This window comes from Plectropomus leopardus, chromosome 2 (genome assembly GCF_008729295.1).
Source record: "Plectropomus leopardus isolate mb chromosome 2, YSFRI_Pleo_2.0, whole genome shotgun sequence".
NCBI lineage: Eukaryota > Metazoa > Chordata > Actinopteri > Perciformes > Serranidae > Plectropomus > Plectropomus leopardus.
Window position 1 is genome coordinate 187,501 of NC_056464.1, and position 111,002 is coordinate 298,502.

Below are 111,002 nucleotides of genomic sequence, written 5' to 3' on the forward strand. Positions count from 1 at the left end.
TTTTGCTGCGTCTCACCTGTCCCGTTTCCTCCGTTTAGAAGGTCCGTGGTGCTGCTGGACATGGCTCACACTAAGAAGGCTCTGGTGGTTCCAGCTTTCGAGACGCTTCGGTATCGTCTATCCTTCCCCAAATCCAAAGCTGAGCTGCTCTCCATGCTGGACATGGGGACTCTCTACACCTTCAGGTACCCAGACACGATCAAACACATCAGTGAATGAGGATGAGGGAAAAACAAGGTGCCAGCAAGTGATGTCATTATTTGATCCCTTTCACTGAGTCCCTCTCTTTCTGCCTCTCCAGGTATCATGTGTGGCCTAAAGGTCACGCTCCTACCAACTATGCCAAATGGCGAACTGCCACCACACCTTATAAGGTGGAATGGGAGCCAGACTTTGAGCCGTACGTTGTGGTGAGACGGGACTGTCCAGAGTACGACCAGCGCTTTGTAGGCTTTGGCTGGAACAAGGTGTCGCATATCCTGGAGTTAGATGCACAGGTATGTGTCATGGCTGCTTGGGGGGGCTGATTTTGACAGTCCAAATGTAAAAGATTGGTGTGAAATGTGTTACTGCTCAACAGTTAACATTAACCTCTCCTCTCCTGGTAACTTAAAGGCATTGTTCAGGTTTTTTTAAAGTGGAGTGTTATGGTGTACTTATCAGAAGTCAATGAATTATATACAGTAGATGTCAGTTGTAATGCCCCCAGCTTGGAGAAGCAGGCTGGAGCATCACCACTGTATCTGAGCAATGTACTGCTGTGAACATGGACAGCAGACCCCTAAAATCAGTTGAAGTGTACACTATATTTAGTATATTTTCACCACTTTACCTTCCAGTCAGCAAATTCCAATAGAGAACTGAAGCTTTATGCTCTTTTCAAAGCCACCAGACTCCTTTCAGAAAAACATTAATTTTACCTTGCTGAACACAAGAGTTGCTGGTCTATCGCTACCTTGATCAGTTTGTTCACATAATCATATGACGTTAGATTATTAAAGAGATAGTTCACCCAAAATTGAAAATTTAGTCATTATCTACTCACCCTCATGCCAATGGAAAGTCGAGTTCATGGGGTAAAGGCGTTGCATTCATCTCCCAAACAACTGAAGCAAAACCAGGATCCAAACATTAAAAAATACATAATAAAACCACAAAATGTCTCCATACTGCTTGTCCAAAGTTTTTTTATTATTATTTTTGTTATACAGTTACTGAAGACACCTGTCACAACAACACAACAAAAAGAAGCAACAGAGCAGAGTTGGTTGTATTACATGAGATGCTTGAAATGAGTCTTTGCTGTTTTGGGGTTGCATGCAGTCTGTGTCGGTCTACCTGAGGATGGCCCAACTCGTAGCTGTATGTGGTGTGTTGCTACATATTTTGGTCTTTCTTTCAGTCTCTCCTGAAGAGCAGCAAATAGGTCAGAGAGCTCCTGGGTTCCAAAGGATGGTGGCCTCAAAATCCGCAGCTTCTGCGTCAGCTGTGCTGTTGCCCTCATCTGATATCATGTCTATTGTGATTCCTCTCCAAACATCCATTTCTTCTTAGGCCCAGACAGCTGTCCTGTCCAGCTGTATAATTAGAACTGCTCTGTGGTGTTAACACACAGATATTATGGCCGATAGACATTTTTGGTCCCATTTAGCACAGTGCATTCAGCTTTTTTCTTTAAATCTTACCCTTACAATGGGTCATATCGCCTGTTATTTCCCTCAGTTTTGGAGACGTTGCACAGTTTCCTTTAAAATACAAAATCAAAGTCACTTTGGTGAATAAATATATCCCGGCTTAAGCAGCAGGCATAGTTACAGAAGCGGATTAGGTCCATTTATGATGGAGAAAAAATTTTGGGCAAATCGAGATTAAAGTTGAAATGATGAGAATGAAGTTGAAATTTCGAGAATAAAGTCGAAATGTTGAGAATAAAGTCCTAATATAATTTTGAGATTAAAGTCGAAATTTTGAGAATAAAGTTGAAAGGAGAGCGGAGAGCCGCGCCGACCCCTGTGTACTTGCCCGGGGAGGGCTGCTTGTGGCCGGTGTACTACTACAGAGGCTCCCCGGGATGAATTTCCAACGTTTTCCCCTCCTTCTCATAACCACCTCTGTGGTGGCTGGGGACCCCCGCTTCGATCCCGGCCCACCCTGGGGGTCTCATCTCACCCCTAGAGCCAGCTGTGGCTACCTTAAGAGAGTCAAAGTTACTCCTTCACTTTACCCGCAACTGCACTGAGGGACCCATGTGTACCCCCCAAGCCGGGCCAGGTCACCCCAGGCCAGCTTGGGGGGTACACAGGGCAGGCCCCCCGCCTCGATCCCACCACGCTTTTGGGGTCTCACCTCCCACAACTCTGTGGTGGCTGGTGGTGGTGAGGAGGATGGGAAAACATTGGAAATTCATCCCGGGAGTAGCACCCCAGCCACGAGCAGCCCTCCCCGGGCAAGTACATAGAGGTCAGCACAGTTGTCTGCTCTCCTTTTGACTTTATTCTCGAAAATTCGACTTTAATCTCAAAATTATATTACGACTTTATTCTCAGCATTTCGACTTTTTTTCTTGAAATTTCGAATTTAATCTCGTCATTTTTGACTTTAATCTCGAAATTGGATTTCGACTTTATTCTCAAAATTTTGACTTTTTTTCTCGAAATTCCAACTTTATTCTCGAAATTTCAACTTTATTGTCGTCATTTCAACTTTAATCTCGATTTGCCCCCAAATTTTTTCTCCATCATAAAAATGGCCCTAATCCGCTTCTGTAACTATGCCTGCTGCTCAAGCCGGGATATATTTGCTCACCAAAGTGACTTTGATGTTGTATTTTAAAGGAAACTGTGCAACATCTCCAAAACTGAGGGAAGGGACAGGCGATATGACCCAATGAAGGGTAAGATTTAAAGAAAAAAGCTGAATGCACTGTGCTGAATGGGATCAAAAATGTCTATCGGCCATAATATCTGTGTGTTAAAACCATAGAGCAGTTCGAATTATACTTCTTGTGTTTTCAGCTGCTGGAAGCGAGGACAGCTGATGATGACCAGCTTATGTTCGAGTCTCGCAGAATGCCAACAGTTGTCATAACTGTGATAATATAAATATTACTTCATCCATTGAGTTTTGACTGAAGTCTCTTTGTGCTGCGCCTCTCCATCACAGCTGAGAGGAACACGAAACCTGTTTGAATAAATACAAAGAACAAAAGTTATCCTGAGAGAGAACATGAAGTTCTGATCTGAACAGCCTCTTCAGGTCTGTGTAAAAAAATGAACCTGAAAAAGTTGATAAGAAGTGCAACAGTGAATTAAATGTTTCTTTAACCTTTCAGTTGTGTGGGAGTGATTGAATTATTTATGATTGCGTGTGAAGGCTTTAGTATTTGTGACTGAGACAAGAAAAGATTACTTGTGTTTCATTTTTAGATGTTTAAGCAATGTCACACTCAAGGTCGATAATCACAGCAATGATGATATACAGTACAACAGCATGACCTTGAGTGTGATTTTGCTTTTATACAACAGTTTTAAAAGTGCCATTTATTAGTTGACAGTAATAAGCAACAACAGATAATGATTGTTTATTATTATTATTATTTTATTTTATTTTTTTATTATTTTTGGCTCCCCCAATACAGTTGTTTCTTAAGTAGCAATGATGTGTAGACGATGAAGAACCGCCGCTGACACCGACTTGGTTGCATAAGAATTAATTTATTACAACAAAGTTCAGCATCCACCAGGCACCATGGTCTGCCTGGGAGAAGATTCAGGACCAATGTGAATCTCTCTCTTACAACTCATGCATGTCTCTTAATATAGGTACAAGCATCTACACATTCATCAGTAAACATTCCTCACCTATTGTGATCAATCACAAAAAAAACCCCCAAGGGGCCACAGTCCATGTCATTTAAGCCTAGTATCAATATTCTACTCATCTGACTCCGAGACGTAATCATCCCTAACCTCTGACCTCAAGATAAGACCCATCATCCCTAGACCTCTGACCTCAAAATTGATAAGAAGTACCCATATCTGAACCACTTTGTTTTCCGTTCCTCATGGATTGATTAGGCTGAGATGGGCTATGGCTGGGCGTGAATATTAATGGGACTAGCTTTAAGGCCAGGAAATAACAACCATATTCTAACAACTTGTTATGACAATCAGGGCTTTTTCCAGAAGACACACATCAAACAGTCCATCTACATGGATATCTGGACATGACAGGACTTGTGTCGTTTTGGCGGAAGATTTTAAAGAAACATTTAAATCATTTCTGCGAGGCCAGTCGAACTGGAGAAAGATTAAAGCCTTATTACTTTCCATGATTTTCTTTTTTTTTTCTTTTTTCAAAGAAAATCCAAACCAACGAATAACAAGTATTTACAATGTTTTGATTATACATAAGAATCAGTTTATTTTTTTCTTTCTAAATTTTCTGACCTCTGTCCTGGGCGAATAATTTGGAATTTACGTGAGCTTCAGGGATGTGCTTTGTGTGTGTGTGTGTGTATGATCCAGCTGCATCATATGGCTCGTTTTCAACACGCTTACTGATTGTAATCAATGTCATTCTTGCTTTTGTCTTGATCATATATTTGCTTGCATGTAGCGAGTTGCACTACACATTTTCACATTTTACTTTTATCATTCATCCCCCTGAGAGAAGCAAAACTCCACTAATGATAACAGATATCATTACTCACTGGGACCAACTCACGCGACGAACACTGACACCTTATAGTGAGTCATTATTAAGGAAGCCGCTGGCCCTGAAATTAAACTGCTACACAGACAGAGAGCAGGGAACCTTTTTTTAGTTTTAATGCCATTACATCTCTTATGTGTCTGATACACTGGATATATGTGCCATCTATTTTAGCACCTGACCTGCAACCCTGTTTTTAGATTGTAAAGTCCAATTGAAATGACAAATTTAAACCTTACTGCAGTCAGGTCACATTTATTATTTAAATATTTGATTTATTTTGTTATTTTTTTTACATTTATAGAAATGCTTCTTAAAAGTAAACTTCACCCCCAAATGATCATTTGTACTTCAGTTATTTACCCCTGTGTTACATTGATTTGTAAAAAGAAAAAAAAAAAATTGGTTTTCCTTGCATGCCTCAGAGGTGCATGAAGAATCCCAAGAAGGTTAACATTCATCATGAATTGATGTCATAGGGGTCCCAGGGTTTCCCACATATTAATTAATTTCAATTTTCTATTTTTGGATCTGGGCTGTTAATTAGGAGCAGTATTGGAACATGCTGGTATATACCATTCAGTTCATTAGTACCATTCAGTGCATCATATCTTTGGAGCACACAGCATATTCTGGGCACAGACGGAGCAGCAGAACGCCAGGCGCAGTGCAAGTGAAACTTCACTGTTTACTGAGCAAAGTCTAAAAGTTTGCTTTCACTTGCCTGTGAAGCAGCTGTCCCTCTCAGCAATCAATCTTATCTGATCAACTCTGAGTGGACTGACTAATCAGTTATCCATCCTGCGACTCACACTCCATAAAAAAAGACTCAAAATTTAGGATTTAGGATTTAGAAAAAATGGGAAGTTGGTTTAGTTTTTTTTCTTAGTTTTTGGATTGTTTGTTCACTGTGGAGGCATGTGAAAAAACAAATTTCAGTGTAATAAGCGGGGTAAGTAATTGATACACAAATGATCATCTGGGGTGTGAAGTATTCTTTTAAACTTCACTCGAGTATCGGTCATATTGTAATATGAGAAAATGTGTATTTTCAGGGTCCATTTGTATTGGTTGTGACTATCCCTTGGCGTATATTTTATCTAATCCATGCCAAATTTGGGTCCAAAGCTGTGCACCTGTGAAGACTGTAGTTTACAAGCCAAGGGTAAACAGCATTGTGGTATTGAAGGAAAATTAACAATTTTATGTCTGAACTGACATATCTTTGAATTTCCAGCAAGTTTTTAAAATGCTTATACTGCAGTGAAGTTGCTAATTAACTCAACAAAATAATCTGACATCTCACAACAATAGATGTGTGTCACACAAGATTTAAAAACAGAGACATTAGTTAAGAAGCTAATGTGAGCTGTAGGTCACAGCCTGTCACACTTAATGTCTTATCTAAATAGAGGTTTGGCTCTCAGATGACCACACTCACTAGTATTTACACAGACAATGAGGCTCCATCATTGAACCACACATGTAAAAATACACATTTCGATACTGATTTGTCATAAATAATAATTTCTGTTGCAGCAAAAGTTTAACATATAACAGTTTCAGTTGGACTTTAATCTTCCTAATTATATATATATATATATATATATATATATATATATATGTGTGTGTGTGTGTGTGTGTGTGTGTGTGTGTATCTACACACACACTTTGTGTGTATATATATATATATATATATATATATATATACATATATTGTGGAGGATAGCAGTTTCCAGCCAACACATTATCTTAACTGACTATGATTTTGGTTACTTTCAATTTATATCACAAGTTGCTGTCAGATCAAAAAAGATTTTGGCCAGATTTAAACATTATTCTGGTCAATTCAATGTCCCCATAGGATAATCATGATAATTTTCATGTCCTTTCCTCCTGCAGTGAACGCAGTGAACTTCCATCCATACATCTCCTCTGTACTCTTCTCACTTCCATTTGTGTTAAATAATGATTTTGTCCTCACCTTTATTTGGCCAAAAGGCAAGTGGAAAGTAATTGATTCAGATCTAGTATAATTTTCACAGAGAATAAGGCAGATCTGGGCAGTGGTGTACATGAGTGATGGTGTATGTGACAGGGGCACAGACTGTTTGTTAGGTGGTTAGAGTGAGAACTGAAGAGCCCTGCCTCCCCACACACATGCTGCCATCCTCGCTGCCTTCATTGACTTGTTGTTGATTGTGGTAAAAGCCAGTGCCTTTTCTGTATTGTGAAACTGGATATTGATTGTACTGTTGTACTGACAGGGCCTGGGGATAGTCAGGCACTCTATTTATTATTGTTGACTCAACTCAAATCAATCATATTTTTCTATGTAAGTGCTTTAAATAAATTTGCCCTTTTTTAACACTTTGGAGTGTTTTGCGTTTCTACACTGGCACAGCGTACTTGGTAAGCACTGTCAAACTCATATTGCTGTTAGTCACATTAACCCTTTGAAACATGAGTAAATTGGCTTGATTTCTTCAAAAAAACATCTTCACAGAGACATAGTTAACCCCTAACATCCTGGATCACACTATTGCACCGGATAGGCAGACCTTGATCAGGGCCAACAGGACACAAGACTCTGATGCAAATTCAAAAAATGCACTGCAAGAATTGAATGATGCCATCAGCAGCAACCGGATGGATTTTTCATAGCCGCTGCTGATTTTAAATCAACTCATCGTTCAAACCTAAAGATGTAGCAGGATCAAGGACAAATGTAAATTCGTTTTTTAAACTTTGTTTAAAAATAAAAAAATTTAAAAAATCTACCTTCTACTGTCTATCTTCTAAAGGGAGATGCCCAGGAGGCATTCTGATCAGACACCCAAACCATCTCAGCCGGCCCCTTTCAATGTGAAGGAGGAGCAGCTTTGTTCCAAGCTCCCCCGCAGAAGTCTGAGCTCCTCACCCTATCTCTAAGGCTGAGCCCAGACATCCTCTAGAGGAAACTAATTCTGGCCACTTGTATTCACAACCTCATTCTTTCAACCACTATCCAAAGCTCATGACCATACATCTATGGGTCGGAACATAGATGGACTGATTAATCGAGAACATTGCCTTCCAACTCAACTCCTTGTTCACCACAACAGTCCGGCACTACTCCTGCATCACTGGGGATGCCACACCTAACCGCCTGTCCAGCTGAAGCTCCATTTCACCCTCACTTGTAAACAAGATCCCGAGATACTTGCACTCCTTCACTTAGGACAACAACTTTCTCCCCAAATGTTTCCAGCAGAGAACCATGGCCTCAGATTTGGAGGTGCTGACTTTTATCCTGATCACCTCACACTGGGCTGCAAACTGCTCCAGTGCATGCTGGACGTCACAGTGTGATGAAGCCAACAGAACCACATTATCTGCAAAAAGCAGGGTTGCAATTCTGACGCCCTTAAACTTAACCCATGCCTCCCTCCAGCTGCACCTTGAGATCCTGTTCATTAATGTCAGGAACAGAAGAGGATTGATGGTAAAGGGCTCCTCTGGGCTTCTTTTTTGGGAGTATTTCCTTCGGTGATGTGAAGGTCTGAGGGCAGAGGGATGTTGTATGTGGTAAAGCTTTCTGAGGCAAACCGTGTTTTGTGAAAATAGGCTTTGTGAATGAAATTGACTTGACTTTACTTGACTTGTCTGGCAGAGGCCCACACCAACTGGGAAAGTGTTTGACTTTATGCCAAGTATACAGACACAGCTCTCACTCTGGTCATACAGGGACCAGATGGCTTGTAGCAACAACTCTGGTACCTTGTATCCCCTCAGTACCCCCCATAGGACTCCCCCGGGGTACATCGTCCTAAACTTTCTCCAAGTCCACAAAGCAGATGTAAACTGCATTTGCAAACTTCCATGACCCCTCCAGCAGCCTCGCGAGGGTAACGAGCTAGTCTACCATTCCACAGCCAGGATGGAATCAGCATTATTCCTCCCGAATCTGTGGTTGAACAACTGGTCAGAGCCCCCTTTTTCAGCACCCTGGATTAAACTTTTCAAGGGAGATTGAGCAGTGTGATAATTGGAGTACACTCTCCAGTCACCTTTTTTAAAACTAGGAACCACCATCCTGGTCTGCCAATCCACAGACACACTGAAAGGCATGCCAGCCAAAACAGTCCAACAATGTCTTCAGCATCTCAGGGCGAATCTCATTCACAGCTCATCCAGTGCTTTTTGACCGTCTCAGTGACCTCTGCCAGAGATATGGATGAAAGTTCCCCTGAGTCTTCAGACTCCACCTACTCCATGGAAGATGTGATGGCCGGGTTTAGGAGTTCCTCAAAGTGCCTCTTCCACAGCTCAACAATATGCCCGGTCTGGGTCAGCAGTTCTCCTCCCTTGCTCAGCACAGCCTGAGACAAGCCTCGCTTTCCCTTCTGGAGCCGTCACACAGTTTGCCCAAACTTCCCTGAGGCTGACTGAAAGTCCTTCTCCATAGCTTCCCCAAACTCCTCTCACACCCGAGTTTTAGCTTTCCTAAATACCTTAGCTGCAGGACTTCTTGCCACCAGCTGGCCACTCATCTCGCAGGTGTCTGCTGCTTCGGGAGACCCCCGGGGCAACAAAGCCCAAAAGGCCTCCTTCTTCAGCTGGTGTCCACCAGCGGGTTCTTCAATTGCCACCACAACAGGCACCAACCTTCTGACCACAACTTCTAGCAGCCACTTCCACAAAGAAGGTTTTGAACATGGACCCATTGGATTTCTGTGTCCCCAACCTCCCCTGGGATGAATAAAAAGTTCTTCCAGTTCTTCTTCTTGGGTGGCTGTGGCTCAGAGGCTCAGAGTGGGTCCTCCTTTAACTGGAAGGTTGATGCCCAGTTCCTCCAGGCAACATGTCGAAGTATCCTTGGGCACTCGAGTGTCCAAGACATATGGCTGCAGATCTGATGACACAACCTCAAATTATTTGGCCGAGGGTGTTCTGGTAGCAACAACACTTATGAACATCCCTATGCTGGAAGATGGTGTTCGTCATGAATTATCCATGACTAGCACAGAAGTCCAATGACAAAACACTCAGTTTCAAATCAGGCATACCATTCTTCCAAATCACGCCCTTCAAGGTTTCTCTGTCATTGCCCAGGTGGGCGTTGAAATCTCCCAGAAGAACTATGGAGTTCCCAGTTAGCAACACACAGTCGCATTGAGGCAACTGTCGTAATACCTGGGGAAAACTCAGCCAGGGGCTCATGAGTATTCCCACACCTGCCCGGCATCTCTCACCCTGGGCAACTCCTGAAATTTCCAGTCCAGCCCCTCTCCAGGAGTTTGGTTCAAGAACTCCACTGTGTGTAGTAGTGAGCTCAACTATATCTAGCTGGTACCGCTCCATCTCCTGCACCAGCTCTGGTTCCTTCCCTGCCAGAAAGGTGACGTTCCACGTCTTGGAGGTAGTTTATGATGCAAGGGGTCAGCACACCCAGGTCCCTGCCCTTGCCTGCCACCCAGCACACAACAAAAGCTTGATTCCTTTTCTCTGTGGGTGGTGGGCCCACAAGGTGGCGGCTCCTTGTAATTATTTTGGCCCAATGCCTGGTCACCTGACGCTCGCCATTACATGTGAGAGGTATCTGAAAGAAGCACTGGAAAATTAATTTTGCTCCAGCTACAGAGGGTTAAAGTCACGTGAGGACGGGTGAAACCTTGAAGTTTTTTTTTTTAATTCCTCCCACTATAGGCTCCCCTGTCCTACACGTGACATTGCTGCTGCGACTTCTGTTGCCACTCCTGATGTGCTGACGTGCTGCAGGCAGAGGCGGAGCTAGAGGGGAGGCCGGGGTAGCACTGGACCCCCCTGAAATCTGATTGGACCCCCCAGGTGCCACCCCAGATGATTGACATATCGCAGCACCGCACGTCTTGTCGGAAGGACCCAGTTGCATTTTTAAATCAGTGAAGCCTATTGACTGCTAAGTCCCTCCTGTACAGTAGTTGGCGCTATGTACCACAAAGCGTTGCAATCCACGTTCATTAGGAGAAGAAGAAGAATCGCCACTGAAGCAGAGGAAGATTTGAATCTGATTTGAACTGGAGTCGGTTATCGTTGCTGGAGACAGGAGATCAACAAAGTGACGAAAAAGAAGGAGACGAAGGATACCCTTCATGGACAGTGAAATCCTTGTCATAAAGTAAGTTTTACGCTGGTGTCCTAATGAGTCACTGTTTAAAATAACTTTTGTAGATAGGAGATTTTTTTTTGTTGTTGCTACAAGCAGAGAGCCACGGCATCAAGCAAACGTTAACGTTACATCTCATGGCGTCTAGCTTCCAACAGCCGCTCAATATTAATGTCTACATTTAATTCATTTGGGTCGCTATTTATATACGTGTTTCTCCAATGATTCTAGAGGTATGAAACTGGAGAATTAGCCAGCTACCTGTTTCATGCTCTGTTGCCTTAAATGAAACGTAATGTGAACACGGTAGTTAGCCTGCTGTCAACTAGCTGAAAAGTCTGGATATTAAACTTTCGTCTATGGTGGTTTATTTGCCCTGACATTTTTTAGGCTTGAAGTAGGGATTTAATAACATTGTGTGATTATAAGTGATGCTAGGAGTAACGTTAACAAGACTGGCTTATTTTTTCATAGGGTCAGTTGAGAATGAAAAGGCAGGGGGAGAAGATTTATGACCTCTTTTTAAAGAGAACCAAGTCAGGAAAAGATGAGGCAGGCAGACAGCCAGAATTCAGGTCTGCTAGCAGCTCCCATCCTGGGACGAGTCAGGAGGAGAGAGAATCTGATGCACACAGCCCATCATCACCAGGTCAGAGCATAGAAGCAGTCACATGCTCACTTCAGTAGTAATTTTAAGTTTCCTACGCTAGTATGGAAAGTATGGAATTTGATTTTCTACATTTCCAGGTCTGTAGTAGTATGGAAAATGGAAACAATTGTATGGAAATATATTTATCTTAATACTTATCTGGGTTATCTTAAGATGTATGGGTTAATTATTTTGCATACACTACCTATCTACAATCTCCTGGAAATAATTTAGTGGCATAATGGCATACAAATTCAGAATAATGATAACAAATAATTTGCATGATGAATTGCATAATCTATTCACATGATACACATCTTATTACTCAAATGTCACAAAAAGATTTCTGTCTTTGTTACTGAGAAGTCTGGGAATTAGGGTCTGGAAATTTTAAATGTGTAGGAACCCTTAAGTTTTTTTTTTGGATATTTTGAAGTGTTGGTTACTGATGTGTGTTGTTTTTTTAATGGTGGTTGTATGTTTATTTTGCTTACACTAATATTTTTATTTTTATACAATGTAGTTCCCTTGAGGGAGGACACAGAAGACAAAGGTGGCAGCTCCCTTCCTGGGACTAGTCCGGAGAGAGAATGCACAACACAGCACAGCCCATCATCACCAGGTCAGAGCATAGACAGAAACAGTCACATGCTCAGTTCAGTAATAAAGTTTAGTTTTAGATATTTTGAAATGTTGGTTACTGATGAGTGTTGTTTTTTAATGGTGGTTGCATTTTTATTTTGATTACACTATACAATGTAGTTCCATCGAAGGAGGACACGGAGGCCTCTGAGGATGAGGATGTCAATGAGCAACAAGAGCCAGACCCAGAGACCCAGAGGACCCGGTGGTAGGTCTACTTACCTGAAACTTGCTAGTTAGCTGCAGTTATTGTCTAATAATCTTCTGGATCCCTTAACTGTGTTTTCATGACTATTTTATTTGTATTCCAGATATTTCAAGATGCAAAGAGGAGGGACCAGTTCAGCCTTGTCTGACACAATTCCCCAGAACCCAGCACGGATCAAGGAAGAGAGCATTCTGCAGTGCCTGGTACAGAGCCAATTCTTGGCTTGAATACTCAATCCTTAAAGACTCTTCCTACTGCTTTGCCTGTAGACATTTCTCCTTGCCTAATGCACCAGACTCTGCCTTTGCCCGAGTCAGGCTTCTCCAATTGGAAAAAAGCGTTGTCAAAGGAGGCTGGGTTTAAACTCCACTCAAAATCAGAAATGCATGTCAATGCAATGTACGCATGGAATCAGTGTAAAAAGGCTACTGAGATGAACACAACCATGTTAAACTCTTTGAACATGAACCGACAAAAAAAAGTGTAAGAAAATCAACAGTATGTGAAAACAATAGCAAATGTTCTTCTGTTAACGGCAACTCAAACATTGCACAGAGAGGCCATCGGGAGTCTGAGGACTCTCACAATAAGGGGAACTTTTTGGCCATACTGGATGAAATAGCAAAACACGATAAATTCATTGAAAAGAGGCTCGATGCATGTGGCAATGCAAAATACACAAGCCACCAAATTCAAAACGAAATCCAACAGGGTTTAACTGAGATGGTCTAGACCGAAATTATCAAAGAAGTAAAAGAAAATGAAGTTTTCAGTGTGATTGCAGACGAGACAAAAGACCTCCAAAAAAAAAACCAAATGTCTATAGTTATAAGGTATTATTACAAAGGTGCCATTCATGAAAGTTTTCTGTGCTTCCAGGCAGCTAAAAGCCTTGATGCAGCAGGTCTCAGTAAATTGATTGTCAGTTGTCTAGAGAGGCATGGTCTGGACTACAGAAATAACCTTGTAGGACAAGGGTACGACGGTGCATCTGTCATGAACGGTAAACATTCTGGAGTATCTGCAAGAATTCAAAACAATGTCAGATTTGCATTTTACGTTCACTGTAATGCGCATTGTTTGAATTTAGTTCTTGTTGATGCTACAAAAGCAGTGCCTGAGGTTGTTGACTTTTTTGCACTTCTGCAGCAGCTGTATAACTTTGTGTCTGGCTCGTAGCAGCCCAGGGAGCTACATGCACTTACAGACACACAAGGTGGGCCTGCAGATACACAGCGTGCCGTAATCTGAGAGACAGGCTTCCAGCAGTTCTGAGACTGTTGCAGGATCTTGCACTTGAAAGACGCTGAGAAAGGTCAGTAGAGGCGAGGGGTCTTTTTCTCAGATAGATCTACAGTTCATAGGGCTTTTGGTTACCTTTTGTAAAGTGCTTGGTGATGCCAAATGTCTTTCTGACATGCTCCAGTCCAGCACTCTTGATCTAGCAAGGGCTGTGGATCTAGTAGGTGCCCTTACAGACACTTTCCAGGACTACAGAACTGAGAATTACTTTGATGAACTATGGAAAGAGGTTGAGGAGCTTGCTGAGCAGTGCAAAATCGGTATACAAACACACTATAAAAGACATTCTAGAATAAGCTCAAGATTTCTTGACTCACTGGTGATGAGCACTGTAGGACAGAGAAACTGTGATGATGAAGGCTTCCCCAGATCACTCTTTTATCAAGTGATTGACTGTCTCATAACTGAGCTGAAGAGGCGCTTTTCAAAGAAAAGTTGTGAGACCATGCAAGGTGTGCAGTCCCTGAACCCAAAGAGTGCAACTTTCTTAAGTGAGGAGCCTCTATTTGCCTTTGCACAGACCTTTGAGTCAGACCTCAGTGACCTCAACATGAAGTTCACCAAACCAAGCGACTTCTAGACAGGAGAGTGAAAAGTGGATTAGACAGACCATCTACTTTGCTTGATTTCATTATGTTTCTCGAGCCTTACAAAGAGGTTTTCCATGAGATATTCAGACTTTGCAAGATTGCTGTTGTTACTCCAGTCAGCACTGCTTCCTGTGAGAGAAGCTTCTCTGCTTTAAAAACTGATTAAAACTCACCTCAGAACCACCATGGCTGATGGCAGGTTAAGTCACCTTGGAACTCTCAGTATCGAGTCAAGAAGGGCATGTGCCCTCAACATGGATGACTTTGTGAAACAATTTGCGACTTCTCACCATAACCGAAGGATTATGCTTTTCTGAACCTGAAAGATAGTGTCTCTGGTCATGACTAAGCTCTTCACTATGTTCTACTTAGACCAAGGATAGTTTGGGAGTCAGACAGAACCCCTTGTCATAGTTAAAACCTGCACACTGTGTGTGTGTGTGTGTGTGTGTGTGTGTGTGAGAGAGAGAGATTGATTGATGAGAGAGAGAGAGGAGAGGGAGGGAGTGGGGAGGGAGGGAGGGAGAGAGAGATATTGTGTGAGTAACTATGAATGTGTTGGTGCATTTTCACCATTTTTGTAAAAATGAGTTATTATTAATGCATTATTGAAAAATTGCCAAGTTATGTTTTACATTTTCTGCATTGTTAATAAACTGCAAATTATATATACATAAATCTCATCTCCTGTGTGCTTAGTATGTGCATTTCAACATTTGACACTCCGATTGCAATTGATAAGTCGAGAAATAAATTCATTGTTTATAGTCTGTGGACCCCCTGAAATAGCCTTGGCCACCCCCTGGCCACCCCAAGGATAAAAGTCTAGCGATCGAGTCTAGTGATCGACACTGATGACAAATGCCGCATCATGGCAACTGCCAAAAAAAAAAAATAAAGGAAAGTGGATGCAGAATGCAGCACATTTCAGGAAAAATGGACAAATGATTTTTTCTTTGTTGAAGTGAAAGGTTTGTTCCGAGGCACTGACGTAATGAAAAAGGCCAATCTGGAACGCCATTACACGTCAAAACATGCCCATCTCCAAGAGTTGAGAGGACAAGTGCGGTTGGATAAAATAAACACACTTCGTCGGAGTTTGGAAGCTCAACAAGCAGCTTTTGCACGACCACAGACTGACAGGGACAATATTGTGCGTGCAAGTTTTGTGGTGAGTGAATTAATAGCCACAAAGCTGAAACTTTATGCCGAGGGAGAGTTTGTGAAGGAGTGCCTCGTAGCCACCGCCGAGCTGCTGGCGCCCGACAAAGTGAGAATGTTTCAAAACATCAGTTTGTCCCGACGCACCGTTGCAGACAGGATAACAGATATGGCACAAGATATTGAAAAAAAACACTTAAAGTCACTGCAAAAGACTTTGTGTATTTTTCTCTGGCCTGTGATGAGACAACAGACATCACCAACACAGCACAGTTTGCCATTTTTGTGCGTGGGGTTACCGCCGAGTTTGATACGAAGGAGGAGTTGCTGTCTTTGCAAGCCATGCATGGCACTACCAAAGGCGAGGATTTGTTTAAAGAAGTCATTGTGGCCATGAAGAAGTTTGAACTGCCATTTGAAAAGTTGAGTGGGCATCACCACTGATGGTGCCCTCGCGATGGTTGGCGCACAGAAAGGATTGACTGCATTAGTCAAGAAAGAAATGAGCCGTCTGAGTCTGAATCCAAGTGACTTAGTTGCATGCCACTGTATCATACATCAGGAGAGTCTGTGTGCCCAATCCCTGAAGCTAAATGATGTGATGAAAACTGTTGTGTCCACCATAAACTTCATCCAGCCTTGGTGTACTTGAAATTAAAAAAAAAACTGTCACTGTCACTGTCATGGCAGCAAAGCATCACGTTGACGCATCTAAAGTGATGCTAACACTGTTGGGATCTAAACTTGGGCAGTGGCATTCTGGTTGCTGCTGAACACCACTCTTTGAGTGGTCTGCGCTGAGGCACTGATTATATTCTTGAATGCATCCATGGAGCACACTGTTTAAGTTGGCAAATCATCGTAGATTAAAAGAAAAGGGATGGCAGACAGCTTATTGTACTGCCTCATATACTGTGTAGTCCAAATGCATTTGGATAGGCACATCCTAATTGGCCAGCTACATTTATGCAAATGTCGTTGGGCAAATGTGTGCTCATGGATGGTGGAGAGTATTATCCATAGAGTCCAGTAGAGGTACCTTTTCTACTACGGCTCAATTAACTACATTACCACAGTCCATTACTACTTTTTTTCTTTTTCTCATCTGACCTTATGGCAGACACATTGCCAGTTCTTGTAAATCTCATTTAACACTCACAGTTCCTGATATAGCATGAATAGTGTTTATGTTAAAATACAGACCTCACAAATAGCACTGTGCTGGAGTGAGTAAAAATGATCAGACCAACCCATTCTCTGTATGTCAACAGAGGAGCTACATGGTGAGTGAAAAGTTTCTGCATCTCCTCTTCGAACCATGTAACTTGTGTGTTTTTTTTAACTTATGGATTTTTCTCAAACTCTAGTTGCATTGTCAAATATTACATAATTTTAGATTAAGAAAGATTACCGCTGTGTCAATAATCTGTTGAGTTGCAAAGTAAATAAACTGTTATTGACAGCAAAGACACCACACTATAGAAAGACAAAGACTATTTCTTGCCAGTAACTGATAAATTAGGTCATTACTGGCAAAATCCACAAATCATACTGGTGCATCTCTAGTAGTACTGCCATATGTAACTCTGTTGTGCTGAAAACAGTACCTGTGCCAATGTAGTAGCAGGTTTTGTGCATTTTGCATTTTGAAAAGCTCCAATCCCATGATTGAGTAGATGGTGACCATAAAAAGGACCAGTAGGGTGATGTGAAAAAGAGGAAGCATCGATTTTAGAATGGAGTTCATCACCACTTGCAGGCCTACGGGGGAAAACAGGAATAATTCAAACCAATATTCCTAAGAAATGATCTGACAACACAGTGTGTATGTGTATGTGTATGTGTGTAATTGTTTACTGAATAAATTAAATGCCCCTAATGTTGGTACATGACTGTAAACACCGGTATAAACCTGCATTACTACTAATAAAATATTCATACAAAGAATACCAACAATACAAATTTTAGCATTAGTGTTACTTATTACACTAATAATAAAATAACAATGATAGCAAGATCAAATTCAGTTACAGCGTGAGCAAGTTCTATAATTCAGTTTTACAAAGTATCTGATTCAAAGGCAGACCATTTACTCACTGGGTACTCCAGAGACCAGTCTAAGTGGTCGGAGAACTCTGAATGCCCGCAGAGCTTTCATGTCAAAGCCACCACCTTTTTCTCCTACTGGAGCCTCCACCCCACTGATGTGATTAATGGCATCCACAACCACAGTGAAAAGCCTGGAGAGATAAAAAAAAAAAAGAGAAGATTATGTTTTTCTAAAACTGAAATAACAAATGGTTGTTTAGCACATTTAAAGTTTTAGGAATACACACAGTTGAAAGCAGTGAGAGTCTTTCTGACTATGCTTAATGACTGCTGCTTCTCCCTTGGTCAAGCTCAGTCACTTTAACTGCATCCACATTTCCATCATTGTGCATATTATCCTCAGATCTATGTTCTACCTCCTGAGATGTGTGTGAGAAAGAAATGCAGAAAAACTACCTGCTTCATTTCATGATTTCCATCCAGAAATGAAGGTTGTTAAAGACAAATCTGGGGCAAATCTGGATTGGATTGTTCCAACCTCAACAGGTCTTACACTGCTCTTCCCCTGCTTGGCTCCAGTAACCACAAATAAAGAAAATATAGCTGAAGCATTTGGGGCTGTTTGGCTGTATCATGTTGTGGTGTTGTATATGCTGTGTTTTAATGGCTGTTTTATATGTATGCATAGTTGTATGTCAGTACATGATGCATTTTAAATAGATGCATGGTTTTATGAAGTGTACGTGACGTCACATCCTTATAGGAACATGAGGGCAATGCCTTCTGCCACTGCCTGCCTGTATGTTTTTGGCAGGTTTGTGGTTAGCTTTGCTAGTATGCCAGACAGTTGCTGTTAAATCAGGTGCACAAACCGATGAAGAGAAAAGCCGCTAATAGAATTCCATCTGAGAAAGAAAACCCAAAGAGGAAGAGATTGTGGATTTGTGCTATGACATGCCCACGTCCCCCTCTCTTTGTTTTTCTATTTTGGAGGTGCAATCTAAACATTTATTGCATGACATGAAAATTTGGTGGGTTTGTGCTGCAGCTCAAAGAAGTTTCCACTGTTGGCCACCGCACCATGCCAGTCATGTGACTGAAAACTATGAATAGGTGCATATGTGTTTGCAGACATGCACAGTTTTGATATATGGTTTATATATTCATTTTGGTCACACTTTGTATGAAACCCATGTCTATAATGCATTATAACGCAATATAAAAACGTACTTATAATGCATCACAATGCCTCTTTAGTGCTTTATAACACAGTTATAAGCACTCATGGTCATTTAAAATGCTTTGTAAAACTAATCATAACTCATTATGATGCCAGTGTATTTAATTAATAATGAACATTTTTATTTATTTTTTACTTAGCCTTTATTTAATCCCATTGAGATCAAAGATCTCTTTTTCACAAGAGACCTGGCCAAAAGTGGCAGCAACACATAGTTACAACAACAAAAACAATCTCATACAGTACGCATTAAAAATACGACACAGTCTTGTGTCGTGCAGGCATAGGTGCACAGCAGTCATCAGCATAAAAATGAAAAGAAGAATTTGGGATATTTTGTCCGAGACAATTAATATACAAAGTAAATAGTAGTGGTCCTAAAACTGAACCTTGAGGTACTTTAGTGATAAAAATCAGAGAATTGGGTAAAAAGTTCAGTAGCCTGGGAGAAAGACAAAAGGAGCAGCTGCAAGATAAGAAAGGTGGGAAAAACGAATGAAGAGTGCAAAACCAAGGTATAATGATTAGGTATAATGATGTCGTCCAAGGTCATAGTAACTTTTTGGCATGAGGCCTTGACCAGCTGCATCTCCGCTGTGTGAGAAAAAACAGGAGGAGAAAAGTTTAACAGCACACACAGCAGAGGTTAAACATTCAACGACACACACACACACACACACACACACACACACACACACACACACACACTCTTTTAAAGTAACTGAATATGATTTCCACAACAGTAAATTGAATCTTGATTTTGTGTTTCTACTGAGTGGTCTATTATGCTGTAGTTTGAAACAGGGTGAACATTTATTCTGTATGAATAACCAGTCTGTAACCTGGGTGTGATATTATAAGTAAACTAAGTTGCATTATTTTTAAAAATAAAGTATTAAAGGTCTTGGAAATAATGGTGTCACGAGAGAGATAGGTCTGGGGTGTGGCAAAGTACCTAGAACCCCAGTGAATGCTGACACTATTAAAATCAGAGCCAAAAGATGAAAGCAGGAAGGAGGATTTTCCTGGGTCCTCAGAAGAGGGGGGAGAGACCCCAGAATCTCCATATGAGTATAAAAATGAGTGTTTCAAAAGTCATGTTTAGTCTAATCCCGGGATTGGCTCGGGTTTGTTGTTGTGTTGTCATAGACCACAATAAAACTCTACTCTACTTTGCAACTGACTTTGCTCATCTCAAGTGATCCTTCGCTGGAGCTACAACATCCATCATCACTTTTGATGAAAGCCTGCAAGAATAGTTACATTAGATATGCGTTTGAGTTAATTTTAGAGAGAAGTCTTCAGAGGTGTTTTTGCCACAACAGTAACCCCTTCTGAATTTGTAGTACCTCAGAGATTACACACTCTGAGTGAACAGCCTGGGTTCTACCAGAAAGATAGTTGGCAAACCATCCAACAGCATGGTCTGAAAACCCAGCAACTTTAAGGCAATCCAGTAAAATGGCCGATTTCCAGTCCTCAGGGATTTTATTTGAAGTCAAAGCAAGGTTAAAAATGTGGCACAGTGGCTTAGCTATAAAAATTCGCATCAAGCTTTGAAAAGAAGGGCTCTTAATTGTCTGGGCCTGCCGGTTATCTCAGATTGAGATTTTTCAGAGCCATAGAAACATCTGGTGTAGTAAAAGGACAGAAGGTAAAAGTCTGGACTTGTCAAGAACTGGAGACACCAGAGGGAGCTTCTTCGACTTGAATCAAAAACCTGAGGATATGAAGTGATTATTAAAAGAGTTGAATTTATCTGTTATTTGTTACACTGTGACCATTAATGACAATGTTAGGTGGAAGAGATTTACAGTGGTTAGATAGTGACTTGATTGTTTGCCAAAATTTCTTCAGGTCTTTTAAATTTTCAGTTGTTGACTACAGATAAAATTCAGCTTTTGTTTTTAAATTCATCTTTTTGAGAGGTTCATTTATTTCTCAGCTGTCTAAAATAAAGCCATTCAGACTCTAATCTGGTTTTGCATGCTCTGGCCCAAGCTGAGTTTCGCTCATGGAGCAAGTCGGAGAGTTCACTTGAGAACCAGGGGTTATCACACCCTTTAACTCTAAATTTACACATGGGAGCGTGTTTGTTTACAGTGTCAATAAAGGATTTGTGGAAAAATTTCCAAGCAAGTTCAACATTGTCAAATAAGGAGATTATATATTCCAATCAAGATGGTTTAGATCATGTGAGAAAGCCTGCTCTACAAAATATTTAATATTGCTTTTTTCAACAAAGCTCATTAATGGTCACAGTGTAACAAATAACAGATAAATTCAACTCTTTTAATAATCACTTCATATCCTCAGGTTTTTGATTCAAGTCGAAGAAGCTCCCTCTGGTGTCTCCAGTTCTTGACAAGTCCAGACTTTTACCTTCTGTCCTTTTACTACACCAGATGTTTCTATGGCTCTGAAAAATCTCAATCTGAGATAACCGGCAGGCCCAGACAATTAAGAGCCCTTCTTTTCAAAGCTTGATGCGAATTTTATAGCTAAGCCACTGTGCCACATTTTTAACCTTGCTTTGACTTCAAATAAAATCCCTGAGGACTGGAAATCGGCCATTTTACTGGATTGCCTTAAAGTTGCTGGGTTTTCAGACCATGCTGTTGGATGGTTTGCCAACTATCTTTCTGGTAGAACCCAGGCTGTTCACTCAGAGTGTGTAATCTCTGAGGTACTACAAATTCAGAAGGGGTTACTGTTGTGGCAAAAACACCTCTGAAGACTTCTCTAAAATTAACTCAAACGCATATCTAATGTAACTATTCTTGCAGGCTTTCATCAAAAGTGATGATGGATGTTGTAGCTCCAGCGAAGGATCACTTGAGATGAGCAAAGTCAGTTGCAAAGTAGAGTTTTATTGTGGTCTATGACAACACAACAACAAACCCGAGCCAATCCCGGGATTAGACTAAACATGACTTTTGAAACACTCATTTTATACTCATATGGAGATTCTGGGGTCTCTCCCCCCTCTTCTGAGGACCCAGGAAAATCCTCCTTCCTGCTTTCATCTTTTGGCTCTGATTTTAATAGTGTCAGCATTCACTGGGGTTCTAGGTACTTTGCCACACCCCAGACCTATCTCTCTCGTGACACCATTATTTCCAAGACCTTTAATACTTTATTTTTAAAAATAATGCAACTTAGTTTACTTATAATATCACACCCAGGTTACAGACTGGTTATTCATACAGAATAAATGTTCACCCTGTTTCAAACTACAGCATAATAGACCACTCAGTAGAAACACAAAATCAAGATTCAATTTACTGTTGTGGAAATCATATTCAGTTACTTTAAAAGAGTGTGTGTGTGTGTGTGTGTGTGTGTGTGTGTGTGTGTGTGTGTGTGTTTGAATGTTTAACCTCTGCTGTGTGTGCTGTTAAACTTTTCTCCTCCTGTTTTTTCTCACACAGCGGAGATGCAGCTGGTCAAGGCCTCATGCCAAAAAGTTACTATGACCTTGGACGACATCATTATACCTAATCATTATACCTTGGTTTTGCACTCTTCATTCGTTTTTCCCACCTTTCTTATCTTGCAGCTGCTCCTTTTGTCTTTCTCCCAGGCTACTGAACTTTTTTACCCAATTCTCTGATTTTTATCACTAAAGTACCTCAAGGTTCAGTTTTAGGACCACTACTATTTACTTTGTATATTAATTGTCTCGGACAAAATATCCCAAATTCTTCTTTTCATTTTTATGCTGATGACTGCTGTGCACCTATGCCTGCACGACACAAGACTGTGTCGTATTTTTAATGCGTACTGTATGAGATTGTTTTTGTTGTTGTAACTATGTGTTGCTGCCACTTTTGGCCAGGTCTCTTGTGAAAAAGAGATCTTTGATCTCAATGGGATTAAATAAAGGCTAAGTAAAAAATAAATAAAAATGTTCATTATTAATTAAATACACTGGCATCATAATGAGTTATGATTAGTTTTACAAAGCATTTTAAATGACCATGAGTGCTTATAACTGTGTTATAAAGCACTAAAGAGGCATTGTGATGCATTATAAGTACGTTTTTATATTGCGTTATAATGCATTATAGACATGGGTTTCATACAAAGTGTGACCAAAATGAATATATAAACCATATATCAAAACTGTGCATGTCTGCAAACACATATGCACCTATTCATAGTTTTCAGTCACATGACTGGCATGGTGCCGGTGGCCAACAGTGGAAACTTCTTTGAGCTGCAGCACAAACCCACCAAATTTTCATGTCATGCAATAAATGTTTAGATTGCACCTCCAAAATAGAAAAACAAAGAGAGGGGGACGTGGGCATGTCATAGCACAAATCCACAATCTCTTCCTCTTTGGGTTTTCTTTCTCAGATGGAATTCTATTAGCGGCTTTTCTCTCATCGGTTTGTGCACCTGATTTAACAGCAACTGTCTGGCATACTAGCAAAGCTAACCACAAACTGCCAAAAACATACAGGCAGGCAGTGGCAGAAGGCATTGCCCTCATGTTCCTATAAGGATGTGACGTCACGTACACTTGCATAAAACATGCATCTATTTAAAATGCATCATGTACTGACATACAACTATGCATACATATAAAACAGCCATTAAAACAGCAATATACAACACCACAACATGATACAGCCAAACAGCCCCAAATGCTTCAGCTATATTTTCTTTATTTGTGGTTACTGGAGCCAAGCAGGGGAAGAGCAGTGTAAGACCTGTTGAGGTTGGAACAATCCAATCCAGATTTGCCCCAGATTTGTCTTTAACAACCTTCATTTCTGGATGGAAATCATGAAATGAAGCAGGTAGTTTTTCTGCATTTCTTTCTCACACACATCCTCAGGAGGTAGAACATAGATCTGAGGATAATATGCACAATGATGGAAATGTGGATGCAGTTAAAGTGACTGAGCTTGACCAAGGGAGAAGCAGCAGTCATTAAGCATAGTCAGAAAGACTCTCACTGCTTTCAACTGTGTATTCCTAAAACTTTAAATGTGCTAAACAACCATTTGTTATTTCAGTTTTAGAAAAACATAATCTTCTCTTTTTTTTTTTTTATCTCTCCAGGCTTTTCACTGTGGTTGTGGATGCCATTAATCACATCAGTGGGGTGGAGGCTCCAGTAGGAGAAAAAGGTGGTGGCTTTGACATGAAAGCTCTGCGGGCATTCAGAGTTCTCCGACCACTTAGACTGGTCTCTGGAGTACCCAGTGAGTAAATGGTCTGCCTTTGAATCAGATACTTTGTAAAACTGAATTATAGAACTTGCTCACGCTGTAACTGAATTTGATCTTGCTATCATTGTTATTTTATTATTAGTGTAATAAGTAACACTAATGCTAAAATTTGTATTGTTGGTATTCTTTGTATGAATATTTTATTAGTAGTAATGCAGGTTTATACCGGTGTTTACAGTCATGTACCAACATTAGGGGCATTTAATTTATTCAGTAACAATTACACACATACACATACACACATACACACTGTGTTGTCAGATCATTTCTTAGGATATTGGTTTGAATTATTCCTGTTTTCCCCCCGTAGGCCTGCAAGTGGTGATGAACTCCATTCTAAAATCGATGCTTCCTCTTTTTCACATCACCCTACTGGTCCTTTTTATGGTCACCATCTACTCAATCATGGGATTGGAGCTTTTCAAATGCAAAATGCACAAAACCTGCTACTACATTGGCACAGGTACTGTTTTCAGCACAACAGAGTTACATATGGCAGTACTACTACTAGAGATGCACCAGTATGATTTGTGGATTTTGCCAGTAATGACCTAATTTATCAGTTACTGGCAAGAAATAGTCTTTGTCTTTCTATAGTGTGGTGTCTTTGCTGTCAATAACAGTTTATTTACTTTGCAACTCAACAGATTATTGACACAGCGGTAATCTTTCTTAATCTAAAATTATGTAATATTTGACAATGCAACTAGAGTTTGAGAAAAAATCCATAAGTTAAAAAAAAACACACAAGTTACATGGTTCGAAGAGGAGATGCAAAACTTTTCACTCACCATGTAGCTCCTCTGTTGACATACAGAGAATGGGTTGGTCTGATCATTTTTACTCACTCCAGCACAGTGCTATTTGTGAGGTCTGTATTTTAACATAAACACTATTCATGCTATATCAGGAACTGTGAGTGTTAAATGAGATTTACAAGAACTGGCAATGTGTCTGCCATAAGGTCAGATGAGAAAAAGAAAAAAAGTAGTAATGGACTGTGGTAATGTAGTTAATTGAGCCGTAGTAGAAAAGGTACCTCTACTGGACTCTATGGATAATACTCTCCACCATCCATGAGCACACATTTGCCCAACGACATTTGCATAAATGTAGCTGGCCAATTAGGATGTGCCTATCCAAATGCATTTGGACTACACAGTATATGAGGCAGTACAATAAGCTGTCTGCCATCCCTTTTCTTTTAATCTACGATGATTTGCCAACTTAACAGTGTGCTCCATGGATGCATTCAAGAATATAATCAGTGCCTCAGCGCAGACCACTCAAAGAGTGGTGTTCAGCAGCAACCAGAATGCCACTGCCCAAGTTTAGATCCCAACAGTGTTAGCATCACTTTAGATGCGTCAACGTGATGCTTTGCTGCCATGACAGTGACAGTGACAGTTTTTTTTTTAATTTCAAGTACACCAAGGCTGGATGAAGTTTATGGTGGACACAACAGTTTTCATCACATCATTTAGCTTCAGGGATTGGGCACACAGACTCTCCTGATGTATGATACAGTGGCATGCAACTAAGTCACTTGGATTCAGACTCAGACGGCTCATTTCTTTCTTGACTAATGCAGTCAATCCTTTCTGTGCGCCAACCATCGCGAGGGCACCATCAGTGGTGATGCCACTCAACTTTTCAAATGGCAGTTCAAACTTCTTCATGGCCACAATGACTTCTTTAAACAAATCCTCGCCTTTGGTAGTGCCATGCATGGCTTGCAAAGACAGCAACTCCTCCTTCGTATCAAACTCGGCGGTAACCCCACGCACAAAAATGGCAAACTGTGCTGTGTTGGTGATGTCTGTTGTCTCATCACAGGCCAGAGAAAAATACACAAAGTCTTTTGCAGTGACTTTAAGTGTTTTTTTCAATATCTTGTGCCATATCTGTTATCCTGTCTGCAACGGTGCGTCGGGACAAACTGATGTTTTGAAACATTCTCACTTTGTCGGGCGCCAGCAGCTCGGCGGTGGCTACGAGGCACTCCTTCACAAACTCTCCCTCGGCATAAAGTTTCAGCTTTGTGGCTATTAATTCACTCACCACAAAACTTGCACGCACAATATTGTCCCTGTCAGTCTGTGGTCGTGCAAAAGCTGCTTGTTGAGCTTCCAAACTCCGACGAAGTGTGTTTATTTTATCCAACCGCACTTGTCCTCTCAACTCTTGGAGATGGGCATGTTTTGACGTGTAATGGCGTTCCAGATTGGCCTTTTTCATTACTGTCAGTGCCTCGGAACAAACCTTTCACTTCAACAAAGAAAAAATCATTTGTCCATTTTTCCTGAAATGTGCTGCATTCTGCATCCACTTTCCTTTTTTTGGCAGTTGCCATGATGCGGCATTTGTCATCAGTGTCGATCACTAGACTCGATCGCTAGACTTTTATCCTTGGGGTGGCCAGGGGGTGGCCAAGGCTATTTCAGGGGGTCCACAGACTATAAACAATGAATTTATTTCTCGACTTATCAATTGCAATCGGTGTCAAATGTTGAAATGCACATACTACTAAGCACACAGGAGATGAGATTTATGTATATATAATTTGCAGTTTATTAACAATGCAGAAAATGTAAAACATAACTTGGCAATTTTTCAATAATGCATTAATAATAACTCATTTTTACAAAAATGGTGAAAATGCACCAACACATTCATAGTTACTCACACAATATCTCTCTCTCCCTCCCTCCCTCCCACTCCCTCCCTCTCCCTCTCTCTCTCTCTCATCAATCTCTCTCTCTCTCTCACACACACACACACACACACACACACAGTGTGCAGGTTTTAACTATGACAAGGGGTTCTGTCTGACTCCCAAACTATCCTTGGTCTAAGTAGAACATAGTGAAGAGCTTAGTCATGACCAGAGACACTATCTTTCAGGTTCAGAAAAGCATAATCCTTCGGTTATGGTGAGAAGTCGCAAATTGTTTCACAAAGTCATCCATGTTGAGGGCACATGCCCTTCTTGACTCGATACTGAGAGTTCCAAGGTGACTTAACCTGCCATCAGCCATGGTGGTTCTGAGGTGAGTTTTAATCAGTTTTAAAGCAGAGAAGCTTCTCTCACAGGAAGCAGTGCTGACTGGAGTAACAACAGCAATCTTGCAAAGTCTGAATATCTCATGGAAAACCTCTTTTGTAAGGCTCGAGAAACATAATGAAATCAAGCAAAGTAGATGGTCTGTCTAATCCACTTTTCACTCTCCTGTCTAGAAGTCGCTTGGTTTGGTGAACTTCATGTTTGAGGTCACTGAGGTCTGACTCAAAGGTCTGTCAAAGTCTGTGCAAAGGCAAATAGAGGCTCCTCACTTAAGAAAGTTGCACTCTTTGGGTTCAGGGGGACTGCACACCTTGCATGGTCTCACAACTTTTCTTTGAAAAGCGCCTCTTCAGCTCAGTTATGAGACAGTCAATCACTTGATAAAAGAGTGATCTGGGGAAGCCTTCATCATCACAGTTTCTCTGTCCTACAGTGCTCATCACCAGTGAGTCAAGAAATCTTGAGCTTATTCTAGAATGTCTTTTATAGTGTGTTTGTATACCGATTTTGCACTGCTCAGCAAGCTCCTCAACCTCTTTCCATAGTTCATCAAAGTAATTCTCAGTTCTGTAGTCCTGGAAAGTGTCTGTAAGGGCACCTACTAGATCCACAGCCCTTGCTAGATCAAGAGTGCTGGACTGGAGCATGTCAGAAAGACATTTGGCATCACCAAGCACTTTACAAAAGGTAACCAAAAGCCCTATGAACTGTAGATCTATCTGAGAAAGAAGACCCTCGCCTCTACTGACCTTTCTCAGCGTCTTTCAAGTGCAAGATCCTGCAACAGTCTCAGAACTGCTGGAAGCCTGTCTCTCAGATTACGGCACGCTGTGTATCTGCAGGCCCACCTTGTGTCTGTAAGTGCATGTAGCTCCCTGGGCTGCTACGAGCCAGACACAAAGTTATACAGCTGCTGCAGAAGTGCAAAAAAGTCAACAACCTCAGGCACTGCTTTTGTAGCATCAACAAGAACTAAATTCAAACAATGCGCATTACAGTGAACGTAAAATGCAAATCTGACATTGTTTTGAATTCTTGCAGATACTCCAGAATGTTTACCGTTCATGACAGATGCACCGTCGTACCCTTGTCCTACAAGGTTATTTCTGTAGTCCAGACCATGCCTCTCTAGACAACTGACAATCAATTTACTGAGACCTGCTGCATCAAGGCTTTTAGCTGCCTGGAAGCACAGAAAACTTTCATGAATGGCACCTTTGTAATAATACCTTATAACTATAGACATTTGGTTTTTTTTTTGGAGGTCTTTTGTCTCGTCTGCAATCACACTGAAAACTTCATTTTCTTTTACTTCTTTGATAATTTCGGTCTAGACCATCTCAGTTAAACCCTGTTGGATTTCGTTTTGAATTTGGTGGCTTGTGTATTTTGCATTGCCACATGCATCGAGCCTCTTTTCAATGAATTTATCGTGTTTTGCTATTTCATCCAGTATGGCCAAAAAGTTCCCCTTATTGTGAGAGTCCTCAGACTCCCGATGGCCTCTCTGTGCAATGTTTTGAGTTGCCATTAACAGAAGAACATTTGCTATTGTTTTCACATACTGTTGATTTTCTTCCACTTTTTTTTGTCGGTTCATGTTCAAAGAGTTTAACATGGTTGTGTTCATCTCAGTAGCCTTTTTACACACTGATTCCATGCGTACATTGCATTGACATGCATTTCTGATTTTGAGTGGAGTTTAAACCCAGCCTCCTTTGACAACGCTTTTTTCCAATTGGAGAAGCCTGACTCGGGCAAAGGCAGAGTCTGGTGCATTAGGCAAGGAGAAATGTCTACAGGCAAAGCAGTAGGAAGAGTCTTTAAGGATTGAGTATTCAAGCCAAGAATTGGCTCTGTACCAGGCACTGCAGAATGCTCTCTTCCTTGATCCGTGCTGGGTTCTGGGGAATTGTGTCAGACAAGGCTGAACTGGTCCCTCCTCTTTGCATCTTGAAATATCTGGAATACAAATAAAATAGTCATGAAAACACAGTTAAGGGATCCAGAAGATTATTAGACAATAACTGCAGCTAACTAGCAAGTTTCAGGTAAGTAGACCTACCACCGGGTCCTCTGGGTCTCTGGGTCTGGCTCTTGTTGCTCATTGACATCCTCATCCTCAGAGGCCTCCGTGTCCTCTTCGATGGAACTACATTGTATAGTGTAATCAAAATAAAAATGCAACCACCATTAAAAAACAACACTCATCAGTAACCAACATTTCAAAATATCTAAAACTAAACTTTATTACTGAACTGAGCATGTGACTGTTTCTGTCTATGCTCTGACCTGGTGATGATGGGCTGTGCTGTGTTGTGCATTCTCTCTCCGGACTAGTCCCAGGAAGGGAGCTGCCACCTTTGTCTTCTGTGTCCTCCCTCAAGGGAACTACATTGTATAAAAATAAAAATATTAGTGTGTAAGCAAAATAAACATACAACCACCATTAAAAAAACAACACACATCAGTCAGTAACCAACACTTCAAAATATCCAAAAAAAAAACTTAAGGGTTCCTACACATTTAAAATTTCCAGACCCTAATTCCCAGACTTCTCAGTAACAAAGACAGAAATCTCTTTTTGTGACATTTGAGTAATAAGATGTGTATCATGTGAATAGATTATGCAATTCATCATGCAAATTATTTGTTATCATTATTCTGAATTTGTATGCCATTATGCCACTAAATTATTTCCAGGAGATTGTAGATAGGTAGTGTATGCAAAATAATTAACCCATACATCTTAAGATAACCCAGATAAGTATTAAGATAAATATATTTCCATACAATTGTTTCCATTTTCCATACTACTACAGACCTGGAAATGTGTAGAAAATCAAATTCCATACTTTCCATACTAGCGTAGGAAACTTAAAATTACTACTGAAGTGAGCATGTGACTGCTTCTATGCTCTGACCTGGTGATGATGGGCTGTGTGCATCAGATTCTCTCTCCTCCTGACTCGTCCCAGGATGGGAGCTGCTAGCAGACCTGAATTCTGGCTGTCTGCCTGCCTCATCTTTTCCTGACTTGGTTCTCTTTAAAAAGAGAGGTCATAAATCTTCTCCCCCTGCCTTTTCATTCTCAACTGACCCTATGAAAAAAATAAGCCAGTCTTGTTAACGTTACTCCTAGCATCACTTATAATCACACAATGTTATTAAATCCCTACTTCAAGCCTAAAAAATGTCAGGGCAAATAAACCACCACCATAGACGAAAGTTTAATATCCAGACTTTTCAGCTAGTTGACAGCAGGCTAACTACCGTGTTCACATTACGTTTCATTTAAGGCAACAGAGCATGAAACAGGTAGCTGGCTAATTCTCCAGTTTCATACCTCTAGAATCATTGGAGAAACACGTATATAAATAGCGACCCAAATGAATTAAATGTAGACATTAATATTGAGCGGCTGTTGGAAGCTAGCGCATGAGAGATGTAACGTTAACGTTTGCTTGATGCCGTGGCTCTCTGCTTGTAGCAACAACAAAAAAAAATCTCCTATCTACAAAAGTTATTTTAAACAGTGACTCATTAGGACACCAGCGTAAAACTTACTTTACGACGAGGAGTTCACTGTCCATGAAGGGTATCCTTCGTCTCCTTCTTTTTCGTCACTTTGTTGATTGATCTCCTGTCTCCAGCAATGATAACCGACTCCAGTTCAAATCAGATTCAAATCTTCCTCTGCTTCAGTGGCGATTCTTCTTCTTCTCCTAATGAACGTGGATTGCAACGCTTTGTGGTACATAGCGCCAACTACTGTACAGGAGGGACTTAGCAGTCAATAGGCTTCACTGATTTAAAAATGCAACTGGCTCCTTCCGACAAGACGTGCGGTGCCGCGATATGTCAATCATCTGGGGTGGCACCTGGGGGGTCCAATCAGATTTCAGGGGGGTCCAGTGCTACCCTGGCCTCCCCTCTAGCTCCGCCTCTGACTCCAGCCAACTGACTGCAGCACGTGCTGCTCACTGACCTGACGGAAAACTACTGTAATTTCTGGGCAATTATTGCACACTGCATCCGTGTTTTTTTTTTTTTTTTTTTTTATTGAACTCATACTGTGACAATTGCACACTGTCTCTGAAACTTTTGTACAAAAAAAAATTTTTTTTTTGCTTTTTTCACATCTGAGCATTTCTGACCAATCAATGGAGGAGAGGCGGTGACAGACACAGCGCTGCAGCGCAGCACCAGCAGTGGAAGGGAGCGGAGGTGGAGATAATGGATAAATTATACAATATCCTCGAGGTCTGTGTGTGTGTCTTAATACATTCTTCCATGGTTAGACAACAGAGCAGCATCCGGGGACAGCAACTTCACAGAGAGGCTCTGAGCCACGGAGCGGGGAAGCAGCCCGGAGCCGAGCCTCGGGGAATCGGATCTCTCTGTGATGTCTCTCTGTGATGTCGCTGTCCCCGGCTGCTGCTCCGCACCAGGGCAAACCCTCGTCCGCTCCTGGCCCCCTCCGACCGGGCGCAAAGACATCGCTGAGACAAGGGCCGCAAGCGGCTCCCCGTCTCCGCGCTGCGCTGGAGCAGGACACAGTTTCACTTTGACGTTGCGTTGCGTGGTGCGCGCCCCGAGACTGCACGGCCACTCTGGCATCTGCCCAAATTCTGCCCAGTCCGTGTCCACGGGCCAGTCAAAACGGCTCCGCGGGCCGTATCCGGCCCGGAGGCCGGAGGTTCCCCATCCCTGCACTAGAGCATGGAAAGGATGGTTAGACTGGTCTATAGGCCGAATAACCGTGATGTCATGCTAACAACAAAAGCTACTTCCGGGTAGATAACTGGTTTCTGTTTTAAATTTTGGAGATATGTTAATTTGGCAAACTTGTTTGTGTCTTTTGTCATTTTTCAGTCAGATCTGTGTTATACATAGATATAGGGTTTAACACAATGGTGCGAACTAATTAATGTTTCTGTTGTGCATATTTTATGAACAGCGTTGCTTTTCTAAGGTTTTTGATAAACTTAATCCACAGGTGTTGTGTCAACATGTTTTCCCCTATGGAACAGTGTTTTCCACCTTTTAATGCAAGTGCCACCCTCAGTGGTTAGGGACTGTTCATTACTTATGAGGAGAGAAATAACTGAACACAGTTGTTATTTATAGGTATAGTCCTGTATAGGATTTGGGCTATGTTTAGGAAAGAATACATGTTCATTGGGAAACAGTCTTTAACCAGCAAGCTGAGCAATGTACTGCTATGGACAGGGTTGCAGCAAAACATATTTTAGCCACCTAAAAAAAACCAAAAATCTAGATCAGTTTAAGTGTACACTATATGAATATTTGCTCCACTGACTTCACTGTTCGGTGGAGTATAATGACAAATTTTCACGATGGAGTCTGGTGTTTTTGACATAATGACTTAAAGTCCTCAATGGTAAGGGATATGTTACAGCAAGGTAAGGCTGTGATAATATTCTAACTATATCATATACTCAACTGCACATTTATTTTTCAATGTGGGACTTTTCTCAGGTGACCTAAAACTAATTAGTTAAGTTTGCTCAGCACCATATGATTGTATTTAGGTGATGCAGTGGTTTTCTACCAGGAGGTTATTGTAAATAAACATTGTGATTGAGACAGAAATAAGGGATTTTACTTCACATACTTTCTAGTTCCAAAGGCGACCGGAGGGTTCAGATCCTTTTCGGGTCTCTGCAACCCAAACCAATACGTTGCCCACAAGATGTTACAGATGTTCCAGTAAATGCTAACCTTCTAGCATTTACTGGAACTGGTCCAGCGAGGAGACTGGTTCACCACCTTCGATTTAAAGGGTGCATTCTCTAACAATGCATTCTTCACCAACAGGTGAAATATCTGAGGGATGTGCTCAATGCAAGCAGGCACACAGAATAAAGACAGACATCAGTTTGCAAACTGTGGCTTCTTGCAATGGTGACAACATTGACCAGCAGGTGCTTGGGTTAATGGCAACTGGTGCTACGGTTGGGGCTGCTGCATATGCATCACCTACGGAATTGGTTTACTATCCTTCACTTTGATGCTAAGAAGCACGAGCAAAACTTGTCACCATTGGTTACCATTCCCCATTCAGCTTAGGACAACCTAAGACAATGGGGGTTCCCACAAAATCTGCTGTAGGAGTATCTCTCGGATGAGTGACCTCTTACATCACAGTGTTTATGGATGGATGCATCCCCAGTGGTGTGTGGTGAGGGACCTGTCGGGGTAGAAGGTAGATTTATTAGGCATTTTTTATACAAAGTTTATAAAACAAAGTTACATTTGTCCTTGATCCTGCCACATCCTTGGAGCTGAAGGTTGAGTTGATTAAAATCAGCAGCTACTATGCAGATTCCATCCGATTGCTCGGGTATGTTGTTGCTAATAGCATTATTTAATTCCTGCAGTGCAATTTTTGAATTTGCATTGGAGTCTTGTGTCCTTGTGGCTCCCAACAAGGTCCGCCCATCCAGTGCAATAGCTTAATCCGGGATGTTAGGGGTATTCATGTCCTGACTGGTTGGCTACATCTATGGAAATCTCAGTGGGCTAATACTTGCTGATTACTGGAGGAGAGTATTACCCATAGAGTCAAGTAGAGGACTCCACCTGAGCTAACAGAATAGGGTTACAATAACCTTCGTTATCCTTCTCTGACCCTCAGACATTTTGCGACAGTGGAGAATGAGAAGCCGGCTCCATGTGCTCAAGCGGGGAATGGTCGGCGTTGTACCATCAATGGCACAGAGTGTCGAGCTGGCTGGCCAGGCCCTAACCATGGAATCACCCATTTTGACAACCTGGGCTTTTCAATGTTGACCGTCTACCAGTGTATCACCACACAGGGGTGGACAGATGTCCTTTACTGGGTAAGCTATTAGTCTAATCTAAAAGCAAACCAGTTTGTGCTTATAGCATGTTTTTGAAGTTGTCTTCCTTAATTCTTATTTACTTAGTCAAGTTAGGATTAAATTAAACTGAATTAAATGTAATACACACAGACACACACATGCATATTTCTACATCACTATGTAGCAATATGCTTTCACTGCACCTCTAGTCTCAGATTTGAAGTCAATGCAAGGTAGAAATATGAAACTTTTACTTTGATATATCTCTAAATTGGTTGAGTAAAGTATGATCAGATTTTGGTTTTGTGCCTGTATGTAGTCAGAGATGCTCAGTCACTCATTGTCTGTAACCACTTGTCACTTCGGTCGTGGGGGGCTGGAGTCTATCTCAGCTGTCATTGGGCGAGAGGCAGGATACACCCTGGACAGGTTGCCAGACTATTGCAGGGCTGACACATAGTCAGGGTTGCTATAGTGTGCATATAATTATAAGCATTTATAAATTGTCAGAGTACTTACAACAGTCATCATACACTATAATTCATTTTATAATGACTTAACAGGTCAGGTGTCCATACTACATATTTGCTCTCCACTCACTATATTTGCTCAAAGTGTATTAAAGTTCTCATAGCTGTGATACATAATGATATTTTATAATACATTATAATCCCTATTATATTGTATTATAATGTGAGTATAACTCACTGTAAGTGGTCATCAGGTGATTTAAGTAACGTAATGAAATCCCTGTGATTATAAGTCAGTCTTTGTTCGCCCTAAGTAAAGTGACAAAGAACAGGATTGAGTCATTGCAAGAACGGTAACACTTTGTCATGTCAAGGAAGTTGTGTTAAGTTGTTTTTTTGTCTTGTGTCCATGTTGTCTTGTGATTTCCTGTTTTATTTTGAAATCCTAACTCTCCTCTTGTTTCAGGTCACCTTACTTCCTCCCTTTGTGTGTTTTCCCGCTGTTGTGATTGTCGGCCCCCCCCTGATTGTCTCCACCTGTTTCCCCTTACCTTGTGTATATATAGTCTGCGTCTCCTTTTGTCCTGTGCCAGTTCGTCTTGTCTCGTTAGCCAGTGAACCAGCGCCGTATTCATGCCAAGTCTTGTTGTTGCTCAAGCTTTTGTATTGTTCAGGTTTGAAACCTATTTTTATTTTGATACTTTGTTGGACTCAAGTTTTCCATTACCTTGTAAAAGTGAATTTTTGTTGATACTTTGTTGATCTCTAGTTTTCCTGCAACCTCATTTGAGTGAATTTTGTTTTGAAACTATCATAAATAAAATTTAATTCTCTCCTAAATGGAGAGTGTTGCACCTTTTACTTTAACGAGTGCAAAATCCAAATTCTAACGTAGTTATTGATAACCGCTACCTTTTGGTCTTGTAATGATAGGACAGCACTCATTTTTTCATGCCTGTCTTTTACTGGACTAATAGGCCTTGACATAGGCCTGCTCTCCATTCCCCACACCAAGACTCCGTACTCTTGGACACAGAGTTTTAGTGTCACAGCCCCCACCCTCTGGAACACACTCCCAATAAATATCAAAAACCCCTGATCTCTGGACATGTTCAAAAAACTCCTCAAACACCATCTGTTCACCACAGCCTACAACCTTATTTGCTTGTTTGTGTTACATTTTTATTTAATTGTGCAGTGTCCTTAGGTTATCTGAAAGGTAACCTAAGCAGTGTCCTTAGGTTATCTGTGAAAGGTGCTATATAAATCTAAGTTATTATTATCATTATTATTATTATTATTATTTTATTATTATTATTATTGCTGTAATGTGTTTATGTAATTTCTGTTCACTTTATTGTTCAGACCACTCCATGTTGTCTGATGATTTTATTTTGCTGTTGGTTCTATAAGAAGTGTCAGGTTGTTTGATATGTGCATCTCAATATTGCTTTTTGCACCTGTTGCCAGTGTTCACTGAGGTTTTATTAATTGTCAGTCATTTTCATCTGAGTTTTGCTTCTTTTCTAGTTAACTCTAGTAAGGCTGAACTGATTAATAATCAGTAGTATAAACAGGCTGCAAAGGGCTGTCTATAGAAATTTAATTTACTGTTGATTTTGACATTGAGGCTCATGTTGCTTTTTTTAAACTGTTACTTAAATAAATCTTATTTAAAGTTATTTAAAGTACTTTCACTTATACTCTAGTCACATTTCTAGTAAGTAATAATAAGTAAGTAATATTACTTGTACTTGACTACAATATTCTAGTACTCTTTTCAAAGTACAAGGCATATTTATTAGTCATTTTTTTAAACTTAGTTTTAATAGAAATGATATTGAAATTAGTCACAAAATCCTGCTACATCTTTTGGCATTGAGGGAGGGGTTTATGATTCTCACAGTCTGGGGAAAGAAGCTGTTCTGTAGTCTGGTGGTACAGCAGCAGATACTGCTGTATCTTTTCTCAGATGATAGCGGGGTGAACAGACTGTGGCTGGGGTGGGTGCTATCTTTCAGTATCCTTTGGGCTCTGTGCAGACACCTCACTTCACCAAGGTCACTAATGCTCTGGAGATGGGTACTAGCAATGCTCTGGGCAGTTCATGATGTTTCTAGTCAGTATGCTTTCTATTGCTCCTCTGTTGAAGTTAACCAGGATCTTGCTCTAGAATTTAGCCTTCCTGAGTTTCCGTAGGAGGTAGAGTATTTTCTGTGCATTTTTAACCTGGGTGGTGATGTGTGATGACCAAGATAGGCTGTCAGTGATGGCAATTCAAAGTAACCTATAGCTGTTCACCTGCTCTACCTCGGCTCCATTGATGTAGACAGGGGTGTGTGTCTTTGCCTCCTTCTTTCTAAAATCAACAATCAGCTCCTTTGTTTTACTGACGTTGAGCAGTAGGTTGCTCTCTGTGCACCACTCTGCAAGACTGTTGATTTTCTCCCAGTATGAACTTTGATCGTTGTTTATAATATGGCCTATGATGGTGGTGTCATCTGGGAGTGCAGTCATGGGTGTACAGTGTGAACAGGATGGCGCTGAGTACCCAGCCCTGGGGGGCCACAGTGGCCGGTCCTCTGGAGGGGTCCAGAGGACCGCCCACTGTGAAAAAACTCAAAGTAAAATAAAGTAAATATAAACAAAGCGCCACCATCATATGTGAGGCAACACTGCCGGACGAGCTGAACACATTTTATGCTGGCTTTGACCTCCTCAAAAAAGACTCAGCTGTGAAGTTGACTCCCCAGTCGGACGCCATGATGAGTACAATCTATGCATGGCTGGACAACCCAGTGAAGTTTGAGAAGTCTCACAGCGTCAACAACACCCTGGACACCGAGATCGTCCCAAAGTCTGACCATGAGGAAGAGGAAACTCACATCCTTATTGTGGAGGGCTTTCTGCTTTACACCTATGGACCTTTGATCGACGTGCTGAACCAACGTTACTTTATTTCCATCCCATATGAAGAATGCAAAAAGAGGAGGTGCTCTAGGAACTACGCGATGCCAGACCCCCCCGGTCTGTTCGATGGCCATGTCTGGCCCATGTATTTGAAACACAAGAACATCAGTCGCCAGTCAGTCCCCAGTCGACTTCACAGCTGAGTCTTTTTTGAGGAGGTCAAAGCCAGCATAAAATGTGTTCAGCTCGTCCGGCAGTGTTGCCTCACATATGATGGTGGCGCTTTTGTAGCCTGTGACATTTTGAATTGCCTGCCACCTATCTTTAGTGCTGTTGCTGTTGAGGTCTCTCTCCAGTTTCTGATGGTGTCTCCTCTTAGCTTCCTTGATGCTAGCTCTCAGTCATGATCTGGCAGTGATGTATGCCTCCATTTCACCTGACGGAAAGGCAGCTTTTTTTGCTTTGAAAAGAACCTTCACCTTCCCATTCATCCAGGCTTTCTGGTTGGGGAATAATTTCACTGTCTTTGTGATCACGACATCACCAACACATTTGCTGATGTATGATGTCACAGAAGATGTATATTCTTCAAGACTGATCTTGTTATCTTGAGTGACAGCATCTTTAAACATTTGCCAATCTGAGCACTCAAAACAGTCCTGTAGAGCTGCTGTGGCTTCATTTGTCCACACTTTAACAGTTTTATCTGTTGGATTGACCCTTTTTATCAGCAAGCAATATGATGGCAGAAGAAACAGAGAGATATGATCTGAAAGGCCAAAGTGAGGTCATGGGAGGGCTTTGTCCAGGGTATTTCTTCCTCAGGTGGGGATCTGGACATGCTGGTAGAATTTCGGTAAGACAGATGTGAGGTCTGTTTGTCAAAAATCACCAGCTACTATGAAAATTCCATCAAGGTGCTTGGTGATGTTGCTGTTGATAAAATTATACAATTTCTGCAGTGCATTGTTTTGTATTTGGATCTGGGGGGATGTACACAACAACAATAAAAATGCTGGTGCATTCTCTGAGCAGATAAGATGGACGACATCTTAGCACTATGACCCGATATCTTAAACAAGTGCCATTAACTTAAAACTAGCAAACAGTATATTAAACACATTCAATAGTTGCCATCTTGAATTTCTTTCTCTCTTCTCAGCAGTGTTGCCAGATTGGAAATTTTAAATTATTTTACCGGTGGATCAAAATCATCGCATTTCGAGAAAAATTATCATACAGTCACAATCACAAGAACAAATACGTTAAATTTATAACATCAGTAAACGTGTATTTAAACGACTTTTTGATACATCTACAAATCTACCCATGCATATGAGGGGCCGTGTGGAACATTATTCATAATTACCTCTCACATTCACATATGAACCAGTCTCATTCAAATTCAATTCAATTTCAATTTCAATTTTATTTATAAAGCCCATTATCACAAAACACAGTTTGCCTCAGATGGCTTTACAGCATATGACATCCCTCTGCTCTTACACCCTCACATCGTCTAAGGAAAAACTCCCCACAAAAAAACCTGTAATGGGGAAAAAAATGATAGAAACCTCAGGAGGAGTGACTGAGGAAGGATAGTTGTTCCAGGATGGACAGATGTGCAAAAGATGTTGTAAATATTAATTAAATTACAGTAATGACAAAATGGATCGAGAAAGAGAGGGGGAGAGAGGGGGAGAGAAGCACAGCAATAATGGTAACAATAGCATTGTATAACAATAGTGATAGACGTAAAATGACTAAATGCACTCTATGATAGCATGTAATATTACGTGCAAAAATCATAGGTGTTAACAAGAGCCCCATGCATACATTAATACTAGAGGCATGATGCATAATAATGGCAGTAGATGGTCGGGTCCAGCAGGATCACGGCATCTGTACAACCAAAGCCCACAACAAAGGCACAGCCTCAGACAGGACCACAGCAACAGTACAACCAAGACCACGATCAAGGCAAGCTGGAGGTACAGCATCAGTGCAGCCACAGCACGAGCATGGCCAAAGGCATGGTCACAGCATCAGCACAGCCATCACCACAATCCAGGCGCAGCCAAGATTGCAGCCAAGTTTCAGGAAAACTACAAAAAAAGGGAGCACGTATGCTCCGGAGAGGTAACCAAGTTAGTGTAATACAGTACAAAGACAACAGTGTTTGCAGATGGAAGGAACAAGAGAAGGAAAAAGGAGCTCAGTGTATCCTAGAAAGTACAAGCAGACTAAACCTATGTCAGCCTAACTAGGGGCTGGTCAAGGCAACCTGAGCCAGCCCTAATTATAAGCTGTATCAAAGAGGAAGGCCTTAAGTCTACCCTTAAAAGTGTAGGCGGTGTCTGCCTCCCTGACTGAAACTGAAAGATGGTTCCATAAAAGGGGAGCGTGAAACTGAAGGCTCTGGCTCCCATTCTACATTTGGAGACTTTGGGAACTACTTTAAATACAATTCTGGATTTTACAAGGAGTCAGTGCAAAGAAGCTAAAACAGGAAGAATATGATCCCTTTTTTTGGTACCCGATAGGACACGTGCAGCAGTGCTCTGCACCAGTTGGAGAGACTTCAGAGACTTGTTGGGGCAACTGGATAATAAGGAGTTACTGTAATCTGCGCACACACAGTACTGAAATGCCCTCGCAAGACATACTGAAATCCACACACACACACACACACACACACACACACACACACACACTATTTGTATAAAATAATGAAATGTGTTCACAAACACTGGTGAAATGCTAAACACAACTGAAAATTTCAGTAGAAACAGAAATAATTTCAGTTGAAACAATTGTTCATGGAGGAAAGCCAGAACGGCTCTTATTTCTTCATTTGCCTCACGGGTTGTCCACTCAACAGCCTATAAGTAATCTAGCCAAAGCTGCAATGTTGCTTAATGGCATTTTGGTGGAGATTATTAGAACACTGTCAAATGCCACAGCAGCCATGCAACAATCCATGGAGCTGGACGCGCTGGATAGCCACTTAACATCGCTTGTCCCTTCACGCCAGCAAAACAACATGCTGCTGCCAGCTGCAGCTCCAGACACACCACAATGTCCTGTTTGGACATGAGCGTCAGACATTATGCTGCATCGTGTTACATCAAACACTCTCTGTTGACACTGCATCCATAAAAATGGACCTCTGTCATGTCACGTAGCCTAAACATTCCTTTATAGATCAGTGTTTTTTCCATCAAATTTCCATATTAATTTCACAATAAAAATAAAAAATAAACCATGTAAAGGCTGGCCCCCATAACCTTTTAATTGTGGCTGTTTAAGCTGGGATTGAAGCAATGTGTTTTGAGGAATAGTGGGACACACAAACACAAGCATACACTGTCCAGTTATAGTAGTAGGATATTTATATTCTGATCTATCTCTGTGTATACAGGCAATACAAGTGTGTTTCACTTGTTGGTAAACATTTTGTAGGCCTTAGCACAAGGCAGATGTTGCTGTTTCAAAATATAAGTTACATGTTCTTATTTCTTTAATAAAGACAAAAATGTGTGCTTTGTTTGACAGGTAAACGATGCTATAGGAATGGAATGGCCATGGATCTATTTTACCACACTCATCCTGGTTGGCTCCTTCTTCGTACTGAACCTTGTTTTGGGTGTGCTCAGTGGGTAGGAATATCCTAAATATAAATATTACTCCTCCATACATTTTTTGAGATGTTTTTTTTGGCATAATCATGATTTACTCTTTGCTCTGTCCGCTTACCCTACAATCTTTTGTGTCTGCAGTTCACATTATCTCTAAGAGTGCTTCAGATTTGTTGTCTTGCTTCATTTCAAGCGAGTTCACAAAAGAGCGGGAGAAGGCCAAGTCTCGTGGAGAGTTTCAGAAGCTGAGGGAAACCCAGCAGCTGGATGAAGACCTCAAGGGCTATATGGAGTGGATTACTCAGGCTGAGGTCATGGACAATGACCAGGAGGGACAGAGTAAGACACAAGACACAGAATACTTGTTCAATGGAACACTACAGTGGTCTCATTTATAAAAAGATTAATACTACTAGTAACAGAAATTGGTGTGCTTCCATAATTCAGATTTTCAAAACTGAATATTCAGATTTATAAAACTGTGCGTACGTCTTTAAGTCCGTGATTTCCTTTATTAAACCTAAAATCAACTTGGAATTGTCCAAGGTGGATCTGCCTCATATCTGCGAAAGCGGATCTATAAGTAACGTGTAATTTGTGGCGAAATTAACCTTTATTTCACCACTGCAACATCGTTTTACGACAGGTGTGCACATTCTCCCATCAAGTTTGTTTTTATTAATCACAAACTTTGCATGGAAAGTGGTGAACACCTCTCTCAGACTTGTTGATGTGCATATGCAGTGTTTAGAAATGAGATGCCACCTGCAGCAATATTATACAGTGCAGTTCTGATCTCCTAATATAGGTTAGTGCTAAAACTGAAAGTAAAAACAATTAATCTATGCTGATGTCACTCTAACGCACCAAAAGAAGGCAATGGAGGAGGCTAACATAGTGAAACACACGAGAAACAGTCACGAAAAACATCAAAATTTCACTTTTTTACTTTTCTTCCCACTTTCCTTAAAATGTCGTAAGACCAGACTGGATCCTGAAGATTTGCTGGGAGAGCAAACATCGTTGGACTTAGACTAGTCATGTTTTGACTCTGGAAGCATTTTTCAAGCAGCCATGAGTGACTTTCCATCAAACTCAGATCCCATCATACCCCATTTCAGCACTCTAAAACAAACAAAACAGATTCTTTCCCATTCTCAGTTGGACGACCACTGACCACTGATTACTATAACAGTCCATCCTGTATCATGTATCAACACATACATTACCATTGTATGTGTTAAGTAAAGTCAGATACATACTTATGATGAATCAATGATGAATTCACACCCAATGACATGAAAGATGTATAATGTGTATTTTCAGGAGTCCAATAGAGATTAAATATTAGATTATTTTAGGCAGGGTATATGTGGGTAGTGTGTGCATGTGTGTGCATGTTTTGATGTTTGTATGTTTCAGATTTTTCAAATTTTGTTCCTTTTTGTGGGGGGCTGCTTCCTAGGCACTAGGACTCTCTTATTATTCCAGCATCAAGGAGCTCTCTAAGGTAGTGTTTTACAGTCCCCCTGTCACTGGGGTGTTCACCTTGATAGCTCTTTAAAAGGCATCTCACAGCAGTTGTTTGTGTCAGTGGGCACAGACTGTGAGGAGTTAAGGGACATTACACTCTTAGCAGCAGATACTTCACCAATGACGTGTTGGAGGAGCAATTCAACGACGTCTGACCTTCTCAGGAAGGTCGGCCTGTCACAATCTATCCCACGTTGGTAGAGCTGCAGCAAAACATTTGTGCCAACCGACAGTAGAATTCTGCTATTAAACTGGCATCTCGGAACAACAAGGGCTAGAGCAGTCAACTTCTCCTCTGCCCCAGTAACACTCTCAGGGAAAGTTAGAACAACAAAGCCCAGATAGTGCACAGGCTGACCCCCAGCCCCTTCAACCTCGAGCAGATGATGGAAATGCTGAATGGGGAGGGATGGCAGATATCTGCAATAGTAAATCTCTGAGATGGTCATGACCTGAGATCCGGTATCGAGAATCACACCTTGTTTCTCCTGTAAAGAGACTGTAGAAATGTAGCGGGGGCCCACAACTCCAGGAGGTAGGGTGTGGCTGAGTCCATCAGTGTCTTCAGGGGCTCTGTCTCCTCTTCCACATTGTGGGTCATTGTTATGGGAATTATCCGATCGACGTCCTCAGCTCCTGGTCGTACCACAGCAGGAGCCTCTCCAAGTTTAAAGATGCTTTGCGGGCTCCGTGCTCCCAGAATCTGTCACTTTTGTCTCAGAGGGTCAGGGTTAGGTCCATTTGTGTAGTTTGCTGCAATGTGGCCGTGGTCTCCACACTTAAAGCAAAACCATGGTCTTGGTGGAATGGGAGTCCGGGATGTCTAAGGATTTGTGACACGGGCTGCTATATTTTCACTTTGCAAGGGTGTTTCCTTCCTTGTAGAGTTGCTTGGATCCTCTTGATGTTTAGACTCCTTTCCTTCTTTGTGTATTAATTGTGCCACTTGTTTCCAAAGTTAGGCAACTTCAACAGGTTCCTGGCAACAGGTTCCTCTTCAAACACTGACATGTGCAAGACTCAGTGAACATTCGTTGCATGCCGGCCGGTCCTCTTCTGTTCTGAAAAGGAAAAATAATTCTGGGAAAGATGGGGGATCAGCTTTCTGGTGCTCAAGTTGAAGACCAATGATCAAGCTCTGTTCCCAGCACCCCCAGCAGAATTGCCGGAGTAAGTACATGTCGGACTCTTCAGGTGAAACTGCCCCTATGGAGATGGCTTTAATAAGGAGAGCTTGAAGGTGCTTCTCCCAGGACATCTGGTTTGAACCCAAGAAAGTTGCAAATAGCTCCTCACCATCCTCTCCAAATGCTGATTCAAGCTGAGTGAGGTAAGCCTCAAGGGGTGCATTTGTTCCAAGCAGCTTGACAATGTCAGCAAATGGGCTGAGCAGGCTCTCTATGATTATTTCCACTTTTTTAGAGTCAGACAGGGTAGCATCGTTGAGAAGTAGGTCCACCTGGGTGTGCCAGGTGTCATCATTGACCTTGCCATTAAGCTTTTGCAGTTGTCCTCAGAAGGTTCTTACTCTGCTCTGGCTGTGACTGGATGGTGTTGCATCATTACAAATGAAATGTCCAATGATGACTTTCTGGACTTGAGGTGGCTTTATTGTGATCTCATTAAGGAAAGGGGGACTTACAGGAGCATTGGGAGGAAGAATGCTAGCAGCTGAATAAGATGATGAAAATGGATGAAGGATGGATGGATGGATTTTTTTCCCTAACACCTACCCATGTGCCTCCTTTCCCTAAACATAACCATCTGTGACTGTCACCTAAACCTGACCATCCCGTGTTAGCATGTGTATGTCAACGTCCTTCTGTTGTTTGCCATGTAGTGTTGCTGCCTAAACATAACCATGTACAGCATCATCACTTCATGTGCATTTGTTGACATCATGGTAGCAGAATATTGGAACGTAAAGAGCAGAGGCAGAAGGATAACAATAAGTTTCAAATTAAAGTATCCCAAGATGGTGCAACGGATGGCCGCCTTGGTTCTTCGTTCTCTTGTATTTTTGTTTGTTTTTTTCTGTCTTTGGCTCCCCCTCTCTGGTCACATGCACCAGAGAGGAACTCCTAAATATTGGAAGGCTCTCTGCTGGAACGTTTTCACCAGTTTTTACTGAAATGGAAAGTTTCTCAGAGATTTCGGAGGAGCATCAGCGGCTCTCTTTGGGATTTGCCAGAGACGCAGATGGAGGATGTGACCAGGAGTGCTCATCAAGCTGAGGCAGCGGAGATTTCGTACTCCTCTCCCATCCATTCACCTGGTGAATGTCCACTCCCTGGTAAATAAGATGGATAAATTGCTGCTTCTCGATTCAAAAAACTTTTTTTTTTTTTTTAAATTTTTGCAGTTCTAACACCCTGTGCTTCACTGAAACCTGGCTCGGTGAACACGTCCTGAACAGTGCACTACAGCTGCCAGGATTCCAGCTCTTCTGAGTGGACCACGTCACGGAGCTCTCGGGGAAGATGAGGAGAGGCGGAACATACATAAACACATGTTGGTGTACAGATGTCACAGTGCTGAAGAAATCATGCAGCCCTCACTTTGAGACGTTTTTCATAAACGTCAAATGTTTTCCTTCACCCCAGCTCAGATCTCAACTCTACTGACACTGTGACGTCTTACATCACTTTTTGTGAGGGCATGTGCATGTATACCAAGACCTTCACATTCAACAACAACAAATCCTGTTCACACCAAAGCTAAGGAAGCTGCGTCAGGCCAAGGAAGAGGCCTACAGAAGTGGGGAACGGGCCAGAAATCTGACAAAGGCGATGAGAGTGGCTAAGAGGAGCTACACTGAAAAGCTACAAAACAGCTTCTTAGCCAACAGCCCTGTATCAGTTTACCTGCAGGACATCACCAACGACAGGAGACCATCCCCCCTTCCCATGGGAAACCGCCAACTGGCAGATGACCTGAACAGCTTCTACACCAGGTTTAAAAAAAGGACTCTTTCACACCAGCCTCCCAATTAATAGAACAATCTGCCCCCCCTGCCACCCCCTCCCCTCGGATTCCCCTCCTGCACTACTGATCTGCAAAGAGTACGTGCGACAGCCCTTTCAGAGACAGAAGACCAGGAAGGCTCCAGGACCTGATGGTGTCCCCCCCTCCTGCCTGAGAGCCTGTGCTGACCAGCTGACCTCCATCTCCATCCAGATCTTCAACCAATTCCTGGAATTGTGTGAAGTACCTCTCTGCTTCAAACGCTCCACCATCTTCCCAGTCCCCAAGAAGCCCTCCATGGATCACCAGCTTCCTGACTGACAGGAGGCAGCAGGTTAGGCTGGGGAGCATCAAAAAACTCCTGAAGTTTGCAGATGACACCACAGTCACTGGTGTCATCCGTGACAATGATGAGTCTGCATACAGGCAGGAGGTAGAACAGCTAGTCCTCTGGTGGAGCTGAACCTGCTCAAGACTGTGGAGATAAGAGTGGATTTCAGTAGTAGATTTCACCCCCTCACAATTCTGAACAGCACAGTGTCTACTTTGGATACCTTCAAGTTTCTGGGATCTACAATCTCTCACACACATAGACTCTGTCTGGAAAAAGGCCCAGCAGAGGCTATAATTCCTACAACAGCTCAGGAAGTTCAACCTGCTTGAGGAGCTGCTGATCATGTTCTACACCGCCATCATTCAGTCTGTTCTCTGCACTTGCATCTCTGTCTGGTTTGGATCTGCCACTAAACAGGACCGGAACAGACTACAAAGGACATTCAGGTCTGCAGAGCAGATTATCGGGACCGAGCTCCCCACCATCCAGGACTTATTCTGGTCCAGGGTCAGGAAACGGGTAGCTAACATCGCTGCAGACCCCAAACACCCTGGACACAAACTTTTCAAACTCCACCCGTCTGGTAGAACATACAGATCACTGCACACCAAAATAACCAAACACAGAAACAGTTTCTTCCCCCAGACTGTCACTTTGATGAACTCTTACCGGTCACAGTGTTGGAATAATCACTAATGCACAATTTACATTCTTTTTATCTTGCTTTTAACCATATGACCTTTTGCATTTTTTTTTATATACATCACACATTTGTTATCTTGTTTAAGCTTATGTCAGATTCTTTACACTCCTTGAAACTGCACTACGATGCACACAGACTTGTATATATTAGCTAAAATTGTTTAATTAGGGCTTGTACATACATAAATTTAAAACTATAAATTTTTGTTTCTATCTGTTTTAATTTTTTTATATTTAATGTTTAATTCCTGTACATTGAGAGCAAAGCTAACCGGAGTCAAATTCCTCGTCTGTGTAAGCATATGTGGCCAATAAGGCTGATTCTGATTCTGACAACTAAAATTTAATATTTGGAAGCAAAAGTCCACTGCAAAGCTGCAATATGTGACAATTTGGGATGGGAACATGTTAGTGTGTGGGGTAGGAAGTGCTTAAATATCACCAGAAGAAAATTAAGTAGTGATCATGATAATAAAGAGCTGCCACTTCATCCAAAGCCACTTACAATAAATGCATTTAACCATGTGGATACAACCACCCTTATGTATTACTAACTAAACAATGACTGAATCAAACTATTGGTGATTTTATTTATTGGCCACTAACTAAGCATCTCAGCATTTAAGGAGTGAAGGTCAGTTTGCAGGCCTAACGAATCTGCACACTGCAGATGTAAATAAAAATTAATTTAGCCGATCCAAATCTTATTCAGATCTGATTGGTTTATCTTTTGTAACATCATGTGACAAAAATAACACAAAATATGAACGCTGATTCCTAACAATGATAAAACTGTGATATCTCTGTGTGTGTGTGTGTGTGTGTGTGTGTGTGTGTGTGCGTGGGTGTGTTCTTTTCCATCAGGTCTGCTCAACACTGAAAATGGAGGATCAGAGACTGGAACTGTCAGCAAAATGGACACAACTCAGTTGATCATCTTTTACTAGTCAGTAGTGTGCTTATCATCTTTGCATAATACCTTTTTTGGACGATTTAAGTTTATCAGATATTTATGTATTCACCTAGTTAAAAGAGCATGCAGACTAAATACATACCCCAATTCCAATTAAGTTGGGACATAGTGTAAAACATAAATAAAAACAGCATACAATGATTTGCAAATCCTTTTCAACCGACATTCAATTGAATACACTACATAGACAAGTTATGTAATGTTCAAACTGATAAACTTTTTTTTTTTTTTTTTTTGCAAATATTCACTCATTTTGAATTTGATGCCTGCAACACATTCCAAAAAAGCTGGGACACGGGAATGTTTACCACTGTGTTACATCACCTTTTTCTTTTAACAACACTCAATAAGCATTTGGGAACTGAGGACACTAATTGTTGAAGCTTTGAAGGTGGAATTCTCTCCCATTCTTGCTTGAGGTACGACTTCAGTTGCTCAGGAGTCCGGGGTCTCCCTTGTCGTCTTTTGCGCTTCATAATGCACCACTCAGGCAGGCCAGTCTAGTACCCGCACTCTTTTACTACAAAGCCAAGCTGTTGTAACGACCTTAAAAAAGACGTTGCTTGGATGGTAGCATATGTTGCTCAAAAACCTGTATGTACCTTTCAGCATTAATGATGCCTTCACAGATGTGCAAGTTACTCATGCCATGGGCTCTAACACACCACCATACCATCACAGATGCTGGCTTTTGAACTTCTGCGCTGATAACAGTCTGGATGGTCTTTTTCCTCTTTGGCCTGGAGGACACATGGTCCATGATTTCCAAAGACAATGTGAAATGTGGACTCGTCAGACCACAGCACACTTTTCCACTTTGTGTCAGCATTTCTGGGTGTTGTTGATATGTGGCTTTCACTTTGCATGGTAGAGTTTTAACTTCCACTTGTAGATGTTGCGACGAACTGTGTTAACTGACAATGGTTTTCTGAACTTTTCCGTGTTCCTGAGCCCACATGGTAATATCCCTTATAAGATAATCAGTTTATAGCTGTTTGTCAACAGCAGAGGAAACATTTTATCAGCCACTTGTGTATCTACAATAGAGTGTATTAGAAACTAAGTAAAAGTGGAGCGCGGGTAAAAAATAAAATCCACCATATGGTTCAACAGTTACTCGGATAACTGTTTACTCACCACAATATCCGGATTCAGAATCTAACATGTAAGCCTGTGTCTTGAAGGTCATAATGCCCAAGTAACAACAACAAACTACATTAGTTTCTCCGTTTACTGTTTGCAAACAGAATTTCTGAATCGACATATGCCTCAGGTAGTTTTGGAAAGCCGACCAATCAGCAGAGTGGGCAGAGCGGGAGGCGGGCACAGAGCAGCACGGAGGAGGAGGAAGCTGAAACCCACCATCTCAGAGCCATGGATCTATTATAAATCTGGATACAGCTGTGGGGGCGGGGCCTCATTCATTCGTATGAGAGCTGCTCAGTGGTGCATGAAGCAGAGAAAACTCTTTTTATGGGTTTAGAAAAAGAATTACCCAGATCTACTGGCCCACAGAGCATGCGTAGAAGTTATAAACGGCAACCGAACACGGCAGAGTGTGGCCGAGTTTACCGGAGCATTGACTCTGACTCACTGGCTTGCTCACGCAAGTTACCCTAGTTGAGTGCTCAAAGCGAACAGTGCTCATTCACAAGCATTCCTCTCATAGTAGCTTTGCTTATTAGCAACAGCAGCTAATCGGCAGTATAACGAAAGCTGTGCTGTCAGTTTTTTATATTTACGTGATAATCAGATAATGATATATTAATCTCTCTCTACACACACACAAACTCACGCACACACACACACAGAAATATATATACACTTATCAGGGAATCATATCGTAATCACGACCGGAGAAATGAAATTAACAGAAGCAAAATGTATTTTGCCCACAGAAATATAATAAAAGGACGTGCCTTGTAATATTGCCTTGTGCATTATTACACAGCTCAACTTTAAGTAACTACTACTTTCAGTACCGTTTAGTAATTGTCACTAGTAGTAAAAGAAAATGCTGATGTGAAAAAAATGTCCCCTTGCCAAATTTGTAGAAATCGACCTATACATTAGTACTAGTACTAGTAGCTGCTCACTGATAACCGGTAGTTTGAATACTGACCGTAGACTGTACATATGGTCTCTGATACAGCCACGGTAAGACGTCCATATTACAGGCTTTACAGCCAACAGCGGATGGATGTGTTGTAAAATGGTAAAAATTATGAATTATCATTCAAAAATATCCATCACTATGGCTGGCACGAAGCCTGTGCTGTATCAGGGACTCCAAGAGTTACATGTGCGTTCAATTCCAAATCTTCATTCGGAAAATGGCGCATTTTACATCTTTAGGACTCAATGCTTTTGGCTATTAAAAAATACGTTCTAAAAGTCAACTTGTCTCAAAAAAATTATCCAGTGGTTTAAGGGGGTCTCTTTCCCAATGTTAAGCACATGGGGAAAAGTCTTTCTGGGCCAGTGTGCATCACGTGACGCTGTAGTGCCACTATGTAAATTTTGCTTCAGAGGGTGGTGCACTTCCTGGGGCCTGCTCAGAGCTCTGCTGAAAACAGGGCTATGATAGACGATTTCAGATACAGTTTTCTGAAGATCTGGAGAGTTTTTGGATAGTGAATGATACAAAGCTGCTCCACTGGAGTTCGAGATCTGAAAATGTGCACAATATGTCCTGTTTAAGAATTAGTATGGATAAATGATGAAACAGTGAATACGGCAAAGACACAAAGTCAATTCAATGACTAATTGAACAACAAACTAATAAATGAAGCAACAATAAAAATCATGGGATGAAAACCAGTGAGGAACTGAAAAAGATGTGACATCTGGACTTGATCAGGTGCACGGAAATAGTGCAAGATGATCAAGCAGATGAAGAACCATCTATGTTAAGCATTAGTCAACAGCAGAGATGCAACCTATCCCATAAAACATTGAAGGAAAAGATAAAGAAGAGGCCTGATTACTTAGGTCTATCACTTGCTATGTCTCCCCATCATTTAAGAGCATCAACCCCATAAAAGCACAGGAAAGATCGTTTCACCTTCATCAGCAGTTTCGATGCCAGGGAAAATGTTCACTCTGGAAAGTTGCAGTGTTGCCTTTGTGAGGACACTTTACGGGTAGCTCAGTTACACTCGGCTTGCTGTTCCCAATGAACAGCTGGATCATCTTCTGACATCTCATGGCTGAGATGAGATCATCATGACAGCTTATCAGGCTTTGTTGCATTCAAATTGTCTCACTGTCTCATGCAAAGTCCTTTGGTTCTAAGTCATCATTTAGAACACATGGAGCATGGGCTGTTTTAAAAATTTCTCTCTTTCAAGTTAGATTAACAGCTGCTTGCTGCAGCACAAGCAAACCAAGCAAAGTCCTGGGTTTATAACTCCTGTGACAAAGGGGTGTGACATCAACAAACCTTTTCAAGGTTTCTTGCATCTGGTTAGAGTCCACGGTTGAAAGCTACATGTTCAAGGACAGACACTTGTGTTTGTACAAGCTGGCACTTTCTGGTTTTAAACTTGAAACTAGCAGTGCAAAAACCTCTTGAACACTTCTTCCAGGCTCTGTAAAAAAGCAACTGAACATAAGGACATCATCCAGGTAAATCAAGCGTTCCTTTTGGTGCAGGCCATAGAGCACAAGCTCCATAAACCTTTGAAAAGTTGGTGGGGCATTTGTCAAGCCCATGGGCATCTATTTGAAGTGGTACAGAGCACCACCAGTGCTGAAGCTGTTTTTCCCCTGTCATTTGGTTCAACCTCAACCTACCAATGTCCACTGGGTAAGTCCATTGTGCTCAACCAGCATGCACCTGAAAGTCTGTCAAGGGCTTCTGTAGGGTATGAGTCTTTAATTGTGGGTGCATTCACCTTCCTGTAGTCATATCTGTAGCCACCATCTTTTTGTCTTACCAGAACAACAAGGTAACACCAGGGGCAAAAGCTTTCCTCTATGATTTCTTATGCAAGGAGCAGCTGAACCTGCCTGTTTATCTCTGCTCTGGTGTTGGGTGCAGCTCTGTATTCTCTCTGTTTGATAGGTGAAGCATCTGCTGTCATCAAGCTTGATGCTGTGTCTGACTGCGTCAGTGTGTTCCTGCAGTGACGATCTGCTGTGGTGGTTACTGCGGCTACACTACCTATCATTACAGAGTAGTCATTGTCAATATTTTTACCTTAGCATTTGTCGAGTTCATTACTCTGACATAAGTCAGCCCTGCCTGTCCAGGAGCAAGTGTGCATATTGCTGTCAGACCTTGAGAACTAGGTGGACCCAGCTCAAGGACACCTCTTTAGTCAGTTTTGAGTTCAGTCACACCACTAGTAGGCTAAACTGTAGTCAAAACATTCATTTGTCACATGTCAGGTACAGCAACAGGACATAAGGTGACAGCAATACAGCTTAGGGGAGCAGTTTCACTTGCACCTAGGACAGAGAGTCTAGTGTGGTTCCCTACTTAAAAATCGCCTTCCTTCAAGTCCAACACTACATCATTTGCAATTAAAAAGTCCCAACCGACAATTACTGGCTGTGTGATGTTTCTGATAACCGAAATAGTGTTTGCGAAAACCTAATTACAGAACCTGATGGTAACAGGCTGCCTAGACTGCCTAGACAGTCATCAATCACTGCTCTAGCATAGAGTTCAGAGAGAACATTGCATAGCTTTTGTTCTTAGAATCAGAATCAGAATCAGATAAAACCAGATAAAATAGAAGATACACATATAAGATATAAAAATTACGAGTCTAGCAGTGCAAAACAAAACAAGCAACACAAGTAAAACAAGTAACACAAGTAACAAGTAACTTAGAAATGGAATAGTCATTCTAAAGACCTATATCCCTGAATGTGTGTCTAGGAAGACTTTGGAATGTTCTCAATGACATCAATCACATAGAGTGTGGCTTTTTTGTGTGGGGGTGGAAGAACCAGTTGTGGGGCCTCATCATTAGTAGCAGTTGGCCCTCGACAGCTGCTACAACTCTCTCGTTGTCCTTGACATCATCCAATGAAAGCTGTGACATGCTGGAAAGTACTGTCCAACCCTGGCCGAAAAAGTTTTCAGTCTACTTTGCCCTTTAAAAACTGTCCGGAGAACAGTTTAACAGTCTAACATGCTAAAACAAACTTACAGTGCACTTGAAGACTGCAGCCAATTTGTTGGCATGTATGAGCTTAATGTCTTAGCTAATTAATTCAAAGGTGAAGAAAAAAACACTGTTGTAACCCTTATGTCTTGTTTGGTAGCATTCTTCTGTCCTCCTGGAGTGTGGGTAATAGTGGGGGACAAATTATCCCAATTTAGTTTTGTTTAACTGACATCAATACAGCAAGAAAGCGAACATCCAGCCTCTCTGTTCACAGCACATGCCATCTCAGTCTAAAACACTCATACCTGTCTCTGCAAACAATAGCAGGTATGAACTTATGGCAACTAAAAGATACTCATGAAAATTTATAAATAAAACAATAATTCAAGTGTGATTAATGATAACGTAATAATTGCTGCATGTAATAATAGAAATTAACTCTATAAGTCAAAAATAACGATTTAAAATTAAAGCTGCAAGCAGCGATGAAAGGGCCCTCGCACCACCACATATGTTCGGGGTACTGGTGGGACTCCAGCTAAAGCGGTCATTCATTTCTGTGAAAGTCGGATAATGTACACAAAGAATTCCAGAAGTGAGCTATTTTACATGGTTCAGTAATTCTAGTGGCCATTAGGTGGCAGCAGGGGGGACACAAATTACATGTCATTTTTGTGTACATCATTTGTAGACCAAACCATGTACATATCATGTAAATCCAATGATAATTGTCCCTCAAGGCTTACTTTCTGTTGCCAGTAGGTGGCACTATTACAACTTGTGAATATTGTCATATAGATGTGTTCAGGGCAGGACCCTTATCGAACCTATGACATTTAACCTTGACTTTAACTGGATCCAATAAATTGTGAAGGCCAAGTTGATAAAAGTATAAAAAAAAAGTTTTTACTTTTGGCCACTAAGTGGCGCTATCGCGACTAGAGAATATTGTTATACAGATGTGTTCAGGATGGGACCCCTTATCAAACCTAAGACGTTTCAGGCAGATCAGACAATATACACCAAAGTTACACCAATTTCCTGTTGTATGCCGAGACATCAAAAATGTACGCCACATAACACGAAAACCGTAAAAGTTATGCGCGGACCTTTGATAACTTTTCATCTCCAAGGAGTTGAGAATGCACACATTGATTCTGAAGTCAATCGAATGAATCCTATAGGACAAGATAGCAAAAGTATGCTATCTTGAAATCGCCAAAAACCAGCACATAATTCAGAATGGCCGACTTTCTGCTGGGTTTGGGGGGTGGGTCTTAGAGGGTTTGTTGTACGTCTGGGCATGATACATATGTGTGCCGAATTTTGTATTTGTAGTTTAAACCAGCCATTGGGGCTACATAGGGGGGAACTGTGGAATCATTTTGCCATGCCCGTTTGTGAAACCATAAAAATATGAATTTCTCGCCAGGCTGGATGAGCGTACCAACTTTCATGAGTTTTCATGCAGAAAGTTTGGACCATTGACACCCTTCACATGATGTAGTACTTCCTAAAACCACTAGGTGGCGCTGGAGATAACACAAAGTCATCCTGGTCTACATCATGTGTAGACCAAACCATGTAAATTGCATGTAAATCAAATGATGATATTGTTACACGACATACTTCCTGTTGCCAGTAAGTAGTGCATTGAGTATCACATGTTGACGTGTTCAGGGCCACAACCTGATCACACCTGTAAAATTTGGGCCCAATCAGTTATTACAAACTGAAGTTACAGAAACTTCCTGTTTGGTGGCGAATACTGCATTGCCACGGCAACGGCATTCATTGAAAACATATGATCTTCACAGGGAGGCATCATGAAGGTCTTACAACAGCTTTTGTTACCAAGTTTGTGTTGAATGTGGTCAATCTATAAGGAGATGCAACTAAAAATATAAATCATGTAAATTCCTGTTTCCAGTAGGTGGCAGTATGCCAATAAGTCAAGTGAGCCATGCTGATGAGTTCAACTCTGTACTCTTATCAAGTATGAGACATTTGGGGCAGGTTGGACTATGTCTGGCTGAGTTACGACAACTTCCTGTTTCATGGCGAAACATTGAAGTTGAAAACCTAGCGACGCCCACATGGTGTGACGAAAACTCAGAAATTGAATAAGTTTTGATGTCCCATGATTTTTCATTTCAGTGAAAGTCTGAACAAGCAGGCAGAGAGTTTCTATCCTTCAGTTAAATATTACATGTGGGGTAATACTTCCTGTGGCCACTAGGTGGCACTGGGGACCACACAATGCATGTCATCTTGATCTACATCATTTGTAGACCAAATCATGTAATTTCATTTAAATCACAGTATAGATTGGTGGTGCTGTGATTATCATGCTTAATTGACATGCTGATGTGTTCAGGGCTGCACCTTGCGGCAAAGACCATGTTGCCATGGCAACGATATTCATGAAAAACCTCTGAAATCACAAGCAGGCATTGTCAAGATCTCAACACTTTTATTACCAAGTGTAGTGGTTATTAATAACTACATTAGAATTTGGATTTTGCACTCGTTAAAGTAAAAGGGGCACCATTCTCCATTCAGGAGAAAATTAAATCTTAAATTGTGACAGTGTTAAGACATGTCATTACTTTAATCAATCTCACAGTCTGTACCGTTTATCCTGTATACATTGATCTTGTTTCTCTCATGAAATAATATCCACAGACAACGACTTGGCGATAAATGAGAATATTTTATTTAGGCTAATAAAATGATGAGTAAATAGAGGAAATAGTATGACATATAAGGGACAGTGAACAAATGAAAGGGAACCTAAGTGATGTATGTTCAGATGATGCAAATGATTAATTATGGATGATAGTGGGTGGAAATATGTGACCGTCTAAAGCGTGGATGCACGGTGAATTAGAATTTAGAAATTTGGCATTAAAGCTTCGCTATACGACATCAACTCTGATCACTAGAAAATGTTATTCTGCCCACTTTTGCCGACTTGATTAGACTTCTCCGGGGAGGTCCAGGTGTTCGCGTCACTCCAGGGGAGAGCTGCGGCACTTCTTTCAGACGAGGTGACCCGCTGAAAGGCGGCGGCGGCCGGGCAGGTGGAGTCGGTGTGCGGCGGTCTTTAACTGGCCTCGGTGTTCGCCTCAGCAAACCGGTAAAAGACTTTAAACAAAGTCCTTAAGGGCAGGCAACGGATGCTGATAGTTTGTGCAGCAGGTGTTGCTTCTAGATCCGTGGCAGAGTTGATGACGAATCGCGGAGTGTCCTTCTCAATTATAACTCGCAGAAATAATCAAAAGTAGTCCCATTGGTCTGAGGGAGTCACTTTAAATTATTAATTTGAGTTTACTTAAAACGAATTACCAAAAGTGTCTTTACTGACCAAAAACTGGTATAAAGAAAAGTGTCAGAGATTTAAAAAGAAAATGGCTTCAAAAGTAAAGTTCAGCAAAGCTATGGTGAGCTGTTGCGGCTCCGTTTATCAAATTGAAGAAAAGAAAAAGTTGCGAGCGCGGATGCATGAGACGCACCGCGGTAAAAAGGAGCGAAAAGAAGCCTGAAGAGGCTTGAAGAAAAACTTGAGAAGAGAGAAGGAGAAAAGCCTTGAAAATAGCGAAAACTTGAGAGCAAGAGCTTGAGAAGCTCACTCAGTTTTTATCTTTCGATTTGGGGATGCGGATGGAAGGCGGAGTTAGCGAACTTTTGCACCGAGCGATCTCACATCTGGAATTAGTTTCTAAAAGACCTAATGTAATTTAGGAGACATTTATGTCTCTGAACTTTATGATGAATTACGTGATCTAACCCGTGGTGTATACATTCACGAATCTCATTACCACTATAGTCTCATCACAGTAACTTCAAATACATGTTAGGAGACCTAAAGGCAATTTATAACGTAACACATGATTCTGAGGATCCTTTGCTCAATTCTGTTAAATGACCACACATAACATAACATTGTACCATGGATCCTAACAAACTTGGTGATTACTTAGATACAGGATTACATTTTAACATTATACAATGAATGCAAAATAAGATGTAACTATAAAGTTGGTTACGAGATTAATGATAATTAAGGTCACTTAGATGGCAATAGAGCTCCATCACAAAAAGGGAATAAAACATGCTTTCACCTAAATCATTCAAATTAAATGATTAAAGAATGGGAGTTGGTCCTACTTCTTCATCAAAGTACATAGACAAACTCTTACCTACAAAGAGAAGGATTAGAGAATTAAGTTAAACTTTAACTCACAACCTAGGTCCAAGCGATTCTATCAGATGTTATTCTCAACACAAGGATTTATAATGACTTTACAACATGTTCTGCCTTTTGTCATCTCAGCAGAGGGGGCAATGAATGATTGTTGCTTCATGTGCCTGAGTGACCCCAGGAGGTCATTCAGATGTCTTACATCCTGTGGTAAGCTGGATGTGGCCTCAAGAATGCCTATCTCCCACGCATCTTGTGATGGAAAGGGCCAAGTACTTGTACAAGTACTGACACTTTCTGTGGCTTAAACGTAGAATGTGTTTGCAGATGCCTACATGGAGTATCAATTAAGTTAATTAACAACCCTCTGTTGGATGTTTTGGGTTGTAAAACAGTGTCTCTTGACTTGTCCCCCACTTGCCCAGGGGACGTTGAGCTCTGGAGTTCCTTAGAGGAAAAATGTAATGACCACGCCAAGGCAGTCCACTACATTCCCCCACTCGATTCCATGCGAGATTTCCAGGAGCTTTGGATCGCTAAGGTGCAGGCAGTCCTTGGCTAGGAAGAACAGGTGGCATAACAACAATCCCCATGATCAGAGTTGATGTCTTTGTGATATAGTGTTTCCTATACCATTGATCAGTGTTTATTCTGGTGGATAATGGAATCTACTTGGTGAATAAAAAAAAAAACATGATGAATAGTAACAGGAAAAATATAAAAGGTCAATGAGCCTCATTTGTCCTCATTTGAACAATTGTTGTTTACACTAATTGATTACCAAAGGTTTTTGGCATAACACCTTGCATGGACAGAGACACGTCAGAGCTTTTAAGGTTATGAAAAGGATAGTTCGTTGTGGAACAGTGAAATTTGCATGTCGTACAGTTATGTGTTTCAAATAATTTAAATAAAAGCACACCAATCTAAGATAAAGCAAATTTACTAATCTGCTTAAAAAAAACAACAACAAAAAAAAAAACAAACAGCTAAACCGTTATAGGTTAGACCACATGAACTTGTCACCAGTGGGTGCTGAACCACCCCCACTTGTAAACAAATCAACCCAAGAAACTTTAGATCAATTTCAGACAACAGACGATGGAAAAAGTATCAAAGAAATACCAGACTCTCACAATATCTGCCACAACTGACCTTACAGAACAAGAACAAAACTTCCTCTGTTTTGCTAACAAACAACTATAGAAGTCTGCTTTTCTTAGGACTGTATTTGGATGCTGCTATGTCCTTCAAGTCCCATGGGACATTTGTGTGGTTTGATCTGATTGGGATTAACCCATTTAAGACTTGATTTTCCCTGTCCTTTGGTAACCTTGATTTGGTATACCACAGGTGAGAGTTCGCCTGTGATCAAATAAGGATCAGCCCAATGAGGAAGGAACTTGCGTGTAACTCTTCCAGGGCCTTGGTGGACCTTTCCAATAGGGTGGACGAGAGTGTAGTACCACACCTTGTCCCCTACTTGGAGTACACCATGGGATGCTTTTTGGTCTTTGGAATTTTTGTGAGCTTTAGTCACATACTTTTTCAATGTGTTGACAACTGTTTGCTTTGTCCATTCCACCCAGCCAGAAGCCTGGGGGTGGTAGCAAATGTGTACGTCGGCTTTCACACCCAGTAAGTGCCATAGATGTTGCATAACATCAGCTGTGAAATGTGTTCCTCCATCTGAATTGACCCGACTTGGCAGACCACCCCAGTCAATTTGAAGGTCTGACATGGGAGAGGAGGTGCCTCTTTGTTGCAAGAGGGCTCTGTGGAGCAGGTTTGACAGTTGGAACTGGCAGCAGACTGAGCAGCCTTTGATGTTGTCGGCTACGTCTTTTTGCATGTGTGGCAAACAGGTCAGCTGGACAAGTACTCTGAGTGTGGCTTTGGTTTGTTTTTGGCCTGTGCACGGAGAGTCATGGGCATGCATCAACATCACCCCCCTGTGGTTCTGAGGACCCACGAGCACAAGTGAAGTGAGGTCGTCAGAGACATACACAGAAGGCCCGTCACGAGGTGCAGAGGAGAATGGACACAGAATAAACATGCCAAGCTAGCAATGGGATCAAGATCTGCGGCAGAGACATCATCGTCCAAGGCACTGGAGAGCCAGGGGACGAGCACGTGAATAGCTGGATCAAGACATTGGAGGGAGATAAGGTCAGAACTTAAGATAGCAGGGGTGACCGAGGGAGGACCAGGGCCGAAAAAAGAAGCCATAAGTTGGGCGGCAGCTGGAGCTGGAGTGACGACACAGACAGTCGGGGAGGGTGGGTGGATGAGAAAGTCCGAGTCGAAGTGCCAAAGCGTTCCATTGAGGGCGGCCTGTTTGGCCAAAGTGCCAGTTTGGTGATTGAACCCTTTGTCCTGACCAGGAGCGCTAGAGTGACCTATGACCTTATTCCAGTCCGGTTTTCTACCTGAGCTGATGAAACCGCTGCGTGTCCACATAGGCAGGTGGTCTGTTTCAACGCTCATCTTTTGACCTGAAATTTTTGTCGCCTTGGTCTCAAGGAACAGCACTGAGCAACAGTATTTTTGGGATGAAGAATTGGCAGAGGTTGATGAACCTGTGCCCAGAGTTCCAAGCGTTGGAAGTCAATCAGTGGTTCAAAACAGTTAAGGAGATCCTTGCCGATGAGAAGGGGAACTGCATTAAGCGAAGACACGTACACGGAATGGATGAAACTCATTGAGCCAATGGTCAGTTTTACCATGGTCATGGATGTCAGTGTAGTACCCGTGGGAGCATACGGCTGGATATTCAGAGAGCAGGACTGGAGTCTTAAGTCCCTGCTGGACTGAAATACTGTCATTAACAGTGTATCAAACAGTGCTGATGACATCAAGGTTATGTCTGCAGCTGTATCAAGGAGAGCTTCATACACGAAAGTGTCTTCAAGTATCATGGGCAAGTAAAGTTTTCGTGCAGCGCCTTGCTCAGTGAGACAGCACAAGAACTGTTGATAAGGAGGTTCAACCTGTATAGCTGATGCATCTTCATCAAGGGACTCATCTTTCGAGTCAAGCTGAACTGTCAAGACTGCGCCAGGAGGGATTGATTTCTCACCTCCCTTTTCATTCCTTTCCATTAGCTGGAGCTACTGGTGTTTGGCCCTGTGAGGAGGTGGGCTCAGGTTCACCAGGGTCCAAATAAAGCTCTTCGACCACCATGTCAGGCTGGTCTGCAAGGCGATCTGACTGAAGAGGCGTAGGGGCTACTGCCGTTATGGGGAGAAGATTAGCTTTCCTGCTTTTCTCCCTTTTCCTCTCGTCGATAAGATGCAGGATGGCTTTAAGATCTTCTGGACTACATTGAGATGTTTTAAACTTACCTCCGGTGTTGTTACTCTTCCACTGGGAGGTTTCTTTGTTGTCACCATTTGTGGATTTCTGACGTTTCGACCTCTGATTAGTTTGGAGAGGGCGTGCAGCTGCGTTATGCTCTCCACCACTGGGGGCATCTTCCAGCTCCAAAGAGTCCCTGTCTATACTCGAGTAGTGACTCTGCCTGTTTAGCATGGAATTGCTTTTGTCTTGCAAATCCCAGCGCAGCAAGGCTGCGTAGTTGCTGGATGGTTGCAGTGCGCGGGTTCGCCAAGACACCTAGTTGATTACGAGTATTTGGATGGAGATTCTGGACAAAGAGGGTTTTGAAGTTCATGTCCTCCTCCATCCCAGGTTCGTTTCGAGAACCAAAGTATGCCTGTAAGAGGCGATAATAGTATTGTTGGGGAGATTCTTGCCTCCCCTGCTTAACTGCAATGGCAGCGGCCAAGCCGGTCTGCGCTATTGGATCCGAAAATTCTTTTTCTAAGGCGTTACAGAACAACCTATAGTTAGCTCAAACCTGGAAGGGTTGCCGCTCAATGAACTTGCTGACGTTGCGACTGGAAGTCACCTTGATCAGGTACAGCATGTCTTCTATCGTAGCGTTGGGGAATTTTCGCAAGTAGAAGTCGATGTCATTCAAGTAAGTTGTGGTATCATGAGAGCCACCAGGCAGAGGTGGGACCAAGTCATTGCTTTGCAAGTCCCAAGTAAGTCTCAAGTCTTTGCCCTCAAGTCCCGAGTCAAGTCCCAAGTCGAGACAGGCAAGTCCCAAGTAAGTCTCAAGTCTTTGCCCTCAAGTCCCGAGTCAAGTCCCAAGTCGAGACAGGCAAGTCCCAAGTCAAGTCCCAAGTCGAGACAGGCAAGTCCCGAGTCAAGTCGCAAGTCCTACACTTTGAGTTTCGAGTCCTTTCGAGTCATTTTAACAACAAAGTAATAATATATTAAATGTAAACAGATCATGTATGCTTTTAAAATCTATATTTATTTATCAAAACAAATTTGATAAACAAGTGCATTGAACATTTACAAGAAAACTAGTGCTGACATTGCACTTTTATATTGTACTATTAACCAGTACCATTTAACATTTGACTCATATTCTGCAAGAATATTTTTCCTTTTAAACAATTTCTGCACAGAATAAACATTTGATAGTGCAACTGAAATTATTTGTAAAAACAAAAGTACAAAAATGTGCTGATATTATATTTCCATAACATATTGCACTAGAACTAGCACCACAGCAGTTGACCACTGAATGCACTTTTTTTAAAAAAAAAAAAAAAAAGACTCTAAACGATTACTCGATTATCAAAACAATTGGTAATTAATCCAAAAATCGATTAATCATCGATTATTCATTACGGGTCTAGAGGTAATATTGTATATTGAGGAACATTTAGGTTATCCTTAAAGGACAAACACAAATAGGGTTTTGTGTTTGAGAGAGGGGGAAAACATAACAAATACATGAACATAACACTTAACAGGGTTGTGAGTTTTCTGTTATTTCAGGGCTCTATGCTGCATTGCATTTGCAAAAGACCAAATTGGCCAAAAAGTCTGTCAGTCATTTGTGCACGATGGGGCCGTAGAAAGATGCCACCATAGCTGAAAACTCGCTCCACTGGAGCACTGGATGCAGGCACTGCCAACACTCTGATGGCCACTCGGAAGAGTGAAGGAAGAGTCTTCATGTTCATTGCCCAGAACAGAGGAGCATTCTGTCCTTCGGCTATGTCAAGGTAGTGACTTAGCTGTAGTGCTGGAGTGGTCCCCACATCCTTCTTCTGCCTTTTATGATATGCAGCAAACAGCCCTTCTCCTTGTCCAAGCTCCTCTCGCTCTTCTTCATCAACAAGAGGCACAGGTTGATCTGCCTGTGCTGCATCTTGCAGGATCAGTTCTGGCAATTATCAGAAACAAAAGAGCCCTTATTACAATTAGAATGGGAAATCAAGTGTGTTAGACTTAACACATTATTGTTGTAGTCAAATAGATCAGATTATGAGAAAAAAAGTTAAATTAAACTCAATGATATTAAACTTTAACTCGTTGTGCCACCTCTGCCTTGACGTCACGATTGACCAGCACATGGGCTCCACCCAAAACAGAGAAAAGGCTGGATCCAAGGCAGCTGCTTTGAGGTAGACTGGATCTGCAAAGGGAGCAGTGACCCCATCTTGTGTCCTGGCCATTTTCACATTGATGAAGATTCCAAGAAATCTTTTGTTGAGGGATACCTGGACACTTCTGACCATGCTGCTCAGGAAACGGACTTGAGGCTTCAGCTTCTCAAGTGGTGATTGAGGGCCAAGACATGGAACAACAGCACTGATTGTGACTACCTTCTCCCCCTGTGTCAAGTCAGTTGCTTCACCAAACGGCTTCAAGATGTCCACCAACTCCTTCAACAGACTCCACTCCCGTGCTGTGAATGACAACTCCTGTGGCCAGACTTTTCCAGAACAGCACAGAGCTTTAGATGATCATACTGGAGAACTGCCTTCACTTGCCTCAGTGTTGAGTTCCATCTTGTGTTGACAGCAGCAGGAATGCTTTTCTGTTCCCCAAATTCAGCTTCGAACACATCTTTGAACGTCGTGCTTGTGTGCAGCAGTGAGCTGAGTTTTGATAACTTTGAAAAAGAAGGAGATGCCACTTTTGTTTCTTTCAAGCCGTCTCCCACCACCAACTGAAGAGTATGCGCAAAACACTGCAAGCGCTGTTTCTTTGCCATAGCAGCATCTACTGTTTGCTGGTCTTCCAGGGTTAAGTCATGCCAGAGCTCTGGGTCATCAAGATGATCCCCGTCATCATCATCTTCTTGTTCAGTGGGGAAAGCACACAGTGAATGCTTTGCGCATGTTAGCAGCATTGTCACTAATAATGTAGTCCAGTTTATCTGTTGTATTCATCACATATTACCTCAAACTGGTCACATATTCTTTCAGCTGTGTGTGAGCCTTGGAAGCGGTTGCAGGCCAAGAGATTGGACTTCAGCTGTATCCTCTCTGCCTCTTTCTCTATCCAATGCACACAGTGACTCCAAGGAACCCCCTCATCTTTCGGTCAGACCAAATGTCCACAGTGATTGAAACATGGTCAGTGCTGCTCAGTTGAGTTTTTAATTTCGAACGTCTCTCTGCAGCAAGGTTCTCAGTTTTTGATGTCAACGTTCTGCGACACACTGGGCTGTACTTACTGTCAACTACTGTCAGAAAATGCCGAAAGCTCTTGTTTTCCACAATAGACAGGGGCAAGTTGCAATCAATAATCAAGTCGGACAGTATTGCATTGGTGATGGCCTTTTGTTGTGGATGGCTCATACTGTAATGCCCTACACGAATGTCCAGGAATTGGGCGATTGTAGGCTGTTGTGGTTCCCTGGTAATGCTTTTGGTCGTCTGGTATTCTTCATATCTGTAAGATGCAAGCATATTAAACAGATGTCAAAAAAATCCATTATAGCCACACATAAGATAAGATAAGAAGGAGAAAGTGACAGTAGGATACTTATAAAATTAAGTTAAAAAAACAGAAAATGTGTATATACCTATCAGAATTTAAAAATATACAAATATAACAAAATATAAAATGTTAAGTACTAAATAGGCAGGGCTATACACACAAGACTATGTACAGTATATACACCTTTAACTTGTACAGATATGGATTTATGGGCATATACATATACTGGTGGCTGTGCAGGATAATTGTGCACAGAGTTGTAAAATACACACATGGTGTGTAGCATTAAAAATACTAAGCAATGTAAACTATGTTGCCTTGCAAAGGCAAATTGTGCACAGAGTTGTTAAATACACACATGGTGTGTAGTATAAAAAAAAAACTAAGCAATATAAGCATGTGAATTATGTTTACATTTACAGATTGCACAGAGTAGTAGCAGCAGAGATTTTTACAATGCGATACACAGTGTGGAATAAATATTGCACAGAGATAAAAAAAAAAAAAAAAAAAAAAAAAAAGACAATGCAACCATACAGTAATGCATAAGGTAGGGAAGTGAATGAGTTATATAGCAGACAAAGCAGTGCTACATTAAGTAGTGCTGTTAAAGAGTCTGACAGCTGATGCGATGAAGGACCTGCAGTAGTATTCACATGAATTACATTTTAAACTATGAGTCAGGGAATGAACCCACAGTGGACGCAACAGATCATCATCGTGTTTGCAGTGTAACGTTAAGTTTACAGCCTCATTAACTACACAGCTAGCACAGTTACTTAGCCGATAAGCTAACGTTATCTGAGCATTAGCTCACCAGCTCTACTTACCGCTCTTTGTGCAGTTTTAGATGTCGAACGAAGTTCGAAGTTGTTGCCTCTCCATCTGTAATCTTCGACCCGCATGTTTTGCACACTGCAATCCGTTTTTTGTTGACCACTTCGTAACTTTTGTACCCAAACGACACTATCCTTGGTATCATTTTCAACTGGCCCATTGAATGAGTACTATTTCTTCTTCGTTGTTTGTTGTTCTACAATTTGATTGGATGCTGTCGGATCAAAACAACGTGGATCTAATTTGATTGGATGCTGTGCCTGCAGCTCACGCACACACACAAATGCGCACAGAGGGAGAGAGAGAGAGAGATGCAGAGCGTTCGTTTCTAACATATATTTTAATCTTTGTGTTCTGGTGAAAGTAGCAAGTCTTTTCAAGTCAAAAGGCTCAAGTCCAAGTGAAGTCACGAGTCATTGCTCTTCAAGTCCAAGTCGAGTTGCAAGTCTGGTAACATTTTGTCAAGTCGAGTCTAAAGTCATCAAATTCATGACTCTAGTCTGACTCGAGTCCAAGTCATGTGACTCGAGTCCACACCTCTGCCACCAGGACAAGGTTCAAAGCGTGGTATGTTTCGAGCAATCTTATGTAGGTCTTGATCTGAAAGACTCAAAGAGGTTTGCCTGTTTGGAGGCAGGTAAGATTGTGGAGGCGGAGTTACTCCTGACATGGGAGGAGCCACTCTAGGCTCTAGCCTTCTTGAGCTCCCTTGGTGAGTAGCTTGTCTTTCTTCTTTCTTCCTGCAAAGCTTCATCAAGATTTGTCCGTCGGTTCCGACATATAGCAAGAGAATATCCCAGTTCTCTTTTAAGGGTTTCTAGCTCTCCTTCTGTACTTGCTTGTTGTTGGCGGGCCTGCTTAACCACATCCTCGGCTTTGGTCAGTTGCTGCTGCATGAGCTGCATCTCCCTTTTGTCAGCTTCAGAGTGCAAGCAGTAGGCCCTTTTTTGAGCTTTGAGGTCTTCCATGTGCTCTATTGCACGCTGGAGCTGATGGTTTGACTCATCACAGGCTTGATTTACCTTTTCGAGCTGATGTTGTGTCTTAGCTAGCTCCCATTCCTTTTTGTGGAGTGACAGTTCCAGCTCGTGAATCTCATCTTTCAATTTGATCTTCTTTTCCTCTGGTGTGTCACGCTGAGCCTTCAAGTCATCTACATGTGCCTCTGCTTCTGCTGAAGCTCGTTGGGGTGCTCCAAGTTGCCATTGGAAGAGCCTTGATCCCCTCTGCAGTTGTGCAGTTTGTTGTACACATGATTTCAGCTTACCTGCTGATTGCTCGAGCAGTTGTTGTGTATGTTTGAGCCGTGCAGTCAACACTGAGGCCAAGCTACCCAACACTTTGGTCAGTGTTTTTCCCTTTAATGGGTGAGTCAGGGCCTCCGTCGTTAATTCAAGAAACATTGTTTCGAGTTTTGCAGGCAATCAGGTTATATTTTGTGTTATTTTATTTTATTATAGGTGTTTGATTAGTAGTGATTAAAAATACAAACAGAATTCAATGTATTCTTTGTTCAATGAGGTACCAGGTTGCTGTAATATTAACCAAAAGAGGTTAGTTGTTTATAGTGTAAGTGCTAGAGGCAATGCAGACTTAAGAGAAGATACACATCTGGGGGCAGCCACCTTGAGGACAAAGTTAAACCAAATTATAAAGGGGAGATTTAACTTTAACTCAGTCAGTTAAATTAGTCATTTGTTAAATTTTTGATCAATTACATTAAATTGATCATAAATCAAACACGAAATTTAAGAAAAGTGAATGAGGTGTATACACTTGACTTAATTTGTAACTGTGTTTTAAGAATATAATACAAAGTCAAAAGTGTTATAACTTTAAGACTCAGATTAAGAAAGAGGAAAGTGAATTAGCATAGGATTAGCACACTAATATAAGTGAGTGAATGGCAAGGGTAAATTCTGCAATTTACTTTGCAAAGTTTGCAGTGTTGAACTTCAGTTAAGTGAAAATTCATCACCAGTCGGTTATATGCATGCACAGTTTGAATAATCACTCTCAAGTTTCAGTTAACCAAAACGATGTCGCGATTGCGGTCCTATTCACTCTTTCCAGAAGGAGCTGTGGCGTCCAGGGGAGGATTACGTCAGCCGTGATGACTCCCGGCACCGCCCACATGAACGCCCTCACCTGCTCAGGCGAGAAGCACACAGTTTCGCTCAGGACACTGAGCAGACAACTTGTCAACACAGCCAGCTATGAGATAAACAGCCAGTTCAACTACTGGGCTACTGAACCACATGGGTTTCAACAAAGTTTGAGCCGCTTCAAACCACACAGAGGTCCGCTCTGGGACATTCAGAACAAGCAGACTAAGCTTACTCGTTTGAACAGTGAGGGTATTTATACCCCGACGCGGTCTCAAGCACCGCTGAAAACACTCTACTACAAGCGATTTGGCAGTTGCTAACGGTTAGGTAGCTAAGCTAACAAGCTAGCGCCGAGGGGCTGAGGCAGGGAAAATTAGCCAGAACGCGCGGCGTAATATCCCCGAGCTCAGAGCAGGATGTTCGGCTTCTGGAACACGCAGTCACCGTCACCTACCAAAAGGCCTTAAATCTGAGCGCACAAATGCGCCGTTGCATGCAAATTACAAATAGCACAAAGCTATACAGAAGCTTCAACACAGCGTTTTTCCACTGTTTGAGATTCGGCATACCCGGTTATTGTACATGGGTGTGGAGGTATAAGTTAAATAATAAATATGAGTAGAGCGACTCGGTGTATTGCATAACATATTGCACAGTATGTGAAGTATATTGCACAGATAGAAATATATTGCACAGGAAATATATTGCACATGGGTAGATAATTAGGGTGTGCACCGGGTGGATTGAGGTAGGGATGTGATGTATAATGTCTATTGTCTGTTGTGATGTCCGGGGTGGTTATTTGTGAGAGTTCACGGTGGTGATGGCTCTCGGAAAGAAACTGTTTCTCAGTCCGTTTGTCCTTGCCTTGATGCACCTGTAGCGCCTGCCTGAGGGCAACAGGTCAAACAGCTGAGCGCCAGGGTGTGAGCTGTCCTTGATCATGTTATGTGCTCTGCTGAGGCACCGGGTGGTGTATATGTCCTCCAGGGAGGGGAGAGGGCAGCCAATGATCTTCTGGGCTGTTCTGACTGTCCTCCGTAGCCTCTCCCTGTCTGCCTCGGTGCAGCTCCCGTGCCAGGTGGTGATGCAGTAAGTCAGCAGGCTCTCGATGGACGAGCGGTAGAACGCCAGCAGCAGCTTCCTGTCCAGGTTGTTCTTCCTGAGGATTCTCAGGAAGTGTAGTCGCTGCTGAGCCTTCTTGATGACCGCTGTGGTGTTGTCGGTCCAGGAGAGGTCGTCGTCGAGATCTGGACTCCCAGGAACCTGAATGTGTGGACCCTCTCCACGCATTCACCGTTGATGTAGAGGGGGGGGGGCGGGTCGGTTCTGTTCCTCCTGAAGTCCATAATGATCTCCTTTGTTTTTGTGGTATTTAGTGCCAGGTTGTTGTCTGAGCACCAGGTCGTCAGCTTCTGGACCTCCTCTCTGTAGGCTGTCTCATCTTCCCGTAAAATTAGTCCGACCACAGTGGTATCATCGACAAATTTTACGATGATGTTGGTACTACTGTTGGTCGGACTGCAGTCTGAAAGCAGAATGTGTTTGCAGATGCCTACATGGAGTATCAGTTAAGTTAATTAACAACCCTCTGTTGGATGTTTTGGGTTGTAAAACAGTGTCTCTTGACGTGTCCCCCACTTGCCCAGGGGACGTTGAGCTCTGGAGTTCCTCAGAGGAAAAATGTAATGACCACACCAAGGCAGTCCACTACACAAGTTTGAGCTGTAAAACGTAAAACATATAACTCCCTGTCTCCAGTAGGTGGCGCTATGATGATAACTCATTTGAGCCATGCAGATGTGTTCAGGCCGGCACTCTTATCAAGCATGACAAGTTTTGGGCAAATCAGTTGATGTGTTGCTTATGTTGCTGTGTTACAACAACTTCCTGTGTCATGGCAAAACATCAAAGTTGGAAACCAAGCCACACCCACATGGTGTGATGAAAACTCAGTTTTTTAAATTAGTAGTTATGTCACAGGTCTTAAGGTGCATATTAAAGCCCTCTAAAAGCAAATTCATTTTAAGGAATAACAATAATTAAAGCTGCAAGCAGCGATGAACAGGCCTTGCACCCCAGCACAAGTCAAGGCTACTGGCAGGACTCTGAGTGATGCAATCATTCATTTCAGTAAAAGTCTGAAAAGTATACAGAGAGTTTGGACCCTTAAGTGAGATATTTCACAAAGTGAATTACTTCCTTTGGACACACAAAATCTACGCCATCTTGGTCTACATCATTTGTGCACCAAAACAAGTAGATTTCATGAAAAAGATAGTTGTGTGGTACGAGGCTTACTTCCTGGCGCCAATAGGTGGCTCGGTGAGTATCATATTAAAGGACATGTTGATTTGTTAAGGGCTGCAGCCTGACCACAACTGTGAAATCTGGAGCCAATTGGTCAATGTAAAGTGAAGTTACAACAACTTCCTTTTTGGCGGCCACCACTGGGTCTCCATGGCAACAGTGTTCATGGAAAACCTATACTTCAGAGGGAGGCATCATTAAGGTCTTAAAGGTTTTGTCACCAGAATTAAAGTCAATGGTATACAACCTGTAGGAGCATTCCATCAAAGAAGAAAGCATGTCATTTCCATGAAATTTCATGTTGCCAGTAGGGGGCGCTAAAAGTAATGGTAATGGTTGTCATGTAGATGTGTTCAGGGCAAGACATCATCATCAAACGTGTGAAGTTTGGTGAAGATTGGACCATGTCCTTCAGAGTTATAAAAATACTTCCTGGTTAATAGTGAGACATAGAAATAATTGGCCCAGTAACAACCACACGATGTGAAGAAAACTCACAAATGTAATAACTTTTGATGTCCCAGGCTGTCTGAGAGGATTTTTAAATTTTGAAGTCAATCGGATGAAATCTGTAGGAGAAGATCGAAAAATTGCAAGCCCTGAAAATGTCCAAAAATACGCCAAAATTGCGCATTCAATTCAAAATGGCCGACTTCCTGTTGGGTTAAAGGTCTATGATAGATCTAAGAGACTTTTTTGTAGGTCTTGGGCTGTTACACATGCCTCCCAAGTTTTGTAGCTCTAGCTCTGGTGAAATGTACTGCAGGGGCTGCTTTGTTGAAATCTGTCGGGAGTGCTACAGAGCCATTTTGCCACATCAGTGGAAAAGAAAACATATCAAATATCACATTTTAGGTCTTCTGATGTGTGTGCTAAGTTTGGCGAGTTTTGGTGCACTCCTTGCCTCTCAAAAAGTGCTTCCAGTTTTATGGCGATTAATGCGTAATTTTGGCAATATGGTTTGATGAAAACTCAAAAGTTTAATTTCTGTGCATCATGAAGGTCTTTATAGGATTAGTTAACTTGTTACAGGGGAAAAATCACAGAGTAAAAAAAGTAACTTCCTGCTACCAATAGGTGGCGCGCTATGACTAGATTTAAAATTGCACTGCAGATGTCTTCAGGTGTGGATTCTTATCAAATCTGTGAAATTTTAAAAAGATTTGACCATCTGAGGCGATGTTACGACAGTTTTTTATGTCATGTTGAAACATAGAAAATGTCCACCCCACAGTGGGAATGCCTTTCAATGAAAACTCTTAATATTCATTTTCAAGCACCTTTAACATCTTAAGGATTTTTTGAAAACATTTTGAAATTAATCAAGTCAACCTGCTAGGAGCTGGACATCTTACTGTAAAACTTTGCCTTTCTTGTGCCAATAGGTGGCGCTCTCATTATCACTTAAAACTCCTATCAATTGTGAAGTTTGGGTCATATTGGACCATTCACAGCAGAGTTACATACCATTTCCTGTTTACTTCCTGGTTCATGGCAGAACATGCAAATTAGATGCCTTATACAGATCACACGGTGTGATGAAAAAACTCATGATTTGAATAACTTTTGCTGTCAAAGGTCTTATGAAGGTAGCCATAACATATGAAGTCAATCTGATGAAAGCTCTAGGATAAGGACGAAACCCTGAAAATGGCCAAAAATACACCAAAATTCCAACTTCAAATCAAAATGGCTGACTTCCTGTTGGTTTTACAGTATGGCCCCATGAGACTTTTTGGTAGGTAATGGCGTGTTGCACAGGCCTCCAAAGTTTCACAGCTCTAGGTAAAACGTGCTGCGGGGGCTGCTTCATTGAAAATCAGTAGGGGGCGCAACTAGTACATTTCCTACCACCCACGCACAAGACCATTAAAATATCAAATTTTCCACCAGACCTGATAAATCTGGAAAGTTTCATGACTTTTTGAATATGTGAAAGCCCTCAAAAAAAGGCAATTCATTTGAGAGGAAAAAAAAATTACAATAATAATAATAATAATAATAATAATAATAATAATAATTCCTTCAGTTTCAAGAGGGTCCTTGCACCATTCGGTGCTTGGGCCCTAATAATAATCGTAAGGGTGCTTGTGCCCTAATAATTCCTTGCATTCCAAAAAACAGTTTTGACCCTGGAGTAAGCTATTTCGCATGGTGTAGTACTTCCAGCAGCCAATAGGGGCAGCTGGGGAGGGACCAATTCCATGTCACCTTTGTGTACATAATTTGTTATACAAACCATGTAAATATCATGTATATCCAATGATAATCCATCAAGGCCTTCCTCCTGTTACCAGTAGGTGGCACTATTATTACATACAGGGTGATGGTATATCCGCTTGGCCTTAAGCCTGGCGCACCTCCAACGGTGCCAAAGGAGGACTTGTGCATGGCAGGGGCGTCCGCTTCCCTGAGCCAGGCCTAAACCTGACCGCATACCAAGGAACAGGTTGAGCTGCAGGGTCTTCAGCTGGGGACCACTGCTCACTGACGTTTCGCCCCTTAACCCAGAACATCTCCCAGTGGCGGGGGCAGTGTACAGGGACGTCTCCCTAACACCCCCTGCAGCTCAACCTATGTTGATGTTCCCCCCCCAAGACTTGTCTCGTCGTCTCAGCCAGAGCCAGTGGCTTGCTTTCTCTCCTCCCTTTCAACAGTTCTTTGGTGGCTTTGCTCAGCCTTGCTCCCCGTGTCCCACGTCTCTAAGCAGCGTGGCGTGGAGCTGCCAACAAAGCCCCTGACTCCCACCTCCACCAGGTACGTCCTTGCTTGCCATCCACTTTCTCTGCACTCTGCGACCAGGTCTGCGTATTTCGCCATCTTCCTCTCATAGGCAGCTTCCAGTCCCTCCTCCCATGGCACTGTCAACTCTGTCAGCAGTACTGACTTCACAGCTGCGGACCACAGTACCACGTCGGGGCTTAGGGTGGTGGAACAGATTTCCTGTGGGAACTGGAGCTGTGGACCAAGGTCCACTTTCATCTTCCACTCCGCCCCTGGTGTTAACAGCTTGGAGGATGGTGCACTCTTGCTGGGGTTATCTGCGGGTTCCGCCTGCCTGTGGAAGTGGATCCTCTGTTGGCTCCTTGATGGAATCTGGATATTCGCCTCCTGCCGACTTTTCTCCAGCACCTCTGCCAGCTTCCTGAGCACCTGGTCATGCCGCCATGTGAATCGACCTTGAGTCAGTGCTGTTTTACATCCTGACAGGACATGCTGGAGTGATGCATTGATGGTCCCGCAGAGGTCACAGGATTGCTCTGTTCCAAACCACTGCTGGAGATTTAGAGGGCTCGGGAGCGTGTCGTAGGTCGCTCTAATGAGGAAACTGAGTTGAGCTTGTGGCAGTTTCCAAAAGTCTGCCCAGTTGATTGCTCGGCTTACGACACCCTCCCAGGTAGTCCACCGCCCCTGCTGCCCCTGTGCCACAGACTTCACTCTGAGTTCTTCCTGTGCCACTCTCGTGACCTCTGCAACAACAAGGTCTTTCCTCTCCTTCTTGTTTGCCTTGGACCATAACCTGGTGGATCACTCCATCCAAGGCCTGCCCGCCCTGTTTGGACCCTGCCCACAACCTCCTGGTGGTGCAGCCTACCAATCAGCTTCTGCACCTCCTCCTCAGCCCTCCATTTCCTTCCAGTTGCAACTCTGACATCTGCTCCTGCTACAGTCTTGTCGGCAGAGTCCCTTAGTTCCATCACCAGTCGCAGTCGGGCCTTCTCCTGCCTATAGCCCAGGGTGATGGATTTCAGGGGTAACTGTAGTGAGTTTCAACTGTAGAGGCCAGCTGCTGAGAAACACCTTGGTAGCCCGAGCCATTTGTGGATGAAGGCGTTGGCTTTTGCCTCCATCTTGTTTACGGCTGATGAGGTGACTTCACACAGTTTTAGAGGCCACATCACCCTTGGGTACAGGGTGAAGTGATAGCACCACACCTTGTGCTTTCCGGGTAACTGGCTTGCGTCGATCTTTGCCAGGCCTTCTGACAACTGCTGAAGGATGGTTTTTTTTCCCATATCCTTGTCTGAGAGACCAGATGTATATAGCCTTCCCAGGCTTCGGATGGGCTGGTCCACGATGAGGGGGATGTCTTCGCCGCCGATGGTAAAGGTGACTCTGTCATTCCTCTCCCCTTTCCGCAGCGACAGGCTCCTGGACTTCTGAGGCTTGAACCTCATCCTTGCCCAGCCAATTAGCTCGTCCAGCCTCTTCAGAAGTCTGGATGTGCATGGGGCAGTTCGTAGCAGGCAGGTGATGTCATCCATATAGCTCCTTAGGGGGGGAAGCCTCTGACCTGCAGGCAACCGGACACCTCCCACCACCTGCCTGGCCCCGATCAGGATAACCTCAAAGGCTGCTATAAAGAGGATGGGAGAGATGGAGCATCCCATTGCAATCTCGACTTCTAGTTGTTGCCAACCAGTGATGAACTTCTTCAGTGCAAAGCACATGTGCATGTCCTGGAAGTAATTCATGATCATGGTCTTGATGTTATCCGGGATGTAGAAGAAGTCTAGGGCGTATGTTATGAGCTGGTGTGGCACTGACCCGTATGCATTGGCTAAGTCCAGCCATACAACATGCAGGTCTTTCTTCTTCTCCCTCTTGGTGGTCTGAATCTGGTCCCAAATCAACGAAGCATGTTCCACGCACCCAGGGAAACCCGGAACTTCGGCTTTCTGGCAGCTGGTGTCTACGTAGTTGTTGTCCATCAGATAGGTGGTCATCCTTCTTGCCATGACGGAGAAAAATATTTTCCCCCTCCACATTTAGTAGGGCTATGCTCCTGAACTGCCCGATGGTCTTGGCATTTTTTTGCTTGGGAATATACACAGCCACTGCCCTTTTCCACTCAGATGGTATGCTCTGCTTGGTCCAGATGACTCTTAACAGGGTCCATAAGAGCCTCAGCACTCCCGGGCAGTTCCTATAGAACTTGTACGGTATCCCATTTGGGCCTGGTGCTGATGCAGATCTTGCCCTCTGGACCACCTGCGTGACCTCACAGAGTTTGGGTGGTGATGTATCGAAAAGGGCTGATGGTTCTGGAGGCCTGGGCACATACCCTGGTGAGCCTAGGGGCTTGTTCCTTGCCGGGTCACTGTATTGAGCACGGATGTATTCCTCCAGTTCTTCTTTGGAGACATCCAGGGTTCCACTCGTCTTCTCCTCAAGGAGTCCTCGCGCATGCTGGAATGGATTCCTGAAGAAACTTGATCTTTCCTTTTCTTTCCTTTTCCTCCGTCTTCAGATGCGCTCTGCCCTCCGTAGGTGGGCAAGAAGTGTTCTGATCTCATCCCAGAGAACTTTCAAGCCCTCCCTCTCAAACTCCTCTGCTTTCCTCCAACGCTTGCGGAGCTGCCTTCTATTTGCCACCAGGTCATCGATCTCTGTCTCTCTCCTCCCCTTTGTCCTTGGGGCTGCTTCTCTGATGGTCACCTCGCCATACCTGTTGCTGCATTCTTCATACACGATCTCCCCAAACAGGTTTAACTTGGCTTCCACTGACCCACGTAGCGCTCTTTGCAGCAGCCTGCTCAGGTGTTCATCCAGCTTTCTCCACTCCTCAGTTTCGTTGGCCTTTGGCCACTTGATCTTGTTCCTTCGGAGTGGGCTTTTGAGGCTCCTGGTTGTTTGACGTGACTCAGTTCTTGGGGGTCAATCGTGGGTGCGATAGAGATCACTTCATGGGGTCCATCATCATCCCTTTCTTCCTCTGCTCTCCTTTCCTCCTGCCCTGCCTCTGCAACGTTGGGCCCAATGGCACTGTGGTTTTCTACCTGGCCTTGGATCCCATTTGTCTGATCTGCCCTTTCCAGGGCAGTGCAAGGTTGCTTCTGGCTCCCACTTCCGCACTTCTTCTTTCCCATGTGGATGTGAAGTCCCCTCAGAGTTGTTGTTTTTTCCCAACCGCACGCACACCTCCTGGGAATCTTCTCTTTTGCCGTTGTCCTCGCGTTCGTTACCGTTTGGTCCGTCCTTGTAGGCCCTTCTTCCATCCCGCCTCTCGGAGGGCCTTCGGGCTGTTTCCTCTGTTTCGTTTTCGTAGTAAGGTTAGGGTGTCTCCTTTAGGAAACTAGAGGGTAGGGTTACTAGCTCGCCTCTCCCGGTGCAGTCTATCCTGCCGCCACCAGTCTCTCCTGGTTGTCCTCCAGTCTTCCCTGGACTCCACCTGCTCTATTCACAGGAGTCACTGTCTCCAGAGGTGCATTATTACATACAGGGTGATGGTATATCCGCTTGGCGGTGCCAAAGGAGGACTTGTGCATGGCAGGGGCGTCCGCTTCCCTGAGCCAGGCCTAAACCTGACCGCATACCAAGGAACAGGTTGAGCTGCAGGGTCTTCAGCTGGGGACCACTGCTCACTGACGTTTCGCCCCTTAACCCAGAACATCTCCCAATGGTGGGGCAGTGTACAGGGACGTCTCCCTAACACCCCCTGCAGCTCAACCTATGTTGATGTTCCCCCCCCAAGACTTGTCTCGTCGTCTCAGCCAGAGCCAGTGGCTTGCTTTCTCTGCTCCCTCCGACAGTTCTTTGGTGGCTTTGCTCAGCGTTGCTCCCCGTAGTCCCACGTCTCTAAGCAAGCGTGGCGTGGAGCTGCCAATAAAGCCCCTGACTCCCACCTCCACCAGGTACGTCCTTGCTTGCCATCCACTTTCTCTGCACTCTGCGACCAGGTCTGCGTATTTCGCCATCTTCCTCTCATAGGCAGCTTCCAGTCCCTCCTCCCATGGCACTGTCAACTCTATCAGCAATACAGACTTCACAGCTGCGGACCACAGTACCACGTCGGGTCTTAGGGTGGTGGAACAGATTTCCTGTGGGAACTGGAGCTGTGGGCTAAGGTCCACTTTCATCTTCCACTCCGCCCCTGGTGTTAACAGCTTGGAGGATGGTGCACTCTTGCTGGGGTTATCTGCGGGTCCCCCCTGCCTGTGGAAGTGGATCCTCTGTTGGCTCCTTGATGGAATCTGGATATTTGCCTCCTGCCGACTTTTCTCCAGCACCTCTGCCAGCTTCCTGAGCACTTGGTCATGCCGCCATGTGAATCGACCTTGAGTCAGTGCTGTTTTACATCCTGACAGGACATGCTGGAGTGATGCATTGATGGTCCCGCAGAGGTCACAGGATTGGCTTATGACTAGTGAATATTGTCATATAGATGTGTTCAGGGTGGGACCTTAGTGAAACCTATGAGGTTTCCGGCAGATCGGACAAAGTACCCCGAGTTACAACAATTTCCTGTTGTATGACGAGACATCAAAATTGTACACCACATAACAGGAAAACCGTAAAAGTTTTGTGCGGACCATTGATAACTTTCAATCGGGAAGGTCTTACATACAGACAGGATTTAAAATGGATCCAATTAATTCTGTAGGCCAAGTTGATAAAAGTATATTAAAAAAAATATTTCCTGTGGCCACTAGGTTGGGTTGTCATGACTAGTGAATATTGTTATACAGATGTGTCAAGGTGAGACCATTATCAAACCTTTAAAGTTTTAGGCAGATCTGACAATGTACAAAGTTACTACAACAATTTCTCTTGTATGGCGAGACATCAAAATTGTACGCCACATAACTGGAAAACCCTAAAAGTTTTGTGCAGTCCTGTGATACCTTTTCAAAAAGTACAAGGCCCAAAATGGCCAAAAATCAGCTCACAATTCCAAATGGCCGACTTCCTGTTGTTTTTGGGGGGGTGGGTCCAAGATTCTTTTTTGTGCGTCTGGGCATGATACATACATGTGCCGAATTTCATAATTTTAGGTGAAACTTCATGTGAACTAGGGGGCGCTGTGGAGCCATTTTGCCATGTGTGTTTTTATGAAAACACCAAAATACAATTTTTTTTGCCATGCCAGACAAGTGTACCAACTTTCATGAGTTGACCTCCAAAAATTTAATTTATTAAAAAAAAAATATATATATTCCTTGCATTCCAAGAGGGTTCTCACACTGCCAGGTGCTTGGGCCCTAATAATGCCCTGCATTCCAAGAGGGTCCTCAACGACCTGTGGTCGCTGCTTGGGCCCTAATTATTCCTGCTAAAATATTCATCCTTTCACATTGACCTGTTACATCTAAATTAATATGGTGACTTAAGTGACTAAAATAACCCATAAACATAATTTATCCAGTGACTAGTGACATGGATATAGTGGGATTTGTACTTCAGTGCTTCTGGAAAACACTAGAAGCTTGGATTTAATGGATCAGAAAAAAAGGTGGAATAATAACATAGGTCATCAGCATCATTGAAAAGTTATGATATCTTATGTGAGGACCACTGTGATTCATTTTTTAAGTAAACTTCTCTTTCTTTCTTTTTTTTTGCAGTAAACTGGCTCGCAAGTGGAATCGTTGGTTACGGCGTAAATGTAGAGTGTATGTGAAGTCCAGACTGTTCTACTGGTGGGTGATAATGCTTGTCTTCCTAAATACACTGGCCATCGCAACAGAACACCACAAACAATCTCAGAGACTCACAAACTGGCAAGGTCAGAGCATTATACACATTACACTCATTTCAACCTGTGTTTATTGCATGGCAGCTGTTATTTATCAGCTTCCTTTTGGTGGGAGCAAAAGAAACACAAAATACTGAAGTTGTCTGTTTTTGATGGAAGAATCATAACTCTTTTATAATCTGGACTACACATGTAATCAAATACAGAGATTTCTAAAAGCAATACATTAATAATTGTCATTTATATATTTTGATATGGGAAAAAATGAACCATCCAGTGTATAGTTGAACACTTTTTTCAGTGCTTAATAAAGAACTAAACTAATTAGTCAGTGATTGGAAAAGAAGTTTTAAAAATGATGCAATGAAACAGTTGCAAAGCACAGGTAACACTTTCTATGAATTTCCATGTCTATATGCATTATAACGCATTATGAACATACTTAAATGCATTAAAATGCCTTATTATAATGTTCTATAAAAATAGTCATAACTCATTATGATGCCAATGTCTATAATGAATTGAGATAACACTTATAATGTGTTTAAGTGTGCATATAGTTGTAGGCATATATAAATATTTAGAATACTTTCTGACAACAGTCATCATTCTGTTGCTTAAAAGTAGTGCAAAAAAATCAAGGTGTTATTCTGAAAACTCTTTCCAAGGTGAAATGACGCAGGGTTTCTGGATGATGACTTTGACCCCAGCTCGTAGCTCTGAATCCAGCAGTATGGCAGCTTAATATAGACTGTTTTTGTACTGTTTGACTGTTGTTTAAGCAGTTTAGCTTAATTAACATTATCGCCATTCACTTTATAGGGACGTGGGAATTCCACATATGATTTGTTCATTTGGACACTTGTCACATGTCCTGTGACAAGTGTCCAAATAAACAAATCATATGTGATCTGTTGTCTTCTTTGTTCCTTAAACAATCGTCCTTAATCATCCCAGATTGCCTCATGGCTTTCCCTCCCAAACCTCATCCGAGGAAGGCTGCAGGTCTGGAAGACCTGCGCTACCCTTCCCCCTTCCACACCTAAGCCCTCAGCAGTAGATGCAGCCTTGTCTCAGCTCTACTTTCCAAGTTTCAAGAGACTTTGCAGAAGTTAGAAAGCCAACGCTAACTTCTCAAGCGAAAAGGAGAACAGAACCAAGATAGCACTTAACTGCTATATTTGTAAGGACACCAAGACCAGCCAGCCTCCTCCTGGATCCTTGGAACTGCACAGAAGTGACTGAACCAGAACTTCCTTTCTTCAGCCAACAACCCACAGAACTCATGTACCACTCCTGGATTGGCAAGTAACATCTGGTTATAGCATTATCAGATATGTACAGGCTGGGCAAGACTGTAACATATAATGATGTTAATGCTTTCAAATGAGTCGTTGTTCTGATCTCTTTGTTATAATGTTATTGGTTAGTCTGCAATTTAGTTTGTTAATGCCTCACAGACAGGGTCTTGCATGCAACTAAACACCCTTTTTACTAACCAACACACCTTATATACATATTAGACCACATATATCATGCCCACACCAACACACACCTTCTCTTTGTCTTTCTCTCTCTCTCACACACACACATTTGCACATCCACAGCTGTCTATATACTTATATATATATATATATATATATATATATATATATATATATATATATATACATTTTTACCTTTCCGGGAAAGGTGCATATATATATATGTATGTATATATGTGTATGTACATGTATATGTATATATTAGCAGTTAGGATATATTGTCTGTTTTGTTTAGCATTGCTAAATAAAGAGTTAAGCTGAGTAAATCACCAACTACTGTGATAAGAGCACCAAAATCATTCACTCTTTACTATCAGTATGGTAATTTTGCTTATAATTATTAATTTAGTTATTGATCAGAGTTCCAAATTGATAATTTAGTGTATTTTATAAGACTGTTTATATTGATCAGCTATCATTTTTACCTTTCCGGGAATGGTGCCCCACAAGGTGATTTAATGTAAATTAAGTCACATTATTTGATATTATTAATAATTATTTTTAATAATCATTAATTATTTCTGATAACCATACTTTAACAATTGGTGACCTTTGCGTGAGGCGTAATCACAGAAAGGGTTGCGCTGTGTTAAAGCCAAATCCCTACATATTTTAGGGCCCTGCCGCAAGGCGCAGTACTTTTGACATTCATTCATATGTGTGCAATATTAATATCAGCAGTATTTTTGGTTGACACCAAAAAATGATTGATTCCATTTAACACTAGCAAAAGCCTTCACATTTACACCATCAGTCTGCCACAGCAGTAGACATCCAGCTATACTTACAAGCAAGTATATGTGGTGCCCCCTGCAGTGAAGGTCACCACATTGTTTTGTTAGAAGAGTGTACTGACCAAGTCAGCCTTCAACATAATGTTCTCGCCTTGAAGAGCTTGAGTTTTTAGTGAAGTACAGTCCCAGCCTCCCAGGGTCAGAAATGATTACACAGAGCTTTGTCGAGCACTGGTAAAGAATTTTCTTCTTCTGCTGCAGTGTCACACAGGCCTTCTGCCCCAAAACACCACCCTCACAACAGCTCGAAGGGGGGTGTGAAAAGACAGCAGGGAGACAAAAGGCGTAGCCGCCATGTCCTCCAACTGCCATGAGATAGGCATTCACAGAACAGAAGCTGTAGAAGGCCTTACTCAGAGATTCTGGCCCAGGAGTGTGACCTGCCGACTAATCTGTCAGATTATGACCGCAGCATCTCTGACATCTCTGAGCACAGTTTTGAGCATAATCAAAATTTCTCAGACAGTGACAGTCCTCTGAATTCTACTCTATCTCTGACTACATGAAGCATTACAGCCCTGAGCCCAGAGTGAAGCACAGAAGGTCCAGAGCTCACTTCTCACCCTGCCCAAATTAGTACTGACAGTTAGACAGATGTTAATGTAGAGTGCCTTGCTCTTCCTGCAGAGTTTCCAGCAACAGCAGCAAACTCAGTAATTCTGAACGTATATAGCCAGACACTCTGCTGTTTGTTTAGAAAACCTAAATTCTGATTGGACTCAGACACCACTGTCCAACTTTCCAAGTACACCTGGATTGATTTTTGTTAGCATTTTGTTAGTAAGACCACTAGTTGCAACACTAGTCAGGATACACCACATTATGACTTTGCCAACCTAGTCATACACGTCCTTGTCATTGTGTGCCATTCCTTGTGGATCTCACCAAACACATTTACATAACTAACATTCCTGTTCTCACTAACACCTACTGAGAAACACAGGTTAGTTATTTCACACCATGTCAGTGTTGTTGTTCATCTGGAATAATTTTGTAACCTTAAGGTTTTGTTTGTTAACTTGTTTACCAGTTTTGCTTAGCCAGATAGATAGTGCCAACAAATGCCCAGTTGACTGACAAACTGCTCAGATGTTACAGCTTCAAATGGACTGACAAATTAACTTTTTCAAATGTGGACCAAACATGGTTATGCCTTCACACACCGGGTGCTATCCTGATGCCACAGGGGTGATGTAGGGACCTGGGAATTCTAAATATGGTTTGATAATTTGGACACTTGACACTGGACATGTGTCACATATCCTGTGAGTTTCTTCTTCAAAATGGCTACTTTTGTCTTCTTTGTTCCTCAAACAAAGAACAGCCATTTGAAATCAACGTCTCAGAGTGCCTTGTGGTCTGACACGTAAGTGTTAGATTCTCCCACAGATCCATCTTCAGACATGATTGGTCTACCACTGCTACCCCCGAGGATGTCACACAGCCAAGAAGAGATGCATCTGCTGATCTTCTGGCTCTCCCTCCCAAACCTCCTGTGAGGAAGGCTGCAGGTCTGGAGGACCTGCGCTACCCTTCCCCCTTCCACATCTAACCTCTCAGCAGGAGCTGCAGCCTTGTCTCAGCTCTACTTTCCAAGTTTCAAGAGACTTTGCAGAAATTAGAAAGCCACAGCTAACTTCTCAAGCCAAAAGGAGAACAGAACCGAGACTGCACTTAAGTGCTATCTCTGTAAGGACACCAGGGCCGGCCAGCCTCCTCGTGGATCCTTGGAACTGCACAGAAGTGACTAAACCGAAACCTCTTTTCTTCAGCCAACAACCCAAAGAACTCTTCTACCACTCTTGGATTGGCAAGTAACATCTGGGCATGGCCTTAGAACATACGTACAGGCTGGGTACGAGTGTTGACTTTGTCCTTTGTCATATTATGTGTAACATGTAAAAGTGGTAATGCTATCAAATGAGTTGTTGTTCTGATCTCTTCGTAATTGGATTATTGGTTAGTCTGGAATTTAGTTCATTAATGCCTCACATAGACAGGGTCTTGCATGCAACTAAACACCCTTTTTACTAACCAAGGCACATCATGTACATATTAGATCACATACATGCACTCAGAAATTGCCACTCAACAGAAGCATGCAGAGAAGGAACTTAAAGTTCCTGCCTTTTCTTTGTACCTGACCACCCACATTGTCAGCTAAGGCCTTCTCCACTCTGCGGCCATCTTTGATCCAGCATCTTTGAATCTGGCATCTCATTGTAGCTTCTGTTGTTAGTCAATACACCTCTGCCTCTTGGTGTGTTCATACTCACACCAAGACACACCTTCTCTTTGTCTCTCTCCCTCTCTCTCTCTCTCTCTCTCTCACACACACACACACTTTCACATCCACACTTGTATATATACTTGTATATATTAGCAGTTAAGATATATCGTTTGTTTTGTTTAGCAATGCTTTTCTTTTTGAATAAATCATACTTGCTGTGTGCTTAATGTTGTACAAGAATGTGTAAATGGTCAACTACTGTGTCAAGAGCTCAGAAATCCTTCCCTCTTTACTATGAGTATGGTAAATTCAGTTATAATTATTAATTTAATTATTGATCAGAGTTCCAAATTGATAATTTAGTGTATTTTATGAGACTATCATTTTCCTTTTCCGGGAATGGTGCTTCACGACGAGGTGATTTAATACAAATTAAGTCACATTATTTAACATAATTAATAATTATTTTTAATAATAATTAATTATTTCTGATAATTATACTTGGTGGCACTCACGTGAGGCTGATCACAGAAAGGGTTGCCCCATGTTAAAGCCAAATCCCTACACACAATCTTCATTCATTCTGCTTCTCGCTCACCCCGTCTCTCCATATTCCTTGCTGAGCTGAGAACTTATGCCTCTGAATCATAACTGAATAATACAGAAAACAATCTTCCATCTTCATGCTCATATCTGTATTATTATCTCCAAATTGAGCCAGTAAGTGCCACGAATGTTCATCATCACAAAGTTTGTACTGTATGTTAGTTCCTGTTCAAAGCTATACATTTCACAGCATATTATGTGCTGTTCTTGCATTAACTTAATCTTATTTTTTTTATCACTTTACTTAAGGCAAACAAAGACTACTTATAGTTACCTTTAACTATATGCATTCATTTTAGACATTGGCATCATAATGAGTTATGATTATTTTTATGAAGCATTATAAATAATTATGGGTGTTTATAACTATGATTATACAGCACTATAGAGGCATTATAATGCATTATAAGTATGTTCATAATGCGTTATAATGAATTATAGACATGGACTTCATAGAAAGTGTTACTGAAAGGTTTTATGCAAATGAAAGTTGATTGACAGATAAATTCCTTCCATTGATGGTGTTGTTTGATTAGAAGAGAGACAGAGCCAGTAAGCTACCAGCCAGTAAGTAAACTGCATCAGGTATGCCTATGGTATAATTAATCATGTCACAGTTTAAGATATTGTTGTTTAAGTACCAAGCTATCATATACAAATATGACTTTATAACTTGAAACATCTATCTTTCCCTCTGTCTCTTGCCCTCTTCTTTGTACTTTTGGCCCCAACCATCAACAGACAGTGCCAATAAGCTACTGCTGTCTATGTTTGCCCTTGAGATGTTCATGAAGATGTATGCTCTGGGCTTGCCCTCTTACTTCATGTCTCTCTTCAATCGCTTTGACTGCTTTGTGGTGTCAACTGGCATTATGGAGCTCATCCTTGTCCACATGGGTGTTATGTCAGTAATGGGTATTTCTGTGCTGCGCTGCATACGCCTGCTCCGCTTGCTCAAAGTCACCAGGTGAGATAGTTTTGATCAAGCAGAGCTATTATGTGCAAATTTGCATGTGTATATGTGAGTTGCTCACTATATGCATTTGGCTTATGTAAAACCTAACAAAGCTCTAACTTTTAAACTGCTTTTACTGACTGTTGACCGTAAATTAAAACTGATGTGAAAAACAAGAGAGGGCATGCTGTGTTAAATATTACCATGGGGGTAGCAACAAAAATGTAATACAAGAAAACCAATACATTATAAACTAAATTCAGGGTTGCACTAAATAATAAAGGGTAAACGAATAGCTACAAATGCAAAAGAAGACTTAAATTTCCAGAATAGTTCTTTCTCCCATATGTTTTTTTATTTCACATTCAAAAAACTAGCTGTTGTCCATCAAAGGAGAACAGTTTAGTCTGACTGAATTTTGACATTAAATAGTACAGAGTTGTTTCTTTTTACTTTTATACACTATTTAAAACAAGGTTTAAAACTATCTTCTGTCTTAAAAGTTTGTTTCAGTTGATTAAAAGGTTAAGAGTACTATATTTATGATTATATATTTTTTAAATGGTGTTGACTGCTTTTAGGCTCTCCCTTGTGTTTTAGGTGTTTTAAAGTCTTCTTTACAAAGAGCTATATGTATGAGGACTTTGCAAAAAATAGGTGCAAATAGTTTAATATTTTGCAGCTGCAGAACAAATTAGGTTCAGCCAGACTGACAACTGAAATGGCAAAAAGACAAAGACAAAGAACAATAGGAATATAAGAACTTGGTAAAAGAAACTGGACGGATCAAACTGTGTGTTGATTTAACAAGGGACAGGAATTATCTAACATTTAATGGAAAATGTCTCCGTCCTGTTCTCCTTATTTAGGGCCTCATTTATAACCATTGCACACACAAAAAAATGGGCTTGAAATGTGCAGACACCACTTTCTAAGCATAAATTGGGAAGTATTTAAAAAAAAAATCTTGATGGGAAATAGTGTATACATTTGGGGTAACTCTGACTCATGCATACCCGCATTTAGAAACAGGGAAAATGGCTCCCCGATGATGAGGTGGTAAATTGAAGCCTGATTGTAGAAATTAAATGTGAATTAATCATTTTAGGTGTAATGATGTCTCTTACACATTTAATTTCACCTCATATCATACCTTGCTTAGATCCACTTTATCATTAACATTCAAACCAGCAGTGTTATTTGTGTTAGTGAGCCATACATTTACCATTTTGATTGCAAAAGATATAAATGAACCCAAATCTAAAATCACCCCACTCACCATAACCCCACTCAACACTATAACAGCTCCCTCTTACCTTCACATTCCCCCACCGCTGGAACCATAGACTGTATATAAAGATCCCCCAAAGTGAGGTTATTCAATCTGGATTGCCCCATCATGTCTGTCTGCAGTACAGGTCCTGTTTGAGTGGTCATAGGCCAAACTAAAAACTCAAAGTACATGCCAAATAATTTTTAGTTTAGTTCTCATCAGCCTGATGTTTGTTCAAGTGTTTGTTTTCATGATAAATCCGGTTTTAATGAGTTATTAAATTATACAAAGGGGGCTTTTCCGCCATGATTTACAGCCATGACAGCCAATCCGTGTGCTCGTATTCAATGGAGCTGCTCATGATTGGTCGGACTGGTGTTTCGGTAGGAACCCCCCCCACCACCACACGGACATCGCTACTGTGCACATGCAGGGCTTCCAATGACATCACCCTCACAAGATGGCAGCGCTCATATCTGGGATAGGTGGGGGTGCATCGTCCATCTTTATTTACAGTCTATGGCCTGAACGTGAAAGAGGATCAAGGCTGGACTGCATGCTGCTGACACTTGTGGTCAGCTGTGGGTACGCAGCATGTGCAACTGGATGAAGGCAGGCTGTGACAGGTTTAGCTTGTTTTTCAACTTTAGTTTAATAAGAACATATAAATTGGAAGTATATTAGATTACACTTATTTTGGCTACATAGATTTGAAGCTTCTACAGTAAGTGTAGGCCTGTGTGAAGATAACAAAGAGTGTCAAGTGTCAGAGTGGTAGTGAAGTAATGCCTGTGGTTGGGTGATGTAATCTTTTAGTTAAGTCTCTCTCATCTCTTGGATATCCTGAAGGCCATGGTGGGGATGGGGAGGAGGTGAATTGCACAATACTAAGTGTAAAATACGCAATGACAAAATTGGTTGTAGGGTTTTAAAAATGTGGGCAGAGAGGTGATAAGACTAAAATAGTGAATTGTAAATGCAGTGTGTTGAAGCAAAGGTGAAAAAAAATAGCCTAGGAAAATATATAAGACTAAGGAATGAATCTGTGAAAAATGGCATTATATTAAGGAAATATATTCCTTAATAATCATTTCCCACAATTGTATGTAGTTTATGTGATAGACAGGCACTGAATCAAAAACCAGATGTAGCAGGAAAATAATGGCCCTATGCTTTAAAGAGCAGGGTCACCATGACAGTCCCAGATAACTGTTACATACTGTACCTGTAGTTAAGTGTAGGATGCAGGCTTTGCACTTATGCACTGCAGGAATTGTATGAGGCCACCAGTACCAACATGCCCAAGGAAGTGGATGGAATCTTCATTGTAGCTGCTGATTTTAATCAACTCGTCCTTCAACTCAAAAGATGTAGGCTAGTAGGATCAAGGACAAAAGTAATTGCATTTTTTAAACTTGGTTGAAAAAAGTGACCAATAAATCTACCTTCTGCCTTCTACCTTCTTTGTATCATCTCTTCTTGCATGTGAAATTTGTGTGGCTGTGATCACTGGTTTCCTTGCTGCTCCAATTTCTATGTAAAGCTTCTAAACTATATATCCAAACACAGCTTTCTATATGATTTCTTTCAAATGTTGTGTTAGTGAGCCATACATTTACCATTTTGATTGCAAAATTTCAATTTCTCCAATTCTCTCCAATTTCACGTTCTCCAATTGAAGGTAAGAGGGAGCTGTTAGAGTGTTGAGTGGGGTTATGGTGAGTGGGGTTTTGATTTTAGATTTGGGTTCATTTATATCTTTTGCAATCAAAATGGTAAATGTATGGCTCACTAACACAACATTTGAAAGAAATCATATAGAAAGCTGTGTTTGGATATATAGTTTAGAAGCTTTACATAGAAATTGCTCCAATTTCTATGTAAAGCTTCTAAACTATATATCCAAACACAGCTTTCTATATGATTTCTTTCAAATTTAATTCTTCTGTTTCCTTGTTTTCTCTTCTGGAGCTCTGGGTTTAGTCAATAAAAGTGGTTGTAAGCATAGCCTGACCAATATTTATTTTTTATTGGAGCACAAAGAAATTCTAAATTTTGTAATATTAAATAGTTGTGACAAGACATAATGTGTCACATTTTACAGCTGGAAAATGTTCCATTGAAATATAATCTCAAATATAACATACAAATTCTGTGTTGAAACACAACTGTATGACTGAATACTGGGGAATAACTAATGACTTGTTTAAATAATGTTTTGCAGATACTGGACATCTCTTAGTAATCTGGTGGCCTCTCTCTTGAACTCAGTCCGTTCCATTGCCTGCTTGCTGCTGCTCCTCTTCCTTTTCATCGTTATCTTCTCCCTGCTGGGTATGCAGGTGTTTGGGGGGAAGTTTAACTTTCCCAATCAACTCAAACCCCGCAGCACCTTTGACAGTTTTCCTCAGGCCCTCATCACTGTGTTCCAGGTACAATCAAAACCACTATCCATAAATTCATGAAACAATGTGATCTCCTAATAAAGTTGAAATATATTTGAAACATTTCCCAGTTATTTTCATTAACATAAATCTTTAGTAATGTTAAATTATAAGTGTTTCAGATCCTGACAGGTGAGGACTGGAATGCTGTCATGTACGATGGCATCATGGCTCATGGAGGACCCAGCATGCCTGGAATCCTAGTTAGCATCTACTTCATCATCCTATTTGTCTGTGGAAATTGTATCCTTACAGAGAGTATGTGTGGATTTTGTTTATATGTATGTCTCTGTTCCACAGTTCAGTGCAAATCATTGTCATAATCTTTGACCCCCCTGTCATTAAGTCATCCTCCTAAATGTCTTCCTGGCCATTGCTGTTGATAATTTGGCAGAGGCTGAGTCTCTGACTTTGGCACAGAAAGAGAAAGCAGAGGAGAAAAAACGCAAGAAAGCTCTCAGGTAAGTTTTCGTAAGTGTTAAAAATTAAACATATTTATTTCATCAAAACCCATCTTTTCATATTTTATACTGACTTCTAATCTCATGTACAACTATGAATCAAACACCCATGATTTCATGTTATGTACAAAGTGACATATTGTGGTGGGCAATTATTTTTTTTTAACACTTCCTAGCAAAAAGTATGTGGAAAAAACTGAAAACTGAAATTACAGCAATATGTAGTGATTCAACATGTCATTCCAACACCAGGTTAATATAAGACCTCTTATATATAAAACCTAGGAGAAACAGATCAGAATTTAGTAATCTGCAAGTAGGAAGCTGATATAAATCTGAGAGACAAAGAAAAGACAATTGTGAGCAGCAACATTTTCTTTTGCAATAACAGCCTCAACTCTTTGAAGGCGCCTTCCAGCAGATCTTGGAACATGGCTACAGGGATTTGAAACACCAAAAGTATTAGTGAGATTGGCTACTAATGTTGAGTAGCAAGGCCTGGTTAATGCTTTGTGTTCAAATTTATCCCAAATGTTTGGATGGGGTTGACGTCAGGGTTTTCTGCTGGTCAGTCAAGTTCTTCAAACTGCTGATGCTTTGTCCATCCATCCATCCATTTTCTTCTGCTTATCCGGGGTAGGGTCGTTGGGGCAGCAGCTGAAGCAGGGAAGCCCAGACTTCCTCTCTCTGGCCACTTTTTCCAGCTCTTCCTGAGTGATCCGGAGGCACTCCCAGGCTAGCTGAGAGACATCTCTCGTCTCTCCAGCGTGTCCTGGGTCTTCCTCGGGGCCTCCTACCGTGTGGGACGTGCCCTGAACACCTCACCAGGGAGGCGTCCTGGAGGCATCCTAATTAGATGCCCGAGCCACCTCATCTGGCTCTTCTGAACGCGGAGGAGCAGCGGCTCTACTCCGAGCTCCTCCCAGATGACCGAGCTTCTCACCCTATCTCTAAGGGAGATCCCAGCCACCCTACAGAGGAAACTCATTTCGGCTGCTTGTACCCGCAATCTTGTTTCTCTCAGTCACTACCCAAAGCTTGTGACCATAGGTGAGGGTAGGAACAAAGATCGACCGGTGAATTGAGAGCTTTGCCTTTTGGCTCAGCTCCCTCTTCACCACGACAGATTGGTGCAGAGTCCGCATTACTGCAGATGCTGCACCGATCCGCCTGTCGATCTCCCGCTCCATCCTTCTCTCACTTGTGAACAAGACCCCGAGGTACTTAAACTCTTCCACTTGAGGCAGGACTTCGTCCCCGATCCGGAGGGGGCACTCCACCCTTTTCCGGCTGAGAACCATGGCCTCGGATTTGGAGGTGCTGATTCTCATCCTGGCTGCTTCACACTGCGAACCAATCCAGTGAGAGCTGAAGGTCATGGCCTGATGAAGCCAACAGGACCATATCATCTGCAAAGAGCAAAGACCCAATCCTGAGGTCACCAAACTGGACCCCCTCAACACCCTGGCTGCGCCTAGAAATTCTGTCCATAAAAGTTATGAACTGAATCGGTGACAAAGGGCAGCCTTGGTGAAGTCCAACCCTCACTGAAAACGAGTTCAACTTACTGCCGGCGATGCGGACCAAGCTCTGGCATCGGTCATACAGGGAACAGATAGTCTGTATTAGGGGGTCCGAAACCCCATATTCTCGGAGAACCCCCCACAGGACTCCCCGAGGGACACGGTCGATTGCCTTCTCCAAGTCCACAAAGCACATATGGACTGGTTGGGCAAACTCCCATGCACCCTTAAGGACCCTGCCAAGGGTCCAGAGCTGGTCCACAGTTCCACGACCAGGGTGAAAACCGCATTGCTCCTCCTGAATTCGGGGTTCGACTATCCGGCGGGCCCTCCTCTCCAGTACCCCTGAATAGACCTTACCAGGGAGGCTGAGGAGTGTGATCCCCCTGTAGTTGGAACACACAACCTCCGGTCCCCCTTCTTAAAAAGAGGGACCGCCACCCCAGTCTGCCAGTCCAAGGGCATTGCCCCCGATGTCCACGCAATGTTGCAGAGTTGTGTCAGCCATGACAGCCCCACAACATCCAGGGCCTTGAGGACTCCAGGCGGACCTCATCCACCCCCGGGGCCCTGCCACCGAGGAGCTTTTTGACCACTTCGGCAACCTCAGCACCAAACATAGAGGAGCCCGAGTCCCCAGCCCTGCTTCCTCACCGGAAGGTGTGTCGGTGGGATTGAGGAGGTCTTCGAAGTATTCCTTCCACCGATCCACAACATCCTGAGTCGAGGTCAGCAGCGCCCCGTTCCCACCATACACAGTGTTGACAAAGCACTGCTTCCCCTTCCTGAGGCGCCGGATGATGGTCCAGAACCTCTTCGAAGCCGTCCAGAAGTTGTTTTCCATGGCCTCACCGAACTCCTCCCATGCCCAGGTTTTCGCCTCAGCGACCGCCGCCGCTGCATTCCGCTTGGCCTGTCAGTACCTGTCTGCTGCCTCCGGAGTCCCACAGGCCAAGAAGGCCCAATAGGACTCCTTCTTCAGCTTGACGGCACCCCTTACCGCCGGTGTCCACCAGCGGGTTTGGGTGTTGCCGCCCCGACAGGCACCGACCACCTTACAGCCACAGCACAGGTCGGCCACCTCAGCAATGGAGGCATGGAACATGGCCCACTTGGACTCAATGTCCCCCGCCTCCCCCGGGGACATGGTCGAAGCTCTCCCGGAGGTGGGAGTTGAAGCTCTTTCTGACGGAAGACTCTGCCAGACGTTCCCAGCAGACCCTCACAATGTGTTTGGATCTGCCAGGTCTGGCCACCTCAGCAATGGAGGCATGGAACATGGCCCACTTGGACTCAATGTCCCCCGCCTCCCCCGGGACATGGTCGAAGCTCTCCCGGAGGTGGGAGTTGAAGCTCTTTCTGACGGGAGACTCTGCCAGACGTTCCCAGCAGACCCTCACGATGCGTTTGGACTGCCAGGTCTGGCCACCTCAGCAATGGAGGCATGGAACATGGCCCACTTGGACTCAATGTCACCTGCCTCCCCCGGGACATGGTCGAAGCTCTCCCGGAGGTGGGAGTTGAAGCTCTTTCTGACGGGAGACTCTGCCAGACGTTCCCAGCAGACCCTCACAATGCGTTTGGATCTGCCAGGTCTGACCGGCGTCCTCCCCCGCCATCAGAGCCAACTCACCACGGCTTTGCCCCTCTCTCTTCACCCGAGTGTCCAAGACATACGGCTGCAATTCCAATGATATGACATCGATCATTGAACTGCAGCCTAGGGTGTCCTGATGCCAAGTGCACATATGGGCACCCTTATGCTTGAACATGGTGTTCGTTATGGACAATCTGGGTTCAATTGGGTTCAGATCGGGGGGGGCCATTCCTCCCTATCACACCCTTCCAGGTCTCACTGTCATTGCCAATGTGAGCGTTGAAGTCCCCCAGCAGAACGAGGGAGTCCCCAGAGGGAGCACTTTCCAGCACCCCCTCTAAGGACTCCAAAAAGGGTGGATACTCTGAACTGCCGTTTGGACCATAGGCACAAACAACAGTCAGGATCCGTCCCCCAACCCGAAGGCGGAGGGAGGCCACCCTCTCATTCACTGGGGTAAACTCCAACATACAGGCACCGAGCCGGGGGGTAATAAGTATTGCCACCTCTGCCCGGCGCCTCTCACCAGTGGCAACTCCAGAGTGGAAGAGAGTCCATCCCCTCTCAAGAAGACTGGTTCCGGAGCCCATGCTGTGCATCGAGGTGAGGCCGACTATATCTAGTCGGAACTTCTCAACCTCGCGCACCAGCTCAGGCTCCTTCCCCACCAGAGAGGTGACATTCCACGTCCCCCAGAGCTAGCTTCTGCAGCCGAGAATCGGACCGCCAAGGTCCCCGCCTTCGGCTGCCGCCCAACTCACATGGCACCCGGCCCCTATGGCCCCTCCTACGGGTGGTGAGCCCATGGGCAGGAGGTCCCATGTCACCTCTTTGGGCTGTGACCAGCCGGGCCCCATGGGTAAAGGCCTGGCTACCAGGCGCTCACCATCGAGCCCCACCCCCAGGCCTGGCTCCGGGGGGGGGGGGGGGGGGGGGGGGGGGGGGGGGGGGGGGGGGGGGGGGGGGGGGGGGGGGCAGTGACCCGCATCTGGGCGAGGGAAACTCTGGACTATTTGTTGTCTTCATCATAAGGGTCTTGTGAGCTACACTTTGTCTGGTCCCTCCCCTAGGACCTGTTTGCCGTGGGTGACCCTACCAGTGACATAAAGCCCCCGACAACTGAGCTCCTAGGATCACTGGGACACGCAAACCCCTCCACCACGATAAGGTGGTACCTCAGGGAGGGGCTGATGCTTTGTGCAAAATAAAAAACATCTCAGATCATCATTTATAGATAAGGGCACGTGTAGCTCAGGCATGTGGCATACTCCTGGCCTCTGCCATATAGGAAAATTAACCAACAAATCTCCAGACCACAATTTTGTATTGCTCCATAATCCATTGGTTGTTTGTTTTTTGTTTTACACCCACCCCAGCTTCTCTTTTGAGAACAAATGATTTTTTGTTTATTGGATAGTGACAGTAAAGGTAAAAACAGAAAACATTTACTGGGAAAGAGGGCTGACATGCAACAGAGGTCACTAGCTGGGATCAAACAATGCAAGTTGCGGTAACATTGTATGTACCTTACCCACAAGCTCTCAAAGTTTCCTCAGAAGAAATGATATTGTTGCAGGGCACAGTAGTGTACTGGTGGGGCAGTTATGTACAAGGTAGAGTCTTGTGTCCTTATGGCTCCCAACAAGGCCAGGACTAGGACCAGTGCAACAGCTTGATCCAGGATGATGGGGGTTAACCATGTCTCTGTAAAGATGTGCGCAGAGTAATCTCTGATTTCCCGTTGCTTAGTGAGCCTCAATCACATCTCATCCACTTTATTCTCTTGCAACCTGACATTAGCCAAAAGAAGGCTTGGTAGAGGAACAGCTCCCGGTCCAAGTCGGGTCAGCCTCGCTTCCCGTCATGTATTTAGAGAATCTGGCTGCACTTCTCTGCGGCTCTGTGATGATGCGACGGGATGTTATTAATGGGGTCTGCTGTGATCAAACTACAATGTTCACATCATAGATATAATGGCTATGGTTCAGATGATGGACTACAAGAAGCACATCCTCACTGTTTGGCTTTTATGCAGAAAAATGTTTTTTGTAATTGTTTTGTTTATTAATTATTTAAAAAACATTATTTGCCGCCTTCTTAAAGCCCTTTGTAATGTGGATCTTAAAAAGTGCGCCATAAATTCTGAGTATTAAAATTCTGATCATTTATAATAATTATTATTATTAATGTTATTATTGTTATCGTTATTATCTTAATCATGCCTATCTTGCCCCGTGCCTACTCATCACATTGTTTCATGCATGTTATAAAGGAGGACAACGTGGTAAAAAATAGCCTATTACATCATTACCAAGGTGAGAATTAAAATACAGAGTAATATAGGCTCCCGGTCACAAAAGTGACCGGGAGCACACTTGCATTAGAGCAGGGGATGAGGCATTTCATCCTGCAACATGTATAAAATCTCATTTGAAGATTCTTAAAATATGTTGCTTGAGGACTGTCATGATCCTAAGCCTCTGGGATCATTATGGACATTTTTGTCCAAATAGATCATTTTTCATTTGTTTTTTGCAATCTTTTTGGCTGTGCTGGTGCATATGACATTTTTTTTGTAAGAAGGTTTCTTTCTTGATAAATTTTGAAATTCCAATTTCAATTTTTGAACTGGGTCTATAATACACTGTGAATAAATGTACTACCCTTCAAGGACATTAAGAACAAAACACTGTATAAGATTAAAGCTGCAAGCGGGGCTATTGCTGGACTCCGAATGATGTGGCCGTGTCTCTCTTAGAAAGGGCAACACTGCTTAGGCTGGTGATGAGCTAAGTCACTTTAGAAGGTGCGTGTATGTGTGTGTGTGTGTGTGTGTGTGTGTGTGTGTGTGTGTGTGTGTGTTGTGTTGTGTGTGTGCTTTGTGATCTACCACTTAGAGCGCTTTTGTGGACTTACTCACAGCAACAAACATGGGAAAAAAATGACAGTATATTTCTCCTTTTTCCTGATGATCTAAATAAGTCTAAATTTGTCTCTCGTTGCTGCTTTAAAATAACACTGCTAAGAGGGTCTGAAAAATTGCTAAATACAATAAAGTCAGCTGTTTGGTAGTTCTCTCCTCCTGTACCCTGGTACCCTGGTTTCCAAAAAAAAAAGGGGGGTGTGCGGCACTTCTTCTGCCACTAGACGGCAATACCTGTGACCAATCACACCTGAAGCACTTTTTGCACTTACTAAGGGTTTTTTCCTTAAGTCTAAATTCTTGCTTGTGTTGTACGTCGCTTTGGATAAAGCGTCTGCTAAATGAAATTGTAAAATTGTAGAATTGTAGAATCTTGTTTGTTTGCAGAAAGATGAGGCCATTGTTTTTTAACATAACAATATGTATTTCAATGTTGCTTACCCTAAAAACACTCTGACTGACTGCACCACCGTCCACTATTCTGCAACGCTCTCTGTCACAATGTCCTTGAGTGCTGAAAGTAGTTGAACAATGGAGTAAGAGTGCACTCTGACTCCGTCTCTCTCTGACTCTCTCTCTCTGTGTGTGTGTGTGTGTGTGTGTGTGTGTGTGTGTGTGTGTGTGAGGTAGAGTCAAAGCTGCAGCTGCTAGAGGTGTGAAACAGGGAAGCAGGCAGCTTGTGTGATTGGCTGTATTTGCGCTAATCTGCTGCTTTTAAAGTGCTGAGATGATGGTAAACAATGGAGTAAGAGCTCTATCTCCTGGACAAACCATAAAATGCAACTATTTCTGAAACACCTGAGCATCATTTCCTGAATTATATGGTCTGTGAACAGAGTTTTTGTATCAGCACATATGGGACAAAATATGAGCCAAGGCTGATTTGCTCCATTTTGTCTGTATAAGGCTTATATCAAGTGATAATAAATGTATATTGAACAATCAGTCGGGCTGTAGCAGAAATTGAAAAAAAAATAATTTAAATAAAATTAAAATTGGCAGACTTTCTGTTGTGTTAAGGGCATGGGTCAAAGAGGCCTTTTTGTAAGTCTTGGGCTTTTGCATAAGTTTTCGTAGCTTTAGGTTAAACGGTTTGCGGGGCACTCAAGAACCATTTTTTCACATTAATGCAAAAAAAACCCTCATCAGATATCACAATTTAGGACTTTTGATGTCTGTGTCACTTTTGGTGAGTATTGGTGCATGCCTTGGCCCTCAAAAAGTGCTTCCTGTTTTTGTGGCGAATAGTGCGTAATTATGGCAACAGTGTTTGATGAAAACTCAAAAGTTTTTTTTCTGTGCATCATGAAAGTCTGCAGTATTATGAAAGCATTTGAGGTTGCTCGGGTGAACCTGCCACAGGACACACATTAAAGTGTAAAAAAAGTAACATTATTTTACCACTAGGTGGCACTATGACTGTGAAAATAAAATCAAATTTGTGCTACAGATGTGTTCAGGCCAAGACTCTTATCAAATGTGTGAAATTGTGTTAAGATCTGACCAGCTTGGGTCAAGTTATGACAGTTTTTGATGTCATGTTGCAACATCAAAATTCGCTGTGGCGTCACGAGAACGCCATTCAACAGAATATTCATTTTCAAGCATCACCAACATCTTAATGATTTTTGTGACAATTTTGATATCAATCGTGTAAACCTGCTAGGAGCTGGACCTCTTTGTGTAAAACTTTGTCTTTCCTGTGTCAATAGGTGGTGCTCTCACTATCATGTGAAACTGTCATATGTGTTCAGGGCAGAACTTTCATCAAACGTGAAGTTTGGGGCAGATTGGATCATGTACAACTCAGTTAAAAACAACTTCCTGTTTGGTGGCGAAACATGTAAATTCTTGGCCCCATAACTTCCACACTGTTGATCAAAAACCAAAACTGGTTGCAATCTAGGGTTGTCCACATCTGAAGGTGCGATTTCCAAATTTTGAAGACAATCCGTTGAAATCTGTAGGACTATTGTTTCAAATTCCAACACCATGAAATCGCAAAGAATTGAAAATGCCAGACTTCCTCTGGGTTTAGAGTATGGCTCCAAGAGGCTTTTTTGTTCATCTTGGGATGATCTTTGACATTTCTCAATTTTCATCCCTTTACATGAAATGGTTTGCTGGGGCTGGCATTTTGGTGGGTGCTACTGAGCTCATTTTTTGACACCTATACATGACACCTATAAAAAAAACAAAAATTTTCACCAGTCCCCATAAGCATGCCAAGTTTCATGAGTTATCGAGTATGATAAAGCCCTCAAAAAAGCAATTCATTTGATGAAATAATGAATGTGCCCTCTCACCCCCACACAAGTCAAGGCTACTGTAGGGACTCAGAGTGATGCAATCATCCATTTCAGTGAAACTTGGAAAAAGTATGTAGAGACTTTGGACCCTTGAAGGAGATATTTCACATGGTGAATTACTTCCTTTGGACACACAAAATCTGTTGCATCTTGGTCTACATCATTTGTCAAACAAAACATGTAAACTTCATGAAAATCAAAGGATAGTTGTGGTACGAGGTGAGTGAGTATCATATTAAAGGACATGTTGAGGTGTTAAGGGCTGCAGCCTTACCACAACTGTGAAATCTAGGGCCAATTGGTTGATGTAAAGTGAAGTTACAGTAACTTCCTTTTTGGTGGCCACCACTGGGTCTCCATGGCAACAGTGTTCATGGAAAATCGATACTTCAGAAGGAGGCATCATTGAGGTCTTAAAGGTTTTGTCACCAGATTTGAAGTCAATCCTATGCAATCTGTAGGAGCATTCCATCAAAGAAGAAAGCATGTAATTTCCATGAAATTTCATGTTGCCAGTAGGGAGCACTAAAAGTAATGATAATGGTTGTCATGTAGATGTGTTCAGGACAAGACAGTCATCAAACGTGAAGTTTGGTGAAGATTGGTGCATGCCTTGCCTCTCAAAAAGTGCTCCTATTTTATGGCGAATAATGTGTTACTTTGGCAACAGCGTTTGATGATGACGCAAAAGTGTAATTTCTGTGCATCATGAAGGTCTTTACAGTATTCTAATTGAAAATTAGGTCAATTAAGTTAACCTGCTACAGGGGAAAAATCAAAGAGTAAAAAAAGTAACTTCCTGCTACAAATTGGTGGCACTATGAGTAAGATTCAAAATTGCACTGCAGATGTCTTCAGGCCTGGACTCTTTTCAGATAAAATTTTGTAAAGATCTGACCATCTGGGGTGAAGTTGCAACAGTTTTTGATGTCATGTCGAAACATTGAAAAATCGTCCACCCGACTTCGGTAACGCCTTTCGCAAAGATGCAAAGACTTTTCTGTAGGTACTGGGGTGTTGCACAGGCCTCCAAAGTTTCATAATTCTAGGTAAAACGTGCTGCTGGGGGGGCTGCTTTATTGAAAATCAGTTGGTAGCGCAACTGATTTCCTACCACCCACACACGAGACCAAAGTTTCATGACTTTTTGAATATGTTAAAGCCCTCAAAAAGGCAATTCATTTGAGAGAAAAAAAATAGGGAAGCAATAATAATAATAATAATAATAATAATTCCTTCAGTTTTAAGAGGGTCCTCGCACCGTTTGGTGCTCAGGTCCTAATAAGAATTCCTTCAGTTTCAAGAGGGTCCTCGCACCGTTCGGTGCTTGGGCCCTAATTAAAGCTGCAAGCAGCGATGAACGGGCTCTTGCACCCCAATGCAAGTCGAGGCTACTGACAGGTCTCTGAGTGATGCAATCATCCATTTAATTAAAAGTCTGAAAAAGTATTCAGAGACTTTGGACCCTTGAGTGAGATATTTCACATGGCGAATGACTTCCTCTGGACACACAAAATCTATGTCATAGTGGTCTACATCATTTGTAGACCAAAACATGTACATTTCATGAAAATCAAAGGATAGTTGTGGTACGAGGGGTACTTCCTGTTGGAAGAAGGTGGCGCAGTGAGTATCATAGTTCAGTGACATGTTGATGTGTTCAGGGCTGCAGCCTGATCACAACTGTGGAATTTGTGGCCAAACAGTTGATGCAAAGTGAAGTCACAACAGCTTCCTCTTTGGCTGTAACCACTAGGTCTTCATGGCAACAGCGTTCATGGTAAACTTATACCTCAGAGGGAGGCATCATTAAGTTTTTTTTAAGAAGGTATCCATAACATTCTAAGTCAATCTGATAAAAGCTTTAGGACAAGTTCTCAAGTTTATGACCCCTGAAAATGGCCAAAAATACACCAAAATTACAACTTCAAATCAAAATGGCTGACTTCCTGTTGGTTTTACGGGAGACTTTTTTGTAGGTTCTGGGGTGTTGCACAGGCCTCCAAAGTCAGTAGGAGGCGCAACTGCTACATTTCCTCCCACCCACACACTAGACCATTAAAATATCAAATTTTTCACCAGACCTGATGAGTCTTCAAAGTTTCATGACTTTGTGAATATGTTAAAGCCCTCACAAAAAGGCAATTCATTTGGGAGAAAAATAATAATAATAATGAGAATTCCATCAGTTTCAAGAGGGTGCTCGCACCGTTTGATGCTCGGGCCCTAATAATAAGAAGAATTCCTTCAGTTTCAAGAGGGTCCTCGCACCGTTTGGTGCTGGAGCCCTAATAATAATTCCTTCAGTTTCAAGAGGGTCCTCGCACCGTTCAGTGCTTGGGCCCTAATAATAATAATTCCTTCAGTTTCAAGAGAGTTCTCGCACTGTTTGGTGCTCGGGCCCTAATAATAATTCCTTCAGTTTTAAGAGGGTTCTCACACCGTTCAGTGCGAGGGCCCTAGTAATAAGAATTCCTTCAGTTTCAAGAGGGTCCTCGGACCGTTCGGTGCTCGGGCCCCATGGCTCCAAGAGGCTTTTTTTGTAGGTCTTGGGCTTTTACACAAGTTTTTTTAAGTTTTGTAGCTCTAGGTTAAATGGTTTGCAGGGGCTGCTTCATTGAAAATTAGTAGGTGGCGCTAGAGAGTACATTTTGGCACATCACAGCAAAAAAAAAATCATATCAAATAACACATCATAAGACTATTGATGTGTCTGCCAGTTTTTGTGAGTTTTTAAGCATCTTTAGCCCCTCAAACATAACTTTCTTTCGTTGAAATTTTCTAGGTAGCGCTCAAGAGCCATTTTTGCACATCAATGCGAAAAAATCATATCAGATATTACAATTTAGGATTGCTGATGGTTCTAGACATATTTGGTAGCCCCTCACAAAGTGCTTTCTGTTTTATGGCGAATAGTTTGTTAACATGCCAACAGTGTGTGATGGAAACTCAAGTTTTGTTTTCCTTGTATCATGAAAGTCTTTGCAGTATTAATACTGAATATGAGGTCACTGGGGTTAAGTTGCTCTTGGGGAAGACTCAAAGTGTAAAAAAAAGTAACTTCCTGTTACCACTAGGAGGCGCTATGACTGTGGTTCAAAATTGCAGATGTCTTCAGGCCTGGATTCTCATCAAATGTGTGAAATTTTATTAAGATTTGACCATCTGGAGTCAAGTTATGACAGTTTTTGATGTCATGCCACAACATCAGAATTTGCTGTGGTGTCACAGGAACATAGTTCAACAAAAATGGACAATATTAAATTTCAGTAGGGTCCTCGCACCACTCTGTGCTTTAGCCCTAATAATTCATTCAGTTTTAAGAGGGTCCTCACAGCTTTCGATGCTCGGGCCACCCTAATAATAAGAAGAATTCCTTCAGTTTCAAGAGGGTCCTTGCACCATTCAGTGCTTGGGCCCTAATAATTCCTTGCATTTCAAGAGGGTCCTCGCATCACTCAGTGGTAAAAAGAAGAAAATATAGACATGATGTATATATATATCAACATACATTTGCTATATACATATTCACGTGTGCAATATCGTGCAGTATGGTGAGTGCAAAAAAGCAGTTTTTTTTTTCATTTGTATGAGGTAATGTGTTATATACAACACAGCAGCAGAAACAGAGTTTATAGTGAAGTAGTTTTTTGTGCAATTTTATGAGACAGGAAGTCGCAGCATCATTTAAAGGTGATTGTTCTTTTGTGTGTTTGACAAGGGTTGGGAGGGAGTTCAGAGTCCAGAGTTTTGGGGGCAGAGAGGGGAGGTGGAAGACAAGAGAGAGAGTTCAGCTTCCTGCCAGCCCGATGGATGAAGCTGTTCATGAGTCTGGTGGAGCGGGCACGGAGGCTTCGCTACCTTCTCCCCGAAGGCAAGAGGCTGAAGTGGCTATGTGAGGGGTGGCTGGAGTCACCGGCAATGCTGTTTGCTTTGAAGGTGAGGCGGATGTTATTGATGTCTCGGAGAGACCATGTAGTCCATGCAGCTCTTGTACCAAACAGTGATGACGTCTTGTTCACGTTTAAGAGGAGGTTGTTATCCCAACACCATGTGGCTAGAAGGCTGACCTCTTTTCTGTAGTCTGTCTGTCTCATCAAACTTATTACAGTTGTGTCATCCGCAAACTTTACTACGTGGTTGGTGCTGAAGGTTGGCGTGCAGTCATGGGTCAGCAGGCTGAAGAGCAGGGGACTGAGCACACAACCGTTGGTTCCTGTGCTCAGTGTGATGGTGCTCGAGATGTTGTTGCTGACCCATACTACTTCTGGCCTCTCAGTGAGGAAGTCCAGCAACCACCTTGATAGGGAGGGGTTGAGCCCCAGCGGGTCCAGTTTCCAGATGAACAGCAGAACAGATGACATCCTTGGTTAAGCGGTTGGCTCGGTATGCAAACTGGAATGGGTCCAGGGTGGAGGTTGGGGGTGGATTTAATATGTGACATGACTAGCCATTCAAAGCACTTAATGATTCAGAGAGGTGTTGAAGATGTCCATGAAGACATCCTTGAGCTCCTCTGCACAATCCTTTAGCACTCGACCAGGAATGTTATTTGGTCCTGCAACTTTTTGGGTGTTGATTGTTGATAGTGTTCTCTTCACACTGGCACAGAGCCTTGTTTTGGGGAGGGGGAAGTGTGGAAGTGTGTTGTTCTGTGCTTCAAACTGTGCAAAGAAGCTGTTAAGATAATTGAGTAGAGAGATGTTGCTGTCACAGATCTGTGGTGAGGGTTTGTAGTCCCTGATGGTCTGGATTCCCTCCCACAGACTTTGTGTGTTTCTGCTATCTTTGAAATGACAAGTTTGCTTCTTTGTGTGCTTTCGCTTTGGTTTCCTGATGCTGTTGTTGGCTGTTGTTGTTCTCAGACGAGTTGGGTAACCAGCTCTGAAGGCAGCATTCCTGGCCCTCAGCAGCCTGTAGACCTCTCCTGTCAGCCATGGCTTCTGGTTTGGTTGGGTGATGATGGTTCTTGTGTGTGTTCTTGCATCATCGATGCATTTGTTGATGTGAGAAGTAAGAGTATCTGTGTACTCCTCAATGTCTGTATTGTTGTTGTAAGGAGGACCATAGTGGGCAGTGAGTGTTGGATCAGCTGACTTACAGATCCATTTCTGCTTTCCCGATGCAAATCCAGTTCTGGCTCACCATCTTGGGGTGTAGCCTCCACTTGTCCTGTAGGGAACTACTCCTCGACATGAGATTAGCAACCTTTTTCCAATTACCAAAAGTACACTCACTAGAGAATGCTCCCTTGGACTTGTCTAAAAAAGGGCCTAGGCCAAAACGGCACACGTGGAGGTAATTTACTAAATGTTCATGGGAGCAGGGAGGGTAGTAACCAAGCATTGCTTGTGCTTCTTGACATCTGAGCAATGGCTGGCAAATCACCTCTGCAGGTGCTGCATGTGCCCTGACAGAACCACTGGGTGGACTGCTGCCATTACCCAAGTGCCTGCATGACTGTCTACAGCATCACCATCACAGCAAGCCAGTTTGCAAACTGCTTGCCATAGGTCTGCCATTTTTGTTCCAACAGAGTGGCCTGCAGGCTGCTGCAGGGTCTAGCATAACTCTCAGATACTCCACCCTTTGGTGTGGCAGGGGCTGCTCTTCTTCCAGTTGATGGCAGTCTATTTTACTCAGACTTTCCTCTGGCAGGCAAACACAAGAATTCCCTGTGTTTCAGATCCACCTGGACCTAATGTGTCAAATCAAAAATGGGTCAGAACTACAAGAGTTTAAGTTTATTAATTGTCATTCCATCCATATCTGTGAGAACACATATAGTGGAGCGTAAGTACGTTCCTCTGGACCAGTGAGCAAAAAAAAAAAAAAAAAAAAGAAAACAGCTAAAGACAGTGAAAAGACACTGAACAACGTTTAGGAGTATTGCACTTTAAGAGTGCAATACTCTTAAAGTGCAAACAGGTGCCTGATTTAAAAGTTGAAATGCCTGACAAAAAACTCAAAAAAGGGTAAGATATTTAATGCTTGTGCAGGTCACAGAGAGTTCAGCAGTCATATGGCCCGTGGCAGGAAGCTGTTGCACATTCTGGCTCTCTTAGAATGTATGGGGCGGTATATCTTCTGCCAGATGGCAGGAGATCAAACAGTCCATGAAAGGGATGGGAGGGGTCATTCACGATGCAGAGGGCTTTCATTCTGCATCTCTCTTTGAAAGTGTTCTCAATGGATTGGAGTGGGACCCCAATGACCTCAGCCATCCTCACTACACGTTGTAGAGCCTCTCTGTCAGCCACACTGCAGCTGCTGTAACAGGACCTGATGCAGCTTGCTTGATTCTCTTCCACTTCAGCCTCCTGAGGAGGTGCTGTGCTCTCTTAACCAGGTGTGTGTGGTGTTGATGGTCCAGGGCAGATCCTCGGTGATGTGGACACCCGGGAATTTAGTGCTGCTGACTTCTCCACTGGGGAGCCGCTGATGTGCAGCAGGGAGTGCTCAGCCTTTGACCTGAAGTCCACAATTATCTCTTTAGTCTTATTGACATTAAGAGACTGGTTCTTCTCTGACAACCAACTGACCCGCTGTCCCACTTACTGTCTGTAAGATGTTTCATTATCATTTCTGATGAGTCCCACTACGCCTGTGTCATCAGTGAATTTGATGAACGTGACATCCTGGTGCCAACATGGAAAGTCTGTGGTCTTTCTGACAAGAAGTCCAAAATCCAGTTGCAGAGAGAGGTGTTCTGACCAAGCAGAGAGAGCTTCTCTACTTGCTGCTGTGGGATGATGGTGTTAAAGGAACTGCAAGGGATCCAGTTAGGGTGGGAAGCTGGCGTTGATGTGACTCATGATCAATCTTTCAAAGCATTTCATTATGACAACGGTCAATGCTACAGGCCGATAGTCATTGAGGCAGGGTACAGATGATGTTTTGGGTTTGCACAGGGATGATGGTGGAAGTTTTGAACTTTGTGGGTACAACAGACTGCTTAAGAGACATGTTAAAAATGTCTGTGGGGACACCGACCAGTCCAGCAGCATAGTCTTTAAGCATCTGACCAGGGATGTTGTTGGGTCCAGCAGCTTTACATGGGTTGACTCAGTGGGGGTGATTTTTTTCTCCCTGGTATGGGATTCAATGCCTCAAACCTGGCGTAGAAATCATTCAGCCAGTCGGGGTGGGAGGTGTCGGCGACCACAGCTTGTGGTGTTGTTTTGTAGTTTGTTATAGCTTGAATCCCCTGCCACTTGTCTCTTGAGTCATAAAAATGACCTTTTATCTTGTCACTATATGCCTACTTTGCCTTCTTGATGGCTTGGGAAAGGTCAGTTCTTGTAGACCTGAGGGCTACACTGTCACCTGATCTGAAGGCAGCATCCCTGATTTTCAGCTTTTTTCAGACTTCAGCCGTCATCCATGGCGTCTGATTCGCCTGAATTGTGATGGACTTGATAACTGTGACATCACCAATACAGTTTTCAATGTAGCTGGTCGCAGTCTTAGTTTATTCCTCTACATCACCATAAGGATCCCCTGTAGCTGCCTCGTTATACATTCTCCAATCAGTACATTCAAAACAGTTCTGGAGTGCTGATGTTGAGCCCTCTGGCCAGACTCTGATCTCCTTCCTTACAGTCTTACAGCATTTTATCTGTACACTGGAAAAAGCATAACAGATATATGATCTGAGTCTCCAGGGTGGGGGCGGGGGGTTACTTTATATCTTGTGATGTCTGTGGGTCAGGATTTTTTAAAACCCGCCTCAATTTGGCCTGCTATGAGAGCAAACCCATCCCATCCAACCCGGAAACACATGTATTAATCAGTGACCTGAAAACGATCTGTCAACCCGCAAATCGCAACTGCAATTCACTTTTAATAAGCTACTTGTTGTTGGCTCTATTGAAAGTCATTTCCAGTATTGATCACTATATAAAACATGTGTCTTCTGTTTATAAGGTACAAATTTAATTCTAAACCTTTGCTCAGATTTGTACCATATTTTCTGTGAATTATTACTTGATCAAGCTTGTCAAAAGTTATGAAAAGCTTGTTGATATGTCATTGATTTTCTAAGGTATTGACAAATGAACTTCAAAAGGGGTGTAGCTGTAAATCAACCTAACTCCACAACACTTGGGCTGATAATTAAGGAAATGTCCATCCAAGTACCTAAAACATACAGTAAATGTTTCATTCAAAATTACCACTAGTGAGGGCTATAAATGAAAAAAAGAACGTATTTGGCAAAACACAAATCACACTTTGAATAGGCAATTGTTTGACCAATCATTAAAAAACTTGCAGTATAAGGTCCATAACAATGTTGAACCACGTGTGTTAAATTATTTTGAAACTGCTCAAAAGGGGATGCCACTAGTTCTAAAGAAATACGTTGGCCTGGTATAAAATTTAACCATTCAGACCAAACATAACCAACTCAGTGGATATTTTTATGTAAACTATTGAAGCATGTCCCCAAATGTTTCTGCAATTGACCAAAAGAGGGTGACAATGTTGCCAAAGAAGGGTGTGGCTCCAAAAGATTTAGATGTAATGAGCCTTTGTCAGATTGTCATAGAACTTGTTGGTTGTTCTTTGTGCAGATATTGTAAATAGTCAAAGGTCTTGAGCCTTTGCAGCTTTCAACTGTTAATAATCCATGCTCACTTGAAACTCAATTTCTGCTTGTGGCCATATTGAAGGGTTAGAGCCTGAATGGCTGAAACCTAATTGATCTTGTGCTGATTTATTATTAGGGATTCAAGCCATAAGGGCTAAATCCCTATTGTGATTTTATTTTATTTTTTTCTTCTTTTTCTTCAGACATGTTTTCACAGATTCACTTTTTTTTATTTTTGTTTTTTTTAACAATGATTTGAGGTTGTGTGCAAATGCAAATATGATGCCAATTGGCCATATGGGGCAAAACTTATGCTGAAAAAATCAGTATTTGAAAGGCCATGTCTTTCACACCAGAAGTCCGATTGACATGAAATTAGACAAACAAATCCAACTCTATGCACTCATTGAAAAAGCTATAAGAACTCTCAATGTCCCCTGAAAGAGTTTCTGCCATTTTTAAGTCTTTGAAAAACATGTTTTTGACACTTCCTAAACTGTAGGTCAGATTTGTACTACATTTTCGGTGGTAATCATTTGATAAAGGTTATCACAAGTTATCAATTGCATGGTGATAATTTTGAAAATACTGACCAATGAAATTTAAGAGGGAGGGGGGCGTGGCTCAGTACATGAATAGACACAACTCTATAACCATTGCGCCAATCATCACAAAACAGAGTCGTAACATTTAATTCAATTCAACCGCTAGGGGGCACCACAGATGAAAAAAAATGGGCATGGCAAAGCACAAATCAGACTATAAATCAAAATTGTTTTTCCAGTCATCACAAAACTTGCAGGATATGTTTTGAAAATGTTAAACCTCATGTGAAAAATTATTATAAAATTGCTTAACAGGGGTGTCACAAGTTTGAAACAAGTGAAATGGCCTTTTTTCAAGTTTGGTTATAAATCAATGACAGTTTGTCCATATATTAGCAAATTCACTTGATATTGTTGACTAAGCCATTGAAACTTGTCTCCAAAAGGTTTCTGCAATTGACCATAGTAACAGTGTTGTGACTGAAGTGTGTGGCCCAGCACAGATTTGGACTTAAGTCAGTGAGCATCTCTCCAATGAATGTAAATTAATTAGCACCTATCCAATTAATGTAAATGAATGAGCATCTGTCCAATGAATGTATATTATTGAGCACCCGTCCAATGAATGTTAAAATGTGTTGGTTATTTTTAGTGTAGTAACAGTAGGTAACAGTTGGTTCTCCTGTCTTAAAAACAGAAATGCTCTTGTTTTAGTCAGAACACGATGTTTATAGTTTGTTATGTTGTTTGAAACTTTACTGTGGGTCTGAATTTAAAAGCCCAACTAGGGACAAAAGATGAAAATTAGCAATAGCTATAAACTTTCTGTGAAATACATCAACCTCATACTCTGTATTAGAACTATGTTGTTTTGTATCTACCCTATCAAGGTAACGCATTTAAATTAAAGTCAAGGTTTAAAGAACTGCAATTTGTTTTCACAACACAAACAAACAACACTTCTGTTGATATTCTGTATTCTATATGATGTATAGGGCCAACATGCCTGGCAAGATGTCAGAAGAGAAAGCAAATCTGGCAAAGAAGTTGGCTGAGCAAAGAGCCAAAGGTGTAGAGGGCATCCCTACAACTGCCAAGGTGAGACATCCAAAGACTTCATCAACCATGTAAATTCAACAATATAACAGCTTTTTCTTTCTCTTTACTACCTTTAAACTACTTGATTTTAAAATTTGCAGCTCAAAATTGACGAGTTTGAGTCCAATGTCAATGAGATCAAAGACCCTTTTCCTCCAGCAGACTTTCCTGGTAAATCCCAATGCCCCTATTAGGTATTGTTAATCATACTTCCCGAATCTCAGAGGGAAGGTCTCTACTAATTATTTACTCTTTCTGTTGGCTAGGTGATGATGAGGAGGAAGATCCTGAGATCCCAGAAAGCCCTAGACCTCGTCCAATGGCAGATCTGCAGTTAAAGGAGGAAGCAGTGCCAATGCCAGAGGCCAGCTCGTTTTTTATCTTTGGACCTCAGAACAAGTATGATACTGGTTGGGGTTGATAGTGATGAAGACATAGTGGTATTCAGGATTGGAGTTATGTGTTATCATTTTGGATGATTTAGCTGGTCCTACCAGCACATGATGGTCACTCTTGCTGGTTTGTCTGTTGAACTTCCTGTAAAGTTGAAACCAAATCCATGCCTTTGAGTATGGAGAACTAACAGTGTCATGAGGAGGAAGAATGAAAAACGAAGGGCATAAATCAGTTATGTCTTCTGTCATGTGGTATGCATAAAGATAAATGATGGGAGACATATCAAAACTCACAAGTCAAAGTGAATTACACCGAAAAATGCAAGGTATTAACATTAAAAGTCTTACAAATCAGAGAGATAGATAGAGAACATAACTGACCACAGTGCATTCCTTAAGGCCAGCCCATATACAATACTGCACCACTTTGCTATAATTTAACCAAGTATTTTATAGTCTGTTACACACACACACACACACACATATAAATATATATATGTGTGTGTGTGTGTATGTATAAAGCCTTAAAATAAATACAGTCAATATCAGACTGGAGTTATTGAGTTTAAAGTTAAACTCTATATCCATAGAAGTGATTAGCTTTGCCCCGTGATTTAATTTAATTCCAATAAAAAAACCTAAATAAGGGATCAGCTGGCTGGAAAAAGTTCACCTGGAAGGTTTCTGTCTAATGACCATCGATGATAACAACCTCCTGCCGTATTGTTTGTCATTTTCTGTAGATATCACAATATAACCCTTGTTTTCTGTTTGAAAATATAAATGTGGAAAGATAGCAAGTACTTGCCCATCTTTGAAGGGTTATGTCTCTAGTTGAGCATACAGCTGATAGGCAGCCTTCAATATTTGTCTACATGATGTAACAGAGGTGTATCATTAACAAAGTCAGTGTGGACAGAAAGATACTCACGTGTTGTTAGGACACAGACTAAAATTCATATGAGACACAAATATCCCACGTAGTATGTGCAGAGCACCTGCCACACAATGGCAAAGGACATGCACAACCAGGACACTGTTCTAAGTTTTCCACTTGAGGATAGACAAATTATCTCAGCAATACAATTTTGAAGTATTCCAAAAGTAATCCATATCTATAGAATCTGTTAGTTTAACATGATCTGATGGAAAATGTTACAAATTACATTTTAAGGCATGTATTCAGTAAGCTGTAGTGGAATTACATTTTTTTTAAAATAATCCTACCGTGATAATTCATAATGAAACTGAGGATACTAGTGGAATAAATATGGGTTTTTTTCATCAATCAGGAAAAAAAAGCAAGAAATGATTAGTTTATTCAATGTCAAGTTATATTTACTACTGACATTTAAATTACATAATACTACCATGACACTATCAGAGGACAGATGCCCTAAAATTAGTGTGAACGCCCCCTGGCTCTGCCACAGCCTTTGCCAGTCCATCTAGGATGCATTTAAGATGAGCCATCCCAATTTCTTCCCTCTCACTCTCCATCACTGACTTTGGACCTTACACCACATCCCCTATTTCATTTAGTTTGGTTTGGTTGCATTATCTTTGCAACCACATGTGGCAAGGCAGGTAGGGTTAAATTTGATTTTGACTGAAATTGGAACTGATTTCGTTATTTGAACAACATATAGATTTGTGGGCGAAACATCATGTTATTATTTTAATTCAATTCATATGCTTCTTGTTGAATTCAATTTTTTGTATCTAGTCTAGTCAAAGTGTAGTTTACATTAGTCAAACAATTTAAAACATCATAATTTAACCTTGTTGTATGAACTACTATAGGTCTTGCCTGTTATGATTATGTCAGTCTTTTTGAATTAACTCATATAGGATTTGTCTGTTATGCTAAAGTAAATCTTGTTGGTTCAATTAGTGTTGTGTTCACTAATATTAATTAATTCAATTAACAAAACATACAAAAAAAAAAAAAATACGACAAAGTGCCAGTACATTTTATATTTGATTTAACAATTTAACAGTGTTAAAGGAGTGCAATGATGGACCAATGGACTGAAAACCTGGTGCCTTCATCATTCATATTTGGAGTGAATGTTAAACACTGTACCGACAAAATAATAATAATACATTTTATTTGTGGGCGCCTTTCAGAGCACTCAAGGATACCTTACAGGAACACAACGTAAAAACTACAAAAAAGTTACAAAGAACAAAAGTGAAATGAGGCAATTAACAGCTAAATTACAGCAATTAAAATATAACAGTGTAAATTAGAGTGAGTGAGCGTTGCTGAAGAGGTGAGTTTTGAGCCTGGATTTAAATATAGAGAGGGTGTAAATGGCGCGGATGTCAGGTGGGAGAGAGTTCCAAAGGATGGGAGCAGAGCGACTGAAGGCTCTAGCCCTCATGGAGGACAAAAGGGCAGGAGGGATGGAGATGAGGTTGGCAGAGGAGGAGCGCAGTGATCGGGAGGGAGTGTATGGTTGTAGGAGGTCGGTCAGGTATAGAGGAGTGATGTTGTGAAGGGCTTTGAAAGTCAGGAGGAGGATATTGTAGAAAGCACTGGTAGACCAGGAGCCAGTGGAGTTGTCCGAGGATGGGTGTGATGTGTCCAGAAGAGGGGGTTCTGGTAAGAATACAAGCAGTAGTGTTCTGGACCAATTGAAGTTTATGGATGTTTTTTTGAGCCAGGCCAAACTGAAGGGAATTGCAGTAGTCTAACCGGGAAGTAACTAGTGCATGAATGAGGGTGGCAGTACTTTGGGGAGTTAGTGAAGGGCGGAGTCGATTAATATTGCGCAGGTGGAAATAGGCAGACCGGGTGACATTGGCGATATGAGCAGAGTAGGAGAGGGTAGTTGTCTGGGTGTCATCAATGATGACACCCAGACAAGGTAGTAAATGATGAAGAGAGTGGGCTAAGGACTGAGCCCTGGGGAACACCAGAGTTGACGGGGAGGAATAGGATGAGTGATTGTGGAGCTGGACGAATTGAGAGTGGGTGGAAATGAATGAGTTGAACCAGGTGTACACTGTACTGGAGACACCATTTGAAGTTAAACGATTAATGAGTATGGGGTGTGATATGGTATCAAATGCAACAGTTACGTCTAGGAGGATGAGAATTGTCAGGAGTCCAGCATCAGCAGCTATCAGAAGATCATTGGTGATTTTGGTGAGGGCAGTCTCTGTGCTGTGCAAAGGGCGGAAACCAGACCGGAACTGTTTGTACAGGTTATTGTTTTGGAGATGATTGTGGACCTGAGCTGCAACTGACTTTTCCAGAATTTTTCAGAGAAATGGTAAGTTTGAAATGGAACGAAATTTGTTGAAGTTAGAGGGATCAAGACCGGGCTTTTTGAGAACAGGAGTAATGATGGCTGTTTTTAAGAGCAGAAGGGACCAAACCTGAGGAAAAGGGACAAGTGAATAATGTTGATAATGAGGCTACATATGGATGAGGCGTAACAGATGTGGCCTTTAGAGTGCATGGGAAAATTGATATATTTCTTTAAACCAAAACTGTCCAGCAGTGAATAAAAATCATTTGTAAGAGAGTTGCTTGAATTGTCCATGTGTATGTTAAAATCACCCAGCGGAATGATGTTGGGAGACATGGGACACATAGTGGCAAGAAAAGCAGAAAAATCATTTAGAAACTCTGGGTTGCGTTTCGGTGGTCGATAAATTGTAGATAAAATGGTGGGAATAGCACCTGAGATATTACGTGTGATGGATTCAAATGAGCCAAAAGTTGTAGTGGAGACAGAGGAAACCTTGAATGCAGAGTTGTGGAGAACATCGATGCCTCTGCCCCGCCCACCAGCGTGAGGCTGACAGGTGTAAACAAAATCAGCTGGGACTGTCTGGTTGAGATCGGCGAAATCATTCGGTTGCCTCCATGTCTCCGTCAGGCAAAATCAAGCTTGTTATCTTTTATGAGATCACAGACCAGAGATCCCTTGTTGGTTAATGACTGGATGTTAAGCAGGCCCAGAGAGATGGTGCCAGGATCCGCTCCAATAGCATTAGCCACAGGTAGAACAGTCAACGCACTGCGGCTAGCAGTGGCACATCCCCCTGGAGTTCGCGGTGAACGGCGACGGATGGACAAGAAGGACCTGATTGAGCTTCCCCAATCAACGCACAAACTGCGCCTGGAACCACAGTTGATGTATTTCCTGCGAGGGAGAAGGGCGATGTCCAGGTGGTTGCGAAGCACGGAGGGAAGCTCAACGGGACGGTTATGGCGGAGTAACAAAAGTTCGGCAGCTGTGTACTGTAGCAAAAATAACATGGACTGAGGCACAGACAGAAGCGTGATCCACAGCAGGGGAATCCAAGCAAGCCAGGTATTGACCCTCATACTAACAGCAGGTAAGTGAGTGGTAGCACCAACAGCACAGCGAGCAGAAGGAATTCTCAAATGATGTTTAAAAATAAGTGTGTACATCTACTTCAGCGACAATCAACCGTGTAGTAATAATAATAATAATAATAATAATGAC

At 42.3% G+C, this 111,002-nt stretch overlaps 2 protein-coding genes across 2 annotated transcripts in view; both read left to right on the plus strand.

The window, feature by feature from the left end:
- The window catches only part of LOC121950002 (dihydropyridine-sensitive L-type skeletal muscle calcium channel subunit alpha-1-like), a 61,008-nt gene extending 59,383 nt beyond the window's left edge, over positions 1-1,625 (plus strand). Inside the window, exons 9-11 of the mRNA XM_042495901.1 lie at positions 39-185; positions 302-497; positions 1,403-1,625. Coding sequence (XP_042351835.1) covers positions 39-185; positions 302-497; positions 1,403-1,426 — 367 coding nt within the window. The 3' untranslated portion in view covers positions 1,427-1,625. The remainder of the gene's footprint in view (positions 1-38; positions 186-301; positions 498-1,402) is intronic.
- A 31,547-nt stretch (positions 1,626-33,172) lies between these two features.
- Positions 33,173-106,541, plus strand: LOC121950059 (dihydropyridine-sensitive L-type skeletal muscle calcium channel subunit alpha-1-like). The gene is made up of 13 exons (XM_042495974.1): positions 33,173-33,210; positions 33,650-33,854; positions 40,772-40,875; positions 41,048-41,193; positions 47,252-47,333; positions 77,098-77,258; positions 83,144-83,369; positions 86,855-87,062; positions 87,197-87,317; positions 87,421-87,535; positions 106,018-106,120; positions 106,222-106,291; positions 106,387-106,541. Exons 1-13 carry the CDS (start codon positions 33,173-33,175, stop codon positions 106,539-106,541), a joined length of 1,734 nt encoding a protein of 577 aa, XP_042351908.1.
- Positions 106,542-111,002: the final 4,461 nt, after the last annotated feature.

Coding starts and splice junctions, on each gene's coding strand:
- LOC121950059 (XM_042495974.1), top strand. CDS start 33,173: ATGCATCCCCAGTGGTGTGTGGTGAGGGACCTGTCGGG. Junction 40,876..41,047: donor GTTTTGGGTGTGCTCAGTGG/GTAGGAATATCC, acceptor CTTCATTTCAAG/CGAGTTCACAAAAGAGCGGG. Junction 87,063..87,196: donor CCCTCATCACTGTGTTCCAG/GTACAATCAAAA, acceptor TAAGTGTTTCAG/ATCCTGACAGGTGAGGACTG.